Source organism: Doryrhamphus excisus, linkage group LG17, assembly GCF_037039965.1.
Source record: "Doryrhamphus excisus strain RoL-2023G ecotype Guam linkage group LG17, RoL_Dexc_Guam_v1.1, whole genome shotgun sequence".
Classification (NCBI taxonomy): Eukaryota; Metazoa; Chordata; class Actinopteri; order Syngnathiformes; family Syngnathidae; genus Doryrhamphus; species Doryrhamphus excisus.
The window spans coordinates 3,489,228-3,592,223 of NC_136373.1; the positions used below are offsets into that span (position 1 = coordinate 3,489,228).

A 102,996-nucleotide genomic window follows, 5' to 3' on the forward strand; every position below is an offset into this window, starting at 1 on the left:
GTGGTGACGCGATATTTGTTCCGCCGTCTGTCGTCATAAATGAAGGGTGTGGCTTGAAGTGACGTTAATTATGGTTAGCTTAAAATGTTAGCCAACATAAATGTTAGCTTAAACGTCAGTCATGAAGTAAATGAGTTGCTGCCTTTAAAGCTCTATCTTTGACAGCCCTAGTAGTACATATGTATATATAGTATGTACTTTGCGGAAAATATGTATATACCAACATTATATACACACCTGGCGTCGAGATGCGTGTATACTGTATATCCAAAGCTAGCGTAGTCTGTATGTATAGTAGAGAATGTCAGGAAGTGGCCGTACATCCTTCATGTATGAACAATAAGACAATTATCATTGTGTACATTACAACAATGTCATGCTTCTAATTAAACAGCTTAAGAGGACTCTTTGTGAACAATGTGAACACCTACACACAAACATACAGCTGTCTTATGTCAACACAGCTGAGTCTCCTCTTCTCCATCCAAGGTGTGCGGCTCCGGCATCCTCCTCCCTGTGGACTCGTGTGACGGCGGACAGCGTTCCCGCCACATCCACGCACAACCACATCCTGAGCATGGCGCTCAGACAGGAAGTGCTTGAGGGGAAGAAGAAGGTGCACATATACACACAATGACGTGATGTTGTGCTAAACGGTGTCCTCCGTTAGAGTGTTGGGGTTCTAACGGTGGGCCAGGCTCTCGTGACGGGGGTGTATCGCTGCGTCGCCTCCAACGCTGCAGGTGTGGACCAACTGGACGTTGGCTTCTATGTCACAGGTGACACCATCAACCATGCATAGCACATATTAAACAACCAATGGCACATATAGGTTTACTTATGTATGTATGGTTTACTTATGTATGGTATGAAAGGCTGGTGTTGACCTACGCCGGAGAAGCAGGTAGCTGGCATGTGTTGTTTTGCGTTGTGTTGTGTGAGTGTGTGTGATAGGAGGTCACATTAATTACCAGGAACACACGGGCAGGCCTCCCTGGTGTGTGTGTGTGTGTGTGTGTGTGTGCAAGAGTAAAACAGGAACCAAGGACTCTTATCGTTCCACTTCCTCCCCCCGCACGGCACACTTCCTTGGACTGGCAGGTCAGCTTTATTTCGGGAGGCCTTGGGGTGTTTGGGAAAGATAAACACTATCTGCCATCAGGAAACTCTTGAGCCGAGGGATTGTGATGTCAGGGGAGGAAGGTTCCCTCCATATTGAGCGCATCACAGCGGAGGACCAGGGTCTGTACACCTGCAAGGCCATCAATCTGAGAGGAGCTGCACAGAGCTCCGCCTACATCTGGGTCACTAGTAAGTTTGGGGGGGATCTGGTAGCACCAGTGACGGTTCAGACTCTGAGGTTTCACTACCAAGTCAGGCAGACATTTCTCCAGCACCTAGCGTACTCATGACCTCCGTTATATCATCAAGCGTGCTTGCTGGCTGGGTGGCTCAGGTGGTAACACCGCTGCTTCATGGTGTGGGAGCTCTTGGTTCAAATCCCAGCAGCAGTTGCAAAAATAGCAGTCTTGTAGAATTTTTATTTGAAATTTTGTAAAAAATATTTAAAAGCCAGCTGACTATTCCTATCCACCCCACGCGCAACCTCCCTCACGACCGCCATGCCCCACCCCCCCCCTCCCCACCTCGCCACCCTCCACCCCTCCGGCCATCCCCCACTATACGAGTTTGCGCACACTTAACTCCACCTACTTCTCATTTTATGTTGACTTCATCCAGTTGGAGGCACATATTTAATTAACAATCCCTCAAGAGGCGGGATCATTTTGGAGGCGGGATCCCGCATAATTTCAAGTTGAGGGGGGACGTTACACACACCCCTCATTGTGTCGACTGGGAAGGCAACGCCCTATCACTTTTGTTTTTGTTTTGTTTGGTCCGACTAGGATTTGAACACAGTACTCCAGCACCATGAATCTGCGGTGCTACCAATGGAGCTAGTCAGCTGGCAGACATTCTTGATGTTATAACGGAGGTGATGACTACGATAGGTGCTGGAACTGAACAAATGGCAAAATGACCTACACTTGCCCTGAGCAGGTATTGAACCTCGCTCCCCTGCACCATGAATCAGCGGTGCTACCACCTGAGCCACCCAGCCAGCAAGCATGCTTGATGATATAATGGAGGTCATGATCACAATACATGCTGAACCTGACGAAATTGCAAAACAAGCAACATTGGACGTGACCGGGTTTTGAACGCAGGTCCCATCAACTTTGCCCCACCGTCTGAACCATGATCAACTGCTTCTGTCCACCGAGCTAGCCACCACTCCAGCTTCGTTTGAGGAGGTGATGTGGACGATACATTCCGGCCCTTGAGATACAGCAAAACAATGCAGGACATGGCTTGGTCTGACCGGGTATTGAACCATGACACCATGCCCTGTGCTTCAACACTTCTACAACATGTGCTAGATAGCAGGCAAACATACACGATGTTGTAACGGAGGTGATGATCATGATAGTGTTTGCACTGACCGATCAGTCAGGTCAGCATAATAGCATACTAGGTCCCCTTTGTGTGTGTGTGTGTGTGTGTGTGTGGACATGCTAGCTAAGTGGGATGTCTCGGACTTCCAGAAAAGTCTTAAAAGTTTCAAACATTTTCCCGGTGTCATTCCAAAGGTCCTATCTGGGACGGCTGGAAGGGATAAGCTTCCTTATTGGTCCAAGTGGGCTTGTGAGCCCGCCCACAGCAGCATCAAGGAGCAGGGAGTGGTGAGCTGCACGCACTCACCACTTGGTGACATCCCCCCCACCCCCCTACCCCACCCCACCCCTCTATCCCCCATGTTCAGCTTGTCCTTACCGTGAGAGCGAAGAGGACGTCGGTGCTTTTATGGCAGTTTTGCTCTGACTTCTTATTGGCTGTCAGTCAAACATTGACACACCCCTTTTTCAGTGCCAAACATGGACACGGCCTTCCAAACTGCTGTCAATCAAACATGAACACACTATGTTTGTGTATCATGGACACACCCCCTCTTGTTTAATATGTCAAGTACTATATCCTAAAATTGACACCCCCACTACTTCTGTTTTGTATAACATGGCCACGCCTCCTCTTGTACCGAAAATGGACACGCCCTTCTCTCTGCAGTCAGGCAAAAATGGAAATATGGACATCGTTGAGTGCTTGAGGAGGTTGTGTAAAAAGTATTAATAATCAACTAATATATTTCAAACCTCTGGCAGCCATTGTTGTTGTTTGAAGAGTAAAGAGGAAGTTTAAACTGTGATTTACTAACATAACCCATAGAGCATGCACTGACCTCTGCTAGCCAAACAAATCATTTCCCAGAATGCTTTTGTGATCAATCCTCACTCGGGCTCCTCACTATGCTGGAGCCTATCCCAGCTGTCTTCAGGCGAGAAGCGGGGTACACCCTGGACTGGTCACCAGCCAATCACAGGCTTAAACTTAATATGACGTTTCCTTCAGCGTGTATGAATGTCTGCTGTTGAGCGCGTGGGTGTCACGTGACGGCTGTCAGCGTTGTGTGTGTGTGTGTGTGTGTGTGTAACACGTGAGAGCAAAGCTAGTCTGTGATTAAAGTGTTGATGCCAAATGAAGCCCCTATTAATTCCATTTTTGGGTGAAGAAGAAAACAGAAGGAAAATGTGAGCAAGAGCTGTTTTACTTTGATTCATTCGCACTGCAGTTACAAAGATCACCTCAAACACTGATTACGTCGATTCTTACTATGTTGCTGTGTGACCACTAGAGGGCGTTTTTTGTTAAGTGTTTTGTATACGTGTTATAAGCGTAAAAAAACACTAGGGGGCGTTCTAGTCTAATCCACTTGATAAGATGCAGAATGAGGAACGATTTAAGTAAAGGCTAACAAAGTCAGCATACCAATTAAGCTCTGCCTCATTCACTAGCAAAAAATGGATTAAAAATCCTAAAATGTTTCACAACAATAAAATTAAGCTTTTTAGTTGAGCTTCAGACTAAATAAAAGTAAAAATCTAAGCTAACAAACACAGCAAATTGACATTAGTCACATGACCACAAACTCTGGTGGTGTCTGAGGAGGAAGGGGCGGAGTCTCATTCTGAAATCTGCAGCAACACAAAATAATAGATTTTTGATTTTTTTCAAGGGGGGGGGGGTGTGACTAAACAAAATGTTCTCAGACAGTTGGACTCACCACTGCGACCTTGCTGATCTGTTGGCGGGTTCGAATCCGCAGCTTGTTGACCGTCGTCTCTGCAATGTCGGCTCTCTCCTCGGCGTCATCCAACTCGTGTTGAATCTTCCTAAAGCGCACGGTGCTGCAGCTCACCTGCTCCTCCTGGTAAAAACCACAGTGTGGCGTGGATCAAGATGGCGGGCGGCGTTTTGTCAAGGCGTTAAAAAAAAAAAACAATAACTCACGGCGTTCTCCGCTTGTCTCTTGTAACTTTTGACTTTACTTTGAAGTTTGTCGATAAGTTCCTGCATCCTCAACAGTGTTTTACGATCCTCCTCCGACTGACACACAACAACAACAACAACAACAACAACATGTTAGGATGGAAATGTAGTGTGTGTGTGTGTGCGTGTGTGTGTTACCTGGTAGCTCAGCTCTTTAACCTTTCTTTCGTACCGACGCACCCCTTTTTGATAGTCTTCACTCTTCTTCTGCTCCACCATCAGCTCAGCATGAAGGTCACGCACCTACACACACACACACACACACACACACACACACACACACACACACACACACACACACACGTGATGTTTGTAAACATAATAAGCGATCACCTGACAGGAAGTGCACATGCAGACTCACTCTGGTTTCCAGCTTGTAAAGTTGTTTTTTCCCGCCTTTCAGCGCCATCTGCTCGGTCTCTTCCAGTTTGACCTGAAGTTCTGTCCCACAAGGTCAACACACATACAGTAATGAGGTCGACCACAGCCACCACTGTCATGCTGGATTGTTGTTGTTGTTGTTGTTACCTTTAGTGGTGATCTCCATGTTCTTCTTGATTCTCTCCAACATGCTACTGCTGTCCTGCTCCTTCTTCAGCTCCTCCGCCATCATGGCCGCCTGAAGCACGGAAAGTTCAGGAGGAGTTTTGACTTGACAGATGAAAAGGTTCGGAACTCACATCAGTGATGGCTTTCTTGGCCTTCTCCTCAGCGCTGCGACGCTCCTGTAGCACGTCGTCCACCTCGCTGGACAGCAGGAAGACGTCGGCCTCCAGCTTCTTCTTGTGGCTCACCAGCCCCGCATTCTAAAATTCAATAGTCAGTCAATTCATCAGCCAGGCTGATCTAAGACGACGTAGAAGGTGGAGGTCCTAGTTGGTGTTGACCTGAGTGGTGAGCTGGTTGGCTCGGTCCATCACCTCCACCAGCTCGTGTTCCGTCATCTTGCGGGCGCGGTCCGTCTGCTCCAGGACGCAACGTAGCTCCTCCTCTTCCGCCGACAGCAGCGTGCATCGTCGTTCCAGTAGAGCCACCTGCTCCCTCAGCTGGTTGGCCAACTGGATGCTATCGTCCAACTCCGTCTTCTGAACTTTGACCTGCAACATGACATCATAAGTATGGGACGGGAGGAAGGGATGTGCGGCCATCTTTGATTACATGATCCTGCAGCTGCGTGATGGTCTTCTGGCTCTCGGCCGCCTGCTTGTTAGCATGACTGAGCTGAACTTCCATCTCGTTGAGGTCCGATTCCATCTTCTTCCTCAGACGGACCGCCTCGCTGCGACCGCGAATCTCCGCCTCCAAGCTGGCCTGCATGGCCTCCTGGGAGCGCTGGTGGCCACGCCTGGTGGACGACAGCGGTATTGACCATTGACTTAGCTAAGTCACGTTAGAAATAAAAGCTAATCTGAAGGAAATGCTAAGTTAGCATAGTTAGCATCCTATTGAAAACAGTACAGGTATATTGAGATGCCTTCATAATTGAGTCAAATAGCTAACGAAGGTCACCTGAGGTTGTCAATCTCTTCATCTTTTTCGGCGATCCTTCGCTCAATCATCGTCCTGGTCTGCTCGAGCTCCATTTGGACTCGAAGGGTCTTGCTCTCCTCGTTCTCCAGAGTTCCCTGGAAAAGGAGGATCAGCGTGAGGACGGTCCTGGTGAGATATTCCATACGGAGCAAGACATCCGTCCTCACCTCCGCTTCCTCCAAAGCTGCTTTGATGTCGCTCTTTTGAACGTCCAAGACCTTCTTCATCCTCTCCAGCTCGTAGATGGTCTTACCGCTGTGACTGATCTGCTCCGTCAGGTCCAAAATCTCATCTGGAAGCAAACGTGTTGAGTGTTAGAATTGAAGAGCTAGCATTGCCGTCGTTCCCGATCCAAGCCGTACCCTGAAGGTTCTTGTTTTCCCGTTTGACCGTCTCCAGGTGGTCCAGAGCTTCTTCGTATAAGTTCTTCAGCTTGAAGAGTTCTGTGCTCAGATTTCGGGATTCCTTCTGGGAGGCCTCCAGGTCTGACTGAGTGTCCTCCAGCTTCAGCTTCCACTCACTCAACATCTGCACAGAGAACACACACACACGTCAGATTCGGAGACGTGAAGTTCTAAGCTACGCTAGGATCTCGCATCTCTGACCGACCTTGTCAAGGTTGCGTTGCTTCTTGTCGAGAACCAAAACGGAAGCATTAGAACGTTCCAGCTCCACCACCAAGTCCTCGATCTCCACCTGCAGACGTTGTTTAGTTTTCTCCAGCGAGGAACTTTTGGCCTGAGATGCTTCAGCAGCTTCCTGGGCCGCCTGGAGTTTGACAACCAGCTTCTTCCTGCAAACCAACAGAACGCCAATGAGGAAGTGAAGTTCTAATGCATACCGCCACCTAGTGGACAGTGTTGGAACAACATTCATTTTTTTTTTTACTTTGCGTCTTCCAGTTCTTCAATCCGCAGCACGGCCTCCATCTCGTATTTGGTCCTCCACTGAGCCACCTGACTGTTGGCATTGGACAGCATCCTCTGCAGTTCAGCCTTGGACTCCTGCTCCGCCTCCAGCTGCTCTCTCAACAGACTGCAGTCGTGGCGAGACGCCTGCACGGCCTGCGCCAGCGCCACCCGCGCCTGAAAGAAAAACCAATCACGGCTGAGTTCATGACCGACACGCTCAAATTATGAAACATTTTGTAGTTTTCCGTGTTTACTTTGCTCTCCTCCTCCAGCTGTTTCTTCAGGCCTTCCATGTTCTGGCAGAGTCCGGCTTTGGAACGCTGCAGCTGATTGTTGAGCACTTCCCGCTCCTCCATACGGCGACTGTACTCGGCTGTCGTTGATGAGATACAGGAAGTGGGCGGTTAGAAGGCTTGAGCAGAGTCGTGTGATATAAAAATATTGAGTCAATAAGGGGGCTCTGCATTAGCGTGTGAGGGAACGTTAAATCCCAGACTTACCCGCCTCGGCGACGGCCCGCGCCTTCTGAGCGGACATTTCAGTGAGTTGTCTCTGCAGATCGTCCGTCCTGCTGCGACTCTCGTTGAGCTGGTCCTCGTAGACTCGGCACGTCTTCTCCACAGCAACCTGCTCACGTGTACCAGCACAGACATCAGAGGCCAATGAAGATCCTGGGATGGAATTGAACCAGGAGGCCGATTGGTCACCTTGGTCCTGCCGAGCTGCTCCAGGTTGGCAGCCAGGTCGTCGGCCTCCAATCTAAGCTCCGCCTTCTCCTTCTCCAGCTTCTGTTTGGCTCGCTGTAGCGCGTCGATTTGCTCGCTGAGCTCCGTCACGGCGTCAGCGTGCTTCTTCCTCAGCGTGGCGGCCGTTGCATCGTGGTGAAGGCCGGCCTCCTCCAACTCCCGCTTCAACTTCTGGAAGTCTGCTTCCCGTTTCCTGGTTTGGGATGGTGACAGTAGTGGTGGGGAAAAAAAACCTTTATTTCAGGGAACCGGAATGATTCAGTAAAAAGATTTGTTCATTTCAGTCAATTGGTCGAGTCAGTTCGGTCACTCAAGTTCATGTTTGTTCTGACTCAATGGCGCAACAACACGTGATGTAGTGGTGTGTCAGTCATGAACGAACAGGTCAAAAGAACTAGTTCTTTTTTGTGAACAGAATGAACGAGGTCACCGACTGACTCTCCAGCCAATCAAAAAAAAGCATTTGCAACTGAACGAACTGAACGGGTATTTTAGGGGCATTGACCTCGTTCATTCCGTTCACATAAAAGAACTAGTTCTTTTGACCCGTTCGTTCATGACTGACACACCACTAAGACAGCGAGGATCAGGACTCACCTGTTGAGCGCGATCTGAGCAGCAGATGCTCCTCCCGCCTCCTCCAGCTTTTCGCCAAGCTCCTCCAGCTCCCGAGCGATATCGTTTCTCTGACGCTCTGCTTTGGAGCGCCACGCCCGCTCCGCGTCCAACGCCTCCTCCAGCTCCTCGATGCGAGTCTGCGGGAATATTACTCCATTATAGGTCTCTACACGCGGGGTTCAGGATCATGGGTGACTCTGACATGGAACCCACCTGAAGCTCTTTGATTGTCTTCTGCAGATGAGCCACCAGGTTCTGCTCGTCCTCCATTTTGGACTGAAGCTGACCCAGCTCAAAATCTTTTCTTCACACACCACAAAACATCAAGTTTGAGACCATGAAGTCAATATTTTAGTTCTAAATGTTCCATACTTGTTCATTCTCTCCTCCAGCTCCTTCTTCTGGTCCTCCAGGTCTCTCACAGAGTCCAGGGACAGCTTCAGATCTCCCTCCAGCTTTCGTTTGGTTCTTTCCAGCTCGGTCCGGGCCCTCTTCTCCTGCTCCAAGGAGCCTTCAACCTACATGACAGGAACCGTGAGCTGGAGCAAAGACAATCCAAGAGGAGACCAGTATGGAGTTCTCCAGACTTTGCTGAGATCTTACACTGTCCACATGCTGCTCCAGTCGAGTCTTGGCTTTGGTCAGCATGTTGACCTTGTCCTCCTGACACTGGCGGTCATTCAAAGCCTGTTGATGAGCTTCCTGAAGAGCCGATTTCTCCCTGCTCAGAGATGCGATGGACTCATCCAGGACGCACATCTCATGGGAAAGATTTTTCACCTGCTCGGACACAAAGCCCACCCAGATGGACGAAGAAGGTCAGAGAAAAATTTGGGGAAAAGCCAACAAGTGTTGTGGCATCACCCACCTTGTTCTCCACACTGTGTCTGTCCTTCTCCACCTTGGTCAGGGTTATCTCCAGGTCATCCACATCCTTCCTCAGCGTCACCACCTCGTCCTCCAGCTGACGTTTCTTCGACATCAGCGTGGAGCTCACCTCCTCCTCATCCTCCAGACGCTCGTTCATCTCCTTCAGCTTGGACTCCAGACAGATTTTAGACTTGATCAGCTGGTTGCAGCGGTCCTCGGCGTCGGCCAGGTTGTCCTGCTCCTGCGTGGACCAGACCACGAAGAAAGGATGGAACTTTTATCACTTTTTCATGCGTTCGGTCCACTTACAGCTTGGAGCTGCAGAACCAAGTCGTTCTTCTCCTGCACCATCACCACTTGACGCTCTTCTGCCTCACATCGTTTCACCTCAGACCTAAAGAAGAAGTTTCAGATGTTTAAAGGGTGAAGTAGAGGATGAAGAAGAGAATGGTGGCCACCTGTCGTAGGCTTCTTTCAACTTGGAGAAGTCTTCATTGAGAGAGGCGAGCTCCTTTTCCACCTGGGCGCTCCTGAGCAAGGGGCGGAGCTTATAGAACAACATCATCCACGGCCACGTGCGCACGGTGAAGAAAGAGCGCAGGTTGAACTGGATCACCATCACCGCATCCCTGAGACACCACAAAAAAGTCCTCAGAGTCCATCTGATGACGTTCCAATGGAGTTATTGTTTATTGAATGTCGACCTTTGAAGCATCATCTTGTCTCTCTCCATCCTCATCAGCTTTCCTCTGCTCATGGCCTGGACGGTGGTCAGGATCTGAGACAGACGGGTGTCCCTCATGTCCTCCAATTGTCCCAGCAGACCTGCCTTAAAAAACACCTGGGAAAAGGAGAGGAGATATCAGGAACAAAAGGATCAAGAAGATTCCAAGCGGATGATGTTTGGTGCATACTTTGGTTTGTCCAAACTTGTACTGGCTGTGGTCAATGTCCAGAGAACCCAGAAGTTTCTCCACAGCCTTCCTGCTGTCCACATAGGAAGCTTCGGGAATGGCGGAAGGGTTCAGGATGCGATAGCTGGGAATGCACGTGTTAAATTGACACTCACATGGGAAAGCTTGCTAGAAAGACCTAAATATTGACATTTCACCATTCCAGAAGAAGAAACATCAGATGGACACTCACCGCTGTTTGAACTCGGCGTATATAATCCGGTTTGGAAAGCCCTTTCGGCAAATCCTGATACCCTCCAGGACTCCGTTACACCTGAGCTGGTGCAGGACTAGGAAGGGATCCATTATGCCTGAGAAAAACAGGTTTTTGTTTTTGTCATGTGATCAGCGCCGTGTGATGTAACCATGTTAAGATGGCGTCTGCTCACCAGGACTCTTGCTCTCATTGGGAATGATGCAGCGGACAAAGTGTGGCTGAGTGCTGCGGAGGTTCGCCATCAGCTTGTTTAGATTCTCCTGTTGGGCCAAAGAAAAAAAAAAACAACCGAGTGACAGTTGACCTTTAACCTTTCCCTGCATGCCAAATATTGAGTTCCAACCACCACAACAAAGAAGGATGCGTTCGTTCATCACTGATAAGGTCGTAAATGGTTTTATTTCATTTGAACATGCATCAGATTACGATTGAATGCATCCCATAATCAGTTCACAGTTCCACATGTCCAAAAGGAGTAGGAAGAAGCAAAGCTTATTAAATCCTACCCCTTCATCTGGTACTTCTACAATCAGTAACTGTTACATTTGTTCACTTCCTGCTTTCCTAATATAATAGAATTTTTTTTTTTACTTTTTTAAATTATTTTTTATTCATTTGTTAAAATTGTAATGAATTTTAAAAAATGTTTATAAATTTTTTTAAAATATATTCATTTATTTATTTTTGGTCACATACTGAAGTATGAGGTGATATGAGCATCCAATGACATAATGGGTACCATAGTAACTGTCAATATCGTGATATATATATATAGCACATCATGATCACATGACTCACCTTGTGAAGCTGAGAGACCGTCTGGAAGGAAGCTGCTTTCCGCTTCCTTTGTTTGTTCTCACGCTTGGGATCAGCAGCTGAAACCACATGCAGCAACATTTTACACTCTTTGACATAATATACTCAAAGTACCGTGTTTGCGTTTATTATATATGTTTTAAGACTGTAAAACCACATCACCATAAATGTTCTACACTTTTGTCAAACAAGTGTTAAAACACTCTCAAAAAGTCTTAAACCCCAGTTTGAATTTTAATGATCAACCTACTGATTGGAGACAAGAAATGTGTTATTTCACTCCTCTAAACTTTTATCCTGTAATCTTTCCATCCTGGCGCTGTTCTGCTGTACTGTAGCATTTTTATATCCTCGTTAAAACATATTGCTGCAGTCCTCCTTCCAACACAAAATGTATTTACAGTAAAAAAAAAAAAGTATTCCATGGCATCGTATTGTCAGTGTATCTTCTACGTTCCTTCAGCACGTCCAAAAGTACAACCTTTTGTGCTATGGTTAGCTTACAGGACAAACATACAAACACTGCAAGTGGATTTTTCATTGTTTTCACGTTGACAAATCGTAAAATTATTCATTCATTTTCTACCGCTTATTCTCACAAGGGTTGCGGGGTTGCTGGAGCCTATCCCAGCTGTCTTCAGGCGAGAGGCGGGGTACACCCTGGACTGGTGGCCAGCCAATCACAGGGCACATATAGACAAACAACCATTCACACTCACATTCATACCTATGGACAATTTGGAGTCGCCAATTAACCTAGCATGTTTTTGGAATGTGGGAGGAAACCGGAGTACCCGGAGAAAACCCACGCATGCACGGGGAGAACATGCAAACTCCACACAGAGATGGCCGAGGGTGGAATCAAACTCAGGTCTCCTAGCTGTGAGGCCTGTGCGCTAACCACTCGCCCTGAAAAATTATTAAATTCTTATTAATGATAACGCCTGTGTTAATCTGGCTGGATTTTCCCACAAGCTTGTTTTTAAGGACTAAAACATATGTTGTAAATGAAAGGCTTTATTGTGTATTTCAGTCCTCAGTAGTGTGTGTGTGTGTGTGTGTGTATGTTACCCGTCTCTGAGCCGATGTAGTTCTCAAAAAGTCCAGCCATCAGTTTGTTGGAGGACTTCTGGAACAAAGCTACCACGGTCTCATTCAGAGGATCTCTGTTCTTGTCCAGCCAGCCTGTGATGTTGTACGGAACCTGCAAGACAGGAAGTTACCAAGCATCACGTTATGCTGTGAACCACACAGACAAGATGGTGGGTAATGATACCCCAAAACAGTCACGACCTCAAGTAGGAGGTCAAATACGTACCACTCCAGCATAGTGGACCACCTCAAAGTGCGTCTCATACTTCCGCTTCTTATCCAGTCGTGGACGCTGGAAGTTGGGAGACTTCCCCAGATGGTTGTCATACAGTTTGGTTTTGAAGCTTTGGTCTGTAGCCTTGGGGAACATACACTCCTCCTCCATGATGGACAAGATTCCCATAGGCTGGATGCACCCCAGAGGTCATTAGATTGTGGTACATGCTTTTATTCACCAACATACAGTAGGAAGAAGCGACACACCTTCTCTATGAGGTCGATGCAGGCCTGCAAGTCCAGACCAAAGTCTATGAAAGTCCACTCTATGCCTTCGGTCTTGTACTCCTCCTGCTCCAGGATGAACATGTGGTGGTTGAAGTACTGTTGAAGCTTCTCATTGGTGAAGTTGATGCACAGCTGCTCGAAGCTGTTAAACTGCACACAAACAACAAACGAGTCACAAAGACGCCAACCGTGGACGCGACGCCTCAAAACGTCCGAATTACCGTACCTCAAAGATCTCAAAACCGGCAATGTCCAAGACACCGATGAAGTACTGTCGAGGCAGCGCCGTGTGCAAGGACGAGTTGATGCGACTGACGAGCCACTTGAACATGCGGTCGTACGTGGCTTTGGCCAGAGCCGCCACCGCGAAGTACACCTGCACGTAAACAAGTCCGTCAGATCCTGGACCGGTTCTCAGTGACCACATGGACTGATCTGTTAGGTACCTGCTCGACTGTCTGTCCTTTCACGATGGACTCATTTCCTACTTTGACTCGAGGGTTCAGGAGACCTTTGAGGAGGTCGGCAGAACTGATGCCCATCAGGTAAGCCGCCTTGTCCACGCCTACAAGGACGTACGCACACGTAGTTCACGTATCATCGCATAAAAAACGAGAACAACACATCATACTTTCAGTTCCATCTGCGTCTGCTTGTTCCTCTCTTTGTTTCTTCTTGAACTTCATGTTGCCAAAGTGCATGATGGCGCCGACGATCTTGTAGCAGCCGTACTTTTCCTCAGACGTGAATCCCAGCGTGTCCATGGCATGCTGCACGCAACAACATACTACAGCCGTTTAGAGCAAGGTTGCGTTCAAAGATGCTTTTTCTCCGTAGTCTTTCTTACATCGGTAAGTTCCAGCTCATCGCTGTCTTTGATGCTAGCTACTGTGGTGACGCCCTGTGAGCAGAAGTGGTAGTCGTACGGGTTCTTGGTCACCAGCAGCATGTCTGGTAAAAGAGACCAACAATGAAGACCAACAATCAGCAGTACTGATCTCGAGATCTCCAACAGTGGTGCTACCTTGTAGTTCTGGTTTGTGATTGGACAGGATCTGGTAGTAGATGTGGTAACTTCTCTCTCCAGGCTGCTGGAACACAACTCTGGACTTTTCGAGAAGGTCTGATTAAAGTGACACAAAACAAAACAAAATGACATCAACACTTCATTGTTGATATTTACTGGGTCAACTAGTGACTAAAGTTACTTACAAATGTCGATGTCAGCGGACGCCAACTTCCCCGTCGGCCCAAAGTGAATTCTGATGAACTTCCCCTGTGGCCAAGCCAAACATAACTCATTAGAACCTTCATTACCGTATAGAACTAGAGTATCGTTAGCAAGAACCAACAACATAGTTTTTACAGTATACTGGCCAATCACTAAAGCGGTCAGTCATTTAGTCTTCATCGTATCAGTCGTCGTTCATTTCAGTGAACCGGATCATTCCAGTTGATTCAGTAAAAAGATCCGTTCATTTTGGTCAATTAATCGTTGTGATCTCCCCCTGTGCATAGACTCGGTCAGCCGTGTTGAGTCAGTCTGTTCACTAATGTTCATGTTCGTTCCGACTCAAATGTCGGTCATGAATGAACGGCCGACAAGTGCCAATCAAGTTCTCGGTCTCGGTCTTTCAGTCAGCTAACCCCACCCACCCACAGAGCAAGGCGCTACGATAGGATAAGAGAGTCCCGCCCTGCAAAAAGAACGGTCAACTGACTTTCCAGCCAATCAAAAAAAAAAGCATTTGCAACTGAACGAACCGAACGGGTATTTTAGGGTCGATGACCTTGTTCATTCCGTTCACAAAAAAAGAACTAGTTCTTTTGACCTGTTCGTTCATGACCGACACACCACTATCATAGTTCCACTCACAAATCGAGAGGAGTTGTCATTGCGGATGGTTTTGGCGTTTCCGAACGCTTCCATGGCGGGATTCGCTTCAATGATTTGATCCTCCAGTGACCCCTGAAAGCACATAAAAACATGAATTGCTAAAATAAGCAAACAGTTTATATTCATTTGTGGAAAAAAAAAAAAAAAAGTCAATAAAACATACTCCTTTTTTCACCGTTTCGCCCAGAGCAGCGATGATGGCGAAATATTGGATCACTCTCTTTGTGTTGACGGTTTTTCCTGCACCAGACTCGCCTCTGAGACCAAACATGAACACTAGTTGAGTACCAATACTTTTACTAGTAACAGTGTCGCCATTACTCATGCTTACTCATCTCCAAATGAGTAAATACTTACGTGATGAGCATGGATTGGTTCTCACGGTCTGAGGGAGAAAGATTATTATTATTATTATTATTTAGTGTTAAAATATGAACAAAGAGTTGTGATGATGAAGGCGGCTCACTTTGCAGCATATCGCTGTAGGCGTTATCAGCGATGGCGTAGATGTGCGGCGGCGTGTCTGCTCTACGCCTTCCCTTGTACGCCGCCACCACCTCGGCCGAATAGACCGGCAGCCATTTGTAAGGATTCACCGTCACGCAGAACAGACCCGAGTAGGTCTGACAGCACGGAACAGTATAGCTTCATGTAATGTAAGTGTAAAAAGAAGCTAACCAACGTACGTACATAGATCATCCACATGCTGTATCTCCTCTTCAGGTTGAAGAGGACCGAGGCCTCGTTGAGGTGCGTCAACATGGCCATGTCCTCCATCATGTCAAACTTGGGCGGGTTCATCGGCTGCAGGTCGTCTTCTTTGAGGATCACAAACTGGAACATATGGAAGGATGTTTTATTGAAAAGCTCCCTGTAAAGGAAGTCAAGGTGGATCGGGACTAACTCGTCCATCTTTGGTCTCCACGGTGGTTTTATCTCCATTCAGTTCTCTGACCTCCACCTCCACGTACGCTTCAACGTCATCAGACATCCAAACACGCTTAGTGCCTGGTGGAACATAGGAAACAAACATTAGCACATCGTCATGTTCTTATATTTCATTCTAGATTACCATCAAAGGCCTGGGCCTTGGCAGCAAGTTGTTCCAGGTTGGTGAGACGAAGATAACGTGCAGCATCTCCAAATTCCTTCAGATCCAGGAAGCGAGACATCTAAGGAAACACAAAAGTACCGATGTCCTTGAACTAAAAGTGAACTACAAACATAAGGCATTAAGAAGAATCATACTACACTGGTCACTAGGTGTCGAGCACAATAATAATAATAATAATAATAATAATAACTAAGGTTGATCCGGAAAGTGAATGTTCCTGGAATAAAGCTGTTGATATTAAGGTTAAAGGTCAATACTTAATCAAAATAGTGACCAATGATTTTTCTGTAACCTGCCACCATCCAAAAGGGATGATCATGATCACCTGCTCAGGTCACCAAATCAGCTACGTAAGATAGCAACTGATGCTAACAGGACTTGACTTGACTCATCGGGTGGCCCCCCAGGGGTACGTGCCCAGCGCCTGTTTGGCTCCGCCTCACAACATTGTTGGGAGCTTAGAGTCCTGACAGCTGACCTCGACTTCATCTCTAAAGCCCATCACCGGTGAAGCGTCGCTCAGCGGACACGAGGCCACGCGAAGAATGCAAACTAGTGCCACACTGAGCCACTCGCTTTTTTTAGGCTACTTAAGTTGGATCCAGTTTGGATTCCATTGGGATGACATGAATTGGGCTTTTCGGAGAGCAATGACAGGAAGAAGATCTAATGACCATAAGTGGACTAACTTTGTGGACTAACTTTGCCCCACTCTCTTTGATCATGTGATGTTGGCTTCTTAATGGAGTTCAACTCAATTTAGATGTTGGACGTTTGTGTGTGGAGTTTGCAGGTTCTCCACAAACGTGTTAGGTTAATTGGTGACTCTAAATTGCCCTTAAGCGCCCTGCAAAGTTAGCTGGGATAGGCTCCAGCATACCGGAGATCCTGGTGAGAATAAGCATCTTAGATAATGGATGAATGGGATATGATCAGGACTTCCAGTTGGTCATCCAAAACTCAGTTACATGAACGACATGAAAATGTTCACTCAGTTGGCTTTGATGATGATGATGATGATGATGATGATGATGATGATGATGATGATGATGATGATGATGATGGTAGTGCGTACTCACCGTACTCTGGTGAAGCGGCGCGAGTGCTCGAGCCCAGGGAACAAGAGTGAAGATGACAACGGAGCATCATCTCACTTTTTAACCTCCTGCTGAAGGTCACCTCGTCACGTGACCCCGGCCACCTTCCCTGATTGGTGCGTGGCGGCTCGGTGGCCGGTCATAAATGGCATGCAGCGGTCAGGAATGAAGCAGGCGGTCGCACTAAAGTCCACATCTGCTGCTTCCCTCAATCCCTTTGTCTCTCTCATCCAGCAGCTATTCGTGGACGACAGCGTGCGTCTTCGCATTGGCCACGCCCACCAAAAGTTATGTTTATCATACTCGCATTGACGGGAAGTCATAAACTGTTTAGTTAAATCCCATTACGCCCCCCACTGGTCCACACTATCAATGTCACGGTCTCATTATTTTAATTTGGACAGTTCAGATGATGAGTGGCACAGCCCTCCACCTCAGGGGAGAAGACATGGAGATAAGGGGGTGGGACAGGAGTGGGACAGCTGGTGGGCTTACACAGAAATGTAGAACTACATCAGCCATAAGTCCTACTAACTTTATTTATAAAACACCTTTGAGTGCTGTAGCAACAAAGTCCCACTCCTCCTGGTCCAACATCTACACCTTGGAGTTCCTTTGATATCAGTGTTAGTCCATCATGAAACAGTCATTAGATGATGGATGCAGCTGAGGTCAAAGGGTATATGGTCAGCGGGTCAGGTGGGCGGAGCTTCGGTTAAATCCCGACTTAATCTTGTGTTCATTACCACCTACTTACTGACCACAGTCTCTGATTTTAGATAACTAACACACACACACACGTGCAACGTTAATGCCGCGTAAACCTTTCAAACACCTGTCACACACACATTATTCCCAAACTATGCTATAAACTTATTTTAGCTCAACCAGGAGGAGTCACACGCTAACCGCTCACTCATTCCCTCGCCTGTCAATCAAAGCATCAACATCTAAACACACGGGCACACAAAGTAGCTGCTAATCGGATGTTAATTGGACCATTAACGAGCAGAATGCGCTTCATTGATCCCCTCATGAGCGCTTGTTAGCGCTCCAGCCACTGGAGGGTGTCTCTAAATGTCCTTTACCACAACAGAAGCCGCTACTGCTTTTTTACAGTAGTCGCTAACACTGATACTACTACTGTAATCACAGCTAATCTAATCTAGTCAAATATCCTGGACTTCAGAACTACAAATTGTTTAAATACTGTGCCACTCGCAAGTCAGTCAGGAGCCAATCAAAAACTAGCAGCACTTGTCAAACCATTGGAAATCACAGGGGGTCATTATATACAACAGTAACAACATAACAGTCCGTCACAATTTTCTACACTAAATTCATCACACAGCAACTGAACACTCAAAAGGTATACCTGCGAACTATAAAAACATACAAACATATAAAGTATGTTTGAAATGCCAAAGACAACTCTTAAAGTTTTCCCATAATACATTTAATCCGAACAACTCATTCATTGCAGTGCTGCAATGACGTCAGCTCCTGGCTACCATTATGTCATCTATCCATTTTCTATGCTGCTTGTCTTCCAGTGAAATGCTTTGCTCAAATGAAATGCATTATGGGAAGGCTTTAAAATGTTTTTATTGCTACGTATTTGTATATTTATTAGGTATGCCTTTTGAGTATTAAATTGCTGTGTGATGAATTTAATGTTTGTAAAGATGACACAGTAGTTATGTTTTCATGCTGGTATGCTGGTCATGCTGGTCGCTGGTCTCCAGACCAGCACAAAAACACAACGTATGCTGATCTGCAGATCATATAACATATGAGGGGTCAGGGTTTTTACAGCAAAATATATAACGATGGCAAACAAATACAGTTGGCTACTTTGCAGATTTCAAATTTCGCAGATTTTGTGAGCTATTTTGTAGAAATTGAAGGAGATTTTGATGGAGTGAAAATTAATGAGCAAGCAGCTGGAGGGATTGATCCTCACCAAGATAAGATCAGCCCCTAATATCACACTACTGTCCTTCCAGGAACGACCTTGACACGGTAAGACAATAGCTTACATGCACACACACTGATAGTCATGTATGATATGTGGCATCATGTGTTTGTCAGTGCAGCTAGCTAACTTTGATTATGCCTTGTCTAAGTCAGCCAGTGACTAACAATAACCAGAAAAACTCCATTTTGTTCCAAATAATACCGGAAAAGAATACAGCAGAAGCAAACATTTATACACATGCAGTGCAGAAGCGACATACGTCTACATTTTCACCAAAAGATGATGTCCACAATCACTCCCGCTCTCTCACACGAGCTCCAGTCTAGCTAACAATACACACTAGTGGGTTTCATCTCTGAGGACCTGATTTCTTTCACCATTGAGCGTAATCAATAAATTTGACCGAAAAACCTTTTCACCAGAGAGAAAGCAGACTGTCAACAAAATGAGATAAAAAAAAAAAGCGTGTTACTGCATGTGGGAATTTCACATTCATATGGGTGTACCTTATGATTACTTTACTTATTACAGTGGTTACACAAAATGTTATGCAATATATGTAACAATGCATCTGTAATTATTACATGAGCATCATAACACAGAATGTACGCTAATATACGCAGACTGTATGTGTGTGTATATGTTTCATACATACGGATATATGTGGTTGGTCGGCAGTGACTAGAGGCAACATTCCTCTCAGGCTCCACTGCAAAGCTCCACAATCCTGCTGGGGTCTGCGCACACACACACACACACACACACACACACACACACACACACACACACACACACTAGGAGGTAATGTACAGCAGGTTGAGCTGCTTGTATGAACAACAATGCTTGTCAGTCATATCCATGGCAGAGCAACCATTAAGCAAACAGCTCCTCAAAAGGTCTCGTAAAAATTGATTGTTTTTTTTTCTTCAACAATAAAGTTTTAATATCTTAATGTTGATGTCCCTTAGTGAGGATATAAAATGAGGACACATTTCAATGTTGTGTAAGTATGAAATTTAATAATATTTGTTGCTTTTATGTTTCAATGAAACCGACTAATAAAAACATGTCACATTTAAATAAATGTTCTTATTTTACCAAGTTTAAATTAGGCTAAAATTACTTCACTCATGTTACGCTACAGTTATTATTCTATTATACACATTCAAATCAACATGTGGACATTTTCAAGTCACTTTCCATTCAAAGCAAAGAATAAAATGTTAGCATCTTGTTAAAGAACATGAAACAACATGAATGAACATTAAATAACATAAATGAACGGGTCTTCTTAGTGTCTTTCTCAACTGCCCTTCACTCTACTTGCCCCTTTTCAGTGCTGGTGGTTTCCTCCTGCAGCGCTGGGAGGAAGTGAAGCACTGCCGCCCTGCTGGACGTCAACAAAACCCATCCTTTGCCTCCTCTTCCTCTGCTCCGTCATCTACGCACACACACACACACACACACACACACACACACACACACACACACACACAGTCCAGTTAAATTGCAAATGTCTCTCATGGACAGTTAAGACAGTATGTATTCATTTTGGGAAGAAAACATCCTGAGGTCCACTTTTAGTCAAAATATTAGGCACCCCCAGACAAGCTTGAATTATGACATAGGCTCCATGCAGGAGTGATGTCTATCTCCATCTCTGTTTTCATACAATCTTGCACATAACAAACTAGTTTGTCTGCACTGTACTGCATCACAGTGCCAACTCACTGATGGTGCATTTCTTTTCTATTAAGTAGGACTGCTCAATAACATTCCATGGGGCCAAGTTGCACGTGCGAGCACTTTGAAGGGTGAGAAGCACGATAGTAATTTTCAGTATTTCAGGATATTGTTCTTGCAAATCGCAGGCCTCACAGCTAAAAGACCCGAGTTCGATTCCACCCTCGGCCATCTCTGTGTGGAGTTTGCATGTTCTCCCCGTGCATGCGTGGGTTTTCTCCGGGTACTCCGGTTTCCTCCCACATTCCAAAAACATGCTAGGTTAATTGGCGGCTCCAAACTGTCCATAGGTATGAATGTGAGTGTGAATGGTTGTTTGTCTATATGTGCCCTGTGGTTGGCTGGCCACCAGGCCACAGTGTACCCCGCCTACCATGCCAATGTTTTCAATATTCAACGACACCTTACCTGCTCGTTTAGCTCTGTGAGCTGCGTGGTGAGCGTCATGACCACCTTGGTGGTGGATGCCAGCTTGTCCTGCAGCATCCTCATCTCGTTCTGCTCGCCGTCGCCATCCGTGACCACCAGAGACATGGCCTGCATGCGGGGGAACCAGTCCAGGTTGTTGTTCTGCAACACATCCAGCGTTCAGGCTCGTGCTCGCCGTGTCCATGATGTTGTTATATTGACGTGTGGTTACCTTGATCATCAAGGCCACGTAGCTCTCAGGTCCAGTGTAGTCCGTCTTGTTCTTCTCACGCACCAGAACGATAAAGTAGAGGTAATTCCAGATGTTGTGCTCGAGTTTGATGTGCTCCTCAAACGACACCGTCTTGTTGTCGAACTTGTCTCGTTCCAGACCTTGGAAGCATAAGGGACACACTTTGGACCCAAATGTGTTTATTAATTAAATTAGCCTTCCTGTCGTCCAGCATAGGTCGTAGGTTCACAACAAATCATCACACTTTAATGTGAAGTGCTATGATCTTCTGCTGATGACATCATTGTTCCAAATCTCTGACCTGTGGTCTCCGAGTAAGTGTGACTGACCACAGATGAAACAGGTGGTCTTGAGGATCTCTTCTTTCTTCTGCTTCTCGCTTCTCAGGTCAGCAAACGTGTCGATGATGACGCCAAAAATCAGGTTGAGAACGATGATGATGACAATAAAGTAGAACAACAAGTCATAGACCACACGGGCGGGAAACAGCGGCTCCTACAAAGACACACACACATATGGTGAGTCCAGGTAATTTATGGGTAACTCAGGTGGAACAACGTTTTTTACGTTTTTAGAGGGCTGGCGAAGGACGTCGCCAACGCCGCCACCGTTCCTCAGGCCATGATTCAAGACGGTGACGATGCACATCAGCAAAGTGTCACACGCTCGCTCTGTGGTCGCCTCGTCTGCGGAACAAAAAGAGTCAACAAACTGAAATGGAATACTCCCTTTAGTACGCCAAGTATGCTGTACTGTGTACGATATGTACTTACTATTGTTTTTGAGTGTACTGCTGTCACAAATCAATTACTATGCACTTACCAGAAATAATAATATTTACATGCTTTTTATAGTACTTTAATCTCCTTAAGTTAGCCCTAGCCAAAATGGCGACTATTACGTGATACCTTCATCTTCGGCCTCGGCGGCAGGACTCTCAGCCATACAGTTGACCCCATCAGCAGAACAGGACCCAAGGACCTCTTGCGAGGTGTCGCTCTGCTGAGGAGCTGAAGAAGCAAGTCGTTAGCTACCAGTGGGCAGGTCACATGACCTCGGGTGTTGGTTACCTTGGGTAATCTGTGGCAGCGGGTCCACCTCCATAATGAAGTCTTCCTTGAGACACAGGAAGCCCACGATGGAGAAGAGGTAGACCAGAATGAGGGCGAGCAGCGCTGTGAGCAGGATGGAGCGTCCGTTGCGTGTCACGCTCTTGATCACATTGAAGAGAGTCTCCTCGCGGTAGATGAGGTCGAAGAGCTGCAAGTCGACAAGGATGCATGAGCCGAGCGCACTAGCCCAGTTAGCACGTCCGTGCTCTCCATACCAGGATGCTGTAGAAGAGCTCATGGACGAAGAGGCCCAGCGTGGAGGTGAGCACATAGGCCAGGTGGTACAGGAACTCCACGTCCATCACCATGGCTTTGTATCCCATAATAAACGTCCCGTTGTTGCCCACAAAGCTCACCACAAACACCACCTTGTTTATCAGCTGCAACACAACAAAAGGTTAAAACATTCGGCGTAGTAGGAGTATGCACGCCATGTCTGTCTTACATTGAGCGTTCCCAGCAGGATGAGCGTGTTTCCGATGCCCAGGTGGTAGATGGACCTCAGGATGAGCGCCAGAGTCAGCGGCTGCAGGCCGTATCGCTGGGAGAGCAAGGCCAGCATGGACAGCCCGATCAGAATCCAAAACAGCATCAGCAACAGAGAGTCATCGATGGCGCCGGCTAGGGAAGGAGGGGGAGGGGTTAAACTCCATACACAGCGAGGTCACACTTGGGCCCAACCTTGTCCTGAGTTGTAGGGGTAGAAGAAGGCGATGATGAGGTTGATGAAGACGGCCAGGTTGAAGGAGATGGTTCCCCACAGAGTCATCCTCCCGGAGAACCAGTACAACACTGGCATGCCTGCAACGCACAAACACACACACACTGAAAGTGTGTCTACACAACTTTTTGCTCGTATGTGTGCGTCATTGCACATGCTCACTCACTCCTTAGCTTCTTCTGCCACTCCATCTCTCCATGGAGGAAGGACGTCTGCTCAAAGAAATGCGTGACTTTCGACCCCTGCTCGTCTTGCTCGGTCGTGTTGAAGACCCGAAACTTGGACTCTTCAGTCAGGAACTCACAGATGGGATGGACAGGAAACACAATCTGCTCCATGCTACGGTCGTCACGCACTATCTACACACACACACACACACACACACACACACACAGTGGAATTAACTGTATATTCATCACTCGCTCTTATTTAGTTTTTTCAAAAATTCTGTCAATGGTGTATCTAGTATTCTGGATACTACGTGTCAGTAATGTTCCATTAGAGCAGTATTATATATATATATATATATATATATATATATATATATATATATACACACACACACACACAATTACGTAATTGATTGAGATGTTGTCATTGCCCCCTGATTATAAATACTATGGTAGAGTACTAAGAGTCAAATTGCAAACAGAGTAGGATAAATGTGTACATGTTGGCAGGTCTACGCTGAAAGTACTCCCTGCCTCTCACAAAGTTCACCACACCACCCCCACAATGCACAAGTCAACCATGCCATGTCCAACAGGATAGAGTGAAAAGTTATCCTCCCATTCAGTGTGGAAGTGGTAGGTTTCTTTCCAACACTAAATTTAGAATACAATAAATACAGTACATCAGCCATCACCAAATGACATGTACAGACCCACTGATGTCCAATAAGTATTATAATGATAATAACATAACAATAAATCATAAGAATAATTATTGGAGGGATGTACAATAATTATCGGTAGTGATAATTATCTGCCCGATAACAGCATAAAAATGTGACATCTGTATCAGATTTTTCCCCCGACAATGAAAACCGATACTGGTGTTAACCAACAGTACCATTAATAGTAGTAGTACAACTTCATAACAGCAAGTACCTCAATCTGAGAAGTGAGCAGGTCGTAGTACTCCAGAGGGTCTTGTTCCACAACAGCAGTCGGTATTGACGACTTCAACATTTGTGACAGAGGACGATTGTTCAAGTTTAACTGCCAACACATAAACACACACGCCGCATGATGTCACTACAGTGTTCCACCTCCACCAGAAGATGGCGCCACATCAACCATCTCTATAAGCTAGGAAAACATTTGCAGTGATTGGTCCTACCATAGAGGAGATGCCTTCCTCGCCTTCTTTATTCTTCTTTGGAGGCTTCAGGAGGTTCTGCAGCACCTTGTTGTGTCTGGCCAGCTGCAAACAAACAAAGTGTATTGTGAACTGACTTCCTGTCACCTGATGAGGATCTCTGGGGGCGTACCTGCTGGGCCAGGATGTAGATGTTATGTCCCACTTCACGGGGAGACACCTCCCCACCCTCACACTCACTCTCCTGATGGTAGGCCTTCTTTATCACATCCACCTGCACACATACACACAGTATTATCTACTAGAGGTCAAAGTTCACCAAGGGAAGAGAGTCATTCTGACCAGCTCTCGGGGTCGAAGGTTAAACAGGATCCTCTCAGCGTTCTCGCTGTCGTGTCGACTCTCCATCAGTGCCAGCAGCAGTTTGGAGGCATTGTCCTGGTCACGAGAAGACAACATCACACTTCCTGTGAGGTCACATGACACCACAATAACCCACCTTGAGCTGCAGCACCATCTCCATCTGGTAGCGACACAATGGGCTGATGTCGTTGAGGATCAATGCCGTGATGATGTCAATGCCGTTGCACTCGTGCGTCACGATGCACGTCTGAAACATAAACATGCCAAATGTCCTCCTGGGGATCTTCTTCTGTGTGGCCACGCCCGACAGCCTACCTGGTTCTCTTGGCAGGGGCCCTGGCAGTATTCTGTGAGGGTCTCCAGGGTCTGCGTGATGAGGTGGACGTTTGATTCGTTGATGTACAGGCCCAGTAGACCCAGGCCTCCCGTGGTGCTTCCACACATAATGTCCAGGAACTGGAGTGTCTCGCAGACCAGGTTGTAGTTTGTCTTGTTGTTCTGGCAGCGCAGGAAGTTCTGAGAACCCACAGCACGAATTAGCGCACCCTGATTTAGCATTTCATCTTTAGCCACTAGATAACATTGCCCACCTGCAGGTCCTGGTTGTGATTCTCACACAGGAGCTGGAGGAACCTCAGGATGGGCTTCATGATGAGAACGGCCGGGCCCATCTCTGTCTCCACCTCTTTCTGCTCTGCCATTGGCTGAGTCTGCAGGGTAGAGGGCGCGCCGCCTTGTCCCTGCACTAATAGGGCATGCCCATCGCTGCCAAGTCCAAGTGGTGAAGCGGAACCTTCCAGAGGAAAATGTTTACATTCATGTTGTATGAGAACATACTTTAACATAAGTGTTAAAGTCCTCACCGTTGTCCAAGTCCTTCTCATTGGCCTTGTGCGTCATCTCACCAACATTGACCGACACAGTGGCTTTGATGTCCGTCTGAGCTTCTTTCATCCTGTCATGGAGAACTTTGAAGAACTTCTCAGTCTTGTTGTCTCCCATCATGAGCTTGTAGAAGGAATTCTACAGGAGACACACAGCCACTCTCTTTGACGCACACTAATCTCCATGCTCGCTACGATGTCCTGTGTTGGTTGGTTGGTGGGGGTGGGGGGGGGGGGGGTGAGTCAGCTGACCTGTATCTCAGTGTTGCCTCCCTCCAGCAGACAGATGGCCAGCTGAATGCTCTCCTGGAAGATCTTGTCGTTCTTGGTGCTCATCACCAAGTCTGTAAACAACTTGGTGCCACCTTCTCGGTCCAGACGACACTGGATTGTTGCCACTGCCGCCCAGTCGCGCTCCTGCTCACCACCTGGTTGTCACACCAGCATGAACCAAATGATTCATGTAAGGACTTCACAATAAAAGCCTGACACAGATGACCATGAGCTAGTGAAATTCAATAAAGAAATGTTCCAGGAAGTGTATTTTATCAAATACTGGCCAATAAATAAATAACAAAATTGAAAAAAATGCTGTTTATTTCACACCCTCCCCAAATAAAGTCCAGGTACTCTCTGTAGTTGAATAAATTGACTCTATCGGCCAGTAGAAATAAAGTACAGTATTTTTTTATTTTACGTTTTTGCTTTCTGGTGAAGAAATGGTTCTCACCTGCTGCTCCCAGTTCTGCCAAGTCATTCTTTGGGTTATTCTTCTTATTCGGAAATAAGTAGTTTTGTAGCAGAACCTTCCGTAGTGAAATTCCCTGGAATGTCAAGAGTGAGAACAGGCTCCTTCACATCAAAACAACACTACACATGTGGATGTGCTTGCTGCTACCTTTTCGTCAAAGTCCAGCGTTCTGATCAACATTTCCTGCAGCGTCCTCAGAACTTTGATACACAACTTCTCCTCTGTGGACATCAGAGCCTTAGTGTGCTGGATCAGCCTGTGCACACACATACACAAAGCATGACGGACACTTGTGGAAAATTCAAGCAAAGCCGAACACCATTCCTGAATTTATCATCTTCTCACTTGGAGATGAAGCCTCCAGACTCGCACCGTTGGCGAGTGTCAGTTCCCTCCACAAAGAGGAGCTCAGGCTGGTGGAGGACGTCCACCAGAACAGAGAGTTCGGCATTGACGAGCGGCTTGAGGCGCTCCTCCAGCGTGTTGATGACGTCTTGGAGCTTCTCAATGATGTTCTTGTAGTCCCAGGGGTTGCTAGGGGCGACGGGTCGCGAAGAACGTGACGAGGACTTGTAGTTGGGGTTGGAGCGCGACAGCGAGTTGAGAGCACTGGTGGACAACATGGCGCTGATCTGAGCCTCCAGGTCCAGCGGGAGAGCGATGGAGCGACTCTTGGCTGAAACAAAGCAGCCGTTCCATCACCTTTGACCTCCTCTTGGCCCAACATCACCACTGACATCACTGAGGACTTCAGTGACATGTTTGTGAAGGATCTTATCAAGTGGTCTTGAGTGTGGTAGTGTCACCTGTGACAGCCAGTGTCTTGATGCACGTCTCCACCTGCGCCCTGTGCTGCTGCTGCAACCAAGGACAGTCCAGTAGACGCACGGACGACTGCAGCAGATGGGTGACGATGGTGTGGTGACTCTGACAACAACAGGAGGGAGAAGTCGGTCTCAGCAGCCACAACACATCCGGCTCCTTTCAGGAGAGGCGGAGCTAGAGCTGACCTGCAGTGAGGTGCTGTTCTCAGAGAAGGGCGAGCTGAAGAAGGCGTTGATGGTGTCGAAGACCACGTTGATGATGTATTTCTCCAAAATGGGGTCAGAAAGACGTTTATCTCGTTTGTTACACACCTGCAAGACCACATCTGCTAAATGACCTGGTAAAAGGCAAAACAGGAAATTAAAGAAGGAAGAGAAGCTCCTGCTCACTCTGGCCATGTCCACAGTGAAGTCCTCAAAGAGCTTCCAGATGTGATTGGATGTGTAGATCTCCTTCATCTCCACCTCTGTGTCCACATAGCAGTGGTTGACAAAGTTCACGTAGGCAATTTTCACCTGCAAGGTCATTTAATAGATTAGATTAGCATGGTATCTGGGAATTGCTATGATATGCTATGATGCATTGACTGTGTTCTAGTTTATTACCGAGAAGGAAGAAGAACATGTCGAGGTTCCCTTGACAACGCCACTAACCTCAGTTATGCAGTCCTCGTGCGTCACCACACGCACAACATCCTCCAGCGGCAGCAGCGACGTGCACTTGATCTCCGTGTAAACGTTCTTGCCCTCGGCACATGCCGCCAGCAGCTCCACCAGCGAGATGTGATACCTGCACGAGTAGATGGGACGTTCTGAAAGCAGTCAGGAAGTGGACACAAGTCTACACTTGGTGTCATCTTCTCCACGTGGTTACCTGAGCGGGCTGTTGTCGCCCACACCCTCCCTGCTCTCAGCCATGAGCTCCAACATGACGTTGAAGGAGGCCTTGTCATTGTAGAAGACCACCACGTCCTCACCAGCGTTTGTCAGCTGCAGAGACACAGATGGTCATGCCCCCCACAAACCACCACTAGAAATCTTAACGTGCAGGGCAGCGGCCTCACCTCAGTCATGATCATGTCCTGGCACTTTTTCACATACTTGCCCTCGGCTTTGATGATTGTGTGCAGGAAGTTGAGGTAGTGAACGTGGCGTCCATGCGTGGCCAGGCAGTGGATGAAGTGCTGAAGGACACTCTCGGAGATCTCTGTGCACAGTTGGTAGTTGTTGCAGAAGATGTGCTGCACTGTCTCTGCATCCAGCAGCTGGAGGAGGAGAAGCCAAGCCACAATCGGTTTATCATTGAAACAAAAAGGACCGTGGACCGACTGGACCGTCAGTCAACAACAGAGCAATCAGATGCCAACCGCCATCCTACCCCAGGATTGAGGAAGAGACTGAGGTTCTTGTGGAGGAGAACTTGGTTTTCCTGGTTTCCCATACAGAACTTCTGCAAGAACAGGTGAGCGTACCTGATGATCTCCTGCATTTTCACGTCATTCTGCAGACATAAGAATACAAAAGAGGAAGAAATACAGGAGTTAAATGTGGAAATGTAGTTTTAATTCTTCATTTTATCGATATTATGCTTACACTTCTTGTGACCAATCACAACTAACATCTATACCGCTTATAATCTTTAGGATCATGGGGGTATGCTGGAGCCTATCCCAGCTGACTTCACAAAGAGGCGGGGTACACCCTGGACTGGTGGCCAGCCAATCACAGGGCACATATAGACAAACAACCATTCACACTCACATTCATACCTATGGACAATTTGGAGTCGCCAATTAACCTAGCATGTTTTTGGAATGTGGGAGGAACGGGCACGGGAGGAACATGCAAACTCCACACAGAGATGCTCAAGCGGAGATTCCAATACAGGTCTTCTGACTGTGTGACCAACATGCAAACCACTCGTCCATCGTGCGGCACAACTAACATATTTTCTAATATATTTTTTCATTTTCTTACCTGGTCGTAGGAGACCTGTAGCAGGTCCAACATGACTTTATGAGCTCCCATGTTCTTCAACAACCTCTGCTGCTTCTTCCACACACCACTGCTACACATTTTGTTCAACCTCTCCAGGATCTGTAGAAACACAAAGACAATGGTGACTCACATTCAACGCTTCGCCATACGATGACGACAAAGTCAACTGATTTTTAGACGATAACATTGATTCACTTCTTTTGAAGACACTTAAGTGTGTTAAAATGATATGATGGCTACAGTTGGACCCTTGAACAGATGACTTATATTCTATGACAAAAATGATTCTGGTTGAGTTTGTAGGAGGAGGAGTTTTGAGGATGTACTACTAAAGTCGATAACGCTTAATAAACAAAACCTCACAAATAAAAAACAAAATAGTTTGTAGAGTTCCTGCATATCCACGTCTCTGTACATTTTTGAGATGACTCAAGGTGGAAAATAAGTCAAAGCCATAATAGTGTGTTAAATATCTCTAAAATTAAACTGTCAGCTCGTTGGTTAATTGTCTGGAAAATGAAGGAAGTTGTTAGATGAGATGTACATGAAGGTGGTGAATTGATGTGATTAGCTAACTAGAGAAACTAAACAATGGACATTCCAGATCATGTTTTTAAGTTTCAAGTTCTGTTTTTAAAATACTCATGTCGCACTGCGGGAAGGATGTAAAAAGAGCCACAAAAAAACCTTTAAAGACTGATCAGAAGCTGCAAGCTGCACCTGAGATTTCAAAAACGACAATGAGTGTAATCATAGAACACCATATCCCACGCATGACAACACAGTGATGCTTCCTGACCTCTTTGACGTTCTGATAGTTCTCGTTGCTCTTCTCGCCTTTGTCCTTCTTGGGAGTCACGTCCTCTGCTGCCCCCTAGAGGATGTACAGAGCAGCACAGCAAGCAAGACATACTTATGTCACAGAGCCAACTACGGCATCATCACTGTACCCTCAGTAAAAAAAAATAAAAAGCAGTTACATGCAATGAGGACCAAGTATGATCCCACAAGCCTCGCATTAGCAGTGTGCAAAGCAGCTGATATTAGTTGCTTGTGTTGATGCACTTATTGTTGAATATGAAATTATTTATGACTTTGTTAGGCGTCTTAAATGTCATTGTTAAAGTTGCTAGTGGCCGCACCCTCTACTAAATGGGGGTGTTCATCATGCATAGAACAAAGTGAGGCACTACCTCAGCTTTCTCCTTCTTGTCTTTCTTGTCCTTCTTGCCATCTCCGCCTCCTGACGTCTTCTTCTCCACCCAAAGCTCAGACTTCTCGACCAGAGTCCTGAGACGATCCAGATCCGACTTGATCAACTTGTAGTTCTCTACATCCTGAGATGAGATCAGCAGCTGGACCTGGACGTGGAAACGTATGGAGTGTCACGCCCCCTCTGGCCAAGTGGACTTGGTTTTCATTCAGTGGGATACATTAAACATGCAGATAAGTGTGTGTGTGAGAGACCTGTTTGAAGGTGTGCAGCACTTCCTGTCTCTGGCTGAAGTGTCTGAAGAGAAGCTGCAGAGCTCCAGACACCAGAGGGGGGTAGTCGTGCATGGTGAGGTGGATCAGAACTCGCAGGAACATGCGACCTCCTTCGTCGTCCACTTCCAGGATGCTATTGCTCTTCCTATGCACGTACATGCACTCTCAGAAGCGTCCCATATTTAGACTTATACATCCGATAGGGACTTACCCGACTCCAAACATGGCCTCAGCCTGCTCTCCTATATGCTGCAGGTTGATGGAGGCTGCAGGAAGAGGTACTGGTTAGCAGCAGATCCATCCCTTCAGCGTTAGCTTAGTTGTGTGTGCGTGTGTGGCAAGAAAGCACCTGCTTGCTCCATACTGGTGGTGGCGTCGGCATCAGCCAGCGGGTAAACGTCCACAAACTCCTTCTTGAAGATGGAGAGCAAGAAGGACAGACGATAGTCCAGACGCACATTGAGGATGAACTGACGAGGATGAGAGAGGACGTTAACGTCAAGTACAGTCAACGACCTTGTGGGGGCGTCACATACAGATGTTGTCACTGACCTGTAGGATTTCCAGAATCTTCAACTTTGTGTCCATCACGGTCAGGTCCATCTTGATACTGTCTTTAGACGCTCGCTGTCCGTCAAGTGCAAGCCCCGCCCCCCGTGCCCCTGGCCCACCAAATAAGGATTGCTTTCTGTTAAGGACCATCGTGGTCATCATCTGGCCCATGCCGTGGATGGAGCGCTTCACGTTCTTTCCTTGAGATGAACAACATTTAGAAGACTTGACTTCTGGGAATAAAAGCTATAATGTTGCTTTTAAACATTTGTAAACACAGTGGGTGTTGATTAGTCACCTGAGGCGTCCTCTTGGAACATCACACCACCATGCAAGGGATTGGGCCTGCAGTCGATGATGCCGAGCAGAGTTCTCGTGAGTCGCAGCAGCTCAAAGAAACTGTAGAAGCCAAAGTAAATGAGATGGCGAGCCAGGCTCACCACCTAGACAGGAAACAGGAGGTAAGGTGGAGGATGTGTCGACAACGAGGGTGGAAGAAGCTGTGGCGGTGCTCACAGACCTCATAGGTCAGCTTGTTCTTCTCCTCGTTATGAAAGGGCAGCTCCTCATTGAGCACATTGTTGAGATACTCCTCCATGAAGACCATGGTGTTGGAGAAACGGTTCTTTTTGTTGTCTCTGCTGTCATCCATGTTGGAGTCATAACTGAAGTAGAAGATGACATGTGTTAGCAATCTCCTAGCAAGTGGCACAATCTTGCTGAGACACGCTACTGACTCTTTGATGGTGATGGAGGTGGGGATCTCAGTCCAAAGGCGGGCAAACTTGACAGGCGTGACAAGTTCTTGTGGATCTCGATCCACGTGGGCGTGCAGCATCAGGCGGCAGAAGGACGCCCGCAGATCGAAGGGCAGCGTCTCGTCCATCATGCACAGGAATATGAGCTCCACATCCAGCTGCTTGGAGATTTCGTCGATGGCCAGGTACTGACGATCCAAACACATCCTGGCAAAGAGCTTCAGCTGGTACCTGAGGAGACCAGGAGGCTGAATCACATCCAAAAGACCACACGGTTCAAGACCAGTAGCCGCATGCTGGTCACAATGTAGTATGTAAATAGTATGTAGTATGATTTAATCTTCATGAACCGGGAGACTGTTAGGTTCCTGTCTGCATAGTTGTGGATGGCGTGTTCACGGTGGGCGTGTCCGTTTAAGTATACGCATTTCATAATGGGTGTGCACGTGTCAGTGAGTGTTTATATTGACCGCTTTCTTATGGTACCGCCATACTCATATATTCAGTTTGGAATTGTCCCCTTTCTGTCTCACGTGCAGGTACCTGTAATAGGTAAGAACGTTCTCGTCGTGGGCGTTGCCTTGTCTGGCCTCCTGAGCCAGCTGTCTGATGCTCTTCTCCTGCTTCTCATTGGTCTTGTCGGCCCACACTAACCACACCTACAGTAAGTCAAGAGACACAATATGATGATGTCATTGTGCTTCATACCGAGCCCCATTCAAAACAAACCAATGCTGTGTCTCACGGTACTTCCGTCAGTTCACTTCCACCTGATTCCAGTTCCTGTCAGGAATGAAAAAAGAACATTGTACCTCATCTTCATCTCCGTAGTCATCCATTCCCATGTACTGTGTAGAAATTTCACCAGGAGACACCTCCTTGGGAAGCCGACGCCTGAACACAAGCAAATGAACAGCAAGACAATGTTATTCTTCATACAATTAATGAGAAATCTTCACAATTTTGTAGTGATCAAATGAATTGTGAATGAGTTTGAAGACGTATTAGTGAACGGCGGCCATGTTTCTTGAGCAATATTGTATAAACTTAAACTTGTTTATGTCACTGTCACCAGTTTGGACATCATGGCTAGTTGACTGAAAATGCGCATTGAGGACCGTGGTTTTGTGAGGTAAATATAGCCCATATATGAAGTAATTATACAGTATAAATAGTGGAAATACAGTAGATGTTTGGTTAAAAAACAGTTTTGGAGCAGAGGAAACAGAAGCTGCTAAGAGAGCGATACGTATTTGTTGAGAAATGGGAACAGGAAAAAAAATAAATAAATGAAAGCGACAGCCTTCTCTAAAGTGCTCATGGGAAATGTTGTTTATTAAAAGAACGAGGCCAGAGACGCCCCCGCCCCGTTTCTCTCACTCGGTCTTGATGAGGATGTCCTGGTTTTTAGGGTCCAGCACACATTTACAGATGAGCTCCTGAGTGACAGGGATGGCCACGTTGTTGGAAACACACAGGTCAGAAAGGTAGTCCAGAAACCTGCAGAGACACACACAAACACACACAAACTGAGTATGCACCTGATAACACTCTAAGCCCCGCCTACCGCCTCTGCCACACCTACCGGGGCTCTCGGTTCTTGCGGACGAGGCTGACAAACGTCTCCACCTCGGTCTTGGTGATGTGCTTCTCCAGCAGCTTGCGGTTGTTGTGCAGCAGCGCGGTGATGGTGTCCTCTGCCAGGATGTCGTAACCGATCTGACCCTGCATCAAGCCAAACTGCTTGGCAATGTGCTCCTGGAGGAGGAGCCAAAGCAAACATGGACATGTTATAGTCAACTCACTCCTTTGATGAAGACCATTGAAGACTTATATAATATTTAGGGCTGTCAAAAATAACACATTAATGCTGGTAACTAATTTATTTAATAAATTACATTAACTTTTTTTGTGTAATTAATGCATGTGCGTCATGGTAAGCCACACCTGTTATGACGGCAAACAAGGCAAAGCATTTCAGAAAATGCAGCACAGAAAATGGAGGAGCCCAGAGGGAGGCTGACGTCATTGCAGCGCCCCAGTGAATGTGTTACTCAGAGGCCATGCATTATGAAAACACTTTTTCCCTCATTTTAAACCCATATTGGTACGTTTATATATTTCTCAGCTATACAGTCTGAGTGTTAATGTGCTGTGTGATGAGTTCAGTGTAACAGCCAGACTGTTACATTGTTATATTGTTATAATGGTTATAGAATTACCTGTGCTTTCCAAAGGGTGTTCACCAATTATCTGGCGGACTAACACAATACGTTGCTAATCGCTAGTCTCAGCGTCATTCACAGACGGAAGAGTGGATACCGAGCTCTCAAAAGACTCAAGATGCTCGTTGCCTGTTTTAATGACTGTCACTACACTTGTAGAGGGCCTTATGCACCCTGAGGAGTGCGTGTAAAGAAAAAGATGAAGCTAAAAAGTCTCAGTTCTCGTTCTCACTTGGTTCTTGCGATAGTCCTCCTGGGAATGTCGTAGAACACGGTAGCAGAGTCTGAACATGTACTGGTAAGGAGAGTTCTTCTGGTCGGCTAGCTCCTCCAAACGCAACAAAGGCCCTTCCCCTCCACCTCGATCCTTGAAAGGAACCTTCAGGATGCCAAAGATCTGGAGGTACACGAGAACACTTGTTGAAGTTCCAGGATGTCCAGTAATGCTCCCTTGTGAGATCTTTCCCACCTGCTTGAGGATGTTCTGCTCTCTCATTAGCTTCTGTCTCTCGCGGTTGGCTTTGGTCATGGCCACGTCCAACACCGGCTGCCCGCTGTTGATCACGTCAGCCACAAAGAAGACCACGTCCTCCAGCAGTTTGATGGCGAATCTGTCCAAGGAGAAGGTCAGTGCACACAAATATCCCCATGTGGAGGCCACACACCTACCGACGGTCGTTCTGGCTGATGAAGCCTTGACTGAACTGGTCCACCACTGTGCTTAACATGGCGCTGGCATCGTTGGCAAAGTCCAAATCTCGGATCTCCATCACAGGAACCGAAACTATGGCAAAGGCCTCCTTGTCCTCTTTTGTGGGACATGTTCCTAACTGCACAAGGAGGCACATTTTACTTACTGAGAAGTTTGTGTCTCCTTACATGTGGCTACATTAAACACGCTACTATTTATACATAGTATTTCAAGGTGGCCCCACCATGAGTCTGATGGGTCGCTCCTCGTCAACGTCAATGGGAACGTTGGTGCTCTGGATCCATGTGTTCGTGCACAGGTGTCTTAAGCGCACGTAAGAGTTCCTGAAAGCAATCAAAATCCCCACGTTAAAAGCCTCCCAACAAGAGCCACTCAGGACGTTGAAAACCCAGCAGGACGTTATTACCGTGGGACAAAGGAGTCCGTCTTTTGCAGCGTGGTGGGATCCAGCTCAAAGAGCGAGGCAATGTCGTTGCCGTGAACCATGGCCACCAACTTGTACTTGATCCTTTCGCCGTGAGAACGCTTGTTGCCGCGACTACCTTCCGTCTGCGCACCGGGTTACGCATGTCATTACAAAAAAAAAAATACGTGAATACGTGACGAGGGGCCAACTCACCACGGAGGAAATTTCAGCACTGTCGCCCCGGTAACCAGGATTTTCCTACAAGGACATGAAAAACTTTCATTGACCAACACTTAAACTCTTCTTTCTTTGTCAATTCAAACCAATATGATTTACTGGTTGAGGACTCAAACAGTGTCATGTTGCCGTGGTTACCTCAGCCGCCAGGTAATTTCCAGTGGCCAGGTGTTTGAAGCGGTACAAGCTGTTCCAGTGTCCCGCTCCCCCGCGACACGGATCATGGTGGACAACCTAATGGAGCCATTCCAGCACACACAGGAAAGTGACATGGCGGTATTACCGATACCTATCCATCATCCGCTTCATTTCATACCTCAACCTCCCACAGAGCGTTGGAGCTCGTCGCTGATGTGGCCGACTGTCTGAGTGTGGTGCGTAGGAAAACGTGAAGCTTGCTCTTGTATTCGTCACAGGTGAGAAACTTTTCCTGCTCGGCATGAAACAAACGCACGACGTCGCCCTGAGAGAAGCACAATAACAACATCCGGTCACGTCCAATAAAATAAAAGCACGCTGTCTTTGTATTTGTTGCCGTCGAGTGCACTCACGCCTTTGAGCACTTCCTCACGGTGGTCGCTGAACATCATGAACAAGTTGATCTTCCAGCTGGTGTTACAGTTCACAGAGTTCACCTACAGTAGCAACACACACACACACACACGTGAACTCGAGAGTCGTCCACGGTGTGCAAAGCGTGCAAGTCGGCGTGGCGCTCACCTCCTTACAGCCTGGATGGTCACTCAGCTCGTAGTTTGAGGCATGAAGTGGCTGGCCGGCATTGACAGGATTCAATATCACTTTGTCTCCCACCACCACCTGAAGGTGTCACAATGTCATCATATAACTTTATTATCATCATTGATCATTACAATATGTCTGACAATAAGACTCTTTAGCAAGGACCCTAAATTAGCAAGACTGTCTATTCAGCCACAAATGCATGTACCAGAGTTTAATACGCAAAGTGTGTGCACCCCTGTTTCGAGGCTCGCATGGTGACTAGCAAATGGAAATAATGTGAGGCGTTGTTACGTTGTCTCCATTGGCACGCAGCTTCCAGAACGGTTGGATGAAAAGCCATGAGCCTTCGTTGCCCGTCCCGTCCAATGTGACGCGCATGGCGTTCTTCTCCAGAAGCGCGGGCAGCCGCTTGTTCACGGTCAGGTACTTGTTGCTCTTCATATGCAGCAGCTACAAAAGAAGACAAGACGATGAAGTAGTAAGACACGGATGTGTTGCCGCCATCTTGTAACAAAAGCTATCATACAAGCTCTAACAGTCCTTGATGTAATATGCAAAAATGCATATTATATACATTACATTCAACACCTTTTGCATTATAATCAATATTATATACTCTACACTGTCCACCAATATTGTAACATTTATTACTTCCTGTGCTGATATTAACATGCTGAAAATGTCGGACACTGACACATAAACATGTATCTGCTATGCACAATCATACACACACATTTCCGCAGGAATCTTTATCACAATAACCTCACTGACTTTCACTGAACAGGGACCGCACCCATTCTGTGTGTGTGTGTGTGTGTGTGTGTGTGTGTGTGTATGTATGTGCAGGTTCAAACAAAGTCAATATTGACTTCAACAGTCATCAGCATGTACATAGAGAAATGTGTGTGTGTGTGTGTGTGTGTGTGTAGTGCGTGACTCTACATGTATTCTTTGCAGGAAAAGGACACATACCCATGGCGCCAAGGGAGGAACCATTGTGTGTGTGTGTGTGTGTGTGTATAATGTGTCAAAGTTGTTTCAACGCTAATGGTTTTCATGACCTTATGGTATGGACTGCCTACCTGGATGACCGTTCCGTACTTGACCACGTCCCCATGGACCTTCTTGTTCTCCGTCTCGTTCTGCTTCTGCTCCAAGTTGGATGCATGCTGCAACACACACACACACGCACGCACGCATACACTTTGTCAAGTGTTCAAGTGTGCAAACATTCAGAAAAGGGCGAATTATCATCATGTGATCATCTCAGCCTAAGCACACACAGGTTTCAAGTATTTCATATCTTGAGTAGGATCACCTTAGAAGATCTGCGGACCCTGGCCGGTGATCGTACTCATAAGGTACACTACATGTGGTAAAGTGATATTAGGTGATGGAGGAAAATGAATTTAAAGTACAGTGTGCCCCTTAAGTCTGGACACATTGACCAAAATACATGTTTAATTTAATAAATGTATATTTAGGTATTTCATTTTAATTCATTTAAACTAATTTAAAGTAAATAAGTTTAAAGTAAATAAAAATAAAAAAATATTGAAAAAATAAAATACATTTTTTTTTTAAACTTAAACTATATTAGGAAAGCAGCAAGTGAACAAATGTAACAGTTACTGATTGTAAAACTACTAGATGGAGGGGTAGGATTTAATAAGCTTTGCTTCTTCCTACTCCTTTTGGACATGTGGAACTGTGAACTGATTATGGGATGCATTCAATTGTAATCTGATGCATGTTCAAATGAAATAAAACCAGCTACTAATTCATTCATTCAAATTAATTCAAATGACACTTTTTATTGCCTAGTATACACATATATCCAGACATGTATGCATGTACACAAGTATGTATATGTGTCTACCTGCAATTTTTGTAGCAGGACCACATCACCGATCTTGTCTTTCTCGTGTTTGGCTTGCTTGGCTTTCCAAAACTGTTTCTGGGCCGAGTAGCGACTCATTGGACACACCTTGAACAGACAGTCTGAAGTAGGGAACACACACACACACACACAAACAATACACTATTGTATGTGTTAGCATATTAGCAAGTATGTTGATTGGCTGTATTAGTTCAAGTGCTCTGCACGTACAAAGCCAACGTGAAGTGAATGCGTGAGCAGGCCAACCAAATATGGCAGCCACATCATACATTTGACAGCGAACAGGAAGCCAGGTAGCCTGGGCCGCACATTTGCCTGCTGATGACCAGCGGCAGATAAGACATGCTAGTATTTGAATGTGGCTGAATCACGATCGTGCACTCATGCTTAAATGCATCATAGTTGCACGTGCACGTCTCCAAGGAAATTTGCCTTCCTGGATTAAGGAAATGAGCTTATATAAAAACACACGCTTCCTTTCTGGAGCTCCTTGTTAAAGAATGGTTAGCGGTCACCTTTCACCTTGATCTACTTCCACGTTATCAACTTCTCATAGTTGGAGGAAAAGACGCACGTCGGTCATCACTGACTGTGGTCACTTTGAGCTGTCAATCACTCTGATCTACTTCTTAACTAGACCACAGATGGAGTGTGTGTGTGTGGATGTTGATGATCTGGACGCACATCACACGTGTTATTTATACTGCCCTAGAGTGTGTGTGTCCCATCTTTTCAGAGCAAAAGAACTGGAAATTGACATGACAGACTACGAGCTGACCTCTGAACTTCTTGGGAGGGTTCTCCAGATCCCCAGCAGCTGGTTCCACCACACAACGATCATCCACCAACCTGCACACACACAGTCAAATCATTGTTAGTTCATTTACTACAACACTTAAGGCTTGTTTTTATGGGCACAGTTTCACCCTGAGACAGATACAGTGGAACTTTATTTAGCGTACAACTCGGTTGGTGTGTTTTTTAAAAATTTATGAATGAAAAAAGACTGCAAAATTACTTATATGTAGTATTCTGGTCACTCTGCATCAGTAATGTTATGAGACATGGTGTTAAATTACTTTTCACACAGCATGGAGCCAGCAGAGCTAAGCTGACATGCCACGGTCTCCTCTCATTCCTTGTGGAAGTGGTACATGTTTGCCACGTCAAGTCAACCAGAGAGGCTAACTAGTTAGCTTGCTATAATAGCGGCAGCCATATCTTATGTCCCTGAGTGTAAAAGTGACTAAAAGCTGTGTTACTACACTTTGTTTTCCATTTGTAAAACCATGCTACACTAACATAAACGTACATAAAAGTCACAAAGCTAATTCTAAGGGGCTCTAAACTCGGCTTTTGCCACTAAGCATCAATACGAAAAGGACCAAGCAACCTTTTGTGTAGTTGACAAGTGCATGTGAGTCTTTTGAGCAAGTGCATTATTCTGCTAGTCACTTCCTGTCAGATGCTCTTCCTGGTCATGTGACGTTCAATAACTTTTGGTCTTAGCTTGTTATCTTATCTTTGTGTCGTACTGGCAAGTATACACTCAGCCTTGATCTCAAGTCTTAGCATGTTGAGCACTTGAGTGTGCATCTGAGGTGTTTAAGAGTTTGATATTTAGTGTCACTTTCTTTTCTGAAATACTTTATGAAATACTCCGAAGTATCCAACACTGCTGTAAAATGAGCTGTGATCATGTGAAAGGCAGCTACGATGCCAACATGGTTCACGGTGATGCTGAAGGCCGCAAATAGGATGTGGTGATGATAATGTCCAGGAGATTTCTCCAGTGTGACGGCTGTCTCATATAAAAACAAACACAATTTGTTTAGAGAGTCAAATTAATCAGGAACAACAAGCAATTATGTAACTTTGTGGACTTGTGTCACAGGTTAGACGTGTACATACCTGGGGCAGGACCACACAAGGACCTTCTATTTCTGCTATGAGGGGGGTGGGGGGGGGTCTGCTTGTGAGTCTTTGCTACATGTTGTGTTTGCTAACAGTTGACACACATTAATGAGTTAGCCGGCTAGTACTTCTTTCTAACATCCATCCATCTATTTGCTATGCCGCTTATCCTCACTAAGGTTGCAGGGGTATGCTGGAGCCTATCCCAAAAGGCGGGGTACACCCAGGACTGGTCGCCAGCCAATCACAGGGCACATATAGACAAACAACCATTCACACTCACATTCATACCTATGGACAATTTGGAGTCGGCAATTAACCTAGAATGCATGTTAAATGTAACGTTTTATTATTGGGGTGAGGGGGGGCATGTCCCATGTTTTCACAATTTTTGGATAATGGCTCTCACTGTGGTTTGGCAGAGTCCCAAAGCTTTCGAAGAGGCTTTATAACCTTTTCCAGACTGATACTGTAGATCTCAATTACTTTCTTTCTGGGGGATAATCACCTTTTCCACACAAGGCCATGTAGGTTTGTATTTTTTTTTCTCCATATATGGTAAAAGGTTTCATTTAAAAACTACATTTTATGTTTAGTTATGTTTTCATTGACTAATATTTAAACGTGTTTGATGATCTGAAACATTTAAGTGTGACAAACACTTGTATATATATATTCCCTTCATTCCATACAGAGACTTCCCAAGTAGCTAGGCTAATCATGCTAACTAGGTACCATCTTCTCCAAAATGGCCGCTCAAATCTACCTCAACAGCAACAAGTCTTGTTATTTTTTTACTATTCTAACACGACAACATCTGTAACATTACTAACTACACTACAATTACTTTAAAAACAGACACAGGTTGGAAATAATGGAAAGACGCACTGTCCACTGCCTACCATAACAGCAAGTAGAGCTAGCACACTGTAAGAAGCCTGAACAAGGGACACAATCACAAATTTACATATAACATTTCTAAAATCCAGAAAAGTTAATGTGTGAATAAAAAGCTATTTACAAAATATATTTCTTAAAAATACTACACCCACCCACATTGGCCATGCGAATTAGCTAGCCTTTTCTCCAAGATGGCCGCTGTTCTTAACGCCAACAAGTTAAACTATTCCAAAATGACAAACCCATCGCTAATGTGACAAACTGCACTCCAAATACATTTTTTTTACAACAAAATAGTCACTCGGGTGGGTGAAAAATCATGGAAAGAGAAGCTGTTCATGCCATACACTAGGAAGCACTAGCAGCTAATCATGCTATCCAGCTAGCCTGCTAGCTCATGTTCTCTTAACACCAGTTTCTCATTATTATTTTTTTTACCAACTATTGGTAAAGTTTTTACCAACTTTACCAACATGGCAGTGTCATCTCTAACATAAGTTGCCACTTCAGAGTACATAATCACGAAAAACAGGCTGTCCATTGCATTCCACAGCAGCAGGTAGCGCTGTGGCTAACCAACACACTGAAGACACTTGACCAAGAGACATAATCGCAAATCTAATTTTGTAATAACTTTAGTAACAAAATAAAGTTGATTTGTGAATATTTTTACATTATTTACAGCAATGTACTCATTAAAATAGCATATACCCTCCCACTTTGAGTTGTTTTAACGACCAAGATACGTTATCAACACAACATGACAATGATGCATTTCATTACTGAATGCATGGAAATAAGACACAATTAAAACATGTTGAAAATATTACAATCTAAACTAAGTAACTTTCAAACAAAGTTTCAAGCGCTGCTCACCCCAGCGTGCTGATGAAGCCATTGACCGTGCCTTCGGCGTACAGAGACACTAAGTCTCCGATGTGCAGGAAACTGGACGCACTGTCCGACATGTTGACAGAAAAACACTACAAAAACTTGCAGCTTTTCCACAAAGTTGTTCACTCTACGCGCTGCCGTGCCGGCTTCATGCTTAATGTCAAGTGTTCGAGTCTTGCACTGTGCAGAGCGAACACCGACTCCTCCTTCTCCCCTCCCTGTGCAGGAAAGCAGGAAGTTAGCGAGGTGTTGATAAGACACACGCCTACACACTGTGCGTGTGCGAAACGTGCACACGCCCATTGGACTGCGTTTGAACAAAACGTTTGCTTTGTTTTCACTCTTAAGGCGCCAATTCCACCCAAACCCGGAAGCTTCACCTGCTGTCTGTCTAGGTGCGCGGGAGGGGGCGGGGCTTATGTTTGACCCAATTACAGTGGAATCACCCGGAAGCTGGTTCACAGCCGGCTATTTCTTTTGCTTTTTAGAAACAATAGGAAATAATGGAAGTAGAAATAATCTGTTCCAGGGTCAAACTGTCACCATCAGGCAATCTATAAAGTGTATAAAGTAGAGCAGAACACTATAATGAAACTAATCAACTGTTCTTTTCAATGCAAAACAAGTTGCTGGCATTTTAAAATATAATATTAATATTAAATATTAATAATATTTGTAATTTGAGATCAAACAGAAAGCATGGCATTCTCATTCAGGATTTTTTTAAAGAGCAGAATTGATCGCAGCAAGTCTTCCAGGTCTTAAAGCAGCAAAACAGCCCCAGACCATCACACTACCACCACTATATTTTACTCTAGTAGTCCATGTAGTCCATTTAACTGACCTTAACTAAGGCAAGTGAGGCCTGCGGTTCTTTGGATGGTTTTTGTGGGGTCTTTTGTGACCTCTTGGATGAATCAACGTTACGCTCTTGGAGTAATTTAAGCTGGTCGGCCACTCATGGGAAGGTTCACCACTGTTCCATGTTTTCACCTTTTGTGGATAATGGCTCTCACTGTGGTTTGCTGGAGTCCCAAAGCTTTAGAAATTGCTTTTTTAATGACTTTCCTTTACTGATAGAGCTCAATAACTTTATTTTTTTCATTTTGTGTTCAGTTTTGTCATCAATTACATAATGTTTGCTGGAGTTCCGTATTACACGACCACATAGGTTTAAATGTGACGTCACAGCCACCGTAGATTACTTTCAAACTGCATCTGACGTGTCTAACAAGTGAGTGTGGCGCCACCCACCAGCTTGACTCCACAAGTGAGACATAGACGCATACACTGCATACTGTGTGCATGTACATGCGCATGTGTGTGTACTTCCTGTCTGCGTTGTTAAAGCAGCAGTAGCCAGGATGACACACACCAGTAAAACCGATCAATGGATCTCACACGTGTCCACCAAGTGAATTTTATGCTCATTGCATAAAAATGGAAAGGAAATGGCATTTTTGGGATCCCATAACTGAAAATGATTTAATTTGTAATTGAATCAGGAAGTTAAAACTTCATTTTATTTGAATTCCCGCACAAACAACAACAACATGACAATTAGTATTCTAGTCAGTGCATGTAAAGTACTGTGTGTGTGGGTGTGTAGTTGCCATGGCAATGCAGCCAACAGTCTAACACTGTGATTGTTAGTGAACACACGTTTGTGTGTAATAGACACATGGTAAACACTGTTAGAAGAAAAAAAAAACTACTTTAAATCAGATGGTGTCACAAAAGGGGGTCCTCCAAAGTCTTCCTCATGGATGAAAGTCTGCCTAGAAACAGTAAGACTGTAGGAAGTCATCTTAAACAAGTGTAAAAAGAAGTTTAGCACTGTTAAGCAACAGTGGTTAAAAGAAATAATGCCACTTTAGAGACTCTAGAGGGCGCTGTGTTTACTAATGATGATTGTTGATTCAAGTTTAATCCGAGGTCACAAAGAAATTTCCTTTCAAGGTCAAGATAGCATTGTGCACGCTCACATGTACGCTCGCCATGAAGCAAAGGGGACGAGCAGCTTTGGAGGATTAACACAGGATTTGACAGAAAGATGGAATTTTCACGCTCCAACATTTTCCACTCACCTTCTACCCCATATAAGGTGTGTGTGTGTGTGTGTGTGTGAGCGAGAGAGAGAGAGAGAGAGAGTGAGAGAGAGAGACTATGTGCTTATATGGAAGCATGCACAAGGAGCGCCATGCATGGCCCGGCACCTGCCAATCACAGCAGCTGATGCTCTTATGGAAACACCAGGAGAAGATTTATTTAACATCCAAAATGGCCGCCACATGACTCCACTGCACTTAGCTTGCAAGGCTAATTAATGGTCAACACAACACAGCACAGCCATTGTGATGATTACAACTTTTTAACGTCAATAGGTTGAAGCATGCAGAATTAAAACAATTAAAACATGTTTCATTCTGTCATTGGTCTTTGGGTATACATTTACAAGTACGCAAATTAGTCCTTGTAATGTGTCATCTAACAACGATCTAATAATAGGTCTGTGTTAGCTTGTTTGTTTGAGGGATGCTAAATTGTACCGCAATGTGTTTGTGTTTTGAAGTACTGACCTTGTAAGGATCTCTAATCTCAAACAGAGAAGCACTGACCTCCGGTGGACGAAAGTTGAGCTGCAGCACCGACAATAAAACTACACACGGTGGTCACTCCATTAGGTACACCATCGAACGGCATCGACATTTAAAATTTTCAATTTTATTTAACAATGTGTATTGTATTGTACCATAATGAAGGCTGTTATATTGTTATATTTTGACCACCTTATTTAGGTGTATGATATTTTAAGGTTTTAAGTTGGTGTTTAAGCCGCATGGGTGTATAGGACGTGGTCACGTGGCCACAGGTGGGTGTGCGTGCTTACGCACACGGAAGCCATAAATGGCTTGCACGTGCACATGCAGTAAGGCGATAGTCAGCTAGCTTATTCTGCGGGAAAAAAAACATTTTGATGAAAAAGACAGCAAAAAGAAAGTGAGAGTCGGCGTTAAAAATATTATGTGGCTTTCACAGAAATACCGTACATTTTAAAAAGTGTGACGTTTACGGCTCTCTTAGCCAAAAAGGTTCCCCACCCCTGCTTTAGCTGTACTCTGAATGAGCAGCAGGGGGCAGCAGAAGCCAGCCTTCCATTGTATGTGCGTGCATGTGTTTCCTGGCTGCTGCTTGTCTCACAGAATTCCAGTACTCCCAGTCACTCTGCTGTCTCCATCCCAGACGGAGCAGCCCTCGCAGGACTTGGACCCTCAGCCTGTCCCCACCCCCATGCAGCAGCACTGACTGTTCTCCTGGTTCTGTTTGGACCACTGATGGATGAGTGAAGAACACTGAGCATATCTGGATTTGACACTAAGAGAACTTTTAGGAGTTTGGTGAGAACTTCCTGCTGGACTTGAGGACTGAAGTGGATCAACATGGCGCCATCGTTGACAGTAGTTCTGGTTGTGTTGGTGTCACAGCTCTTCACGCCCAGCAGAACCCTCAGTGAGCATCAGAGCACCAACCTCCCGGAGGTCCTGGATCTAGACCAGGACCAGCACCGCCGTCCGGCCCGCGGCACTGACGAGGAGGAGCAACAGTCCACTTTCAGCCAGTCCTTCGAGAACGACTCTGTGACGCCGCCTCAAGTCACTTTGCTGTCCAACTGGACAGATGGCGAGAGGAACGCCAGCACGGACCACGGACTCTTCAACCCATTCTTCCCGCTGACCCGCGCCTCATACGTCGCCTATGCCATCTTGCTGGCGACCTGCCTGCTGCTGGCGCTGGGTGTGGTGGGCAACATGGCGGTCATGTGCATCGTGTGGAACAACTTCTACATGAGGTCGTCTTGGAACTATCTGCTGGCCAGCATGGCCTTCTGGGACTTCCTGGTTCTGGTACTTTGCCTGCCCGTGGTGCTGCTAAACCAGTTGACCCACAGGAGAGTCCTGGGAGATGTCACCTGCCGCATGGTGCCTTATATGGAGGTAGGCGGGGCTTACAGGGGGTCATCTACTCTTTAATGCTATCAAAGTTTGGCCCGTTTCCATGAGGGGGCGGGGTTAGCACGAGTTGACCAGCTAGAGGTAGACACTTTCACTTTCTAAACGTTTACTCATGTGCTATTTTAGCATGTTTGCTAATCACTACTCCTGCTCCATAGCGCCTCTAGTGGCCAAACATGTACTGTTCCCACACTGGGTTGCTATGGTAACCCAGTGAGTTAAGCTAGGCTAAACATAATGGTGATGTGAAAATGACTCAAAGATGGCGTCTGTCAGATGGTGTCTCTGGGCGTCACAACCTTCACGCTTTGCGCTCTGGGCATCGACCGATTCCATGCCGCCACCAGCTCGTCACAGCCGAAGACGCGCCGAGTGGAGCGTTGTCGCTCCGTGCTCGTCAAGCTGCTCCTCGTGTGGCTCGCCGCCCTGCTGCTGTCCAGCCCTGAGCTCTTCCTGTGGCAGTTCACCAGGACCGCCTCCAGCGGCGCCTCGGGACGCTCGGTAGACTCCTGCGTCATCACCGCTTCCTCGCCGCTCTCCCTCCTCCTGCCCGACTCGCTGCACTCGCTGCTGCTCAGGTACCACCAGGTGAGGCCACGCCCCCTGCAGCCGCCCCAGAGTACTCCAACATGGCACCGCAGAGAGTAATCAGATTACTTTTGAACTCGCAGGGTCGCATGTGGTGGACATTCGGCTGCTACTTCTGTTTGCCCGTCCTTTTCACCGTCCTCTGTCAGATGGCCACCAGAAACGTCCACAGCGACAGCTCAGCCCAGAAGCAGCGTAACCACGACGACCTCGCCTCCAGCCACAAGCGCCATCATCAGCAGGAAGTGGAGAAACAGCTCAATTGCACGCTGCTAGCATTAGCATTGGTGTATGGCATATGTGCGCTGCCCCAACATGTCTGGAACATCACGCTAGCATACATGCATGTCAGCGTCTCCGAGGACACGGCGGCTACGTTGGCGCTCTTGCATCACTTCCTGTTGTTCCTCAAGTCGTCCGTCACGCCCGTGCTACTGCTCTGCATGTGTAAGGTCGGTGGACGTCTCGATGAAGTGTCCATATTTGTCAATATTTGATAACAAGATGGCGCTTGTCTTGTGGTCCGCAGGCTCTGGGTCGGGCCTTCATGGACTGTTGCTGCTGCTGCTGCCTAGCGTGTCAGCAGAACTCCGAGGAAGGTTCTCCAAGCTCGGCTCACGTGAAACTGAAGGCCGCCAAAGAGGCATCCATCTTCTTCGACAAGGCGAAAGACACATCGGCCATCTTGTCCATCAGCAGTTAGACATCTACTTTTTCTTTTTCCTAGCTCATTGTCATCCATCATACTTGCTCACCTCTGCTGTCACGGACCCTCCACTTCCTGTCTGCGCAGGAAGTGACATTTGTAGTCACCTTAGAGACATTTTGGGGACAAATACTGGAACCTTCTGTGAGACAAGGAGAAAAAAAAAATTTCAGCATCGTCAACGTGGCCAAAAGACACAAACATTACATTTAAGTAACAATTTAAAATTAATATAAGATAATAAAACAGGCTAAACTTGAATTAACATGAATCATCATCCAATCAGGGCCTGCGCTCACTGTCACATGACTCTTTGTTAGTTTGTTACATGATAAGCTATCGTTAATCATTAGCTGACTTTAACGCACGTCAACATCAAAGTAGTTTGTTGTTAAAACTCCATCGTAGTTAAGGAAACAACAAAGCAGCGTTGCCATGGTAACCGCCATGTGACACCGAGGTTACATGAATGACTGTAAAAATGTAAAATAAACAAAAAATGATGAATTATTTCCTTGTTGTTCATTTGGACTCACAATGATGATGTCATCACACACCCTTACATGGTTTCATTGGCATTGTGGGTAGTTTTTCAACAACCACCCCGCCCCCCTCCCCAAATCAAAATGTGAACAAAAAGTCTCCCATCACACTTCCCCCTTCTGCTGGTCGGCCCTGGCAACCTGTGTGTGTGTGCTTTTTTTTGTCCAATCACGTTGATGCAAACGTGGTGGTGGAGTGGGCGTGGCCTCGGCAAGCTCATTAGCAGTGATGAGAATGATCAGAACCCCCAAACAGACCACCTCTGTTCTCTAATGAAGCCCCCCCAACACGGCGGCTTGTGGAGGCAGCGTTACACAAGCACAAGGTCACCACTTCCTGCCCCTTTGTCCAATCATATTTGATTTTGAATATAATTTCAGTAAAAATATAAATGTATTGAGTGTTTATAGGCGTCTTTTAGAATAGTTGGCACAGCTGCCATTGGGCGTCTTTCACCCATTCCTCGCTCAAGCACCATCAGGTTGGATGGGAAGCAATTTTTTCACACGAGAGGGATTCAATGAGATTCATGTCTGGGCTCGGGCTGGTCTATTCAAGGACATTCCCACTGTTTGGAGATCTTGGCTGTGTGTTTAGGACCATTATTCTCCTGAACTTATAGTCCGAGATCAAGTGTACTCTGGAGAAGGTTTTCATCCTGGATTCATCTCTCCCGCTATCCTGGCTAGTGACAACTCATCCGGTTCTACTCAGAGATTTGACAGTGCTTCTCTTAAGGAGAGCCCAGCCACCCTATGGGGAAAACTGGTTTCAACCAGTTTTGGTTACTACTTTAAGCTAATGACACCTAAGTATAAGTGAGAGTTGGAACATAAGTACTTAACCTCCACTCCAAACCCGGAGATGGCAAGAACCATGGACTCAAACTTGGACTTATTGAGAAACACCACATCAGAACCCCTCAAGAAAATTGTTATACATAAAAGTAATGAACAGGAATCCCTGACAAAAAGCCTGGCGGACTCCAACCCTCACTTACTTCTCAGTAAAAAGTCTTTTTACACGTCAAATTGAAATAAATACATGTTTTATATTTAATTTGAGAAGTTTAAATATAAACATTTCGCTAATCTTGTCATTGAAGTGTGATGCTGGGTCCCACAGTCAAACCAGAGGAGAACCACTTCAATTTACAATAGAGTTAAAGTATAAAAACTAAAAAATATATATGTTCAATACTTACATACATGTTGACGGTCCATTGTTACATTCAAGCACGCAAAATGATGTCAGTAAGTCCACCTTGTTGTGTGTTTAAGCCTTAAAAAGTAAAACTGAAGGCAGCCATTTTCCTTCCAACGGCAGCCATCTTGTCCACTGGTCACTTCTTATTATTATTATTGTAGTCGTTTATTAAAACACCATCTGCCCTGTACTTCCTTCCTGTAGTCACTCTAAAGACATTTGGAACTTCCAGCTGAAAGATGTTTGATGAATAACGAGGAAATTATAATTAATATGTCCACAATATGACCAAATCACAGGCAGAGCTTGCTGTCACATGACAACAAGAGGCGTTCAAGTGTTCAAGCGTTCAAATAGGTTAAAAATAGTTAACAGGTAATAGGTTTAAAAACTATACTCATAACAAAGGGCGACATCATAAAACAAAATGATTAATGTTCAACTTAAAAGTTTCTTTTTCTTTGAGAGAGTGAGCGCCCCCTGCTGGTTTTCTTTTTTTAAAAATGATCTTTAATACTAAGACAGTTTTGTGTGTGTGAGAGATTTCAATGAGCACAAATTAATCTGACCTGAATGTCTCACACACACACACACACACACACACAGAGGAGCACAATGTTGGGTTTGTTCTGTGGGAAAACTGGTGGCAGTGGGTGGGGAGGGGGGTGTTTAGGAGGAGGGATACTGTTGTCATGGCAATGATCACAGGGTCGCGATGGAGAGTGAGTTTGTGTCGGGACAGGAAACACTGAGGCCTCTTCCTTTGTAACACACACACACACACACACACACACACATAGGCTCCTTGGCGCTTTCACAGAGGATGGAGGCTGAAAGGGGGTGGGGCCAGAGGCAACATGAAGGTTTTATCAGTTCGATCACGTCATGGCTGAAGTGACCAGACGAGCTCTTTTTTTTTTGTTTTTGTTTGTCTGAGAAAGTTGAAGTCCAACACGTCTGACGGGTCAAAGGTCACCAAAACAGACTAACAGGCTATCAGACGCCGCCTGGTGGCTAGAATACAACATGATGATTGTCTGAATTCTCAATTAATTTTCTATCAACTTTATTTTGTTTGCACTTTTTGTATATATATTGTACATATTTTTCATAAGGTTTCAAATTTGAATTTTTATTTAATAAAAAATGTTTCCATAAAAGTTGCGCTGTATTGTATCACTGCTGTTTGCTGCCCCCTGCTGAGCCAGCAGTCACACTGCAGATTGATTGACTAAACCAATGTCATGAGGTCATCGTGCATGCACTTTCACTTTGAAAATTATTATCTATTTATGACAAATAATGTAATAACTTTGTTGTATCGATGCCACATGGACAAATACAGTAATAAAAAGTTGATGAGCATATATATATATATTTTATATAGCACCTGGTGGTAAAGAACCACCACAAGGAATTTAGTAAACAACAAAAACAACGACTTTTTCATGTTTTTAATTTCTCCTCACATTTCACCTTTTCACCAAAGTAGACGCCCACAGATAAAACACTGATGGTGCTCCTGGGAGGCGTTGTTACCAGCTACACTTCCTCTTTCATCCAATCATTATAGTTTACTTGGTCTGACAAAAGCGACAACACGTCTCGGAGCACAACATCCCATATTTATTCTTCATTTGGAGGCCAATCAATGTGAAAGTAAAGTTATTATTTATGTATAATTTATCAGGATGTGCGCATATTTTTAAAATGGCTGACAGTGAAGGCCAAAGAATATCAGATTTGATGACTTATAAATACACGCTGAGCTCTTATTGACATAAATACCTTCCTGATCATATGACACTGGCGGCCAATCAGCATCGAGCACACAGGAAGTTAAAACACATAAAGAAACTAATACAAAACAAAAAATAAACATAAAAAGCTGTTACAGATTATTAACATTTTTCTTATCTTACAAAAACAAAATTAACAGTGCAATAAAAATGTTTCTTTTTTTTTTTTTTTTTTTAAACGCCCTTGCCACACCGCCCAGACTTGAAGGGGGGCGGGCGCTCTGTGGTGCAGCAGGAAGGAAACATCCAGAAACGAGAGGAAGAAGAGGAGAAACTTGTGAGGGTGTGGAAGATGAAGACGGATGGACGGATGAGGAGGAGGATGAGGTGATGAAGGCGACATGAAGAAGCCTCATGTCCCTCGTCTGTTCTTCACCGTGATGACACTTCTTCTTTATAAAAACCTCCATTCGTTAATTCGGAAACACAATTAGTTCTTGGCTAAATACATCTCTTGCTGGGGGCGGCGGGGTCTAATTGTGACTGCTTCCTGTTTGATGTGTGAGCATGTCGGGGGCGGAGCCAGAGAAAACTATCACTACCCCACCGCCTCAAAATTAAAAAAAATGCTTCAAGCCACCACCAACCAATCAGAGCAGGGCACATGATGGCTAGTGTAGTTTATGGAAGATGTAAACAAAGATAAAACATGAGGGGGAGGGCGTGTTCATGGAGGAGGGGCTTGATCAAGTGGGCGTGGCCAGGCTGATGGGGAGGTATGTCTTCTCTCAGGAGCTCCTCTTGGTCCGAGAGTGTTGGATCAGCCACTGGAGGGTGATGTCTGCGTGAACAGAAGACAGGAAGTCGTCATCAATAATCAGGAAGCAGACAGTGAACCTAAGATCACATGACATGGTGATAACATGGCGTGTACCAATGTTGTCCTTCTCCTTGCAGGAAATGGAGTAGCAGCAGATCTCTCTGTCCTGGATGGCTGACAGGTTCCTGGAACCAAAACAAAAATTAGGAACCAGGAAGTCGTCGGTGTCGGGTGTGGGCGGGGTTTGGCGAACTCACATCCTCTCAATGAGCTCCTTCTCATCCAGAGCTCCTGGCAGATCCCGCTTGTTTCCCAGAACCAGAACCTAAACACAACCAGTCATACTGTATGAACAGGTCCACATGTGGACCGGGTTCTGCTCCAGTTCTGTAGCTTACTCACAGGAATTCCCTGAAGCTGAGGCTTGTCTAACAGATTGTGGAGTTCATTCTTAGAAGCTTCAATCTTCTCCGGATCAGCTGCATCCACCATGTAGCTGCATACACAAATGTTATCGTTTATTCGCTAAATTGCTAGCACGGGCAATCAAAATGGCTGGACCATGCAGGATGCACAGTTGTACCAACAAAAGAATCAAACAGGTAGAGTCAAGTTAAAAAAATACTAATTACGGTGAGCCACCACAAATAAATGGATGTATGGCTAACGCTGAGATGTCTTCTGACATGCTCCGAGAAAGAGACACCAGATCAGAGCGCTCCACTAAACGCTGTCATCTCCAATCATCCAAAGTTCTCCAAGAAACTCACACGATGGCGCTGACTCCTCTGCAGTAACGCTCCCACATGCTTCTGAAACGAGGCTGTCCACCAATGTCCCACAGCTGTGAATACACACAAAGAAATTGTGTTTGTGTTACTTTGGTGATAAATTGTCATTTTGGGGTAGGATGTGTGTGTGTCATGGTGACAAAGTGATGAGACGCGCCCCACCTTGATGGTGACGTTGCCTTTAGTGATCTTCCTCATGTTGAAGCCCACTGTTGGAATCATGTCTTCACTGAACTGGCCAGACTGGACACACACACACAATAAATCAGAGTGTTTGTTATATATGTCAAATATAATTTAATCAATCAATTTCTAGCCCAATAGATGTGAATAGTGATCACGTGATTCATGTATGTGTGTGTGTGTGTGTGTGTGTTGGGGTCGGTCGATGCTCCAATAATGTTCACAATCTATTTTTTTTACCGCCCTGCTGACTGGATGTGACCCATGTGACCATGAGCACGCGCACACTCCCACGCACTAGTTATATTGCCATCGTTGGCGATAATGTTAAATGAGCCTCACTGGCTCATAATAATGACATTTGTGTTATTTATTTATTTGTACATTTAACATCAGCATTAAACGGCTGGTGTTGTTCTCTGTGAGCCAGTACTAAATTATTGCAATATTATACCGATGAGTGTAAAGATTTCAGTGCCTGATAGACTGAGGTCATCATAAGAACAACAATGGATGCAGCCAGATGCTAACAGCTGGATGGATATTAGCTTTAAGACTTCTTACCGCTATGACGTTGACGAAGGTGGTCTTCCCGGAGTACTGCAACCCCACCAGGGTCAGCTCCATCTCTTCCTTCCAGAAGAGCGCCTTGAACCAGTCCAGCAGTTTGTTGATAAGCGCTATCATCCTCGTCGTCCGCTGCTGATGCTAATGCTAATTGTAAGCAAGCTCCGGCTGCTACGGCTAAGTGGCTCGGCTCGCTAACTAGCTGGTTGGCTAACGCCCCGACGATGTTTTTTCCACGCCGTCAATCAATGTGACGAGCTGAGAAGGTGACGGACAACCGAACCACACAGTCGGCCTTTACCGCAGCCGAAAGGGAGAGGTCTTTTGTCTGTAGTTCGAGACGCTAACGCCTGCTGTCTTTTCGCTGCTGTTTACTACAGTCGCCTCTCCCGACAAGCCACAAAAAATGAGGCGCACATCCGGTGGGTTTCAAAATAAAAACGTCGCAAACAGAAATAAATTGTCACACCAAGAACAAACACAGTTCTAAATATACTCAAAAAGACACATCATGTTACAGATAAATACACCAGGGGAATGTTTTCAATGAAAATACAAATTTTTAATAAATCACATGACGGCTGGCAGTCCCATTTCCTGTTTGGGTGGGGTCGAAGCAGAAGAAGAAGGCAGACGATGAGCAAATAGGCAATGCCGCCCCCTGGTGTACAGAAACGGTCATACAATCAATCTGACTACACAGTCAAAAACAAGACTTGATAACTTGACACACTTTTTTTTCTCCACAATCAAAGTTATTGATTCTTTGAGGTACTGAGTCCAGCAAAGCACTACTGCGTGTGTTCTTCATGTTCCAAGCTACTTCTTTAGAGTCAGTGTCTTGTTTATCATGCAGAACTGGAGGTGTGGGCTTTCACTGGACTGAGGTTCTTCACAGGTTCCAAACAACGTGTTGGTTCTCCAGGTTCTGTCCAGTTCTCTGTTGTTGAGTCCTGCTTGCTCTCCAGTTGGAGGTTCTTGAGCTGTTCAGACATCTGATGGTTCTGAGCAGAGTCTTGTTCCCGCCTCTTTCCCTGGAGAAAAAGCCAAACTGCTCATTAAAGAAGATCAGATGAATGTTAATGAATGTTAAACATGGTTCTGGGTGAGGGGTACCTGCTGGTGTTGTAAATGGGAGCTGAACTGGGCCAGGGCCGTGTAGAGGAATTGGTACTGCTCCGGGGTTTGGATCATGCCCCCCCTTGCACCGGATGGGAGAAACAATGCAGTCAGCAAGGTGGCATCGCATGAGACGTCTTGTGCTTACAAACCTGTCTAGTCGAAGCTGACACACCATCTCGAGAACATCCACATGACCCGTTTGACGCAGCTGCTGACAGCCGATACTGCTGGCGATAAAACAGCCCGTTCTCCCGATGCCAGCGCTGGCGAGGGTACGAGACAAGAAAAGATGATGACGACAACAAAGGAGTAAAGAACAAGCTTGACATAACGGTGATGATGTCATGATGAAAAGCTACCTGCAGTGGACAATGATTGGTCCGGGTTTGGGTAAAACGGCGGTTGTGATTGGCTGAAAGCTGGTTGCTCGGAGAGACTCGCTGTGTGACTCCACTTCCTCCACCAGGCGCAGCAGAGGAGCAGTGCATTGTGGGACGTGGTGGTCGGGCCAGGACGTGAACCAGTAGTGTCTGATGGGACGGCGCTCCTGACACAGCTGCAAGTTTGCAGGAGCTTTTAGAGTGCAGTTGTGACCAATTGATGCCAGGCTCCGCCCAACATAGTCACATGACTCGCATATGTCGCATATATAATGAAGTCCATTGTAAAGACTATAAAGAGTTGGCGTGCATTTGCTGCCAACTAGTGGCCTGCCACTCCCAGTGCAGCCTTTTCCCTTTTTTGTGAAGAAAACATACTTGGTTGTCATGGAAACATACCCTAATTCAAGAAAGTGGGAAGTGGCGTCAACAACACAGGTCACATGACACCAACCTGTAGCTCCATGTCAGTGACAGTGAAGCCATCTTTGTCTCGGCTGTCTGTGACTCGCAGTTGAAATCGGCCAAACCGATTCATCATGTCTTCCTTTAGCTCCGCCTCCTCTCCGCCTCTCCTCCTCCTCCCCTTCCCCACGCTACGGCTGATCTGAGGCCAGTACCTCTCACACTTCTGGACACACATAGTTCAAGAGTTGAACATCTGAGAACTACTCGATGTACAGTGTGAAATGTTGTTGCCATGGCGACCTCGTTGGCCTCCTTCAGCCTGGTCACCATGACAATGACGCTGCTCCTCTCCTGCCACACCATGTCCCAGAAGTCCCCCACAGTGTGCACCATTGGCCCCTGGGTGGCGATGTAGGCCCTCGGAGTGCCTCGGTAACCCTTAGAAACAGAGGAAGGCGGGTATCACCTTTGACCTTTGATCTCTGTGGAAACGCACATCTACATGCTGAGCTGTGTGTGTGTGTATCCACTTGTGCACGTGTGTGTGTGTGTGTGTGTGTGTGTGTAGTATCTGTGTGTGGAGGATGGTGCCACTTCCTCCTGCACTTCCTGTGGTTTTCCTGGTTAACTCCCATGATGACAAAACAAATTGCTCCACATTGTTTGTTGTCAGGCTGCACGGCGGTTGTGTGGTTGGCGCGCAGACCTCACAGCTAGGAGACCCGGGTTCAATTCCACCCTGGGCTATCTGTGTGTGGAGTTTGCATGCGTGGGTTTTCTCCGGGTTCTCCGGTTTCCTCCCACATTCCAAAAACATGCTAGGTTAATTGGCGACTCCAAATTGTCCATAGGTATGAATGTGAGTGTGAATGGTTGTTTGTCTATATGTGCCCTGTGATTGGCTGGCCACCAGTCCAGGGTGTACCCCGCCTCTCGACTGAAGACAGCTGGGATAGGCTCCAGCACCTGCGCGACCCTCGTGAGGATAATCGGTAGAAACTGAATGAATGTTTGTTGTCAAGGCAACACCACACAGAAAGCTTTCTAGATTTTCCAGAATCTGCACCTATCCCACGGCCCGCTGTTGAGTGGGTGTGTACTTGTTGGCACTCTACTCATGCGGTGTTTACTTACAAGTTTACTCACGTTCCCATCTTATAACATGGAATAATCCATTGCATGAGAAGGGAGGGGGGGCGGCCGAAACAGCACATGAATTAATGAGACGTTTGGGGGCCCCTAATGGTGGCTTCACCACTGCAACCAGTAAATGTAGACTCTAACCCGGATGTAGTTGGCATTGATGTAGCGGTCTGGCCCACCGTCTTCTTCTGTACAGGTCAGGATGACGCGAGTCTCTGGGTCTAAACGCACACACAAAACAATAGTCAACACCAGGAAGTGTGTGTGTGTGTGTGTGTGTGTGTGTGTCGGCTGATGTACTGACTGGGCAGGATGCTTTTGTATCTGTCCTTGATGGCGTGCCCGGGAACTTCCAGATCTGACACGCTCACAAAGTTTGGCGGGATGCCCTGTGGGGACGCACACACAAATGAAGCCTAGCCTGCCGTGACCATGGCGTCCATATTGCATGTTCACGTACCTGGTACTCCACGTCAAGAGCCTGGCTGTCGACAGCCGCTTGCTGCAGGAGCGCGTGTGTGAGCAGTCGAGAGGAGGTGTGGAGCAGCTGAAGCCACACCTCCTTGGGGGTGGACACGGAGCACAGAGACTCCGCCCCCAGGCTGTTGACATCCAACAGCAGCGAGAGGTTAGAGCCCCGCCTACAAGAGACGCCGGTCACGTGTGCATGCGCGGTGACATTTTTGCCAGATGTGTTTCATATCCTCACCTTTCCTGCAGGCGAATTGAAGCCTTGCGGGGAGGCGTGGTCATAGGAGAGGGCGTGGTCGGCGCATCCGAGCGCGTCGTTGCCATGATATCCACGTGGGGCGTTGCCACGCGTTACAACGCCATGCTGGAAGCGCGTTGTTATTTACTGCATGTAGACACAGTTCAAATTAGCTTGAAATAGAAACTTTTGTGCTATTGATTTATATTTCATATAAAAAAATATATATTTACAAAGAGACAGAAACCTAGTCACGTTCATCAAGTCAGAGACGACAGTGACGAGGCGAAACCGTATGTCTACAAACAGGAAACATCAACGAAACCAAAGGAGAAGATATTCAATGTGTCTACATCGGAAGAGAGTTTCCTCACAACAGGAAGTCAAAACGCCCACGCCGCCTAGCTCAACACCACCACACACACACACTGCATTTAAAGCTTCTGCAGTACTACTACAATGACCGATGACCTTCAGTAACATTAAATAGACACCCCACTTCCATTGGCGAAGATGCCATTTGGATGTTTCGGTGGCGCAAGCATTGCCCAGATGACGCAAAATGTCAAGATCATTGCTCATGACCATTTGCATAATGGATTCACAGCTTCTCAGAAGCAGGAAGGAGCCTACACTACCAGAAAAGCAGGAGTCCAAGCAGTGGAAGCATCATCAGTCAAGCATCAGTCTGCCAGCAAAGCATACAGTAAATGGTATTGTCCCAGTATTACTGGGAAATGCTGCACTGGGGGGGTCCTTCAAGACAAATGGCACCATGTGACTTTCTTCCAACTCTGACATATTTGCATTGCATGTGCGCCTACATCTTCTTCAAACACAAGCACAGATTCGATCCTTTCTTGAGGATTCTGGAGCAGTGGAAAGTTAGAAAACTACTTGACAAAACGTCCATTTTGTTTAGCTCTCAATTTTGCTATGAAGACTCCACAAGAATGTCATTTGATGTAAGCTTTTTTTTTTTTTTTACCCGATGACTGTATCGCAGCCATCCCAACGAGAGCTCCTGGGCTAAATCAATGCATGTTTTAAAGCATCAAACAGCAAGTTACTATGCTAATGCAATGATGTGCATTGTTAGCTAGCTCATACTAACCTGTATAGTATGAATGTGAGTGTGAAGGGTTGTTTATCTATATGTGCCCTGCGATTGGACTCTCCCCCGAAGTCCGCGACACAATTTTCACGGGGTATGCTGGAGCCTATCCCAGCTAACTCTGGGCGAGAACATGCAAACGAGGCGGGAGTCAAAGAGCCAGAAGAGCAAGCTGTAAGTAACAATTTATCAGTATGTAAGTAATGGACAAAAAAAATGTGTACATTTATACTACTGCTCCTTTGTGATGTCACAGGGGTGGACTTCCTTATATGGGCGTGTCTGTAAGCTCTCTGCAATACACAACAGTGTTATACTATATCTTTATAGCTAGGCTGCTAAGTTAGTTGGTGTGCATGTCAGGAACGGAACACGCTCCTGCAGAAATGAGGCTTACCAGCTCCTTGCCGGAAGTTGTTAGTCATGTGACAAAAAGAAGCCGGGCACCAGCTAACAATCCACAATGTGCCACTAACTTCTTCTCCCTGAACCAAGCAGGCAAGAAGAAACAAGAAAAACAAAAAGGAGGAAAAAAGCCTTGCAGCAGGAATAGACATGTCCTGTTTTTCTGGCTGGGGTTGTTCTTGTTTGAGGACTTCAGCTGATCCGAGGAAGAGAAGGAGAAGAACATGACATTTGGACCAGTGGCGTCATTACGCCTATTTTAGAGGGGCTTCAGTCCCCCCCCAAAATTTTCTTTATCCCCCCCTAAATAATTTGATATTTTTTATTTAATTTTTATTTTTATTTTTTACAAAATAAATCTCTGACAAATTTCATATAATAGAGAAAAATACTAGCCTACTACTAGTAATAATCAGAAGAAAAATAATTATAGTAATAATAGGCTAATTAATAATATAATAATGATTATTATATAATTGATCACTGTCCACTGGACAGAATGGTTGCAGAGCTTGAGCAGCGGTTTTGCAGTGTAGATTGTGTGTACTTTTGTGTACATTTAATGGTGGCCTAAAACAATTGAGTATCTCTACTAAATCTGTCCAAAAGTGGCAAAGTTATATCCCGGTTCTTTTTCATTATTTGTTTTTTTGGATTTTTGAGAGTTTTTTTGAATGTCTACTACATTCATTCATATCCTGTGCATCTACTGCTAAACCCCCCCTGTCCTCAGAACCTAGTGATGCCCCTGATTTGGACAATAAAAGGCGTTAAAACGGAGCTTGTTATTCCTTCACCTCAAATCCCACAAGGTGACGCCGTGAAGGTTAAAAAAATTTTTTCTCTTAATAATGAAAACATTCATTTCAAAATGCATTTTCTGTTCAGTTGTGTTCCATTCATTTTCTACACCGCCCATCCTCACTAGGGTCACGCTTATGCTGGAGCCTATCCCAGCTGTCTGTGGGCGAGAGGCGGGTCATGGGTGGAACACATAAAAACAAACCATTTTCACGGGAACCACGAAATGCAAAGAAATACAGCTGAATAGGTGCAGATTCTGGAAGAACTAAAACACTTTGTGTGCTGGTTATTGTGTGTAGTTGCTCTTTAGGAGTCCACAACTCAATACAAAGGGTCGAAAATGAGCAATAAACATGAGAAATTCAAAATGTAATACGCTTTATAAAAACGTATTATTGGGTTTACTTCAGTTACTTGCTAATAACATTTCCACTGTCATAACCTATAACCATATTGGCAAAGTAGTATCGAAACGGGACTTGGAGCGGATCGGAGATCAAAAATGCTGACCGGGACATCCATAAAATATATTGTATATTTTTAAAAACATTTCAACCGTTTCTCCTTACATTAGGCTAAAAATGTCTATGTGTGTATAACACAATGCTTCATATCAGTACATTGTAGATAATTTGATTAAGTTAAAAGGATAAAACAAATGCTTTATATTTATATATTTCCTATTTTTTCTGTCTTTTTGTTGAATTTTATTCCCACGAAAAACAAATTGTGACCGTACTTTGGATATACTTTGAGCGTGATTATGTTCAACTTTAGAGGTTCCTGTTGCGTGTTTGCCTCCAGCTGAGATGAACGCAAACGCTTCGTGGGAACTGAAAATAAAGACATTTTTTGACAGGAAAGTTTCTTAATTCAAACTAATTTAATGGGTATTTTTACTTTTCATTTCTTCTACATTACGTATAAATTAAACAAGTCACCGAACTGTACTTTTATTTCGTCTCGCAATGAAAATTAAAAAAAAAATACTTCCGTAAAGTCAGGCGAAAACTACTGAAATATATTTCGAACTAGTTTTATTTCTTACCTTTCTGCTGCTTCTTCTGCTTTGCCTCCTCTGACATCTGCTCCGCTCGGTCGCAGCTCCTCTACCTTCTTCGCCACTTCCTTCTCTGCACCGCCCACTCGCTCTACGCTCCACACGTTATCCAAGGCTGCAGCTTCCCTTCAGCATCATGAGCGAGGATGATGAAGAACCAGCCTTGTTGTTTCCTCTCCTCTTGGGATGAGGTGAAAAGGCTAACCTGCTAGCGGCACACACACACAATAAAACACACACACACACACACACACACAGTGATGGTAAGCCCTGAGGTGGTGACCTTCCATTTGGGCCTTCAAAAAATGTACTGCCAACTGACCACAAAGACGGACGATTAGACGACAGCGGGGGTTGGTGTTCGTCTTGTTCTGCATCTGATGAGATCTCATCAACGGCCCACATTGCTCCTGTGTACCCCCACCCCCCGCCCCCCTCACATCCACCCCCCAAAGGTGCCAGCTCATTTGTTGCCACGGTAATTTCCAAGAGAAGAAACCAGTGCAGAAGCACACTGTGAACATTGTCAACTAACCGGTCACATGACACAAGCTGCTGCAGTGCAACACATCAACGATCACATGACGCTAAAATGAAGGAAAATGTTTGCCCTCAACAGTAGAGGGCGGCATGCACACTCTCCCGCTCTCTCATTCATAAGCACCTGCTGGTATTAAAGTGTCGAATATGTCAGTGGTGCTTAAATTCATTTTTATTTCTTTTTACACAAGAAAAAGAAACATGTCACACCAAAGGGTCACAGGTAAAAAAAAAAAAAAAGGTGAATTCACTGTGATGACAGTCAAGGTCAGGGGTCATTTCAAGGCACTAGTTACATAGGAGGATGTCAAAAGGTTTGAGTGTGCTCTTTTATCGTCAAGGTCGCAGGGTTAACACAACGCCATGAGCACAATTAAGGAAAGTCGAAGAGCAAAAAGTACAGAAAAGAGGCTGAATCGATTCCAAACGTGTGCAAGAGCAGCATAAGCTTTTTTTTTTCGTGTGAGGCAACATGGCGCCGCACTAGCTAGGCAGCTGGATGGCACCAGGCAAGACAGGAAGTACGATGTGGCTGCTGAGGTTGGAAAAGCAACCCATGTGATCTTCAGCGATATCCATGGAGATGCTGAATGTGAGTGAAGAAGAAGAGGACAGTTGGGAGTGTTTACTAGCATCAACTGTGACACTGTGACATCACTTCCTGTCAGCGCCGCAGCGGCAGTCCTCAGTCTCTTATAGTCACGCTACCATGACATCACACACACACACACACACCATCATCATGTCTGCAGCCAGGCGTGTTGCAGACACTGGGCAGCGGTGGCCCGACGCTGCGGCTCCAGTTCTAACATGGTCGACAGAAAGTCACTAAATTGAGCAGCCTGGTCCAAGGGCCACTCGTACTTCTCCAAGAGCACCTCAAACAAAGCCCACGGCTTCAGGCTGGAAATGTGGCGCAGGTCACCTGACGGCCACACACACAGGTCACATGTCACATAATGCGTGTGGGGCAGCGGTCAAACGTGTGAACGTGGACTCACCTCGCCTGTTGAAATATTCTCTGGAGTACCTGCCAGACAAGGCGAAGGGCAAAGGGATGGGGCCCAGCAGCTCGATGATGTGAGCGATGTGATCTGAACACGGACCACCGACGTTAGTAACTCTGGAAGAGAGTGTGTGTGTGTGTGTGTGTACCTTCATCTCTAGTGTAGTCTTCGCCGGAATGAGGTTCAAATAAATAATCTCCAGTGGCCAACTCAAACGCCTGAAACATTCAACACACACACACACACACACACACATTCAAATTGTGTGTAAACATGGGGCTGATGTGCGTATGTGTGTGTACCATGCAGGCGGTGCTCCAAATGTCGGCCGGCGGTCCATACTCTGCTCCAATCAGGACCTCCAAGGCCCGGTACTGTCTGGTCTGAATGTCTTCAGTGAAGTGTTTGTGCTGGCGCGGGACAGGAAACGGGACTCATGTGATTGTCTGCTGGGATTTTAGAAAGAGACGAAGTATCTCACCACCCAGCACGCATTTCCCAAATCGGCAATCTTCACTCGCAACTTGTCAGCATTGTGAGGGTCCAGAGGACTGAGCACGAAGTCTGACGCGCTGAATACTGCATCCACACACATACACACAGTAAACATTACTGTGAAGTACATTTCTGATCTAAGAGTACATTTTGGTGTCTTCTTCTTACCATCTTGTCCACTGGAGTATCCTGACTGTGTGGAAAGAGTGGATTCTGATGTGGCTGATATCACCGAGCTGGAGACCCCAGAGAGGCCAGACGCAGGGCTGGAGAACCGCCCAGTGCCGTGGCCATTATACTTGTCCTCCAACCAGGAAGAAGATGACTCCGGGCTCACTTTGTTATTTGCTGTGTTGCAGGAAGTGTTGCCGTTGATGACCGCAGGGCCTGAAAAATGAACACAATTTCTATTCGCCGGTGTGTGTTTCTACGCGTGTGGTTATATGGTGTGTACTTACAGTTAATGTGTGTGTCAACACCGTCTTCCTCCTCCATCCTCTGAACACAAACAAAAATGTTCATCGTCATTGTCATCATTGATAGTAATTTGGGGCAATAGCAATTCTGCAAAGTGGTTAGCGCAGACCTCACAGCTAGGAGACCCAAGTTCAATTCCACCCTCTGTGGAGTTTACGTGTTCTCCCTGTGCATGCGTGGGTTTCCTCCCACATTCCAAAAACATGCTAGGTTAATTAGCGACTCCAAACTGTCCATAGGTATGAATGTGAGTGTGAATGGTTGTTTGTCTATATGTGCCCTGTGATTGGCTGGCCACCAGTCCAGGGTGTACCCCGCCTCTCGCTCAAAGACAGCTGGGATAGGCTCCAGCACCCCTGCGATCCTCGTGAGGATAAGCGGCAGAAAATGAATGAATGAATGAAAGAAGGAATGAAAACACACTGGACATTTGGAAAAAGTACATTTTTGGCCACCGATCGGTATGGGCCGAGGTCCGTGAAAAAGCACAGTATATGTCATATGGGTTCGATTCTACGCTTGTTTGTGCCTGGGTTTTCTCCGCGTACGCCGGTTTCCTCCCACATTCCAAAAACATGCTAGGTTAATTGGCGACTCCAAATTGTCCATAGGTATGAATGTGAGTGTGAATGGTTGTTTGTCTATATGTGCCCTGTGATTGGCTGTACCCCGCCTCTCGCCCAAAGACAGCCGGGATAGGCTCCAGCATCCCCCACAAATCTCGTGAGGATAAGCGATAGAAAATGAATGAATGATTGAATGAAATACTGCAGAGGTACTCCAAGAATATTGTTATGATGACATAATGGTAAACATTATTGCAGTACCTGTATGTCCACCAGTCTCTCCTCTAACAGCTTCTGTTGTCGCTTTGCTTTTCTCTTGATCTTTTTCTTCCTGTTCTTAGACATTTTACCGATCTACACACACAAACAAAAAGATAAATGACAAAAATAATGACTACAACACGACTGAACGCACGCACACACACACACACACACACACACACACCTCCCGCTCATTCTGTGAGTTGTGGGGTTGGGTGGTAAGGGACGGAGGGAGGGAAGGGTGGATGGTGGTGGTTTTGTGCTGACATGCAACAACAAACAGGCTGTTGCATTGACTTCCATACAATCGTCAAACAGCAGGTTAAATCACCTGACAGACAAGAGCTGAAGCTGAGTGACCAATAAGAGCACAGCAGCAGCAGCAGCAGGTGTCACACCTGGACACTTACCTGCACATCCCTGGGAGCTGTGCTAACTAGAGACACACACCAAGAGATGAAGAGAGAGACAGAACATGAGAAACAGGAAACAGGAAGTGCTGAAGAAAAAGTAAAGACAACAGGTCAGACACAGAAAAACACGGTCCGGAGACCAAAGACCAGGTTCGGAGGGACAGAATAGGAGGATGAAATAAAAGCTTAATGCTCATATTTAGAATCCCACAGAGTCAGGCACGACATGACGGATGAAAAGAAGAACCAATCAGCGGCCTCCACTCACCTGATGAGCCAGAAGGGGGCGGGGCTCCAGCTCTCTGCCAGATAGTGGCCTCTGCTGCCAGTCTCCTGATGTAGACCTCATCTACATCCAGCAAGATGTTCTCTGGTTTGATGTCTGTGTGTATGATCTTACACTTTGTGTGCAGGTAGTCCAGACCCTGTAGCACCTGCAAACACAGAGACGCTTACATACATGTATCATAACATCATGCGTGTGCGTGCGTATGTGGTACCTGTCTAATGATGCTCTTGACGCAGACCAGAGGAAGGCCCATGTAGTTTGACTTAATGATCCATTTTAACAGCTGATGACCCAAAACCTCCAGAACCATACACACATCTGAGACAGGCTGAGGAAAATAACACTTGGGTGGACAACCAAGACCAGCACACGCCCACACTACGCAGGATACGGACTCCGTTGACTCCGGAGATCTTGAAGTCGTCAATCAGTTGAACAATAGTCTCTCTGTGGGGGTCAGAGGGGTCACTGTCCCTGACCTGGACACATAAAGATACTATTCATATAACCACAGACCACGTCGGTGTGCGCCTGGATAACGAACTCGGCATCGGACTGGGATGTGATGTCCGAGGCTTTACACTCACACATCTGAGCAGTTTGATCTCGTCCAGCGCCGTCTCTGTGTAATGCGGAGCGCTCTTCACGACCTTCAAGGCCACAAAACGCTTCTTCCTGAACCCACGAGCAGACACACGGTCGTCGGACACGAAGGAATCGGGTCAGACAACAAGAAGTAGAGAAAAGTATTTCAAGTCTTACTGCAGGTCCCAGCAAAGCCAGACGGTAGAGAAATGTCCCCAGCCGAGTTTGCGGACCACGTGGTACCTCCCGTTGAACAGATCCCCGATCTTGACCGGGTAGTAACCGCCTGGAACCCAAAGACAAACAGTCACACAAGAGCCTTCAGAGGTAAAGCATCCTCCATAACGAGACTAAAGTCACCTTTGCAGTAATCTGACGGGTCCTCCTGCTCCTCATCATCGGAACCCAGAAGCTGAGCAGGGGGCAGGGTCAGCTCCGCAGGAGGTGGGCTCATGGGAGGGACGGGGGCAGTGGGTGTGTAGTTAGGCGGTGAAGACATCACAGAATTTGCCCCAGTGTGTGGTGCAGAGTCAAAGGAAGTGACGAAGGAGGAAGACGAGGAGCACAGGGGGGAGTAAAGTTGAGGTGACACGCTGGAGGTGAAAGTTACAGAGGTGAGTAGAAAGGGGTCTGAGTGGGAGGAGACTAAAGGAGTAGGCGTGGCTTTAGAGACATGTGTGCTGATGTGAGGCGTGGCTGTAGTCGATCCAGAAAGAAAGTGATTGGAGTTCTCAAATGTCAAATGTGTCAATGTGCTGAAATCATGCATTCTGTGGTTTAGAGCTAAGGGGGAGTGGCTAGGGCTTTGGGCGGGGCTCAGAGATGTAACAGGAAGTGATTGGCTGTGGCCAGGGCTAAGAAATACGACAGGAGGCGAAAGGATGTGGGCGGGGCCCTCTGTGGTGATCGGAGGTGATTTAGTGTAGGCGGGGCACGGACACTTGACAGGAAGTGATTGGCCATGGACAGGGCTCAGAGATTGAACAGGAGGTGATTGGCTGTGGGCGGAGCCCTCTGATGTGACGGGAGGTGATTGGCAGTTAACAGACGCCTCTGGTGTGGCGGGAAGTAAATGGCTGTGGGCGGAGCCCTCTAATGTGACGGGAGGTGTTCGTCTGTGGGTGGAGCCCTCAGATGTGACGGGGGGTGATCGTCTGTGGGCGGAGGCCTCGGATGTGACGGGAGGTGATCGTCTGTGGGCGGAGGCCTCGGATGTGACGGGAGGTGATCGTCCGTAGGTGGAGGGCTCTGATGTGGTGGGAGGTGATTGGCTATGAGCGTGGTGTCGGGTTGCTATAGCAGGTGATTGGCTGTGGGCGGGGCTCTGAGATGTAACAGGAAGTGACCGGCTGAGGGCGTATCCCTCAGTTGTAGTAGGAGGTGATTTGGTGCGGGCAGGGCCCTGAGATAGGCTCGGGAGAAATTTGGTTTGGGCGAGGCTCTCAGATAAGATAGGAGGTGTGAGGACCTGAGAAGAGGCTGGATGTGATTGGCTGGTGTGTGGCACAGTCAGAGGAATAATAAGAGGCGGTAGGATGGCATTGAGTGTGACTTCTTTAGGACAACAGAGGGCAGTTAAATGCCTATGTTGGATATCTGGAGTGGAGGTATCAATCAGGGGACAAGGTTCCTGCGGGTCTCCGTCTTGGGGACAAGTATCCACCGTGACTGCGGCGTCATGATATCCATTTCCTGAGGGTGGGGCTGTTTTGCAAGTATTTTGTGGCAGTGAGGGGTTGACTGGAGGGTAGTCCGGTATCTGGGGTGGGTGTCCGTCATTAGGGTTCAGATTCTGAAGGTCACAGAGGTCATTAGAACTACAAGGGAGGGGAAAAAAAAAAGGAGATTCAGTGTTTAACAAAGCATCTAGCTCAACAAATTGCAGTCTCCAAACACTCTAATTAACCACAGCAGTGAAACTAATTGATGTTTTTATTATATATATTTTTATGATATATTTTTTTTTGTCAAAAAGAGGTATTGATGTAAGTGCACAATAAGAGAGATCATGTTCTGTCCAGTATAGAACAGCCGTATAGAATCATCTCTCTTTCCCATGTATTAAAGCATGTATTAAACCACAGCAAGCAGGAAGTGGAAATGCATGGGGGACTGTAGCGTACAAAAGGTCGTAAATAGTAAATAATATGTGGTGTTATATTTGTGAATAACTTATTTTATTTTGATGTAAAAGACATCAAATTCAGGCCTGAGGGGTCAAATCCGGAACTCATTCATTCATTTTCTACCGCTTTTCCTCACAAGGATGGGCGAGAGGCGGGGTACACCATGGACTGGTGGCCAGCCAATCACAGGGCACATATAAACAAACAAACATTCACACTCACATTCATACCTATGGACAATGAAGCTAGCATGTTTTTGGAATGTTTTGTTATTATTTTTGGAAACCCACGCATGCATGGGGAGAACATGCAAACTCCACACAGAGATGGCCGAGGGTGGAATTGAACCCCCGGTCTTCTAGCTGTGAGGATTAACTACTCGACCGCCGTGCAGCCAAATCCGAAACTGTCAAATTAAATTTGGGTATTTTATGACGCACATATATCAGATTGTATGACACTTATTTTAACTGAATGTAGCCTTCAAGACAAAGTTTGCCCACACCTCATCTTTAACGAACTGTAAACTCAGCTGACACACAAACACACACACACCCCCACACAGGGCTGCGATGACTCAGTGACATTGTTGAAGGGTGCTGGAAATGCATGGAAATAGACTGTGTGCATGCGTGTGTGTTGTGGTATCATAACTCAGTGTGTGTGTGCTGCTATTAATGGACATGACTGGCTGTGGTCAGCTGGACAAGATGGCTTAACACAAAGACTGCCATGAGGCAGAACAGTTAGCCTAGCTAGAGTGAAATGACATGCAGTGACAAGTGAAGTGTGTGTGTGTGTGTGTGTGTGTGTGTGACAGAGAGAGCTCTAAAAGCAGAGAAGGGAACCATGTTTCAGCAAAAAAAAAAGTCAGCCACAAGCAGCAGATCTCGTTCCTAAAAGACCTAAATTTAGCATCCACGTGTCACGCTCACCAGGTCTCGTTAGTCCGGACTCTGCGGTGCTTTTTGCCTCGCCGCTTGTGCTTTTTGCCGCTGGAGGCGGGGCTTGCGCGTCCAGTCCCGACTGCAGCTGTAAGAAGACATAAGCAGCATATAAGAAGTGTAAACACATGCTCGTATTTGCAAACTAGCACCACATCCAACATTAACAAATGTACTTTTAGACATATTTTTAGACGAGTATTTTTATGTTTGTCTATATAGGTTAAGTTAATAACTGACAAGAGAGGATATAACGGCTATTGAGTCACTTAGCATGACAGCAACCAGTGATGTGCACGCCTCTTGAACGCACCACGGGGCACTTTGCATTCTAATTATTCCGAGGGACAACCTTAACCATGAATAATTACAAAATTCAAGTGCCAGGCAGCTTATTGTTCCATTAAAGTGGAATTGTTTCCTTTTGTGAACGTAATTCGGCGGCTGTCACAGGCTGGTACTACAGTATACTGCCACTAATGTGGTTAGCTAACACCTGCTAGCTTAGCTTGTTGAGATATTAACCACTCAAAACTGAAACCACCGATCCAGAGACATGGACTCGGGTCTGTGGTACCTTACCTATCAGCATACTGGCTCTCAGAACTCAAACCGAACCGGGTCAGCGAGGACTGTCCCGGCTGGGAAGGTGATCCTCTAAGAGCTAGCCTTTAGCCTCCGTTAGCTCTGTCAGATTCTTATATTCGTTAGGTCGCAGGGCAGCGGGAGAACAACGCTTCTGTCCGCGGTCCAGTTCGGTCCGAACCGGATCAGTAACGGGCGCTTTCAGGTTATTCTTGGCGAAGTGTTCTTGCTGTCTCGATGCAAGCAGAGAGCCTTCAAACCTCCAACAGCTGCTGACACCTGACACCATGCTCTGAGCATGCGCACTGGACAACAACACCCGGCTATAGATAAAAAAAAATCATTAAACAATTACAACTTTATATTATAACAATTTTGAATTGGATTCCATATTATTATTTACATATCTTTGAAAGTAAATTATGAATTAATGATAGAGGTGAGCAGAGAGAAATGTTAAAAATTATACTTTATTTTTTTGTCATGTTACAAAGTGTTTGGCCTTTCTTTAAAAAAAACATCAGTCATCATCCTCAGCGTTCTCATTATTTACATCACATTCTCAAAATCAGTAGAAAAGATGACACTAATCCTGCATTTCTTTTTTTTTGTCCCTTGTAGAAAAAGTAACAAAGACAATCATTTCATTCAAAAAACTGTACAAAGTTCAGCAGTGTCAAAGGTCAAAACTCCTGTTACACATCATCATCATTATCATCATCTTTCTGACCAAAATATCTTGGAAGAAGCACCATAATTCTTCATCATCTTCACATGCATGCAAAATCTATAACAAGAAGTCCACAAAGACAAAGCAGGCAAAAACAGAAAAGTCTGGAAGGAAGAGCAACATCGCAGAAGGAACCTTCTGTTAGATAGTTTGGACTGTCCATTTAAATGTTTTATCTTTTATCATATGAGCTGTTTATTCATAAAAGGATGCATCATAATAAGAATATGTACATTAATAAACACCGGTGAAGTCAGCTGGGAAACACTATCATGAAAAACAGCCGTGTGGTGATTATTATTGCTTTTTTTTTCCTGCTGTCATCTCCATTGTGTAGATCGTTTTGGCTTCAGTCATGCCAGCTGGTTGATGATAACAAAACAACATGCGTGTTACGTTAGCAAAGTAGTTCAAATAGCTAGCATATAGTGCTGGATGTGCTTTGTAAGCATCACACAGCTAAAACAGCGAGATTATAGCATGCCATTCGTGAATGACATTTGCATTGCTAACATGCAAACAGATGGAACTGTTTTAGTTGTATTACACATTTAAAACCCATAAAAACATCTTTGTAGCTAGCATAGTCTCATCCAAGCTAACACTTGTCATGTTAGCTCGCTAACAAATATGTGCTCGTGCTGTCACGCTATACGTGCTGGAAACGTGATCGGTTCTACGCATGCGCAAAATCTCTGTCATATCTTCACGTCACGTGCTGTGGTAGTTATTTTTTTAAACGTATGAACATAAATGGTCAATAACCATACTTTATATGTGTAATAGATTGGGGGTTATTTTAAAATGACTCTAATTAAAGACTTTTTTTGAATAATGTTGATATTCAAATAAAGTCTTTAATACTGCAATTATAAATTAATCGAAAGGATTTAGCTAGGTTTACCATAGCTAGAAATACCATCCATCTGTACATAGATTATGTGCAGATAGATTGTTATAAAAAAATTGAGGGGGGTGACATATATTACTGTCATAACACAAAAAAATATAAACAGACGGTATAGATTACACATGCCTAACGTGACTGCAGAAAAAATAGGCCTAGCGGATGTAGATGCCTTCTGCACATGCGTAGAAGCGTTTGCGTTTCAGGTACGGATTGCGTAATGACAATGGACTCTACATTCTGTCACCAGGCGAATGTTAGCTCTGTTTATCGTGACGTTAGCTCTCTTATAACAACGCAGCCTCTGAGTTGTGTTGTCACTCTTGTTTTCCCTGCTGTTTAAACATCAAGCTGCTGTCAGCTCACACAGCGCCACCTAGCTGCAAGAGTGAAGGCACAGCTGGGATAAATAACTTTAAATAGGGCTTACAGTATGTACACTCAATAAGTTAGTAACACACACATATACACACACACAGCTGACTGGAGGTGGCCCGACATGTGTCAATCATACATAAAACATATCTCAATGCAAACAGAACCAAATGCACTAAATAGCACTAAAATGTTTCCATGGTAACCTCTCCAATGCTGGACCAGGAGACATTTTGAGTGAAAAGGTCAGGAAATTGGATCAGACAGAAAAGATGGTTCCAATCCCTGATAGTGTTATCAATCAAATCGTGCTGGTTTGAAGATAATTGAAGGGTTGATGACAGCATGTCTGATGTCATCAACATGTGACCACTTGTGCTTTGTGATGAGGACTGTAGTGCAATTTAGATTGTCATAGTGGACCTTTGCCTTCATCCACGCACACACACACACACACACACACACACACACATATACACAAACGCACAGTGCTATGTTTCCAGTGTCTCTCAGAGCCCCTGATGGAAGTGTTCCCCTTGAGTTTCCATATGATGAAGGTCGCAGGTCATCAGAGGTCCGTGACCTTGTTCTCTACCAGGGCGGCAACCTGCTGCAGTCGATAGGCTAACTGCATCTTCTGACCGGAATTATCCTCCTCCAGTGACATGATGACCTGTGAGACAGACACAATAAGTCTGTGTGTGTGCAGATGTGTGCGTATGTATGTGCGTGCGTGTGTGTGTGTTACCTGGTCATAGTATTTATTGATGTACTTGTAGAGTTCATGAAGTGCAACAAGACTGTTCATCTCGGAAGCAAAGCTCTGTGCAGACAGACAAAATAGTCTACATCAGTTTTCAAAGTGAGAGGAGCGCCTGATTTCATGCGCGTCAACAGGGTTACCCAGCATGCCGTGCGAGAAGCCAGATGCAGTGGAGCGTTGGTGCACCAAGGCGACTCTAACTAACTATCCCTTTATCACGTGTGCATCATATCTGATCTGGACGCCCTTTTATAACTTTATTCTAAACTGTGCAATTCCAACATCATATATATCGTATTTTCTGGACTATAAGTCGCACAAGGCCAAAAATGCATAATTAGGTAGAAAAAAAACATACATAAGTCGCTCAAGGCCAAAAATGCATAATCAGGTAGAAAAAAACATACATAAGTCGCTCCAGAGTATAAGTCGCACAAGGCCAAAGAAATCATAATTAGGTAGAAAAAACCATACATAAGTCACACTGGAGTATAACTACTACTACCAAAACAGACATTACGTCATCTTGGAAGGCAAGTTCTAACAATAAAAGAATATAAAACAGGCTGAATCGGTGTAAGATATGCTAACACAATGGTTATTCAGCTACACAAAAAATAAACATAAACAGAAAAGGTGTCAAGTGTTTATCTAACAAACACTTTTTTCATTTATAAGTCGCAGGAACAGACAACCTATGAAAAAAAGTGCGACTTATAGTCAGGAAAAAACGGTATATATGTATCTCCAACTCACAAACACGTCCCTAGTTCTCCTCAAAACAACATGTTCAGGTACACCAAGCCAGTCAAAGTCAGAATATTCTAGTTCCAGAACGTTATGTCACAGTCGTCACAAAATGGTTCTAATACAACATTGTCGTAGTTTAGTTGCACTAACCCCAGAAAGTTCAGTCAGAGTGGAGTTCATCTCCTGGTAGCATCCAGATGCAGCACTGTGGATGTCACTGTAGTACCTGCACACACACACACACACACACACACAACACGTCTTGTGTGATAAGGATGCATGTTTCCAGGGTAACTGCATGATATGGGATATGTCTCCATAGTAACTGTGCTGCAGTGGACATCTCGCAAATGCTTAACTTTACAACAGGGGACACGTTTCCATGGTAACTCACCTCTCCACCAACTGTTTGTATCGAGGGATTTCTCTGGCATAGAGCAGCTTGTTGACTGGAGAGTCCTGATAGGACAGAAAGCAGTCGCATGGGTCACATGACTCTTTCTGTCTCACACACACACACACATATATATAAGATGTAAATGTAGAGACGAGAGACACACCCGTCCCACTTTGTGCTCTGATGTGGTGCACGAGTCAATGAATGTCTGAGCGATGACGGACAGGACAGCGTCAATGCTGTCCGTGACCTGGACGTCCAAAACGAACTGAGGGTTCTTCAGGATGTTGACCCAGAATCTGAGAGGCAAACTGGCACAGGAAGACACAGACATGTTAGAGACACGTACACATAATTAGATGTCAGTGTTAACAACATGGCAACATTTTTCTAAAAAGCAACTACTGATAAATCTAGGGACTGTTTTTTTGTTTTTTTGGCATTTGGGGACTCAAAAGTGAAAGCACATGCAAATTAGATGCGAGCCACTTATAGTGATATACTGAGAGGTTGGAAATAGTGGACCTGGTCACTGTCTCACCTATTTGTCTTCCAGATGTGAACAGTCTCTGGGTCATCGATACCGTGTTTCTCCGCCATGTCGTCCAGGAAGTCAAAGAAAAACCTGACTGCGATGGGAGGAGGACGCTTGGTGCTCAGGATGGCCACAAAGACGTCGTCCACAAACTTCTGGAGTGTTCCCTTCAGACAGACGGATGGACACGTTGGTCATCAATACAGGATATATTTCATAGTGATGAGTGATGCCTTCAAGCACAGTCTGGTCAATTAAGTCTTCTAGAAATTTCGATGTCTAGTCTGCCCACCAGAAGATAGAGCCGCAAATATGCTAGTTTCATCACATTTATATCTTCTGCCCTGGGTTATATTTTAAATTTTTTGGGAAAACACAAAAAATGACATGTTTGACCAATCAATCAATCAATCAATCAATCAATCAATCAATCAAATAAATCCAAAATGTCAACTTAGGCCATTTTTTGCCTATGTCAGTCTCTTGACATTAAAGCATTTCAATTAACCCTGAAGAGCTGCACAGTGGTTGAGTGGTTAACACACAGGCCACACGGCTAGGAGACACGGGTTCGATTCCCGTGTATGTGTTTCATCCCACATTCCAAAAACATGCTAGGTTAATTGGCTAATTGTCTATAGGTATGAATGTGAGTGTGAATGGTTGGTTGTCTATATGTGCCCTGTGATTGGCTGGCCACCAGTCCAGGGTGTACCCCACAAGATTGTACCCCTGACAGCTGGGATAGGCTCCAGCATGAGGATAAGCGGTACAGAAGACCCAACCCAACAATGTTATGTTAGCATCATAACCAGTAAATCTAACTGTTTCTACCAGTGTTACCTTCATGGACAGCAGTCTGGTCAGGTAAATCTCAGGTATAGCCTTTGCTCGCTCTCGCTCCCTCATGCTGCTCTTCCTGTGTTTGGGAATTTCGGGATCTTCACTGCTTTTCACCAGATGCCACAGTCGAAGCCCCTCCTCTTCTTCACTCTCCAGCATCGGCGTTTCTACGGCGACAAGAAGCTGTTTTTTTATGCTTCTACTTCTCACAGGTTCTAAACGGTCGGCAAGGCTCGTACTTTCTCCAGTCTGAAACACCTGGTTTACACGAGTGCCACTGGAACTCTGAGACCGTGGAACCAGAGCAACCGTAGCTCCATCTGGAACCTGAAGATGCAGGAGACAAGATCAGGAGAACCCGGGCCAGCATTCAGAGGACCACCATGATGGAGGTTCTACCTTGTAGTGCTGCAGCGTGTTCAGTCTTTTCCAGCGACCTTGAACCACGGCTGTGACATCATCATCCGACAACGTCAGGTGACCCGCCTGACCAGAACGCCACTCTGCCGATCAAGCCACAGTCAGAAGTCCGGCTGTCAATCAAAACTATGACACTCAGGTGAGAAGGCTGCTTACCTAAATCCAAGCTGTCAGCTGCTGGTCTTTGAGAGAAAGCAGCTCCTCTGTAGACCTGGTCCAGGATCTTGTCCTTTACCTGTACACATCACGCAGTTAGACATGTGAGGACAAGACAGGTGAGGACGAGACAGACAGGTACCTGTGTGATGGTGTCCGTGTCGAGCACTTTGACGGGACAAGGTTGAACTTCAGCACCATTCTTCACCAGCACTGTCAGAGTCTGAACACACACACACACACTTAATAACACACACCGTGCACTCTCATCATGTATGTTGTGTGTCGCCACGGTTACCACAGCACAGTAGTCGATGTCCTCACGAAGTAGGTGGCTGTCATTGAGTGTCCTCTTAGCTTTTCCTGTCACAGCGTCCACTGGACCTTTGTCCACCTGGTACTTGATGGCCCGGTAGAGCATGTAGAGGGGCTCCCCTGCCACCTCCTACACAATAGAACAGACACACAAAGTGATTAAAAATACAAAAAATAATAACAAAATAAATAATATTTGCCAATTAAACTGTATTATAAATCATTTTTTAGTACCCAAGCTCAGTTAAGGCTGCATGTACTTCATACACAAATACACGGAAACAAGGCAAATGTATTGTCACTGTGGTTAGGACAGACAAGGTATCAGATAAGGCAGATAAGACAAACAATAAAGAGATAAGACATTCACCTTGAGGAAGGAGTAGAGACATATGGACATCCAGTTGGTCAACATCTTCTCAACAACCGTCTCCGTCCTGAAATAATAGTAATAATAGTGGGGGACAGAGGTCAGGACAAACAAGCTGAAACTGGTCAGGTCACATGGTTTCCCCTAGGATGTTTTTTTTTGAAGCGGTGGTGGTGGGCTGCAAGGGTGGGTTTCTTTGCAAAGCAGATCTCCATTCAGTGTGCTCATTTGTCCTTAAATATAGGTGTATCATGTTTGAATATACATCAGCTGGTCAGCTACCTGCACGGTGGGTGGTAAGCGTGCAGACCTCACAGCTAGGAGACCAGGGTTCAATTCCACCCTCGGCCATCTCTGTATGGAGTTTGCATGTTCTCATTTTTGCATGTGTGGGTTTTCTCCGAGTACTCTGGTGGTTGTTTGTCTATATGTGCCCTGTGATTGGCTGGCCACCAGTCCAGGGTGTACCCCACCTCTCGACTGAAGACAGCTGGGATAGGCTCCAGCACCCCCTCGTGAGGATAATCGGTAGAAACTGAATGAATGTTACAGATGTGGGAAACACACACAGAAAGCTTTCTAGATTTTCCAGAATCTGCACCTATCCCACAGCCCGCTGTTGAGTGGGTGTGTACTTGTTGGCACGCCAACAATTTTACTCTCGTTCCCGTCTTCCAGACATGCAATATAACATTGCCAATAGTCCATTGCATGAGAAGGGAGGGGGAAATTGTTGACAAATTGTCCATAGGTATGAATGTGAATGGTTGTTTGTCTATATGTGCCCTGTGGGTGTACCCCGCCTCTCGCCCCAATACAGCTGGGATAGGCTCCAGCACCCCCCGCGACCCTCGTGATGATAAGCGATAGAAAATGAATGAATGAATGGTCAGCGACCTGTTGATAGCGTCACTGTTTAAAGCTGTACACACGTACACAATCTATGCGTATTATCTATGATAACAAGAGAGCAATATTAAGTGACTCTTCAAAAGGTAGGTTTTGATGATGATGTCTCGTAGCTTGCCCCGACAAAAACGTGCTACTAGATGCCACCAGTCAGGCGTGTAAACAACAATACCAGAAAGTGGGATGAGATTGAAATGTGAGTGATTTTCCTGCGTCAAAAAGGACTTGTTTGGTTTGGGACAATATAATATGATGTTCCAAATCTCATATCTTTGGTTCTGCGTACCTTCTTAGCATGAGTTTGGGGTTCTTGACCACGTACTGCTGAACCAGATCCTGCAGTAAACTTTTCATGACTTCGGTGAAGTACTCCAGCTTGTCGTGTAGCGCCATGGTCAGCAGACTGGCTACGTAACCGCGGTCGCGCTGGGAGAAGCCCTGCTGAGCCTCCAGCGTGTGGATAAACTGAGAGAAAGACAGGAAGTGGAAGTTAGCAAGTTAGCCGTCGGATGCTGCCTTTTACCCCGCCCACGGCCACACCCACCCTGGTTAGGAAGAGCCTGTTGTTGAGCAGGTTGTTCAGCTGCTGGAGACCCTGTTCCACCGTGTGTCTCCTGAACTCCGGTAGGTCCAGGTGTCGGCTGAGAGGGGCTGCCTGGTGGCCTGGGAAGAACACTCTCTCTGCGTATGTGCGATAGTCCAGAAGGGGAAGACCTGGTCCTCCTACGTCGCTGCTCAGGTCCATCATCTCCGTCATCAGATCTACATGGGAAAGACAACAAAAATAGCCAAGATTTTCACACAACGAAAGTTTGTCCTTACCAGTGAACTCTTTGCGACATTGATCGCCCACGTTGATCTCCAACGTTTCCAACTGCACCAGAACCTTCTTGTAGTCTCTGAGGGCTTGCTTGCTCTTCCTCCTACATCACAAACATCTTCAGATGACATCTTCTCGACACTTCCTGCATATTATTGTGCGTCTGCTCACCTGTACATAAGTATGACGACGAGTACGGACAGGAGTATGACAGCCGCTCCCGCCCCCAAACCGATCTGAGCACCCAATGGAATGGGAAGCAACAGAAGGTCGCTGTCGTACTGAACCATTCCCAAGTCTACCTGCAAGTATCCCATCAGTACCTGGGACCGACAAAGATATATTTATAGGTTATAACATGGTTTGTCTGGTATCAGGCCAGGTATCATGCCCCCCAAGTGTCAGTATCAGCCCGAGACCGAAGCATGCATGTGATGATCTTATTATCACATACTATTTAATCATGAGCTTATTATCACGTACGATTTAAAAATGTTCAGTTTATTACATGTATTATATCTAAACAGTGTAAACACAACAATTGCTAAAATATTTCAACAATAATATTTTATCAACAGTTTTATATTATCAATGTCTGACAATTAAAGTTCCATTCATCAAGTTTTGGTGACTGGAGAAGCACTAGGCACTAAGCACTCGTGCGCTGTTCTCTGATTGGTTGTTTCACGGACACGATACCAGAGCAGCGCGCTCTGAGTGGACAGCTACGGGGGCTGATACTGGACATGGTTAAAGTCTATATTTTATCAGTATCACTGCCCTGGGCTTTGACACAGTATCATTTGGGCCTTTTTCCCGTATCGTTCATGGGCGGTTTCTAGGGTACAGGGCCAATTAATACTGTAGGATGTGATAAGAGGTTTTATTAGGAACACATCGACCAAACCGCTGCGTTCGTTAAGACTCACCTGTAGACGAGGCAACCTGCTGCTGTCGTCCACGCTCATTGGCTGCACCTCAGGAGGCTCGCAGTACAGATGTGTGCTGTCCAATGTCTTCACCTCACATTCCTGGTCTCCCAGCAGAACTGTCACTTCTTGTCTGGACATTGCACGGGTCAGGTCTTCTCCCTGGTGGACATTACCAGCGACAGCATGGAGGTACATTTTAGGCCAGGTAATGTCGAGGCGATGCATGTTTATCGTATGAGATGTCACTAAACCTCCACAGCGAGCACGCCGCCGGCTTTGAAGTAATACGGAGCATCTGGAGCTTCTCGATTGAGAGGGAAGAGCCGAGGATTTGGATGGTAGGTGAAGCTCTTGCCCTGAGAGGAAGACAGACTTGATTCTCTGTAACAGCTGATGGGATAGAACCAGTACCTTGATGCTCTCGTAATTGATTCGCACGTTGTCCATTTGGAACCAGACGCCCTTCACTTTGACATCTGCGGGGACGGAAGGAGTCGGGCAGGTCATCTGAGAGGAAGACAGTACAGAGCAGTGCTCGGAGACCTGAGAGACAGACAAGAGAGTGAGACAGATGTGTAAGCTCTTGTCTGATTGGCCGGTTCGTCTCGCTCACCGTGTCCATGGTGTTCACGACCGCCTGCTGTCTGGCGTTGAAAAGAGCCAGTCGTTTTCTACGTCTCACTCTCTGGACGTCCACAGGCTCCACCCACACGGACATGATTGGCTGCTGCACCACATCAAGATTTCTGCCACTCACCAAAATGACCCGCCCCCCTCTGAGGACAGAAATCCGGCACCAATCAGGTCACATGTCACAGATGAATCCATGGCTGATGTGAGGTTCTCCTTACGCATAGAAGCTCTCCGTCGGCATGGCATCCATGATGACAGGGTCATCCACGTATCGGAATGTCACATTGGGAATGGAACGCTCTGCCTTACTGAACAAAACCCGAATTGGAACTTTGCCGGTTTGATTTCTGGCAAGAGTCAGACAAACCAGCTGGCTGTCGCTGACCTCCTCCACTCTGATGACACACAAGACCACACAAGATCATGTCAGACATCTAAAGTGTAGTTTTTATAGAGAAAAAAGTAATATAATTGGTAATTAAAGTAGTACGATATAGTAAACCAACTGAAAAGTAGGGGTAGAATACAACCAGGGATATGACTATGTAGTAGGACCAGGAAGTGAGAGTACCACACACATGTAGCAGTGTTGTGTTCCGAGGAAGGCGTTCAGGTGGGACGTCTGGCCCGTCAACAGCTGCCGTCCTTTGATCGTTAACCTGGTCCCTCCAGAAAGTGGACCTTTATCAGGAAGTAGACCCAGGATACGTGGGTCCTGAAGACAACAACGTTCTCAAGACTTTGTTTCTTTCAAGGAGGACACGAAAACCAAACTTCTCACCTGATAGTTGAAGTTCATGGCGGACTTTCCTGGTGGACCTTTTCCCGTGGTCACGAGGACAGGCCCTGCTCTCTGCTTCTGGCTGGCCTGCAGCATACACACAACCCTGCAGGGACACGCACACAATCAGAAGAAACTGTTGCAAACACACATCTAATAACTGTGTGTGTTTGTGTGTGTGTACCTGGTGGATATTTTGTACTCTTCAGGTTGGAGAGGGCAGTCCACACCTGCCACTGTAACTCCGCCCACAACATCGTGGTAGCTCATTCCCAGGTTGGAGCCACTAATGGTCACCAACATTCCGCCCTCCAGAGGACCAGACAGCGGGTGCACCTACGGATGGACACTTTGACTGTTTCCATAGCAACTAGGGTGATGAGTGTGATAGGTAGATCGGTCACCTGCGTGATCTGCGGTGGTGGGCATGTTTCTGAGGGAATGCCGTTGCAGGTTTGGTTGTAGACACAGCTGGGGGCGGTGCTTCCTGTGCACCACACACAGCCGTACTCCTTAGGGACCACCCAGCACTGGGAACAATCTGATTGGCCGACTGAGCAGTTGTACAGTTGCACTGGAGAGAACAAGTAACACATTAGCACATGCGCACACATACACGCACGCACACACACAGGTGATGCACTTACACTGAAGACCAGGTAAAGCGTCGATCCGTCTGGTTCCTGTCCTCAGGAAGATGGCCGCTGAATAAACCAGCTGACTGGCAGCATAGTCAAACTATAGCAATATTGGCAACGTGTTAGTGTGTTTGTGTACATCACACCGCAATACCTGCTCAATCTCTGTCATTTATATGGCAATGGTAATGGTTTAATTTCATTTTAACATGTATTAGGTTACAATTGAATGCATCATATAATCAGTTCACAGTTCCACATGTCCAAAAGAAGTAGGAAGAAGCAAAGCTTATTGAATCCTACCCCTCCATCTGGTACCTTTACAATAAGTAGCTGTTACATTTGTTCACTTCCTGCCTTTCTGATATAATTTTTATTTTATTCTATTTTATTTTATAAAATAAATAAATATTTTGAATAAATAAAATAGTTAAAATTAAAAATATTTAAATAAAATAAAATATTTAAATAAAATAGTATTTTATTAAAAAAAATGTTTACTTTACATTACATTACTTTACTTTTGTTCACTTCTGCCTTTCTGATTTTATTTTATTTTAACGTTAAAAACATTTAAACTTTACTTCTTTACTTTACTTTACGTTGCTTTACTTTACTTTACTTTACGTTGCTTTACTTTACTTTACTTTACTTTACTTTACTTTACTTTACTTTACTTTACTTTACTTTACTTTACTTTACTTTACTTTACTTTACTTTACTTTACTTTACTTTACTTTACTTTACTTTTGTTCACTTTCGCCTTTTTTATTTTATTTTATTTTAACGTGAAAAACATTTAAACTTTACTTTACTTTATAGTACTATCATAAAGATGATAGTTGCAATGACAAGAATACTGAATAGTGACCACATCATACAAAGTGAAATGCCAAAATGAGCATTTTTGCTTATTTTTTCAGTCACATCGAACCTCCGGTACCCAAAGAATTTTTACTCTTTTCCCCCTGCTGGGATAGAATGAACTGATTGCGTTAGAACGTACATATTTTTCATATCCTCAATGCCCGAGGGCCACCTCGAAATATCTGTACATTTCAGAAAAGTTTTGCACAGTGGGTTTTCCTAGCTGATGTAAAAATATATGAGTGATGTAAAAATATATATTTGATGTATGTGTGTGTTACCCGATGGGGGCTGCAGGTGAAGGTGTGTGTGTTGTCCTGTGTTTTCTGGACATCTGCTGTTAGGTTGACTTGGACACCCTCGATGTCCACCACACACACATACTGAGCCTCGTCCTGCAAACACACAGACACACCCGTAATGTTGTTTCTCCGTTGTCAGGCATTGGACACTTCATTTTATTCATAGCCTTCTTCTCACCTTGTAGATGTGCAAGTTCTCAGCCTTCAGAACCACACTGCTCGTCAAGCCCACAGGAACTACGGCAGAACTCTGAAGACCGAAGACCAGAGGACACTGACCTGGACCAGAGGAGTCCTGCTGGCAAACATGTGTTGTATGTTCAAAGACAGACAGGAAAAGGACAGGTAGACAAAGACAGGAGAACAGGCTCACCCTCTGGTTGAGTATGATGTGTTGGTTAGCACACGTGTCTCTGTGAGTACATTGTTGATCCAGAGGACACCAGTTACACTTCCACGTGCTGTCGACACACGCTAGACACCTTGAACGCATCACCATCATTATCACCATTGTGCTCTGAAATGGAGTATGTGAGTTGTAGCGCGCCGCTGTGTGTCTTACTGGGAGGTTTGATTGAGGCGGCTGACGGCTCCGCAGTCGTAGAAGGTCATGTTGGCTGTTGTGATGGTCACGTGACCAAACTTCAGCAACACAGGCAGTATCATGTGATCTGCAACATGTGGATGACGAAGCAGAGAGAGTTAGACACATGATGGTGTCTCCGAGACAGCTGTCTGGACTCACCGCGTCCTGTGGGCAGTGGTGGGAGGAGCTCAGGCGCAGGTGATTGACAGGTGATGCTGGTCCCAGTAATGAATGCCGGCTGAGGTGGGAGATGATGAAAGACACAGGAAAGAGACTCTGTCGCCGAAAGGACAGGAAGCTGGGCCAGCGACAGTGTGACCTGGGAGACAAGACCAGGATGGTGTTGTTTTTCTGTCATTCATCATCACTTCCTGTCTGAGTTACCTGAGTCTGCTCATCTTTGCTCTGATTGGCTGGCTGCACGCTGTGCACCGTCATGCACTGCTTCGAGGTGTCAAAGCTCCAGATCCAGTGGTTGGCCTGAAGGTGGCGCTCACACTCGTGTTGCCGGGAACATCTGCACCAAACAAAAGAGTATGAGGCTTAAAATGCAATTCCTCTAGTGGCCACAAGAGGGAGACATTAGTCTTTCCAGGTGGTGCTAGTGTTGTGTATAAGTTCTGTTCCGAGACTGATGCAGTGGGTCGGGCCCTCCTGGGGCGGGTGTGGTTAACCCGTCAGAGGGGAGGAAGGACTTTCCATATTAGGGCAGACCTGCTAACATGTCTAAATTTGTCGTACTTGGCATGCAATTTGACTTTTATAATACCTCTTTAACCACAAAACGTCAAAATTCGGAACCCTATAAATCGAGGAAGACCTAAAAATGGTTATTCGGACTCAACAAAACATCACTATACCTTCCCTCCAGGACGCACCAGCCACAGTACAGGTCCCTGGTGGCCAGACAGGACTGGCAGTCGGTGTTGGTGTGACATGATGACACCGGAACTTTGGACAGCTGAGAGACACACCAGTTAGTTTAGGAAGAAGAAGACAAGTGAGCAAGATGGCCGCCTCAGCAAGATCACGCTACTCACCCTGTTACTTGTAAGAACAAAGAGGTTCTGCTGGCTGGCGTCCAATAAGAGGTCGGGGCCGACCGCGCTGTCGCTGTCCACCAGCACGGTCCCGTATACTTCGCCTGAACCGTCTGGCCGCACCAGAACCTGGGACGCATGGGCAACTAAATGACCAGTTTCACGGCTTCATGAGAACATCTGGCATGCTTACGCTTTCTTTTTGCTGATTTTACATAAGCATATTCTGAGATATACAGAAAGCACATTTAACCTGCTGTTAAATCTGGTTCCAATCTGAATCAAAACCTTGATATTTTTTTTTAACAAAAAGCGTCTAAAAACCTTGTGTAGTCGTCCCTCGTGGTCCCCCACAAACGCCACCGTGTGTCCGGTCTCTGTTGTCGTGGCGACGGCAGTCAGCTGGGTGGTGGCGGTGATGGCAGGCGTGGCCGCCAGAGAACCGACGCTGGCGATGGGATTGGGCGTGTGTTCACACCCACACGGACACTGGGAGACGGATGCCTGTGACCGCAGACAAGTTGGACATTTCGATATTTAATAAGATGGATGGATGGATGGATAGAAAGATACTAGATTACTGGATGGATAGATAGATGGATGGATGGATGGATGGATGGATAGATAGATGGATAGAAAGATACTAGATTACTGGATGGATGGATGGATGGATGGATGGATGGATAGATGGATGGATGGGTAGATGGATGGATGGGTAGATGGGTAGATGGATAGATGGATAGATGGATGGGTGGATGGGTGGATACTAGATTACTGGATAGATAGATACTAGATTACTGGATAGATGGATGGATGGATGATGGATGAATATAATAATAATAATAATAATAATAATATTGTGAATAAATAGATGACATCAAATATGAACAACAATGTACAGCTATGTAAACAGTAACTTGCACGAATAATTTAAATAATTTTGAATAAATAATAATAATTTAAAGTCAAGACATAAACTTGACTGTGTTGTAGTGTCAAAGGCTGTGCTGTCCCTTTAAGAGTGATCAACAATCAATGAATAAGTTATATCCCAAACTCATTGGATGTCTCGGTAGACAGTAGAACTAGACAACATAGATCATCTTGTCCTTCTAGGAGCGTTCCTCATTAACAGATGCACTCCTGTCTCACTGTTATCGTAAGAGTTGTTCTTAATTGACGTTACTAGACGCACACAGGCCTGCAGGGTCGGCCCACACACTTTGTGTGTGTGTGTGTGTGTGTGTAATGTGGGTCAGATCAGATCCTTCCAGCTGTGTTTGAGTGACAGCTGTCTGCTGATGATTCCAGCTGCTGAAGCTATCAACTGTAATCCACATACATACACACAGTATTTAGGTCACTAAACATCTTGTAATCTGCGATGACACAGCAGCAGCTTCAGTTGTCATATTCGCTGACAAATCTTTTAGACTTTAGGCCCCGCCCCCATCATCCCAGAGCATGCTGGGAATCCTTGATGTCAATGACATCGTATCTTATATGCTGCGCTAAGTGAGATCAATAAATTAGTAGTAGTGATGTTTACCTTGGGGAGATTGAGACAGTTGTACGAGCGGCTGTAGGCAATGTAGGCCTCCTCCTGCCCTTTGACCCCGCGCCCTCCTCTCGTGTAGCATGACTCCTTGGCTTCCTTTATCATGGCATCCAGCTCCGCCATTCCGTACACACACAGAGCTGAGTTATCTGTGGCCATGGATGTGGACTCCCACCCGGCCGTCATGGTGACAAAGAGCGCAGGCTTCCCTGAGTGTCGTCCAAGCCACGCCCCTCTTGCTAGGTTGTAGCCCCCGTGGCAAAGCAGCGGCACTTCCACGTACGAGTAGAATTTGCGGTCGGAGATGCATAGGCGGGAGACGTAGGTGCGGTACTCCGCCCTGTAGCGCTCCGCCACACGCGTGAAGAGAAAGTAGACGTGGTCATCCAGCGCGACCACTTTAATGAAGTTGGTGTCGTACTTGGAGTAGCTTCCGATGAAGAGTCTGCCAAGCTCCTCCTCCTGAACGAAGGCGCGGTGAGGAAGCACCACCGGGTAGAGACGCCGTGTCGTGATGGGCGGGATGTCGAATGGGAAACCCTTGCTGGTATAGCCACGCCCGACTAGCATGAAACGAAGCATCTGGCCGCTAGCTAACCTCGTGGTGAGCACGATGCCCACGGTGGAGACAAAAGGGTCGTTGGCGGCAACAAACTGATTGTCCAAGGGGTTGGACGACTGGTAGACCAGCTGGGAAATGTTGGACAGACTCCTGCACCGGAGCAGACCAGGAGTTAGAACCAAGAACAGTCCACATGCATAAGGCGTGAAACCACACCCACTTACCTCTTTTCACAGATGCCGTAATAGAGCGAGCCACAGACTATCAAAGTACCAGGTTCTTCTCCCTGTCCAGCTTCTAGTAGCAACATCTTGTTGTAGTTGCTGGTGGGCTTGGCTGAGGGACAGTCCTTCAGGGAGATCGGGGGAACACAGTCAACTGAGTCCAGGTGAGGGCCGGTCTTCACGTGGGACATCAGCTCCAGGTCAGAGGTCAGCTGGTACAGGTGGTCCACCCCGCCCACGTACAGAAGCCCTGCCTGGGCGTCCAGCGCAAGGTGACAGAGGGGGGCACCGCGCAGCGTCACCCACCGCACCGACGAGTCTGACGCCGTGAGGGGTGTCGGCAGGAAGAGGAAAAAAAGGGGGAAGAGGAGAAATGGGGGGGTAGAGGATGCCAACATGGCTGCTCCTCCTCACCTGCCAAGAAGAGACAAGACGTGTTTGACAAATACTGGACATTCATTCATTCATTTTCTACCGCTTTTTCCTCACAAGGGTCGCGGGGGGTGCTGGAGCCTATCCCAGCTGTCTTCGGGCGAGACGCGGGGTACACCCTGGACTGGTGGGCCAGCCAATCACAGGGCACATATAGACAAACAACCATTCACACTCACATTCATACCTATGGACAATTTGGAGTCGCCAATTAACCTAGCATGTTTTTGGAATGTGAGATGGCCGAGGGTGGAATCGAACCCTAGCTGTGAGGTCTGCGCACTAACCACTCGACCGCCGTGCTGCCCAAATACTGTACATATAAAACTAAAAACATTAATTCTGTGGTTGCGTTTAGGCTTTGTGACTTTACTGGACACTAAAGTATTTTTGAGACCGTTAGGGGCGGAGTCATGCATACCGAGACGCATGATCATCACACCGTGAGCAGCCTGCAGGGGGCGCTGACCTTGTATTAAAATATCAAAAAGCAGTGATACAAACATTCCATTCATTACCCCCCCCTCACCCCCCCTGCTGTGCGAGGAACGAGTGCTCGCTGCTGAACTTACCCTAGTGCATGCTGGGATATGCTGGGGGCCTCAGGCCTCTCACACACACACACGCACGCTCTCTGTGGACCACATCCACATTTCCATGGCGACTCATTGCATGCACACACGCACACACTCAGTATGATAATAAGTTGCTCTTCTGATGCAAAGGAACTCATCAATAATTCATCGAGGCAGAAGACTTGAAGGTTGTCAGGAAGTAAAGCAGACACAAAGTTGGACAGCTAAATGTGTGTGTGTGTGCTTGTGTGCATGTGTGTGTGCCAAAGTGGTTCAGGGATGTTTACATGTGTTGCATATGTTGATACTAATCCTCATGTTGATGGGACATCATGTGACTTATATGTCCTTGCAGATAAACAAAGCACACGCATGAACATTATTCATTCATTTTCTACCGCTTATGGGAGCCTATCCCAGCTGTCTTCAGGCGAGAGGCGGGATACAGCCAATCACAGGGCACATATAGACAAACAACCATTCACACTCACATTCATACCTATGGACAATTTGGAGTCGCCGATTAACCTACCATGTTTTTGGCATGTGGGAGGAAACCGGAGTACCCACGGGGAGAACATGCAAACTCCACACAGAGATGGCCGAGGGTGGGATTGAACCCTGGTCTCCTAGCTGTGAGGTCTGCGCGCTAACCACTCGACCACCGTGCCGCCATGCATGAACATTATATAAAAAATAAATGTGGAATTTTACAAGAACGATTTCTTCCCAGGACTTCCACATCCGTTCCTATAAGACCACCTTAATGACCTTCAAGGACCTCCTCAAGGGCCAGTTAATGACCTCCTTAAGGACTTCTCAAACAGTCCCTGAAGACTGTCCACACCTTCAGGACTGCTCACCCTCAACAAGGACTCGTCAAGGACCAGCCTAACGGCCTCCTCAAGGGCCAAAGAATGACCTCCATAAGGACTTCTGAAGGAACCTTCAGGACTTCCTCAAGAATACCCAAAAGACTGCCCAAGGGCTTCCTCAAGGACTCAATGCTGAAGCATTATGGGATGTCAAATGTCTGCACCTGATGCGTCCTGGGCTGCAACACATCCAGCAGACTCTGATCTGGATCAGGCCCAAAGCCTGGAAGCAGACAAGAACTGCGCAGGAACCAGGTCTTGGAAGCTTAATGATCTTGTAGTAGTTCTAAAAAGAGATCTGCTCTGTGATTGGTTGTTGTTTGCAGTATAAGGTCAATTTAACAGGAGCTCTGGGGTGCATCCAGTGCTGGTAACCATGGCAACAGCAAGGCGGATGCTCCGTGTGAAAAGTCCCTGCCTGTTTTCGGAACATTCAAATATTCAGCAGTTTACTTTGTTAACTGCAGCGTTTGTTTCGACATCTATCCTCTTTTGTTCCTTCACACCCCCTTCACGCCCCCCTCCCCTCCTCATCATCCCCCCCCCCCATCCCCTACCTCCTCTTCCTCCTCCCCGTTCCTTGGTTCCTTTACTCTCAAGTGTTCTTACCCCCTCCTTCTTCGCTCTCTATGTAAATGCTTTCGACATGTCGAGGTGATATTAGACGCTGTCTTACCTCAGGCGCACGCACGCTCACACACACTCACACACACGCTCACACACACACACACGTCACGCATCTTGAAGTGTGATTCTCACACTTTGTCTTCAAAGGGACCACACACACTTTTGGCAAGTGTATGTGTGTGTGTGGTGAAGGACTTCCTCATCAGTATGTTCTACTCTGTGTCTGCTGAGGGACCAGAAAAACCTCAGAGACGTCAACGTAGTCAACTTCATGCAATCGAGGTAAACAAAACGATACAAAGAGACAAATAAAGCAACTAATTAAATTACCAAAAAAATGACTTTGGCCCTTTGTATCGAGTTGTGGACTCCTATAGAGCAGCTACACACAATAACCAGCACAGAAAGTGTTCTAGGTCTTCCAGAATCTGCACCTATTCAGCTGTATTTATTTGGATTTCATGTTTCCCGTAAAAAAGGTCTGTTTTAATTTGAACGCCCACTCCGCTGTAGTTAGTCACACTCACCGTTGATAATACGGTGATGTATCTTTTCAAAATGTCGGCTTTTGTGGGTTGGATTCCGAATTTGATCCGGAAGTAGAGACTGGAGAGTCCCACTTCCCAAGAAAAGGTTACTTCAAGACATCTCTCAATGGTAAGTAGCTTTAGCATTTTAGTTACTACAGCATCGGTAACGTCTAATGTGGCCACTAATTGTGTTGGGAAAACGGCTATTAGCATCCCCGCTCCCTGCATGCAAGCGCTTTTGCTTTTCACAGTTACACTGGAAAGTTTGTCGGCTAGTCCAGCTGCCAATGTTCACAAAACAGTTCAGTGTGAAATGCCGTTATCAGGAACTCCCTTACGAGCCATTGCTAGCAAGTAAACAAAGGAGCAGAGCTTGGGGAAGGGAGCAGAGAGCTTTGCTGACTTACAGCCACGCCCATATCAGTAAGTCTGGCCCTTTGTGACATCACAAAGGAACAGTTTTACCGCGCCTCCTGAAACCAAGCGTTTTGAGCCATCCCAAACTTCTATCCAAACATGCAAACCTCATTATCTGAAACTCTGGCATCTTTTAACACGAGAATACAACATTTGAACTACATTTATAGGTCAGAAAAGTGGGGAAAACATAATACGTAAATCCCCTTTAAGAAATATGGTAAACATTTACAAGATACATAATATAACAAACCAATGTCATGAACAGTTAACATTAATATAACCAATGAGTCTGAATAGCTAGCAAAATGGCCGACGACAACAACAATGGATAAAAGGTGATAACCAGCACACAACATAAAGAGTACAGAACATTAACAAATGCAGTTTTCCTTTAACTGGCATTTGTAAAAGGGTTTCTTTACACATTTAGCTTTTTTTTTTTACAGCTGCAGGATAATTTTATGATGTTATTGTATCTTCTACCTTCCACAACACTCTTTAAGTCCCGGTGGGATTTATGTGTGTGTGTGCTAGAGACTTGTCAGACACAAGATGATATGAAAGCACACTTTGTGTCTTGCCTGTGACACAAAATATTCATGAGCACAACTACTTGTGTGTGCATGTGTGTGTGTGTGTGAGAGTCAGTCTACGCAGGTGACTGTACATAAACAATCATCATCATCATCATCGATGGCGTGATGTTAAAAATGAAAACCGAGGCTGTGTGTCAATTCACATACTTGCACTCTTTTGTGCGCGTAGGTATGGGAAACACATTGCACTGTCAGCACCCGGGGGTTGCACTCAAAATCCCCAAAATGGATATTGCACAGTGCTGGATACTTTCCATCTTCAATCAGTTGCGGAAAGGGAGGGACTAACTTGAAGTAATGGCGGCTGAAGAGTAGTAGCAAGTATTGAAATAGAAAAAAGGAGATTGTTATTTCTATATATACTTATTGAAGCGTACGTAGTATTCCATTGGAGACAAAACACTAAGACATCACCATGGAGGCAGTAGGGCCAGGGGGTTCTGCCATGTTTTAGGAATCAAACCTTTGAACAATGAGCTGCTGATCGCACATATGTACACTCTCAGCATCTTTGTCTATTTCCATCTCAGTCTTTCCTGAAGGGGACTTTCTGGGCCGGCGTGTTCTGATGCTGAATGGACTTAATTCCTCTATTCAGCGTTTGTAAACCTCCCGCTAATCCTCTCAAGCAGCATCAAGGCTGACTGACAGCTAGAGCAGGAGCGGCCCATGCCATGCACATCAATGGACCAGGTCAGGAGGTCATATGGGTCAGCCAGACAAGGACGTGGAAAAGGGGGATGGGCCACAAGGTCGATCACAAGAGAGCAATCACATGATGTGACCGGAGTTGGGTTTGCAGCTAGCGGCACAACACAGTTTGACCAACCACAACTACAGTGGGCGTGCCTGGAGGACATTGAAACGGACCGTTTTCGCGGAAGACACAAAATCCACATAAAAACAGCCGAATAGGTGCAGATTCTGGAAGATCTACAAAGCTGTCTGTGCTGAAATGGCTGAAAAGTGAGCATAATAGGTCCCCTTTAAGCTCTACACTTTTGTTCTCTTTGCATTGAGGCTTTCACATCACACTGCTGCTGTCTCACCTCTTTTACGCCTCTTATGCTGTGTCTGAAACCTTCTTCAGCTTCTTCTAAAGTTCTTCTTCAAGTCACCTTGATGAAGGCTGCACAGAACCAGTCCTGAATGCTGATCTTCACCATGAAACATTCATACGCAGTGATGCTATCAGCATCAATATCATTAACAGTCATCAACGCCTCTCTTCTCCACACACACACACACACACACAGTGTTGGCGTAGTACACCCAGGAACCTGTGACAGCGCCCCCAACAGGGCACAGAGGTCACAACAAGCTGATGGGTAAAACCTTCTAGAATCTCATAGCCTTTGTGTCCTCGCAAAGCTCAGGTCTCCATCATAGAACCGTCATCATAATGCTCACTGCCTCTAAAGTAAAAAAAATACTTTTATATGTTGTCATGACAACCCAGACAAAGACAAGTCAGCAGAGGAAGAAAGAGAATAAATGGATGGTAACTCCTCAGTGTTTGCGTCAGGACCAAACAAAAGTAGCATGCATTTTTTTCCTCCCCTATTGTTAAGGTGCCCCTCCTTGTAGATATAAATACATACAGCTACAGTAGATATAGATCAAGTAGACACACTTTGTTAATCCTTTGAAGGAATTGTGTCCAGGGTTCATGTGATTGGTCTCCAGAGGTCCAGACCAATCTTCCAAACCAAGCAACAATATCTGGAAGGTTCTGATCCAACCGTTCCAAGCGCAAAGAGTGACATCATTAAGGCTAAATGATGCACATAGCATACTACACACACACACACACACACACACATGAACACAACCAGTGCAAAGTGTGTGTTCAGGGGTGTCCAAACTTTTTCCTCCAAAAAATTAAAAGGATGTAACGGCTACTTTGATATGTTGTAAACCAAAACATCATTAATTTTTCATTTTCTACCGCTTATCGTCACAAGGGTCGTGGGGGTGCTGGCGCCTATCCCAGCTGTCTTGGGGCGAGAGGCGGGGTACACCCTGGACTGGTGGCCAATCCAGCCAATCACAGGGCACATATAGACAAACAACCATTCACACTCACATTCATACCTATGGACAATTTGGAGTCGCTAATTAACCTAGCATGTTTTTGGAATGTGGGAGGAAACCGGAGTAACCGAAGAAAACCCACGCATGCACGGGGAGAACATGCAAACTCCACACAGAGATGGCCGAGGGTGGAATTGAACCGTGGTCTCCTCACTGTGAGGTCTGCGCTCTAACCACTCGACCGCTGTGCAGCCCGATATGTGTAACATCGCATACCTTTTCCTTGAGTAAAATTGTTCTAAACAACCAACAATACTCTAAAATGAGTATTCAGTTAATTGTAGTTATTTTTAGTAATATCGCGTTTAAAATACGTGAATTTGCTGATTATTACTTTGGCATAGCCGACGCCTTTCCAATATTACTTGGTGGTGTGGACTGAGCAAGCGGTAAGTAACAATTTATCAGTGTCTTAACTGTGTTTACTTTGTGTCAGTCATGGAGGTTGGGTTCGATTACCATTGAGAGACGCCTTGAGAAACATCGTACTGTCCAGTCTCGGGATCCAACACATATGGCTGTATGTTAAAAGCCGACATTTTAAAAAAATAAATTGCCGTTTATTATCTCCTGTACCGTTTATTAACTCTGACAAAGTTAGCGGCACAACCTGGAACTGTTTCTATGCACTCTGCAATGCCACCAACATTAGGGTGGAATACATTAAAACAGACTATTTTCGCAGGAACCACAAAATCCAAAGAAATACAGCTGAATAGGTGCAGATTCTGGAAGAACTAGAAAGCTTTGTGCGTGCTGGCTATCGTGTGTAGCCGCTAGGGATCTCTATCTGCTCACCCATCTAAATGTGTTATGTATGGCTCATGTCAGCCATACACACTCTTGTGTACCTAATGTTGTGGCCAGTCAACGCAGGTTATATGCATTGAGTTGCAATCATGCATGTTATGGAACAAGTTTACCAAGTAACTTTAAATACAAACCAAAATAGAGGCGAGCTGAAGAAAACCTAATAAAGCGAAGGCATTGTGACAAACGAGCCGTTTTCAACTTCCCAAATGCACCGTGTGAAGTACCGCTTAGCTCTTTTGTGGCTGCAGCGCGTCTCTCGTTTATCCTCACTAGAGTCATGGCGGTATGCTGGAGCCTACTCCGGCCGAATTCAGGCGTGAGGCGGGGTACACCCTGGACTGGTCGCCAGTCACTCACAGGTCTTTCAGATCTAGTAACATCAACATGTCCAACAAATTAAGATGGTTTGTATTGCTAATGCTAAAAACAATGCTAACCAGGAAGCTAAAAAACTGAGGTAATGTCTCTTTCTCGTAACTGAGATTATTCTAGATTATTCTGAGCCAGAATGTCGCCATCATAAACCAGACAATGGAAGTATGAGTATTGTCAGTATGGACACACACACACACACGTGTTGGCTAACACGCTAACAACCGCTTAAACCTGCTCCAAGAAGACCACAACATTCAGCGGCCATTGTTTATATTTTGATGGACAGCTGACCTTTGACCCTTCATGTCACACTGATTGTAAGGTGAGGATGTCAACCATGTCAAGTTCTCAGAGCGAAAGATGCCGGAAGGTCATGTTCCAACATGGTCCTGATCCAGAAGCACATGTTTAAATTGCAGAGCTCACAATGCCTGTTCCATCCCGCCCAAAATCTGCTGGACTGACCAGAACATGTCAACACAATGGACCATCACAGGTCAAACCCCCTCCCGCCTTTCCCATGATGGATCTCATGATTCACTTCTTGCCTCACTGGACCACATCCATCATGACAGCTCAGAACCTGAAGCAGAACTCATGCTGCCATGCTGCCATGCTGCCAGGCTGCGGGATGTTGGTGTGTAATTAATGACAAGTCAGCACAATTAGCAGCCAGCTGTCAATCGAAGAGAGAGACTTACTAGAATCAGCAGACACCCCGTCTTTCTTTCATTCCTCCGCCAGACGACAAGGAGCGCGAGAGACCTGAAGACGGAGACGGCAGCCTCAGACAGATGGAGAGAGTGAGGAGGCGGGGCCAGGGTGTGGGCGTGGGGGGGGGGCGGGAGGTGTGGGGGTTTGAGAAGCAGCCAGTAAGCCTCCCTATTGTCAAAGACACATTGTTATACTAGAAAGAGAGAGAGCGACAGGGGAGGGGGAGGAACCTCACTGTAAGGCGTGTGGGGGGGGTGTGTTCTTCTGGGGGCGTGGCCTGGGTCTTTTAATATTTAATCAGCAGCTGAAGGCGTGAAGTTTGGAGAGAGATGGTAGAGCGAGGATGTCTTTTATGCGAACAAGCGACACGCCGACCACACCTTCCCTACACGGCACCACGGAGCGATGCGATGCTTTTACTGTTTAACCCCGCACACGGGAACGCTCCTTTTTGGCATCTCCACAGTGGGAGATCATTAACTAAGACATACACGTGGGAATGTTTTCCGGTCGGATCACAAGGTGAAAAGGATGTAATACATCAGGCATACTACGTGTAGCGCTATAAACTGAAACACAGGGACACACCATAACTATAGAGGAAGAAAAAAACGCATGCCCATAAGCCCTTTTGTCTTTTTCTACATCTTCTTCTTCTTTCTATTTGGGCTTTTCCCTTCAGGGGCCGCCACAGCAAATCAATCTTCTCCATCCAACCCTGTCCGTCTCACACAAACTACCCTCATGTCCTCCTTACTACATCCATCAACCTCTTTGGTCTTCCTCTACGCCTCTTACCTGGCAACATCCTTCTACCAATATATTCAATCCCTCCTCTGGACATGTCCCAACCATCTCAGTCTGGTCTCTCTGACCTGATCTCCAAGGCCTCTAACATGTAATGTCCCCCTGATGTACTCATTCCTGATCCTATCCATCCTGGTCACTCCCAATGAGAACGTCAGGATGCAAAAATCAAGAATCAGACACATGGAATTGCATATGGGTCACTCTGCTCCAAGTGTGGTTCATATAGGTTGCAATCCTGCTAATAGGACCACCTTGTCGTGTTTTGCCTCCAAGACTCCCTTTTGTTCTTCTGGTCATGTGACAGCAACAGGGCGGTGATGTCACTGTTTTCAGAAAGGAGTGACTTGCTTGTCTACACTGCAACGACAACGTCTCCAACATGTCATCAAACCTCAAGGCTATTATTTTAGTTTAAGAAACCCTGTTGTCAGTTTGGTCCTATCTGCATGTTCTTCTTCTGAATGTACTCTACTCCTGTTTCAATATTCCAGTCGCGTCCTCCTGGAGGTCTGCCTGGATGTGGGTTAGCTCAGCTGATGTCATCGCAGCAAAGTCTTTCTTAGTCATCTTGACTGCTCATGTTGTCATCATATTTGCTCTGTCCAAGGTGCTAATAAGTCGGCTTGTGTGATTGGGTGCCGGATGATGACATCATAACTGCTGGAGATCAGCTGCTGATTGTTCTCACGTGAATATGTGTTTTAACAAACGCTCAGACACTGTTGTCATGGCAATGTGTGAGATGACTGTCAACGCTGCTGGTGTGTGACAGAGAGATGACTGAGTGTGTCACAACACACATTCATGCATTTACTCAACCGTGTGTGTGTGTGTGTGTGTGTGTGTGTGTGTGTGTGTGTGGAGGGGGGCTGAGGAGGCTCATCTGGGGGCGTTTGTCCACTTTTACTTGAGACCCTCATGTAATATTAATCACACACACACACACACACACACACAGGTCACATGCACCACTGCACACACACTCGCATCAATCAAACACACAAAGAGGCAACACATACATGGCCTGAGGGGCGTGTGTGTGTGTGTGTGTGTGTGTGTGTATTCATGTGTGTGAGGACAGCTGGTGGAATAGCACACATAAATATTGTGTATATGTCCAATCACACAACATTTGCATAAATCGACCCACAAAAACAAAGTGTTGCACACAAACAAAAATCAATTGTCCACAAACACATTGTCGTGTAAGTTATGGCTGACGTTGCTGTGCTTACATTTAGTCTACCCATGAAACAACACAGAACAATATCTGACAAAAGTACAGAGTACAAGAGTACAGTACAGCCTTCACAGTATATCATGGCTATTAGTCAGTATACAGCAGTATCGATGTAGTATCCACTGAACGTCAACATACAGTATTGCCTAAATAGCTGGCAACAGACACACAAGTAGCAAAATAATTGTGTCTTGCCTTGTTGGTAGCGTGCACGGTTGCTGCCGATATTTTTGGGAAGCTGCGGTTCATAGCAGGGAATATGGACAGCACGATCCGCTCCCTTTTCTTCTTGAGTTTAATGAGGCTTAACAGCATGCAAAATGTAAGAGATAATTGTGTCTTGCCTCCAGTCAAGTACGGTGGCGGGAGCAGCGTCACGGTCTGGGGAGCACACGAGTGCTGCCGTCACTGGGGAGCTGTGATTCATTGAGGGAAAGATGAATTCCAACATGTAGTGTGATATATATTTAATGAAGCAATTTCTGTAGAAATTGATTGTGAATTTTGAAGCGGAAATAAAATGTAGAATGAATGTTGAAATATCCAAGATGTCTATTTGAAATCTGGACCAATAAGCATCAGGTTGGGAGACGGCCACTCCCCATGATCCTGTTTTCGCTCAGGTTCTGACGCTCTTTTCTTTGTGTCTGTACAGAGCCATGTGTGGTAGTTCCTGGCGGGGACCGATACTGCTGGCATTGAATTTCGGCTTCTTATAACCACTCAAGGCAAGGCATCTTTATTAATATAGCGCATTTCATACCAATAGTATAATATATAATAATACCTGTAGAGCGCCTTGCTAATAAACCTTTTTGTACTTTTTCTGACTTTATCCCCAAGGCATCTAACATAATGTAATGTTAATGTAATGTAATAACGTAATGTCCGTCTGATGTACTCCTTCCTGATCCTATCCATCCTGGTCACTCCCAATGAGAACCTCAGCATCCTCAAATCTGCTACCTCCAGTCTCAAACTCAATTTACTTGGGGGCCACTGGAGCTAGGGTCTGGGTGAGACTGGGCCACATCAGGTTTTTTTTAAAAAAAAAAATGTATTTATTAAAAACAGAAAAATTTATAAACTTTGTGTCACGCCCTGCGTGAGTTCCGGCGTGACAGTTTGTTTATGTTCCCGGTCTAGGTTTTGGTTTCCGTTGTGAACTCTTATTTTGTAGTTAACTTCCTGTTTTGTCCGGTCGTCCTTGGTGTGGCCGTAATCATTCACACCTGTCTCTAATTTGTCTTGGTATTTAGTTCAGGTGTGTGCATCTCCCCTTCGTGGGATTATTATCGTTTGTCGGCCAGCAAGTTGTGTTGCCTTTTTTCCCGCTGCTACAATTATAGCCGAAATAAATATTATTTACCTGCTATTTGGTCCTGCTCTCTGCATCCTGGGGTCTCACCGCAACACTGACATGCCGAAGCGTGACAGAATAATCCCAACATTTGACGACGACCCCGCGGAGAGCGATTACTGGACCTGGCAGCTCCTCAAGGCCATGGAGGACGAGGAGATGGCGTTACCGCCATGGGAGATGGAGGACTTGGTGTGCGGTCCGGACGACACGTATGTCTCAACGGCGTGGCTGTATCCCGGACCCGCCGAGGACACTCCACACCCTCCGCGACGCCGACGCAAGCCGCGGCGCCAAAGAGCGACGCCACGCTCGTTCTCCGCTCCGCGCCGAGCTAAGGTGGACCAGCCCTCACGCCCGGCCGGCCTCGACGAACCCGATGACGATCTCGCGGAGCTCGACGAGTGGACCCGGCAGTTCTTCGAGGCGATGGAGCAGGAATGTGCCAGGTACATGCCGGAGGAATTGGAAACCATGGTGTGGGGGCCGGACGGCACCCTAGTGCCCATGGCGTCGGTGTTCCCGGTACCCGTTGCACACCCTCCGACGCGGCGGCGTCGCCGGCGCATGGCACGTCGCCAAGAGGTATGGCCGCCCTCTTCCGCCTCGCCATGTCACGCCACTGCACAGCATTACCCTCTCGCTGTTGCCGAGTCACAGCCCGTCGGGCGTTCCCTGACGGCTCCCGTGGCAGGTGGCGAGGCTCCTCGTATTCCTCCAGTTCCCAAGCCACGCAGCCCCAGGTGTCCCCAAGACCCGGCTCCCGTGCCAAGCTGCGTGGCCTCACAGTTTCCTCCAGTTCCCAAGCCACGCAGCCCCAGATGTTCGCTAGACCCGGCTCCCGTGCCAAGCTGCGTGGCTTCACAGATTCCTCCAGTTCCCAAGCCACGCAGCCCCAGGGGGTTCCAAGACCCGGCTCCCGTGCCAAGCTGCGTGGCCTCACAGATTCCGCCAGTTCCCAAGCCACGCAGCGCCAGGTGTCCCCAAGACCCAGCTCTCGTGCCAAGCTGCGTGGTGTCTCGGATTCCGCCCGTGCCCAAGCCGCGCAGCCCGAGGGGTTCTCAAGACCCGGCTCCCATGCCAAGCTGCGCGGCGTCCCTGATCCCGCCTGTGCCCAAGCCGTGCAGCTTCAGGCCCGAACAAGTGGCTGTGGCCGGGACTGCTGACCTGGAGGAGCCAGTGACCCTCCTCCAAGCCTCCCTCCTCCCTGCCCTGGTTTCGGCTCCCTCAGATTACGGCGTCTGGGATCCGCCTTCGAGAGGGGGGGCTAGTACCACCTGCTGGGCTACGGTGGAAGCACAGCCCAGCCCGCCGATGGAAGGGGAGGATGGCGCCACCTGCTGGGGGAGTGAGGAGGCACAGCCCACTCCACCTGCAGGACGAGCAGCAGGGCTTGCTGGAGCAGATGGACAGGCTCTGGCAGGGACGACGCCTGCTGCTTCGCCGTCTTCGCGTCGGACTCCTGCTTCATCGCCGTCTTCGCGTCGGACTCCTGCTTCATCGCCGTCTTCGCGTCGGACTCCTGCTTCATCGCCGTCTTCGCGTCGGACTCCTGCTTCATCGCCGTCTTCGCGTCGGACTCCTGCTTCATCGCCGTCTTCGCGTCGGACTCCTGCTTCATCGCCGTCTTCGCGTCGGACTCCTGCTTCATCGCCGTCTTCGCGTCGGACTCCTGCTTCATCGCCGTCTTCGCGTCGGACTCCTGCTTCATCGCCGTCTTCGCGTCGGACTCCTGCTTCATCGCCGTCTTCGCGTCGGGATCGGACGCCTGCTTCTTCGCGTCGGGATCGGACGCCTGCTTCTTCGCGTCGGGATCGGACGCCTGCTTCTTCGCGTCGGGATCGGACGCCTGCTTCTTCGCGTCGGGATCGGACGCCTGCTTCTTCGCGTCGGGATCGGACGCCTGCTTCTTCGCGTCGGGATCGGACGCCTGCTTCTTCGCGTCGGGATCGGACGCCTGCTTCTTCGCGTCGGGATCGGACGCCTGCTTCTTCGCGTCGGGATCGGACGCCTGCTTCTTCGCGTCGGGATCGGACGCCTGCTTCTTCGCGTCGGGATCGGACGCCTGCTTCTTCGCGTCGGGATCGGACGCCTGCTTCTTCGCGTCGGGATCGGACGCCTGCTTCTTCGCGTCGGGATCGGACGCCTGCTTCTTCGCGTCGGGATCGGACGCCTGCTTCTTCGCGTCGGGATCGGACGCCTGCTTCTTCGCGTCGGGATCGGACGCCTGCTTCTTCGCGTCGGGATCGGACGCCTGCTTCTTCGCGTCGGGATCGGACGCCTGCTTCTTCGCGTCGGGATCGGACGCCTGCTTCTTCGCGTCGGGATCGGACGCCTGCTTCTTCGCGTCGGGATCGGACGCCTGCTTCTTCGCGTCGGGATCGGACGCCTGCTTCTTCGCGTCGGGATCGGACGCCTGCTTCTTCGCGTCGGGATCGGACGCCTGCTTCTTCGCGTCGGGATCGGACGCCTGCTCCTTTGCGTCGGGATCGGACGCCTGCTCCTTGGCGTCGGGATCGGACGCCTGCTCCTTTGCGTCGGGATCGGACGCCTGCTCCTTGGCGTCGGGATCGGACGCCTGCTCCTTGGCGTCGGGATCGGACGCCTGCTCCTTGGCGTCGGGATCGGACGCCTGCTCCTTGGCGTCGGGATCGGACGCCTGCTCCTTGGCGTCGGGATCGGACGCCTGCTCCTTGGCGTCGGGATCGGACGCCTGCTCCTTGGCGTCGGGATCGGACGCCTGCTCCTTCGCGTCGGGATCGGACGCCTGCTCCTTCGCGTCGGGATCGGACGCCTGCTTCTTTGCCGTCTCCGCGTCGGGGCCGGACGGCCTCTAGACTTTCGGCCGGAGCCCTGGTTTTGCACCCAGGGCGCCCCCCTGAGGACACCTACCTTGCGTTTGGTCGAGGGCGCCCCCCGGAGGGTGTGTACCGACCCAACCATTCCCGCCATCACGTGGAGGGGTCTTGCTGGCTCCGCCGGGCCTGCCGCCCCGGCCGGCCCCCTGAAGGGTCCCGTCGGCGACCCACCTCCGGTTCCCCCACCACCCATCCCTCTTTGACTGCTATTTGTTTTGGACGTCTAGGATCCGTCCTTGAGGGGGGTGTACTGTCACGCCCTGCGTGAGTTCCGGCGTGACAGTTTGTTTATGTTCCCGGTCTAGGTTTTGGTTTCCGTTGTGAACTCTTATTTTGTAGTTAACTTCCTGTTTTGTCCGGTCGTCCTTGGTGTGGCCGTAATCATTCACACCTGTCTCTAATTTGTCTTGGTATTTAGTTCAGGTGTGTGCATCTCCCCTTCGTGGGATTATTATCGTTTGTCGGCCAGCAAGTTGTGTTGCCTTTTTTCCCGCTGCTACAATTATAGCCGAAATAAATATTATTTACCTGCTATTTGGTCCTGCTCTCTGCATCCTGGGGTCTCACCGCAACACTGACATGCCGAAGCGTGACACTTTGCTTTGGTTCTGATTTTCTACAAGAAAAGCTCTGATAAAACATTCCACTGTTCTCAAATATCTTAATTTTTATTTTTCTGCACAAAATAAGATGAAAAATAAACAAATCAAGAATAAAGAAAATCAATCAATCAGTAATAAATAAATAAATATAATAATAATAATAAAACGGCAAATAATAAAAACTTAAGAAACCACATATAGTTGGTGGGTAGACAAATGATTTTTTCAGATTAAAATTAAAGCATTATTAGAGCCCTGTAGACATGACAAAACATGACTATAGTCACATTTATACTCTTTTTATTTACAACATATTGCGCAACTGCAGGGTCTTGAGACACATGCTAACTCGCAAGTTATTTCCTTTAAATTAAAAAAGCCAAAAACTTACCACTTCCACACGGATAGGGAGGATAACTATTAACAGTTATTTAACCTTTAACATGAACATTAATCAAACGTAATAATTTTTTCTGGGTACATGATACCATACAGCATCCATATCAAACTTTGCGCGGGCCGCACTAACATTAAACTTTCATATCAAGACGGGGGCCTCAAACTAGTGTCCTGCGGGCCACATTTGGCCCGCGGGCCGCGTGTTTGAGACCCCTGCTCTAGACCAAACAACATGGCTGGTCTCACCACAGTTCCTTTCATTTTAGCTGAAACTCTTCTATCACACATCAAGCCTGCCACTTTTCTCCACTCGTTCCATCCTGCCGCACATGCTTCTTCACCTCCTTTTCACAATCCCCAAGTACTTAAATTTCTCCACCTTCTGTATCTCTTCTCCCTGTAACCTCACTCTTCCTCTTGGGTCCCTCTCATTCCCACACATATACTCCAGGGCAAACCTCCACTCTGCGAGCATCAGCAGGAACAAAATAGAGAGCCTCCGCCCTCATTTTCATGACATCGTGTATGTGCCTTCTGTGATTTTTAAAACAAGTCCTCCTATACAGTTGACCACCAGCACCAGCAGCAATGTTTGATACCCACATTCAGCATACAGTAAATCTGTTAATAGTGGAAGCTAGTGAAGCAGCATGAGTGGGCATGCAAACGCTAATCCAGTCATGTAGGTATTGCTCCTCTTTTACTGTGCGTATGTGAGAATACCCACTTCCCCCCATAGAGACAAAGCCACTGTATGACTGACAAGAGCTCTCACTCTCACTGCGTCTCAAGCCGTTCTGTGAAGTGTCTAGGTGCTGAACTAATGCACACAAAAAAAACACTTCCTGTCTGTCTGGAGGCAAGAGACGAGGAAAACAGATATGGATGCATGTGGAAATATATGGAGGCCGTGATTGCGTATTGAAGTATTGCGAGTGAGCAATAGTGGGTTGACTAAGACTTTTATACATTGCCGTATGTCAACAATGGCATGGAAACAGGAGTTGAGAATAATCAGAGAGTGCTGCTAATTAACCGTGTTTTTGTTGTGTGTGCGAGGATTTTTTTTTTTCAAAGTTCGTCTTTGTTAAGACGATGAAACAGGTGCGTGAGTGTGACATGAGTGTGATTTAACACACTCCCTTCCTGCCTGTGTGTGTGTATGTGTGCATAGAAACAAAACATGAAGGACGAGTGAGGGGGAGGCGAGGGAGGATTCATTCAGGGTGGAAAAGCAGCTTGTCGAGCGACGAATCAAGCGGGCGGAGTCACGAAGGGGGGAGGTGTGGAGGTGAAAGGTGACGTGCAGTAATTGGGAGGAAATGTGTGTGATGGATGCACGCACACACACACACACACACACACACACACACAGATAGAGTGTAATGGGGTGAAAGGAGCTCATCCTAGCATAGCTTCCTAGTGAGGAGCAGCCAAAATGTCCTCACAAAGACAAAGAAAATGGCATGCCAACAAAAAAAAACACACACACACACACACACACACAGTGCTACATGCTGTTAACGAGTTCAAACAGCTTCCTTTATGTGTCATGTGATGGTCACCTGACCTAACCTCCTCATGTATTTGACTTCCTGAAGTTTAAAAACAAATCCTGTACCAACCTGTGGAGGAGACAACCTCTGATGAGCGTCGACTTTAGCGTGGAGGAAAACAAGGAGATATCCTCATCAGGAGGAAAAGTTCCTGGAAAAAAAACATTTTTAATATTTATTATATAAAAATGTATCAAACACAAAGTAGTACTCATAACTCTTCAATCAGCTCTGGCTGCGTGTTAGCTTCTCTTTACAATATTGTCATTCGCCGACATACATTAAAATGCTAATTTAGTTAGCCACTGGTCCTCAAACTAGATTGCTGGTCACATGGTTGGTTAAAAGCTTCCATTTTCACCTTCTTCTTCTCATTCATTTAGTCATGTGGCCTCCGGGTCAAACCTCCAGGGCAGACTATGAATCACTTCCTGGTGGCTTGTCGGACGCTTTTGATTGGTTAATGAGCTGTGAGGAGCACCCGGTTCATCAATCACAGCTCATTGATCAATCATCTGCCAAACTGTCCACTGATTCATTGCTACAAATGAAAAATCAAACATACGCTAACGCACAGAAAACAAGGTCACAGAGGAGAAGGCTAGCTTGTTACTCCTACTTTAGCATAACCTTAGCTAGTTCATGTTAGCACGATAACCATCCTGAACATGAATTGACAAGAACAAGAGTCCAACACCACGTTACTCACAAAAAAAATAGACGTTCTTGAAGCTAAAAAGTTGTCCGCCATCTAGGAATAAAACTAGCCTCAAAATGGCCGCCGCTAACTGGACTGGCTAGCTTCTTACTTATGACTTGATTTAGCATTAGCTAATGTACCTGCATGCGAGTCCAAAAAACAAAAAGTAAACAGCGAAGCTGGTGTGAGGACAAAACAACATTTGAACATTTCTCTTCTGCGTTTGTGACACAAAGTAGCATCCAAATAGGACATGCGGTTTTAATCCTCATTAAAGCTGCCTATGAAGATAAGGCCGCATGCGTTCCTTCACTAATCTGATGCTTGTAACTCTGCAAAGTGAGACATTAATCTGTTATGAAACAGATTTGTTCTCTCTATCCACAGGATGTTTTATTTATTTTATGCAAAGCTGCTCGCTATCGCAACATCAATATGCTAATGCGGCTAGCGACCGAGCTAACACTCACAGAAAGCATGAGCTGAATGTAAAAGCGTTACATTCACTTTGCGGGAACTTGA

The 102,996-nt window shown here is 46.3% G+C and overlaps 7 protein-coding genes and 1 long non-coding RNA gene across 11 annotated transcripts; 1 reads left to right on the plus strand and 7 right to left on the minus strand.

Moving 5' to 3' along the window:
- Nucleotides 1-3,652: 3,652 nt before the first annotated feature.
- On the minus strand, nucleotides 3,653-15,165 carry LOC131137343 (myosin-7-like). The gene is made up of 42 exons (XM_078798183.1): nucleotides 15,067-15,165; nucleotides 14,958-14,985; nucleotides 14,764-14,857; nucleotides 14,580-14,672; nucleotides 13,916-13,979; nucleotides 13,728-13,826; nucleotides 13,551-13,654; nucleotides 13,335-13,473; nucleotides 13,150-13,268; nucleotides 12,930-13,079; nucleotides 12,683-12,853; nucleotides 12,426-12,605; nucleotides 12,179-12,311; nucleotides 11,090-11,166; nucleotides 10,464-10,551; nucleotides 10,268-10,385; nucleotides 10,036-10,159; nucleotides 9,826-9,962; nucleotides 9,580-9,750; nucleotides 9,431-9,515; nucleotides 9,120-9,362; nucleotides 8,855-9,031; nucleotides 8,624-8,769; nucleotides 8,465-8,555; nucleotides 8,231-8,388; nucleotides 7,595-7,826; nucleotides 7,388-7,514; nucleotides 7,142-7,260; nucleotides 6,865-7,061; nucleotides 6,586-6,769; nucleotides 6,339-6,504; nucleotides 6,144-6,268; nucleotides 5,956-6,071; nucleotides 5,605-5,791; nucleotides 5,334-5,543; nucleotides 5,127-5,252; nucleotides 4,975-5,065; nucleotides 4,808-4,887; nucleotides 4,585-4,689; nucleotides 4,408-4,503; nucleotides 4,181-4,324; nucleotides 3,653-4,091 (listed from the first exon to the last, which is right to left on the minus strand). The coding sequence occupies exons 1-42, from the start codon at nucleotides 15,074-15,076 to the stop codon at nucleotides 4,080-4,082; spliced, it is 5,316 nt and encodes a 1,771-aa protein (XP_078654309.1). The 5' UTR covers nucleotides 15,077-15,165; the 3' UTR covers nucleotides 3,653-4,079.
- A 4,602-nt stretch (nucleotides 15,166-19,767) lies between these two features.
- On the minus strand, nucleotides 19,768-42,271 carry itpr3 (inositol 1,4,5-trisphosphate receptor, type 3). The gene is made up of 59 exons (XM_058085177.2): nucleotides 41,879-42,271; nucleotides 38,967-39,037; nucleotides 38,168-38,289; nucleotides 37,371-37,457; nucleotides 36,580-36,738; nucleotides 36,265-36,363; nucleotides 36,096-36,179; nucleotides 35,861-36,007; nucleotides 35,683-35,778; nucleotides 35,521-35,565; nucleotides 35,308-35,450; nucleotides 35,125-35,224; nucleotides 34,859-35,019; nucleotides 34,659-34,800; nucleotides 34,422-34,586; nucleotides 33,550-33,722; nucleotides 33,345-33,464; nucleotides 32,777-32,858; nucleotides 32,504-32,623; nucleotides 31,944-32,191; nucleotides 31,727-31,871; nucleotides 31,505-31,649; nucleotides 31,207-31,406; nucleotides 31,004-31,124; nucleotides 30,866-30,920; nucleotides 30,634-30,799; nucleotides 30,360-30,527; nucleotides 29,966-30,040; nucleotides 29,146-29,265; nucleotides 28,547-28,669; nucleotides 28,233-28,433; nucleotides 28,043-28,158; nucleotides 27,823-27,958; nucleotides 27,559-27,684; nucleotides 27,355-27,480; nucleotides 27,151-27,271; nucleotides 26,690-27,020; nucleotides 26,492-26,600; nucleotides 26,324-26,417; nucleotides 25,846-26,021; nucleotides 25,573-25,732; nucleotides 25,300-25,502; nucleotides 25,025-25,225; nucleotides 24,846-24,956; nucleotides 24,689-24,784; nucleotides 24,519-24,620; nucleotides 24,368-24,451; nucleotides 24,136-24,246; nucleotides 23,193-23,385; nucleotides 22,987-23,106; nucleotides 22,751-22,926; nucleotides 22,521-22,685; nucleotides 22,264-22,453; nucleotides 22,102-22,203; nucleotides 21,761-21,879; nucleotides 21,523-21,688; nucleotides 21,173-21,333; nucleotides 20,941-21,102; nucleotides 19,768-20,230 (listed from the first exon to the last, which is right to left on the minus strand). The coding sequence occupies exons 1-59, from the start codon at nucleotides 41,968-41,970 to the stop codon at nucleotides 20,123-20,125; spliced, it is 8,040 nt and encodes a 2,679-aa protein (XP_057941160.2). The 5' UTR covers nucleotides 41,971-42,271; the 3' UTR covers nucleotides 19,768-20,122.
- A 2,830-nt stretch (nucleotides 42,272-45,101) lies between these two features.
- gpr37l1b (G protein-coupled receptor 37 like 1b) lies at nucleotides 45,102-47,478 on the plus strand. The gene is made up of 4 exons (XM_058085711.2): nucleotides 45,102-45,891; nucleotides 46,186-46,497; nucleotides 46,581-46,949; nucleotides 47,027-47,478. The coding sequence occupies exons 1-4, from the start codon at nucleotides 45,337-45,339 to the stop codon at nucleotides 47,198-47,200; spliced, it is 1,410 nt and encodes a 469-aa protein (XP_057941694.2). The 5' UTR covers nucleotides 45,102-45,336; the 3' UTR covers nucleotides 47,201-47,478.
- LOC144901980 (uncharacterized) lies at nucleotides 47,209-49,227 on the minus strand. Its single transcript, XR_013630175.1, has 2 exons — nucleotides 48,951-49,227; nucleotides 47,209-47,345 (listed from the first exon to the last, which is right to left on the minus strand). It is a non-coding gene; the product is annotated as an uncharacterized LOC144901980 (long non-coding RNA).
- A 1,677-nt stretch (nucleotides 49,228-50,904) lies between these two features.
- Nucleotides 50,905-53,467, minus strand: LOC131136984 (ADP-ribosylation factor-like protein 8A). The gene is made up of 7 exons (XM_058084398.2): nucleotides 53,050-53,467; nucleotides 52,465-52,545; nucleotides 52,282-52,355; nucleotides 51,914-52,007; nucleotides 51,769-51,836; nucleotides 51,626-51,696; nucleotides 50,905-51,532 (listed from the first exon to the last, which is right to left on the minus strand). The coding sequence occupies exons 1-7, from the start codon at nucleotides 53,170-53,172 to the stop codon at nucleotides 51,480-51,482; spliced, it is 564 nt and encodes a 187-aa protein (XP_057940381.1). The 5' UTR covers nucleotides 53,173-53,467; the 3' UTR covers nucleotides 50,905-51,479.
- Nucleotides 53,468-53,528: 61 nt separating this feature from the next.
- On the minus strand, nucleotides 53,529-60,400 carry LOC131137102 (tyrosine-protein phosphatase non-receptor type 7-like). Of its 2 annotated transcripts, none has more exons than XM_058084650.2 (11): nucleotides 60,186-60,400; nucleotides 56,815-56,961; nucleotides 56,566-56,746; nucleotides 56,410-56,494; nucleotides 56,247-56,326; nucleotides 55,263-55,400; nucleotides 55,009-55,185; nucleotides 54,534-54,730; nucleotides 54,324-54,437; nucleotides 54,169-54,253; nucleotides 53,529-54,086 (listed from the first exon to the last, which is right to left on the minus strand). In XM_058084650.2, the coding sequence occupies exons 2-11, from the start codon at nucleotides 56,898-56,900 to the stop codon at nucleotides 53,901-53,903; spliced, it is 1,329 nt and encodes a 442-aa protein (XP_057940633.2). In that variant the 5' UTR covers nucleotides 56,901-56,961; nucleotides 60,186-60,400; the 3' UTR covers nucleotides 53,529-53,900. The 2 variants fall into 2 exon arrangements, with proteins under 2 accessions (XP_057940633.2, XP_057940634.2); XM_058084651.2 differs by having other exon boundaries at nucleotides 56,566-56,707; nucleotides 60,186-60,398.
- Nucleotides 60,401-60,887: 487 nt separating this feature from the next.
- srpk3 (SRSF protein kinase 3) lies at nucleotides 60,888-68,769 on the minus strand. The gene is made up of 17 exons (XM_058083496.2): nucleotides 68,483-68,769; nucleotides 67,892-67,988; nucleotides 65,191-66,647; nucleotides 65,008-65,116; nucleotides 64,833-64,920; nucleotides 64,637-64,724; nucleotides 64,457-64,563; nucleotides 64,225-64,390; nucleotides 63,954-63,979; nucleotides 63,544-63,636; nucleotides 62,698-62,737; nucleotides 62,408-62,626; nucleotides 62,226-62,323; nucleotides 62,047-62,154; nucleotides 61,893-61,962; nucleotides 61,739-61,831; nucleotides 60,888-61,662 (listed from the first exon to the last, which is right to left on the minus strand). Exons 1-17 carry the CDS (start codon nucleotides 68,490-68,492, stop codon nucleotides 61,478-61,480), a joined length of 3,054 nt encoding a protein of 1,017 aa, XP_057939479.2. The 5' UTR covers nucleotides 68,493-68,769; the 3' UTR covers nucleotides 60,888-61,477.
- Nucleotides 68,770-68,946: 177 nt separating this feature from the next.
- plxnb3 (plexin B3) lies at nucleotides 68,947-101,928 on the minus strand. Of its 3 annotated transcripts, none has more exons than XM_058083489.2 (39): nucleotides 101,844-101,928; nucleotides 84,899-85,312; nucleotides 84,104-84,824; nucleotides 82,879-83,058; nucleotides 82,555-82,683; nucleotides 82,375-82,475; nucleotides 81,899-82,031; nucleotides 81,674-81,833; nucleotides 81,491-81,599; nucleotides 81,302-81,410; nucleotides 81,107-81,223; nucleotides 80,908-81,021; nucleotides 79,769-79,859; nucleotides 79,526-79,695; nucleotides 79,306-79,457; nucleotides 79,122-79,227; nucleotides 78,919-79,055; nucleotides 78,559-78,735; nucleotides 78,321-78,483; nucleotides 78,119-78,250; nucleotides 77,959-78,063; nucleotides 77,705-77,866; nucleotides 76,947-77,098; nucleotides 76,778-76,878; nucleotides 76,500-76,717; nucleotides 76,242-76,420; nucleotides 75,047-75,113; nucleotides 74,660-74,806; nucleotides 74,504-74,584; nucleotides 74,362-74,440; nucleotides 74,185-74,288; nucleotides 74,025-74,112; nucleotides 73,786-73,952; nucleotides 72,949-73,109; nucleotides 72,571-72,718; nucleotides 72,405-72,469; nucleotides 72,161-72,236; nucleotides 71,246-71,320; nucleotides 68,947-71,170 (listed from the first exon to the last, which is right to left on the minus strand). In XM_058083489.2, exons 2-39 carry the CDS (start codon nucleotides 85,294-85,296, stop codon nucleotides 71,066-71,068), a joined length of 5,679 nt encoding a protein of 1,892 aa, XP_057939472.2. In that variant the 5' UTR covers nucleotides 85,297-85,312; nucleotides 101,844-101,928; the 3' UTR covers nucleotides 68,947-71,065. The 3 variants fall into 3 exon arrangements, with proteins under 3 accessions (XP_057939472.2, XP_078654426.1, XP_078654425.1); XM_078798300.1 differs by adding an exon at nucleotides 92,937-93,000 and having other exon boundaries at nucleotides 73,786-74,112; XM_078798299.1 differs by having other exon boundaries at nucleotides 73,786-74,112.
- Nucleotides 101,929-102,996: the final 1,068 nt, after the last annotated feature.

Excerpts from the sequence above, each read along its gene's own strand:
- LOC131137343 (XM_078798183.1), bottom strand. Across the intron at positions 12,606-12,682 it reads GCATCGACCTCATAGAGAAG|CCTATGGGAATCTTGTCCAT; the intron begins GTGTGTCGCTTC and ends GGGTGCATCCAG. Across the intron at positions 5,792-5,955 it reads GAAGAGATTGACAACCTCAG|GCGTGGCCACCAGCGCTCCC; the intron begins GTGACCTTCGTT and ends GTCGTCCACCAG.
- itpr3 (XM_058085177.2), bottom strand. The coding sequence starts at position 41,970 with ATGTCGGACAGTGCGTCCAGTTTCCTGCACATCGGAGACTTAGTGTCT. Across the intron at positions 36,180-36,264 it reads ACCATCCAGGCTGTAAGGAG|GTGAACTCTGTGAACTGTAA; the intron begins GTGAGCGCCACG and ends TTGCTACTGTAG. Across the intron at positions 21,880-22,101 it reads CGCCGAGGCCGAAGATGAAG|ACGAGGCGACCACAGAGCGA; the intron begins GTATCACGTAAT and ends TTTGTTCCGCAG.
- LOC131136984 (XM_058084398.2), bottom strand. The coding sequence starts at position 53,172 with ATGATAGCGCTTATCAACAAACTGCTGGACTGGTTCAAGGCGCTCTTC. Across the intron at positions 52,356-52,464 it reads AAGGCAACGTCACCATCAAG|CTGTGGGACATTGGTGGACA; the intron begins GTGGGGCGCGTC and ends GTGTATTCACAG. Across the intron at positions 51,837-51,913 it reads CTCAGCTTCAGGGAATTCCT|GTTCTGGTTCTGGGAAACAA; the intron begins GTGAGTAAGCTA and ends GGTTGTGTTTAG.
- gpr37l1b (XM_058085711.2), top strand. The coding sequence starts at position 45,337 with ATGGCGCCATCGTTGACAGTAGTTCTGGTTGTGTTGGTGTCACAGCTC. Across the intron at positions 46,498-46,580 it reads TGCTGCTCAGGTACCACCAG|GGTCGCATGTGGTGGACATT; the intron begins GTGAGGCCACGC and ends TTGAACTCGCAG. Across the intron at positions 46,950-47,026 it reads TACTGCTCTGCATGTGTAAG|GCTCTGGGTCGGGCCTTCAT; the intron begins GTCGGTGGACGT and ends TGTGGTCCGCAG.
- LOC131137102 (XM_058084650.2), bottom strand. The coding sequence starts at position 56,900 with ATGGCAACGACGCGCTCGGATGCGCCGACCACGCCCTCTCCTATGACC. Across the intron at positions 54,731-55,008 it reads TCACTGACATGGAGCTACAG|CTGTGTCAGGAGCGCCGTCC; the intron begins GTTGGTGTCATG and ends GCAAACTTGCAG. Across the intron at positions 54,087-54,168 it reads CCCATTTACAACACCAGCAG|GGAAAGAGGCGGGAACAAGA; the intron begins GTACCCCTCACC and ends CTTTTTCTCCAG.
- srpk3 (XM_058083496.2), bottom strand. Across the intron at positions 64,725-64,832 it reads AGATCAAACTGCTCAGATGT|GTCAGGGACAGTGACCCCTC; the intron begins GTGAGTGTAAAG and ends TTATGTGTCCAG. Across the intron at positions 63,637-63,953 it reads CAGCTCCCAGGGATGTGCAG|ATCGGTAAAATGTCTAAGAA; the intron begins GTAAGTGTCCAG and ends TTGTGTGTGTAG.
- plxnb3 (XM_078798299.1), bottom strand. The coding sequence starts at position 85,296 with ATGTTGGCATCCTCTACCCCCCCATTTCTCCTCTTCCCCCTTTTTTTC. Across the intron at positions 78,251-78,320 it reads TCGTGAACACCATGGACACG|GTCTCCGAGCACTGCTCTGT; the intron begins GTGAGCGAGACG and ends TCTGTCTCTCAG. Across the intron at positions 71,171-71,245 it reads TCAATAAATACTATGACCAG|GTCATCATGTCACTGGAGGA; the intron begins GTAACACACACA and ends TCTGTCTCACAG.